General features: G+C 44.0%; 2 protein-coding genes across 2 annotated transcripts; one reads left to right on the top strand and one right to left on the bottom strand.

Moving 5' to 3' along the window:
- Positions 1-20,659: 20,659 nt before the first annotated feature.
- Positions 20,660-83,893, bottom strand: DMGDH (dimethylglycine dehydrogenase). The gene is made up of 16 exons (XM_056541607.1): positions 83,634-83,893; positions 69,627-69,804; positions 68,931-69,029; positions 64,968-65,132; positions 55,993-56,197; positions 48,080-48,328; positions 45,652-45,850; positions 43,154-43,323; positions 41,744-41,897; positions 40,849-41,014; positions 37,727-37,857; positions 32,903-33,120; positions 30,735-30,892; positions 29,513-29,572; positions 25,823-25,957; positions 20,660-21,917 (listed from the first exon to the last, which is right to left on the bottom strand). Exons 1-16 carry the CDS (start codon positions 83,765-83,767, stop codon positions 21,702-21,704), a joined length of 2,637 nt encoding a protein of 878 aa, XP_056397582.1. The 5' UTR covers positions 83,768-83,893; the 3' UTR covers positions 20,660-21,701.
- A 1,724-nt stretch (positions 83,894-85,617) lies between these two features.
- Positions 85,618-99,420, top strand: LOC130311286 (betaine--homocysteine S-methyltransferase 1). The gene is made up of 8 exons (XM_056552470.1): positions 85,618-85,752; positions 89,231-89,363; positions 92,655-92,773; positions 94,424-94,615; positions 95,701-95,848; positions 96,682-96,864; positions 97,010-97,238; positions 99,141-99,420. The coding sequence occupies exons 1-8, from the start codon at positions 85,714-85,716 to the stop codon at positions 99,313-99,315; spliced, it is 1,218 nt and encodes a 405-aa protein (XP_056408445.1). The 5' UTR covers positions 85,618-85,713; the 3' UTR covers positions 99,316-99,420.
- The last annotated feature ends 19,652 nt before the right edge of the window (positions 99,421-119,072 follow it).

Here is a 119,072-nt window from a genome sequence, read left to right as displayed (position 1 = left end):
AGTAGTCTCCTGGGAGTTGTAGTTCATCAACACCTATATTGTATCTCAGTAGTCTCCTGGGAGTTGTAGTTCACCAACACCTCTATTGTATCTCTGTAGTCTCCTGGGAGTTGTAGTTCACCAACACCTCTATTGTATCAGTAGTCTACTGGGAGTTGTAGTTCACCAACACCTATGTTGTATCTCTGTAGTCTCCTGGGAGTTGTAGTTCATACACCAGTGTTTCCCAACCAGGGTGCCTCCAGATGTTGCAAAACTACTACTACCAGCATTCCCTGGTTGGGAAACACTGGCATACACACACACATAACAGGGACTACAACTCCCAGCATATGTCATTCAGTAGCCCCCCCCCCCCCACACACACACACAGAATCATCTCCAGTATGATATTTATTCCATGTAGTCTTATGATATTTATTCCCTGCAGTGTAATATGTCTCCGTCACACACACGTCCCCTCCCCGTGATAAGTGAGGTCCTGTGTAGACAGAGCAGGGGAGGGGGGAGGAGCTGTGTACGTCCTCATTCTCCCCCTGCTTGAATCTTACAGATATCAGACAGATAGAGATTACAGATAGGGGCGTTTCTGAGGCTGAGCCTATGGCTGCCTCAGAAAGCACCCGCTCATGCATATGCATAAGCAGGGAGGACCTGACGGAGGCTAGGGGAGCACAAACACTGCTGGGAGGAAGAAATCTCCGTCCCCAAGATGGCGGCTGCAATGTAATGAATAGGGGACGGACGCAGGACTACTGGGCTATGCTGGCAACTGTAATATCTCAGAAACGGCTGCAAATAGGTAAAGATAACTAATTGACTGAATTGTATAACTTTTGTTTGGGGACCATTTGAGCAGGGATTTTTGACCACTACAGTTGTCCTTTAATTTAATTGCCAATCTAAATAATATAATATAATTCCATCCACATTATCCCAATTAGTCTTAATTAAATGGAATACCATTTTTGTGTCTCTTACCAAGTCTATGTAAGAACCTCGCTTCTGGTCCTAGGAAAATTGAACGATCCATCTCATCGTCATAGATAGCCATTGGTCTGGTCCCGTGTGATCAGTCCGTCTGCTGGAATCGGACATGGCTTTTCCACCTGGTTTCACCTCTTTCCTGTGTCTTTGTGTTCTCTACAGCACAGTCTACAGTTCAGTCCCGATCTTCTGGTTTACCAGACTTTTTAATTAGTTAGACACACCCTCCTAAATTGGAATTCCCCAATGAATGTAGGTTGGGCGTGTACATATGGTAATGACTATGACATCACTATATTACCCAGAATGCATTGAGCATATCACCCATAATGCCTTTCCTGTCGGTGTAATGTCAACTACTCATACACTAGGGGGTGCTATTGCATAAGCAATTAGCATCATTACCATTAAGGGTTAACTGTCAATAACTGGTCTTAAACGCACATTCAGGGATTATTTTTGACATCTATAAGTAATCAAAACCTGGATTCTCATATACATCTTGGGGCCTACTAGACATTTCCAACACTATCAAATTTATGGGAAAGAAAAGAGTACCATGGAGGTCTCTTTCACACAGATGTGTGAATGTCTAGAGGATGTTACTAGCTCCCCTTATCTTGTCTTATCCAAACAGCCATAAATATCTAAAGAGACAACAAGTATTCTCTCCCAGACTGGCACTTGAATAGGAGAACTTTAGAATACACTGTGGTCTAGTTAGAACATACACAAAATGGCCGACATCATGCTATGAAACATATTAAACAAAGCGATTCATTTTTGGGGCGTATAATTTGCACAACAGAGTCTGCTAATGTGCGTAGCGTAAAGCTCACTGAGCTCGACGGACACGCCCCCTCCATACAGGTCTATGGGAGAGGCAGGGAGGCACGGATGCTGCATCCCCGCCTCTCCCATAGAGATACATGGAGGGGGCGTGTTGGCTGCAACGTCATGCTGCGGCCGACACACCTCCTGCACGGTAGAGCCATGGCAATGCCGGGGCCCCGTGCAGGAGATCGCTAGGGTCCAAGGATTCAGACCCCTGCGATCAGACACTTATCCCCTATCCTGTGGATATGGGATACGTTTTTTTTTGCTGCAAATTTCCTTTTAAAGAGTACCTGCCACCATGTGTAGACTGTATATTCTGTTGATGGTATGTTCCCCTCTTTATTAGGTGTCCCCCACAGTTTTCCTTTTTCAATTTCATTAAGTATTTATTTTGTTTTCATCTTTTAAAGCTTGCTCACTCGCTTGTGAGCTTTTTCGGCTGAAGGGGGCGTTACCCGGCAGGCGTGACGTCAGGTGAAGCCTGCCAAGTAACACTTCCCCCCTTCCCTCTTCTATGCTGCGCTCGGGAGCGCACAAAGAACAGTAGAAAAGGGAGACAATCATGGCAGGCAGGCTCCTCTCTCCTCATTCCCCTCCTCTCTGTTATGCACAGCCCGGGGCATACAGAGAGAAGGGAGATCGGAGCCGTCCTGTCTGCTGTGCACCACGCTGAATAAACAGACCATCAGTAAGATGGTAAGTCTTAGGAACAGTGAGCCAATTATATTATAAAAAATAAGACCTTGATCAGAGCCAATAAAAGTAGTGCCACACTCTGTCTCCTAGGACCATCAGCGCTGCAGTGAGCGCTAACGGTCGGACCAAGCTTTTCTGAGGCGCAGGGACAAAAGGCAGGGGGAGTGTTTAGAATTACAGTATTTAGAGGACCCTTTGGGTGGTGCGCACAGCACTTGCTCCCACCTGCATGATTGACAGGCAGGGAGCGAGAGCTGTGTAGAGCCATGCTCATGTCCCGCCCCACCCGCACTTCCGGAGTTTGGACTTGTGCCAGTCCAGCACAAGTCTGAAGGCTGTGCGGGGACTTCAGAGCGATATAGAACAGAGACCTCTTGTGGACAAAATTTCTAAAGTAAAAAACATATGGACATATGGATTTATTTTTAAACAAGATACATTGCAAAGATGCATAACTTTACTTGAGGAATAACATATCAAAAGTTTTAGTTGATGACAGGTAATCTTTAAAAAAAAAAAAATGTTTAATCTTGCTGCAGCATGGCTGTTTGTGGTTTGGGATATACAGTTAGGCTGGGTTCACACCACACAATTTCTGCCCTGAATTCTGTATGAATTTATAGCCAAGGGGGGAAATTTATTAAAACCTGTGCAAAGGAAAAGTTGCCCATAGAAACCAATCAGATTGCTTCTTTAATTTTGCAGAGGCCTTGTTAAAAGACGCAAGCTGATTGGTTGCTATGGGCATCTGGGCAACATTTCCTCCGGACAGGTTTTGAGAAATCTCCCCCAATACACTTCAATGGGATTCCGTTAATTGACTGTAAATGCATGCAGAATTTCATGCAAAATTCAGTGCAGAAATTTTGCCATGTGGACCCGGTCTTAGGCTATGTTCACACAGCAGAATTTCTGCATGGAATTCTGCTTGAAAATTTTGCAGAATTACCAATGTTATCAACAATTCACTTCAATTTCCACTGGAGGAATCCCATTGAAGTGTATTGGCTATAAATTTACGCAAAAATGTAATGCAGAATTAAATGCAGAAAATCTGCCGTCTAAGCATAGCCTTAGTGCTTTTTTTCCCCTGAACTTATCACATGGAGAAAATATGGAAGAAAACCGTTTACCAATCATCTTTAACCCCTTAAGGACCAAGCCCATTTTCACCATAAGGACCAGAGCATTTTCTGCACATCTGACCACTGTCACTTTAACCCCTTAAGGACCAAGGACGTACCGGTACGTCCTTGGTCCTGCTCTCCCGATATAACGCGGGGTTACACAGTAACCCCGCGTCATATCACGGCGGGCCCGGCGTCATAGTGAAGCCGGGACCCGCCTCTAATAGCGCGCAGCGCCGATCGCGGCGCCGCGCGCTATTAACCCTTTAGCCGCGCGCTCAGAGCTGAGCCGCGCGGCTAAAAGTGAAAGTTGCCGGCTAGCTCAGTCGGGCTGTTCGGGATAGCCGCGGCTAATCGCGGCATCCCGAACAGCTGACAGGACAGCGGGAGGGCCCCTACCTGCCTCCTCGCTGTCCGATCGCCGAATGACTGCTCAGTGCCTGAGATCCAGGCATGAGCAGTCATGCGGCAGAATCGTTGATCACTGGTTTCTTATGAGAAACCAGTGATCAGCATAGAAGATCAGTGTGTGCAGTGTTATAGATCCCTAAGGGACCTATAACACTGCAAAAAAAAAGTGAATAAAGATCATTTAACTCCTCCCCTATTAAAAGTTTGAATCACCCCCCTTTTCCGATAAAAAAAAAAACACAGTGTAAATAAAAATAAACATATATGGTATCACCGCGTGCGGAAATGTCCAAATTATAAAAATATATCATTAATTAAACCGCTCGGTCAATGGCGTGCGCGCAAAAAAATTCCAAAGTACAAAAGAGTGCATTTTTGGTCACTTTTTATATCATTTAAAAATGAATAAAAAGCGATCAATAAGTCCTATCAATGCAAAAATGGTACCGTTAAAAACTTCAGATCACGGCGCAAAAAATGAGCCCTCATACCGCCCCATACACGGAAAAATTAAAATTGTCATCTTCTGACCCCTATAACTTTTTTAACGTATTAATTTTCCTGCATGTAGTTATGATTTTTTCCAGAAGTCCGACAAAATCAAACATATATAAGTAGGGTATCATTTTAATCGTATGGACCTACAGAATAAAGATAAGGTGTCATTTCTACCGAAAAATGTACTACGTAGAAACGGAAGCCCCCAAAAGTTACAAAACGGCATTTTTTTTTCAATTTTGTCGCACAATGATTTTTTTTCCGTTTCACCGTAGATTTTTGGGCAAAATGACTGACGTCATTACAAAGTAGAATTGGTGGCGCAAAAAATAAGCCATCATATGGATTTTTAGGTGCAAAATTGAAAGAGTTAGGATTTTTTAAAGGCAAGGAGCAAAAAACGAAAATGCAAAAGCGGAAAAAACCACGGTCCTTAAGGGGTTAAAGGGGTACTCCGCCCCTAGACATCTTATCCCCTATCCAAAGGATAGGGGATAAGATGTCAGATCGCCGGGGTCCCGCTGCTGGGGACCCCGGGGATCGCTGCTGCAGCACCCCGCTATCATTGCTGCGCAGAGCGAGATCGCTCTGCACGTAATGACGGGCAATATAGGGGCTGGAGCATAGTTACATCACGGCTCCGCCCCTCGTGACGTCACGGCCCGCCCCCGTCAATACAAGTCTATGGGAGGGGGCGTGGCAGTCATCACGCCCCCTGCCATAGACTTGCATTAAGGGGACGGGCCGTGATGTCATGAGGGGCAGAGCCATGACGTCACACTGCTCCGGCCCCTGATACTTGCATAATTCCAAAATGTTATGAAAAATTTAAAAATTTGCATTTTTTTTTTGTTTTTTACTTTGAAGCTCTCTGCTTGTAAGGAAAATAGACATACCAAATAAATTATATTTTGATTCACATATACAATATGTCTACTTTATGTTTGCATTATAAAGTTGACATGTTTTTACTTTTGGAAGACATCAGAGGGCTTCAAAGTTCAGCAACAATTTTACAATTTTTCACAAAATTTTCTAAATCAGAATTTTTCAGGGACCAGTTCAGTTTTTGAAGTGGATTTGAAGGGGCTTCATATTAGAAACACCCCATAAATGACCTTTTATGAAAACTGCACCGCTCAAAGTATTCAAAATGACATTCAGAAAATTTCTTAACCATTTAGGTGTTTCACAGGAATAGCAGGACAGTGAAAAGAGAAAATTCAAAATATATATTTTTTACACTTGCATGTTCTTGTAGACCCAGTTTTTGAATTTTTACAAGGGATAAAAGGAGAGAAATCCCCCTAAAATTTGTAAACCAACTTCTCTCGAGTAACAAAATACCTCATATGTGTATGTCAAGTGTTCGTGGGGCGCAGTAGAGAGCTTAAAAGGGAAGGAGGGACAATGACATTTTGGAGAATGAGTTTTTCTGAAATGGTTTTTGGGGGGCATGTCACATTAAGAAAGCCCCTATGGTGCCAGAACAGCAAAAAAAACAAAAACAACATGGCATACTATTTTGGAAACTACACCCCTCAAAGAACGTAACAAGGGGTCCAGTTAGCCTTAACACCCCACAGGTGTTTGATGACTTTGCCGTAAAGTCAGATGTGTAAATAAAAAATTTTTTTCACTAAAATGCTGGTTTTCCCAAAAAATTTTAAATTTTTACAAGGGGTAATAGGAGAAAATTCCCCCAAAATTTGTAACCCCATCTCTTCTGAGTATGGAAATACCCCATGTGTGGACGTCAAGTGCACTGGGGCGCACTACAATGCTCAGAAGAGGTCACATTTGGCTTTTGGAAAGCAAATTTTGCTGAAATGGTTTTTGGGGAGCATGTCACATTTAGGAAGCCCCTATGGTGCCATAACAGCAAAAAAACACCTCACAGGTGTTTGATAAATGTTCATTAAAGTGGTATGTGAAAAGGAAAAATTAGATTTGTTACACCAAAATGCTGGGTTTACCCCAAATTTTTCATTTTCACAAGGGGTGATAGGAGAAAATGTCACCGTAAATTTGTAAAGAGTAACCTCACATTTGACGTAAACTGCTCTGCGGGTGCACACCAGGTCTCAGAAGAGCAGGAGTGCCATTCAGCTTTTGGAGAATTTTGTCAGGGGCCTTGAGCATTTACAGAGCTACCATGGAGCCAGAACAGCGTGCTCCCCCCTCAAGTGCCATCATTTTGGAAACTACACCCCTCAAGGAACATAACAAGGGGTACAGTGAGTATTTACACCTCACAGATGTTTGGAACATTGGACTGTAAAATGACAAAATAGGTTTTTTTTCCCACAAAAATGCAGTTGTTACCCCAGTTTTTTCCTTTGCACAAGGGGTAATAGGAGAAAATGCCCCCCAAATTTTGTAACCCCATTCCTTCTTAGTATGGATATACCCTATATGTGGACATAACATGCTGTGCGGGCGCACTACAGGGCTCAGGAGTCATAGAACAATGTTCGCATTTGAGGCCAATGGCATATCAGTAGCTGACGGTTACATACAAGCGGAATATAAAAGAAGGGACACCCACACGTGACCCTATTGCAGACAATACACCCCCTGGGGAAGGTGTATAGGGGGGAACTGGACATTTGGTGGACCGGTGTTCCCTAAATTAATTTTCCAGGTATGGATGAAGTGTACTATGGGGGGTGGGGGAATGAAAATTTAAATTTTACTACTGATATGCCAATTATGTTCCCAGAGTGATGACCCAGAGCATAGCCAAAAGTAAAAAAATATGTCCTCCCCAAACCCTATGCTCTGAATCGTCATTCTGGGAATGTGATGTGTGCGGCCGCCCCTAACCTGTTGCCTCAAATGTGCACACAGCTCAGGTGGAGAGAGAGCGCTGCGCATTTGAGGCAACATAAAAAAAGTCCCCCCATGATAGTGACCCATGACTCATTTTGCGAAAAAATACCCCCAGAGGTCTTATCCGTTTTTTTGTTGTTTTTTGTTTTATTTTATTTATTTTTTTGGGCAATTTAGTGGTTTATGGGGTTAAAATTTGGAATGTACTCTGGACTTGGTACATAGGGGTACAATTATGGAAAATTTAAATGAAAAGGGAAAATGTAGTACTCCATGGAAGTGTGATACTCTCTGAAGCAGTTTTCAATGCAGAGGCCCGGATGATCAGGGCAAGTGTCACATTGAGTGGTGGTGTCCTGGGACGATCCTGGCACCTATAACTCCAGTTCCTTGGGAACTCTGGCCTGCTCTTTCCCGGTCGCCAAAGATCAGGACCTTTAGGACTTCTTCTTGGAACTGGAGGAATGTCCCTGTGTTGCCAGCGTACTGGGACAGTACAAAAGAGTTGTACATGTAGACCGCAACCTGTACCATGTAGACCGCAACTTTTTTGTACCGTTCCCGTGTTTTCCGCATCGCCATGTATGGCTTGAGGACTTCATTAGAGAGATCAACTCCCCCCATATACTGATTGCAGTCCAGAATACAATTGGGCTTGAGGACCGTTGTTGTGATGCCTTGCACAGGGACAGGTGAGCTGCAGTTACCATGAATTGGGGTCAGCATAAGGACATCCCTCTTATCCTTATACCTGACCAGCAGCAGGTTTTCATGGGTAAGGGCAAGGGACTCACCCTTGGGCATAGGTGTCTGCAGAAAATTTAGAGGGAGGCCTCTCTGGTTCTTCTGCACGGTCCAACAAGCGGGCATGGATCTGGCGGCAAGGGATGTGAAGAGAGGGATGCTGGTATAAAAGTTGTCCACGTACACGTGGTAACCCTTATCCAGCAATGGGGGCATAAGGTCCCAAACGAGTTTCCCGCTAACACCCAGAGTGGGGGACATTCTGGGGGTTCAATACGGGAATCCCGTCCCTCATATACTCTAAACTTGTAAGTGTACCCGGAGGTACTCTCACAAAGTTTGTAGAGTTTCACGCCATACCGCGCCCACTTCGAGGGAATATACTGGCAGAAGATGAGTCTCCCCTTAAAAATAAGAAACTCATCTACAGAGAGCTCCCTGAGGGGTATGTAGGCCTCCAAAAATTTGGCCCCAAAGTGATCTATGACGGCCTCACTTTGTAAAGCTGGTCATAGGCAGGATCACTTCGGGGTGGACATTTTCTTATGGCCTCGAAGAGCCTCCGTGCCATGGCCATACTGTAAAGCGGGGTCTGGTAGAGGATGTCCCCACTCCATTACTGCCTGACACTGGTTTTTTTGACTAGGCCCATTTGCAGCGCGAGGCCCCAAAATGTCCTCATTTCGGCTGTATTGATGGCGTAGCATTAATTGGGCCTAGCCAAAAGCGAATCAGTGTGGTGGGCAGTGAACTCCACCAGTGTGTATGTGTGTGTGCTTGGTGCAATTTTTATATAAAGGTGTGTGATTTTTTTATACTCCTACCTTTCCCTCCAGAGAAACCTCACCCTGCGCTAACAGTGGCTGGAGGCCACTTCTTCAGCCCTGAGGGGCACAGATCTCAGAGGGATGGGGGGGTCCCTGGCTCCTTCTCTCAGCTCTGCCCACTGACTGAACTCCGTGGGCTAGCAGAGCTGAGAGAAGGGGACATTAACCCCTCCTCTGCTGGCTGCTACTGGTCCGAACACTAGCAGCTTATTTGGGGAGGTGACGTGATCATCACCTCCCCCCAGCAACAGGAGGTGATTGGCGGTGTATCGTACCCCGCCGATCACCTTCTAATTCTGGGTCATCGGCTCACAGGTGACCCAGAAGACCGGAATCGGCGCAGACCACTAGTGTGAAATGGCAATCTGCAGCGATTGCTGACATTGGGGGGGTCTCAGGACCCTCCCATGCTTTGTCACAGGATGCCTGGTCCGGCCCCCGCTTGGCGAGTGGCGGGGACCTGAATTCCCATGGGCGTACGCCCTTGGTCCTTAAGTACCAGGACATCAGGGTGTACCCATATGGCCGTGGTCCATAACCCCTTAAGGATCAAGCCCATTTTAACGTTAAGGACCAGGCCAATTTTGTTTTTGCGTTTTCGTTTTTTCCTCCTCGCCTTCTAAAATCCATAACTCTTTTTTATATTTCCATCTACAGACCCATATAAGGGCTTGTTTTTTGCGTGACCAATTGTACTTTGTAATAAAACCTCTAATTTACCATAAAATGTACGGCGAACCCAAAAAAATATTTTTTTAGGGAGGAAATTTGAATGAAAACCACAATTTTGCACATTTTGGAGGGTTTCGTTTCCACACTGTCAACTTTATGGTAAAAATGACGTGTTCTTTATTCTGTGGGTCAATACGATTAAAATGATACCCATGGCTAGATATTTTAATATTTTTGTACCGCTTAAAAAAAAATCTAAAACTTTTTGTACAAAATCAGTAATCTAAAATCGCCCTATTTTGACCACCTATAACTTTTTTTCATTTTTCCGTATATAGGGTGGTATGAGGGCTCATTTTTTGCACCGGCATCTGTACTTTTTATCGATACCACATTTGCATATAAAACTTTTAGATCATTTTTTATTAAAAAAAATTTGGAATAAAATGTGACAAAAAAACATCATTTTTGGACTTGTAATTTTTTTACTTTACATTTTTAAATTATTATTATTATTTTTTTTTTTTACCCTTTTTATGTCCCCATAGGGGACTATCTATAGAAATTATTTGATTGCTAATACTGTTCAGTGCTATGCATAGAGCATAGCACTGATCAGTATTATCGGTAATCTTCTACTCTGGTCTACTCGATCTCAGACCAGAACAGGAGACAGAGGAAGGTGAGGAGACTTCCGTCCGCCATTACAGATGATCGGATCCCCGGATCCGATCATCTATTTTAACATGCGCATTCCCGCAGATGCCGTGATCTGTACTGATCACGGCATCTGAGGGGTTAATGGCAGACACCAGGCGATCGCGGATGTCGGCCATTACCGGTGGGTCACCGGCTGCTGATAGCATCCGGAACCTGCCGTGTATGACGCGAGCACCGCTCCGATGTACGTCCTGGTGCGCGAAGTACCGTTAAACCATTACGTACATTTACCTCCGTGGTGGTTAAGGGGTTAATAGTATTATATATACATTCACTGGCCCACTTTATTAGGTACACCTGTTCAATTGCTTGTTGATACAAATAGTTAATCAGCCAATCACATGGCAGCAACTGAATGCATTTAGGCATGTAGATGGGGTCAAGACAACTTGCTAAAGTTCAATACATATATATTATCCTATCTTTTGGGTTTGGTTTTGGGTTACGTACTATGTATTGCTCAATGTAAATGTGCCCCATCGGGTCCATAGACTTTTCGGCTTCTTGAATGTTGATGGGTGTTTGTCATTCAGACACTTTGTTCTTTCCTTGTTCTTGTATGTCCGGAGTGCTGGGACCTGTCCCTCTCTTGTATTGCTGTGCAGAGATTTGTACCATACACTCTTCACTTAAAAAAAACAGATTACACATAAACGTATCCTTTTCTGAGTAAAAAAAAAAATACTGTCGTGTGATGATTTATGCAATCCACTCTACAAGACATGTGGCCCAGACAGATAAAGCAGGACAGGGCTGGGGTAAGAAATTCTTCAGCACTACACCATTGGCTGGAAGAGAAGTTTTGCAGTAACTTCTCTGTTTCATCTGGCTGCTTGCAATAGATAAGTACTTATCAGCTCTAACATTAAGAAAGCGTGGTGCAATAAAGAAAGGTTAAGACTTACAAATGTAACCTAATTGTCAGCATCTTCTTTTTAGTATTTTCCTAATACTTTGATGTTGTCATATTAACAAAATATGCTTCAGTCAGTAGGTTATTATCTGGGTCTTAAAATGAAAGAGGTTGTACAGGATTACAAACAGCACAACTGCTTTTTTTTCCAAAAACAGCGCAACACCTGTCCATGGGTTGTGTGTGGTATGACAGCAAAGCATTATTAAAGTGAATAGGTCTGAGCTGCAATACCACGCACAACCTGTGGACGGCGCAGTTTTTGGAAGAAGGCAGTTATGTGTTTGCAATCATGTACAACCTCTTTAAAGGAGTACTCCAGAGGGGAAAAAATCTAATTAACTGGTGCCAGAAAGTTATACAGATTTGTAATTTACTTTTATCTCAAAAATCTTAAGTACTGGAAGCATTATAAGCTGAGAGGAAGTTGTGTAGTTCTTTCCAGTCTGTACACAGTGCTCTCTGCTGCCACCTGTGTCTGTGTGAGGAACTGTCTAGAGCATAAGGGTCTTGCTATGGGGATTTGGTCCTGCTCTGGACAGTTCCTGACAAGGACAGAGGTGTCAGCAGAACATTGCAGTCAGACTGGAAAGAACTACACAACTTCCTGTGGAGCATACATTACGTTTTTTAAGCAGAAGGTAATTACATATCTATATATCTTTCTAGCACCAGTTGATTTGAAAACATTTTGCTTCAAATGTCAGGACCAAGATAAAAAGTGGTATTTTAAGTACCAGGGGGGGAACTTACCATTTTCAATGTTTATGATGCCCTTGGTATATCTTAAAGGGAACCAATCATCAAATTTTACCCTAAATAACGGTTGGCAAAGTGATATATAGTGTAAAATCTTTATCCTCATCATCCTCGGGGGACGCTCCTGCCCACTGGGATGGTGAAGATATAAACTTATATACTAGTCCCCACCTGCCCAATAAGTAGTCCCCTGGACGGGGAGCACCTCTTACCTAGTCCCGTGTCTTCGGCCGGCAGCGACACCCCCTCGGCTTGATTGACGAGCTGTGTCATGGCTCTGCTCTGTCTGTTCAGTGAACAGAGCAATGACGCGGACCGTCAATCAAGCGGAGGGGGTGTCAATGCCGGCCAAAGACAAGGGACTAGGTGAGAGGAGCCCCCGCCCAGGGGACTACTTACGGGGATGGCGAGTTCTAGTTTATAAGTTCATATCCTCTCCATCCCTGGGGGCAGCAGCGTCCCCCGGGGATGGTGAGGATAAAGATTTTACCCTGTATAAAACTCTTTGCCAAGCGTTATATAGGGTAAAATCTAATGATTAGTTCCCTTTAAATTGCCTGTTTTTGTCTTACTTATGAGACCAAATTTAACAAATTATTGCACATTGTTTAAATTTGTTTTAACTACATCTATGCTTTCGCAACTAGAAAACATACTAAACAAGATAACAACTCTGGGCTGAAGTCAACTTGCACAACATAATGTGCCTATTAATAATAATAAAAAAGCATTTTATAAATCTTGGACAAATGTTGGTTCAGGTGGTGGCACTTGAGCAGCTTGGCCCCGTCTCCTTGACACTTGGCTTAGAAATAAAAGAAGATTTTATGAGTTTGGAAACCAACTCCAGTGTACAATTTGTTTTTAATGTGCTTAGGGCTCATTCATACTATAGAATCTCTGTCCAGAGATATTCCGGGTGGAGATTAACAGGTGCACTAGGATCAACAAGTCTGCACAAGGATCGCCTAAAAATGCAGTATTTCAGCTAAACACTTTTTTTTTTTTTTACATATCAACTGGCTCCAGAAAGATTTCTAAATTAGAAAGAAAACTAGTGTGTGCAGCTCACAACCAACGACCGAGGTATATGTGGTTAAAATGATCAGTCCCCACTGATCGACAATAGTGAAAAATCTCAATAGTAATATATTAACCACACCTCAAGGATGATACACAATGAACAAAAATTATAGACAGTTAGATTGATAGAAATGCAATACAATTTATTATACAATGTTTGTCACAATATAAAATCAATTAAAAAATTATTTTGATAAAACATGAATAAAAATAAGACTGATAGAGCAATAATGTATATAATGTTTTACCATTGGGCCCTAATGGTATATGGAATTGAATATAGCACTGCTGTTTAGGTGGTTGTTAGGTTATCGGCCGATTGTCTGGCATAAACTGTTAGTCCGGCAAATATGTGGCTATAGCGTGAAACAGTCTTTGGTTGACAGACTAGGTTGTTCAGATTAATAGGAATTGGTTGTCTCTCACCCTGTCCACTGGTCTCCACACTGTGACGGGCCAATGATGGTAAAATTGCTGTGTTGTAGGCGATGGTTAGAATCCGTCTAGCGGCGGGGGCTTTGGCAAGAGACTCCCACGTCGGAGGTCCATAGCAGCGGCGTCCAGCTGTGTTGGTATCGGACCTCTACTTAACAAGCCACAACAGCGTTTGAAGCAAGTCTGTGCGGCAGGTACGTGAGACTCCCAGCTGATGTGATAGAAGGATAAACGGTTTGTTTCAATCAATGTGCCGGCTTCTGGAGGAGCAGTGCATATTTCTAATGCTCTATTCAGACTGTATCTAGACCTAGACGTGTTTCAGGGCACTTAAATAGACCCCTTCTTCAGTAGGAAAAGAATATCTTTCTAATTCTTTGCCTACTGAAGAAGGGGTTTATTTAAGTGCCCTGAAACGCGTCTAGGTCTAGATACAGTCTGAATAGAGCATTAGAAATATGCACTGCTCCTCCAGAAGCCGGCACATTGATTGAAACAAACCGTTTATCCTTCTATCACATCAGCTGGGAGTCTCACCTACCTGCCGCAAAGACTTGCTTCAAACGCTGTTGTATGTACAACTATCCCGTTCTGGCTTGTTAAGTAGAGGTCCGATACCAACATAGCCGCACGCCGCCGCTACGGACCTCTGACGTGGGAGTCTCTTGCCAGAGCCCCCGCCGCTAGACGGATTCTAACCATCGCCTACAGCACAGCAATTTTACCATCATTGGCCCGTCGCAGTACGGAGACCAGCGGACAGGGTGAGAGACAACCAATTCCTATTAATCTGAACAACCATTGTCTGTCAACCAAAGACTGTTTCACACTATAGCCACATATTTGCCAGACAATCGGCCGATAACCTAACGACCACCTAAACAGCAGTGCTATATTCAATTCCATATACCATTAGGGCCCAATGGTAAAACATTATAAACACTATTGCTTTCTCAGTCTTATTTTTATTTGTTTTATCAAATTAATTTTTTAATTGATTTTATATTGTGACAAACATTGTATAATAAATGGTTTTGCATTTCTATCAATCTAACTGTCTATAATTCTTGTTCATTGTGTATCATCCTTGAGGTGTGGTTAATATATTACTATTGAGATTTGTAAATTACTTCTATTAAAACATCTCAATCCTTCCAGTAGTTATCAGCTGCTGAAGTTGAGTTGTTCTTTTCTGTCTGACCACAGTGCTCTCTGCTTGTCTCAGGAACTGTCCAGAGTAGGAGCAAAACCCCATTGCAAACCTCTAATTCTTCAGACTGTTCCTGAGACAAGCAGAGGTGTCAGCAGAAAGCACTGATGTCAGATAGAAAAGAACAACTCAACTTTAGAAGGATTAAACATTTTTAATAGAAGTAAATTTACAAATCTGTTTAACTTTCTGGAGCCAGTTGATATAAGAAAAGGAATTTTTTGTACTCATTGTAAAATCTCTCTCTCTTAGTCTTCATTGGAGGGACACCGATACTGATGGTATATGACCCTGCCACTACGAGGCGCTGACACAAGGAAAAAAATTTGGCTTCTCCCTGGCAGGATATACCCGCCCACTGGAAGTAAGGTAATCAATTTTGTCACAAAGCAGTAAGAGAACCAACAAAGAAACATGTCCGAAGGACCCTAGAAAAGAATCCCGGATAAAAAAAACAATAACCGGAAAAGAGTATCCGGACAAAAAGAAAGAAATGGGTGGGTGCGGTGGCCCCAATGAAGACTACGAGAAAGAGATTTTACGGTGAGTACAAAAAATCTTTTTTTCTCGGTCGCTTTTCATTGGGGGACACCGATACTGATGGGATGTACAAAAGAAGTCCCCAAGGGTGGGAATAACAACCACCAGAGAAAGGCAATCAGTCCAGAGACCGAACCCACTCGTCCATAAGGTCTGCGGATGAGACCCTGGGCCAGAGAAAACCGAGGCCCAGAAACTGAGCTACTGGAAGATTCAACCGGCCATGGAGATAGACTAGAACGCCAAAGGAAGGGACCGTCCTATGCAGGGACTCTAACCTATGTCCATAAAGAGAGACAAGGAAAAGGTTGACCAGGAAGCCAGATGGGCCGGAACCAACCCAGAAGGAGGTAAGAAATCAACTCCAAGGAACACAAAACCAGACAGAGGGCTAGCTCAACTGGAAAACAAAAATGGAAAAAAGGGCACAACAAGAGAACCCCCTTCAGAGACAACCGCATCAAGAGAACATGGAGGGAAAACGCCAGAAAGAGCAGCGTACGCCAGAGCAGAATGCGAGCACAGAAGGTGGAGACCAGAAAACTACTGGAAAAAAGAAAGATGGAAACTCTAGAGAGGCACATAACAGTGACCTGAACATCAGCAGACCCAAAATCCCTGTCCCAGGGTCCAGGGAGGCGAAATTAGCTCGACTGGTAGAATCCAGATGACCGGAACGCCCTCCATCTCGGGAGTACATGGACCCCAAAGGAAGAGACAGAAGGTAAGAACGGCCAAAAAAGCAGCGTAACGCACTGAAAAGGGGGCATCCCGGAAAACCCGAGCGACAGACATGGGAACTGGAGGTTCCCCAAGCACCTGGAAGATGTGCGCCGGAAGGGTAAGGAAACCCAACGGCCGCGAAACTCCCCGGTTGACAAACTTCCGTGTCGAAACAAGAAGTGCGATACAGAGAGACCGCCCCACAAATGGAATCACGGAGAAGTCTGGGCAGGATCGCTACACATGCCCGAGACCTCAACCATCACTAAGGCCCAAAAATCAGGAGGGCCGACCTAGCAAAGAAGGCACACCACAGCATCCCAGGATAGTGTCCAAGACAATGAGACTAACTGTTCTTGGATCCCAGCGGTCCGAGCAGACCAGAGCACTGCAAAGCAATGTCCTGTCCGAACGGGAATGGAGGGGGAACAAAAAAGGAACCCAGCTGTGACTCCCAGGTTCTGGGCACAGTAAGGCTACCCCAGAAGACTGTGGTGTCAGTGCAGCACAAGTGACACTGTCAAAGGGAAGGATGAACACAGCCTCCAAGGAGATTGCGCCAAGGGAGGAAGAGAGCAATGGCAGGATCCAAACAACAGACGGTGGCTAGACCGGCTGTCACCGATCCATACATGATCGCATAAACTCTTCCAACAGAGGAGAGTGCCAAGGCTGCATGAGCAGCAGTAAATAACAGAGAAACAGGAAAAGAGCCAGGCTGAAATAGTGGGCAGTAAGCACAAAAGCAAAGGCTGCGAAAAGCTCTGTTGAATTCTCGCAGCAAATAAACAGGGCCCCGCCAGATACCTCACCATATAGTGGGAAGAGAGGGACGGCTCCATCTTGGCAATAGAAAGTGCTCAACAAAATAGTCCCCCCAATGGAGGGGAAAACAAGGGGTGGTCGAGATGAAACTCAAGCACTGAGCATGTCAAGCTCCCTAATCCCCATAACCCCTGTGGAAGGGGGAATGTCAAGTGCACCAGGCACTGAAGGAAGAGGGGAATGCCGACCTATGGCAATGGAATAAAGTACTGGGTGGACGAAGCCCCCAGGAACCCTGCGAGAACATATTGAGGAGCGGAGGATCAAATTTGTGTCCCCAGAGGGATCGGAATCCCAGACACTGGTGCAGGGCAAAGACACAAGACATGACTACAAATGCAAGCAAGTAGCACAAGCACACAGCAACCAAAAAAGTGTTGAGAGGAACCCCATTGGGGTGAAACCCTGGACCAGATGGGTGCCAATGGAGCCATCCCAGTCGAGTCTAAGGCGACAGAGAAGGCACCCGAGCCACCCTGCAAAGGAACCCAGGAAGATACCTGGAGGCATAGGGGGGGATGCTGAACTGACGGTGTCGCCCCCTCAGGACCCATGCCAGAACAGAGGAGTTCAACCGCAGCAGACCTGTGGAAACCAGATCACAGGAAGGCCCGAAGCACACCCCACCGACAGAGGGGAAGGTGGGCCCTACATGTACAGAGAGTCCATAGCATATGTAGGGACACTGACATGGTTACCCCACATATTGCGTATGCTTCCCTGACAGAGAACCCAACAGAAATTAGTATGCCGGAGGCGTATCGTATCTGAATCAAGGTAATTTGCCACATCAGGCCCCATATGAGGCGATGGAGGCAAGAAAGGGGCCCCCATATACAGTCCCTAGAAAAGAAGCCTAGCAGATATTAAGCTCATAAGAACAGATATTACAAGCCTGTAATAGCTATAGCATGTCAAGCGGGTCCCCACAAGAAGTAATGGAAATTAATACAATTTAATTAATGACCACAGGAGGGCGCCACCAAATGGTCAGAAATACTAGAAGCCCTTTTTTTGTGTGCGCGATAGTAATAAACATGGCAGGAAGGAACCGCGGGGAGCAATGCGCCCTGCGCTGTGAGTGGTTAGGATGCCCACTCCATGAGTAGCACGCATGCGGGCAGCCCCAGTAGCGGTGACGGCTTTGAGCAGCGAGCTATAGAAGCGCCTGCAAAGCAGCTGATCACAGCTCAGAGGCCGGGAGAGCGAGCGAGCTAGGCGCCGCTTAAGGTGCACAGAATAAAGGCGCAATAGAGCAGTGACGGCTCAGAGCAGCGTGCTATAGAATCACCTGCAGCAGCCGCACAGCTCAGAGGCCAGGAGAGTGGGCCAGCTGGAAAAGCTCCCGGCGGTCTGCGCTTAGGGAGGCCAGCGGTACTGCTCTGTCTATGGAGCGCTGCTGACCTCGGCAATGGTGGAGGGATGGAGCTGGAATAAAAACTGCCGGTCATAAGGATAACCCGTACAGCGCGCACACCTGGAGAGGAGGAGATGCCTGGCCTCCCAATTCGCACGCTGGCTGAGGGGGAGAAGAAGGGCAAAGCCCCGCACCGGCATAACCCCCTGAACTCCCGCCGGCTGAAGATAAAACAGCAGGCGGAGCAGAGGAACAGCAAGGCTGTTTAGAGGTGAGCTGGGAAGGAAAACACCTGCGGAGGGAAGCGCTGCAAAGGGCCAGCGGCTGTTCTCCAGGACCTAGTATGCAGAACACACGACCCCCTTCCCAGGGGACCCGAAGCGAGCCCCAGACATAAGTGCTCCCAATAAAGAACAGAGTCCATATTTTAAAGAGGAAGGGAGGGGGGTACATACACACATCTTCTATACTCATCTCAGGCATCTTCAACCAGCTTATGGCCACGCTGCATCATACCAGGCTAAGATAGCGGGGCGAGCAGGAGCAGTGGGGGACCCGGACCCAGGGTACAACCTCCAGGCGCTGGCCGTTGGCGATAAGGAGTTGACAGCCCATGCTCTTATGTTCCGTGCGCATACAGGGGAACAGGTAGCGCCATGCTCCTGAACCCCCACCTAAAAAAGGGAAACAAAAGGGAGGAAAAGAAAAAAAACTAACTAAACATCCCTTACTAGAAAATAATAATAATAATAATAATTAAAAAAAAAAGAGACCTGGTCTGGAGAGCACCAGTCCTGTGTCTTGCCTCCTACTGACACTAGCTAAAATTGATTACCTCACTTCCAGTGGGCGGGCGGGCGGGAGGAGCCGACTTTTTTTTCCTAGTATCAGCGCCTCCTAGTGGCAAAACGCATATACCATGAGTATCGGTGTCCCCCAATGAAGAGCAACCAAGAAAAAAAAAAGTTTTTTCCTGGAATACCCCTTTAATCTCGAAGCCTTCCAGGGCATATAAAATTCAAGACTGTTGCTATTGGAGACATCTACAGCCAATTTCCTATATCGCTGCTCCACTGACCCTAATGTTATATTAACTATATCCAGATTTCAAGGCACTATTGGAACATTATACAGCAAAGGGGTATACTGCATTTTATTATTTTACCCAAACTCACATTGTAAAGTTATTATCCCATATATGGTCTTTTTATACACTGCATTTTTACCTGCTAATATTTGTATTCTACATGTAATTTAACTGGATCTGTAGCAAAGGCCCTGTTCAGATACCAGTCCTTCAAGCCAACCTTTATATTATTTAAACTAAATAAATCAGTTATTTTAGATTAACCAGCTATATCTTATCTTTTACGTCTCATATATCTACAATTATCTAATTATCTTTTTTGTTTATACCTTGAGGTCTGAAATGTATATATATGTTATATAATATTTGATATAGTGTGTAGCCACCCATCTACTTGTTTTCTTTGTGACTATTTGTCATAGACCTCAACTTCTCTCCCTCCACTGTATAATGCTTTCAGATGCAGTTAACCGGTCCGGCAACCCAGCAGTCGTGCCCCCTTCATTCATGTCTATCGGAGGGGGCGTGAAAGATGGACTTTTGCTCCACAGCCGTCATGCCCACTCTCATAGACTTACTTTTAATGATAAAATCATGAATGCCTGTAGTTGCCACTAGAGGGAGCTTAGCAGCACACCGATTTTATTATTGCATTTATTGCATTTAATAGAAGACACTGATCTCCTAATTTTCAGGCAGACAGAATGACATAGTTACATGTTTTATAAGGTTGAAAAAGACCAGAGTCCATCAAGTTCATCCTATATCCCTAATGAGTCCCTACTGAGTTGATCCAGAGGAAGGCAAAAAAAAAAAAAACTCATACTAGAGGTAAAAATTTCTGAAAAATCTGAATAAATCCCTAGATCAACGTTCTGTCCCTATAAATCTAGTATCCAAAACTGGTAATGTTGTTACTCTCCAAAAATGCATCCAGACCACTTTTGAACTCTTTTACAGAGTTCACCATGACCACCTCCTCCGGGAGAGAATTCCACAGTCTCACTGCTCTTACAGTAAAGAACCCCCGTCTGTACTGGTGTAGAAACCTTCTTTCCTCTAGACGTAGAGGATGCCCCCTTGTTATAGATACAGTCCTGGGTATAAATAGATCATGGGAGAGATCTCTGTACGGCCCCCTGATATATTTATACATAGTTATTAAGTCTCCCCTAAGCCTTCTCTTTTCTAAACTAAATAACCCTAATTCTGATAATCTTTCTGAATGATATCTTTCGACTGTATATTTATTCAGGGGAGCTCTCGAAAAAAAAAACACCAACTCCTATTACGATAGATGTATAAAATAAATTTGCACATAATCTTTAACCAGCTTAGAATAAAAAAAAATTTACCAAAGTTACTAATACCTAAAACCAAAACCAGCTAAAATCACAAAAACACAAATAAAATGTGTTATATTTTACATTATAGATCTTGTATTTATTTTATGTGTGCAGTATTCCACAGTGTATTACACTCTGCTTGGTTTATATAGTTTAGTATAAGAATAGTACTGCAGGAGAAACAGACACAGTGTATTATACCCAGGAAAGGGCCTGAAGGAGCTGGTGCACGACTTCTATCTTTACTGTACTGTACTCTTTTGATTACTTTATGCCCTCTATAGTGTATCCGTTTTTTCCTGGAGCGGTTCTTTTAATTATAAAATGGGTCATCCAGTATTAGAATATTATAGCTGCTTTATTACAAAGACAGCACCACCCTTGTCCTCAGGTTGTGTGTGGTATTACAACTCCTCTCCATTCACTTCAATGGAACGGAGATGTAATACCACAAACAACCGGAGGACAAGAGTGGCACTGTGTCTGGAAAAAAAAGCATCTTTTTCTAATCCTAATGGAACTCAGCTGCAACACCACACACAACCTGAGAAAAAAGAGCTGCTCTGTTTCTGGAAAAAAAATAAAAAAAAATATTTGAAACCTGAAAAACACCTTTAAACTAAAGATCCAAAATATTCCTTAAACTAATAAAGACTAGTATATGGCAGTCTATGCAACCAGGGTGCATCCAGCTGTTGCAAAACTACAATTGCCCAGCCAAAGGTATGATGGGAGTTGTAGTTTTCCAACAGCTGGAGGCACCCTGGCTGGCAAACACTGCTATAGGCCATCAATATTAGATAGGTGGGGGTCCGACTCCTAGCACTCCCGCTGATAAACTCAATGACTAAATGCCAGGAGGTTATCAATTTATAAAGCCCAGATAAGATGTGAAACTCCTGCTGTCTCTGATACTTTGTATAATTTCTGCTTTTCTTTAGCAGACGTCCGTTGTATCAGTATGGGGCTTTTCAACAAATAGCCAAAGATACTTAAAAAAAAAAGAAACGGCACAGGTGTAGTAGACGTTGGTTTCACAGTGAAGTCTTCACGGTGACCATGTTGCCTGTAGTTACAGTTTAGCACCTTCTCCTTTCTTCTGCATGCGGTTCCTGGTCGGTTCGGTAAACACCAGTGGTTCTTGTATGACCGTGGCCGGGTAGTGATTGCCAAGAAGTTCCACCTCCAGTTTTTGTCCTGCTCCACTCAGCTGTATAGGCACATAGGCAAAAGCCATGCTTTTGTTGGTGGAGTAACTAAAGGTTCCAGATGTCGTGTTACCAACAACCTAAAGAAGAACATTTTGTTAGAGTATCTTCATTAGAAAGCTACTGTCACCCCCCCCCCCCCCCCCCAATAGTTCTGTCTATAGTTTGTCTGTCTGTTGTATAAATACTCAAGAATTATTTTATTTAAAGAGGAACTCCAGTTCCTATAAATCGAAGAACACTCCTTTTGTTACTGACATAAATATGTAGTAGAACAAAAAGGTATAAACAACTATCCTTCTATGTTAACACAATTTTGATTCTGCGTTGCATCTGACTATGAGGTGACTTTGGAAACTTTAAACTTATTCCTAGGTCCTTGAATGAAGAACATCACGTTGCTAGTCTGCGCTCACTTGTACATCAGGATTCAGAAAATCACGTTTAATTACCTTACCAATGAATCCCACTATACTCGCCGCTCCTACAAAATCAACCACATTAAACTGAGCTAAGTATATGTGTCACATTGATCTTAAGCTGTCTCATTGTTGCATTTACTGCTACAAAGCCCCCCACCTAGTCTGTAGGCATAGGGTTTAATCTCCGCTTTGACCTTTACCTTGCATACTGCTTTATGTTTAGTGAGGTTAAGTATGTGATTTAGTTACAGCATGGATGTGAAGACCGGATCAGAGAGTGCTTAACAGTGAAGCACTACAAATCCCACAGAAATAACCCCATATCCTCAATATCATACACATACAGTATCTCTCAAGTTAGTCCACCCCTTTTCGTAAATATTTTATTATATCTTTTTTACAACCTTGAAGAAATTACACTCTGCTCCAATGTAATGTAGTGCACAATATGTAGAATAGTGTTTAATGTTGTGCCCCCTCAAAACACAGCTATTAACTGTCTAAACCTTAAGTACACCCTTAAGTGGAAATGTCCAAATTGGGCCCAAAGTGTCAATATTTTGTGTGGCCACCCTTATTTTCCAGCACTGCCTTAAGCCTCTGGGCATGGAGTTCACCAAAGCATTACAGGTTGCCACAGGATGCCCCACAGATGCTCAATAGGTATTAGGTCTGAAGACATACTTGGCCAGTCAATTCTTTACCCTTAGCTTCTTTAGCAAGGCAGTGGCCATATTGGAGGTGTTTGTGGCAATTATCATGTTTGAATACTGCCCTGTAGCCCAGTCTCTAAATGGTGGGGGATCACAGTCACAGTACATGTTGGCATTCATGGTTCCCTCAATGAACTGTATCTCCCCAGTGCCAGCAGCACTCATGTAGGCCCAGACAATGACACTTCCACCACCAGGCTTCACTTTGTACTCCTCACCTGGTTGCCTGCACACACACACACACGACAACATCTGAACCATATAAGTTTATCTTGGTCTCATCGGATCACAGGACATGGTTCCAGTAATCTATGTCTCTAGTCTGCTTGTCTTCAGCAAACTGTTTGTGGCTTTCTTGTGCTTAATCTCTAGAAAAGGCTTTCTTCTGGGACAACAGCCCTGCAGACCAATGTATTGCAGTGTGCGGACAGGCTGACCCCCCCCCCCCCCCCATCCTTTCAACCTCTGCAGCAATGCTGGCAGCACTCATGCATCTATTTCCCAAAGATAATCTCTAGATATGATGGTGATCATGTACACTCAACTTCTTTGGTTGACCATGGTGAGGCCTGTTCTGAGTGGAGTGTGTCCTGTGAAACCACTGTATGGTCTTGCCAACCATACTGCAGCTCAGTTTCAGGGTCTTGACAATCTGCTAATAGACAATCTTCATATAGAGTAACAATTTTTTTTTTTTAGAGTCTCAAAGAGTTTAACATGAGGTGCCAGGTGAAAATGACCAGTAATAGAGAGTGGGAGATCGATAACACCAAATTTAAGACACCTGCTCCTCATTTACACCTGAGTTCTTGTAACACTAACAAGTCAAATGACACCGAAGAGGGGAATGGCTAATTGGGCCCAATTCGGACATTTCGACTTAGCTATTTGACAACAAAATTGAGTACATCTCTGTGTGTTGTCACATAAAAAGATATAATAAAATATGCAGGAAAATAATAGGGGGTGGGGGACTCACTTATGTGAGATAGTATGACTTTTATCTATGTATGTCCCCAGGTATGGCAGTGCTGATGGAGCCTCCGTGGCAGTGGTGACAATGAGGAGCACTATACGGAGGAGCGTGGCAGCCATATACACAGGCTGGCAGAAGATGGCTGCACTGCGCCCCAACATGTCCCCTCTAGTCTCCTTACCTCCCAGTCCACTAACACTTCCTGACCCCCTAGCCTGGTGGTAGTCTTTATCCTCCCCCAATTGAGGCTGAGGTGCTGCAGGCAGAGGAGCAGGGTCATCCAACCAGGACGGCCTGTAGCTGATCGCAGCCACAATGTTTGGGGCTCAGCGCCATGGCCTGCTGCTCATCAGGTGCAAAGGAAGAAGTGGGGGGTCAGAGGCAGTGATCACAGCTCTGCCTGCACACTGTGCACTAGCTCCTGTTCATTCTGCTGCGGTATGCCTTTCAGGGGGCATTGTTGGCGTCCAATTCTTCCCCTCTTTGCGAGGTATTCACAGCACCCACTTGGAGCAGTGGAGTGGACTGTAGTGCACCATGAGGCGGCATTTCTGCCTCCACATTTAAACTGCCACGCTAGGCCTGGGCCTTGTTGGCCTATTGGTAAATACACCACTGGCCTCAGCAAAGCCCATGTGAGGCCTGAAGGACCCCCACCAACCACCAGAACTGCAGAACCCAGTGTTTCACTGGCTGCAAGATTGTTCTCACTTTCTCCATCTGTCCCATAGACTTTTACTAGTGCAGCAGGGCCCACACTTAACCCTCCCTTTATTCCGACTTCTCCTGGGCTCCCGGTATTCATATATTTATCATTTATTCTATAGATAGGTGATAAATGTTTTTTGTAAGGTAACTATTTTATTCCCTTCAAGGCAACTTATCAACAGTTTCATGCTGTCCAAACCACAGGCATAAAACAGGGACAGACCCCTTTATTACATCCATCTATGATTTACTCTAAAAATGCAGCAGATTTTCAGAGGTATCATGGTTTAAGGGCTCGTTCTCAAGAGCAGATTGAGTTTAAAAAATGAGAAACCCTTTGAAAGGGGCGGGCTCTCTATGGGCTCTCCGCAGCTGATTAAAGCCAATGGGGTCTGCGGCGGATTTTCTGCAGCTGTGCGTTTGAAACAAAATCTACTCATGTGAACAAGCCCTAAAAGAGATTGGGAAGGGGGCTTGGATTCATCAAGGTAGCACCCAGCAACTTCTCCCCACCCTGATGGGATTAGTTGGTAGATTTCTCCATGTGTGTAAATAGGGAAAGAGAAATCACAGAAGATTCACTCAAAATAAATATATATACACATACACACACAAATACATATATACACTCTTTAGTCTGTGTATACTACCATTGCAATGCAGCTGAGAATTGCTGGCAGCCATTGAGGACCCAAGTTAAACTTTTGCACCAGGGTCCAAGAGCCTCTAGCTTTGCCCCTGATGGGAAGCAATCGTCCCAAGATTCTGTCACCCCCATCCAACACTTTGCCCGCTGGCCAGAAGTGAAAACAGGAGGTGGAGTGGAAAAAGCACTAGCTCCCACCGTAACATGCCTAGGAAGACTGTGTAATTGTCAGCGCAGGAAAGGAGAGACCTCTGCGGGAGCCACTGCGTTTCACGCCACAAGTTTCTACACACCAGGTGACACCAAACAGCACATGCAGAAGCGTGCTTTAAGTATGTGGAACTGGTTTTAGTTCCTTTGACCTACTATGTGATGAGTGCTAAGTGGCATAGTTACTTTATGTTTTTTCTGTTTGCTATTATCAGATAGTCATGTAGAGCCAACATCCTGTGCACAGCTCAGGTTTCTATGGACTATGAGAAGATTTCCAATTCACTTGCTATGATTAAATTCTTCTCACCTTCCCACTGTGCCAGATGCTTTCATTTCCCTCAGGATCAACGTTATCCGTTTCCAAGGTGAGATACACGAGTTTCCTCTGAAGCCCCTTCTCCTTTATTTGCTTCATGGCCCGCTTGCCAATAAAGTCCGCTTGCTGGAATCACATGAAATTAATGATGACAAATGAGCGCTGTGGTGCAGAGGCCAACATGTGTGCCAGACATTTACATATGTGCACAGCCTCCCCTACAAGTCCCATAGGCATCATCATCGCTCTGTGTCAATAAAAAGTCACGTATAGCGGTGATGCATAGGTGAAAGCAAAAATATGAACTGTGCATTTTTATCCTAAAAAGGATTTCTTTATGGATCACTGCTTTGTTTTCACCATTGTTTAAAATTCAAAGCAGCCTTGTTTGGGTAGAATATTATTTACAGAGAGAATATTAGTTATCCCTATAGAGTTCAGAGTTTGCTGCCCTTATTAATGGCTATTCACATCTTTGAATGTCAGATTCCTTAACCCCTTGGGGACGGAGGGTTTTCCAGTTTTTGCACTTTTGTTTTTTCCTCCTTACCTTTTAAAAATCATAACCCTTTCACTTTTGAAGCTAAAAATCCATATTAAGGCTTATTTTCTGTGCCACCAATTCTACTTTGTAATGAAATCAGTCATTTTACCCAAAAATCTATGGCGAAACGGAAGGAAAAATCATTGTGCGACAAAATAGAAGAAAAAATGCCATTTTGTAATTTTGGGGGCTTCCGTTTCTATGCAGTACATTTTTCGGTAAAAATTACACATTATCTTTATTCTGTAGGTCCATACGATTAAAATGATACCCTACTTATATAGGTTTGATTTTGTCGAACTTCAGGAAAAAATCATAACTACATGGAGGAAAATTTATACATTTAAAATTAAAATTTTCTGACCCCTGTAACTTTTTAATTTTTCTGCTTATGAGGGGATATGTCATTTTTTTCATGATATAAAAAGTGACCAAAAATACACTATTTTGGACGTTGGAATTTTTTTGCGCGTACGCCATTGACCGTGCGGTTTAATTAATGATATATTTTTATAATTCGGAGATTTCCGCACACGGCGATACCACATATGTTTATATTTTTATTTACACTTTTTTTTTTATGGGAAAAGGGGGTTGATTCAAACTTTTATTAGGGAAGGGGTTAAAGGATCTTTATTCACTTTTTTTTGCAATGTTATAGCTCCCATAGGGACCTATAACACTGCACACACTGATCTTTTACATTGATCACTGGTTTCTCATAGGAAACCATTGATCGATGTTTCTGCCGCTTGACTGCTCATGCCTGGATCTCAGGCACTGAGCAGTCATTCGGCGATTGGACAGCATGGAGGAAGATAGGGAGCATCCTGCTGTCTTAACAGCTGTTCGAGATGCCGCGATTTCACCGTGGACATCCCGAACAGCTCCCCGAGCTAACCAGCAGTGCTTTACTTTCACTTTAGACGCGGCATTCAACTTAGAACGCCACATCTAAAGGGATAATAGCATGCGGCGCCACGATCGGTGCCGCGCGCTATTAGCCACGGGTTCCGGCCGTTGTTAGAGGCCGGGCCCGACGTTATAGAAAGGGAGTGGGATGAGGGTGCCCTCCGTCCCCGTGGAGTTAAAGGGGTACTCCGGTGGAAACCTTTTTTTTTTTTTTTTTTTAAATAACCTGGTGCCAGAAAGTTAAACAGATTTGTAAATTACTTCTATCTTAATCCTTCCAGTACTTATCAGCTGCTGTATGCTCCAGAGGAAGTTGTTTTCTTTTTGAATTTCTTTTCTGTCTGACCACAGTGCTCTCTGCTGACACCTCTGTCCAGAGGAACTGTCCAGAGCAGGAGCAAATCCCCATAGCAAACCTTCTCCCGCTATAGACCATTTCTGGCACGGACAGAGGTGTCGGCAGAGAGCACTGGGGTCAGACAGAAAATAAATTCAAAAAGAAAAAAGAACTTCCTGTGGAGTATACAGCAGTTGATAAGTACTGGAAGGATTAAGATTTTTTAAAGATTTTTTTGGACCCCCCTGCAATTAGACTTGAGGGGGTAAATTGTCCTATGCCACAGTACTTCTTTAACAGGGCTATATTTACTTGGGCACCCAAGGTGGCAGTGTTGAATGGGGCAGCACTTCAGTGATAAAACAAAAAAACAAAAAAAAAAAAAAAACGATAAATATATTGGATGTAGCTGCTGCAGGAGTGCTTTGGCCCATGGGTTGTATCCACATGGGTCAGAACAGATTTGCAGCCACCTATTATGTTGTAGATTTGTGATTTCACCACTTTCTTTATATAGAGGGGAACTAGACCGTGAATCTACAACAAAACCTGAATTTATGAATGCTTTCTTTGCTGCTTATTAAGACAGATCTGCATGTAAAATCCTGGATCACCCCAACGTGGTGTATGTAGTCCGAGTACTTAGGGCATCATGAACTGTAAATACTATGTGCACATGACTTATTTTTCTGCTTTGAAAAATGTGCAGCACAAATTCCATGGGTAGCCTTAGATTTCTGCTGCCTATTTTTACTCTTTTGAATTATTACGTTTCTGTGGTTTCGGACATATTAGCCCCATTCAATGGGTCTCCAATGCATTTACCATGTCCATTGTGATCTTAAACATTTACTTCTAATGCACTCCGTTTTGGTGCTTATTTTGTATTTCTCCTGCACTGAGAATTCCTCTGGTTTGGTAGTTCACTGCCCAACAAGTAACTGGGACCATGATTGTGTAGAAATAATTCAAGGATCCTGGGGTCCCCGCAATTGGACCCGAACAAGTTAGGAAGTGAAGACATATCCTAGCTAGCAATATGCCATCTCATCCCATATTTGGTTACAATGGGAGGCTGCTGCACCAAAATTTACCAAGTGTAATTCTGCTTGGAAATTCCCTAGTGTCAATGCACCCGAAAATTTTTCTCAAACTGTTTACGTACAGTAACTCAGTGTTTTCCAAACAGCGTGTCTCCAGCTGTTGCAAAACTACAACAAGTTAATGCAGTGTTTTCTAAACAGTGTGTCTCCAGCTGTTGCAAAACTACAAGTCCCAGCATGCCCGGACAGCCGAAGGCTGTCCGGGCATGCTGAGACTTGTAGTTTTGCAACAGCTGGAGACACATTGTTTAGAAAACACTGCATTGACTTGTTAAATCACCCATTAGGGGGCAGTGTTGTACACTGTATCTGGCTAGTCCTACTCAAATACAGTAATCAGTATGGTATATAGGATGCCAAATGAAATATAAAAGTATCTTTACTCATTTTTCCTTTTGTGTCCGTGTTCTACAATAGTTTCTAATTCATACATTCGAACATAAATCTCTTTCAACTTGGGACCATGGTTGAGATTAGAGATGAGCGAATTTACAGTAAATTCGATTCAACACGAACTTCTCGGCTCGGCAGTTGATGACTTATCCTGCGTAAATTAGTTCAGCCTTCAGGTGCTCCGGTGGGCTGGAAAAGGTGGATACAGTCCTAGGAGACTCTTTCCTAGGTCTGTATCCACCTTTTCCAGCCCACGGGAGCACCTGAAAGCTGAACTCATTTATGCAGGATAAGTCATCAACTGCCGAGCCGAGAAGTTCGTGACGAATCGAATTTACTGTAAATTCGCTCATCTCTAGTTGAGATTTATGTAAAAGACCTTTCCCACCAACCTTGTTTAGCTTTATAAAGTACTGTAGTCCGGCCTCCAGGGGGTTCGTGTCACAATTCATCTGAAAATAACAGATGCAAAATGTTATCAATATTTTACTGATCATTATTATCTATAAAGGCAAAGAAAGGATTCATCTACTTACAATCACACAATAGAACCTCTAAAAGTGACCCCCCAATATGGTCCTTATTACAACTACCTATTTAGTTTTCTTTTTTGGTACTAATGCACTCTTTAGGGGTTCAGGACCTTTTCAGCCCCAATAGATAATAGGGCAAATGGGATTGTTTAATGCCATGAGTTTACTAAGTTGTTATAGAATTAACAATGTTTACTAAACAAACTTACTATACCCAGTAAACTAGTTTTTGTTGTCATTTTACCCATATCTAATGTTGTAAAATTAACATTGTTTACTAAACAAATGTACAATACTCAGTAAATGTAGTTTATTTCAGCTGTCATGTTACCTGTGTCTTCTGGGGAATAAAGCATTTAAAAAAAATTTTTTTTTTTAAGGCTAGTGGTATCTAGTGTTATTCTTTAGTTGTGTGTGTCTTCCCCAACCCCCTGCTGCTTTCCTTTACATCCTGTCCATGCAGGAAATGCCCTCTTAGCCAATCACGGGTCGCAGAAGTCACCTGCCTCCACCACTCATTGGCTGATCGGGCCGTCTCTGGAGGGACAGGATGTGAGAGAATGTAGGAAGACACAGAGAGCACTGGAGAATGGCACTAGCGGGAGATCAGGGCAGGTGAGTATGGTTTATTTTATATTTTTGCAGCACCTAGACTCAGCAATTTTCCCTGGAAAAAAAACAAAAAAACTTTAAATATGTGAATTTCTGTGTAGATTAAGATGCTGATTTCAACACATCATCCGAGTATCTGCAAAAGATGCAGTATTTCCCATTTATACCCTGCATTTATTCACTGCATTGTTCTGCATGGTCTCTGCATTGAAAATCTGCAATAAATCATCCACTTGTGAATGTGCCCTAACACCATATTTGTTGCCGCCAAGCTTTTACAGAAACAGAAATAGCAAAATGATGGCTGAATATAATTTCAGAAAAGGACAACTTGAGTCTGTGTATTACTTGGCCAGCCATCCATCTGATGAGGAAGCCATGGGTGCAGAAAGCTGGTCCCCGATGGCAGCGTCAAACTGAAAAAAAAACTGTCTGATCCGGCTCAACGTACTGTCCGCAGGTATCTTACCTCCGCTCCCCAGGCACGGAAAGCCTTCTCCAGTCTTAACACATTCATGGCATATGTACCAAAGTTATCAATCCCTTCTTCATCTCCCGCCTGCATGATCTTGTTGTACAGCCCTGATGTGTCCTCCCGCTTGTGGTACAGCTCCCAGCCCAGCTCACCTAAGGAATAAGGAAACCAGGTATCCAAAAATTAATCACTAAACTACCATAGACCCCCAATGATATTCTGACCTAGCATAAATTAATTTCGCACGGTCCTTGTTTTTAGGCAGCAGCATAACAGCCCCCATACAACGGTATGCGAGTATAGTCCTCTCTATTATATGTATCCTGGACTCGGTAAGCATCTCTTCTTTATTTATACTGAGTGCTTTTTATCTGTATCTTTTTCAGATGGGATCTTCTACCTATGTGACCCTCCTATTGATATGCTGAGGCTCGGGGTCGGTTACTTTTTCTCCCTGTCATCTTGGAATTGTCCATAAGCAGGTTATCACTCCTGCCAGGGATTTGTATATATGAAATATACCGTATAGCTGAGGATTTATCTTTAGTATGTTTGGGCTTGCTGCTGCATTCTTGTGACTGGTTCTGACACCTATCCATATGACTATATATTTCTAATTTTTCCTCTGCTTTCTATCTACCCCTGATGAAGTTCTTTATGAACAGAAACGCGTTGGGTATTTAGAAAGGAAAAAAAAGGGGTTCTTATGTTATGATATTTGGTGTACAGAATATCTCGCTTGTATGCGAAAAATTGGGGAGCTGCATCTCTGTTCCCCTTTCTGTTTTCACTTGTTTTGGTGATAGGGCACTTTATATACACATACATACCCAAGTCTCTATTATTTGGTGTGATTTTTAATATATCTGGAATAAAAGCTATATTTTATGGTACCTACTTAGTTGTTGCACTGTTGGTTACCCGTAGGTTTAAGTACTTGTCTGCGTATGACTATTTATATACGTATTTATGTATTAGCTCATAAACCTAAAAGCAGGCTTTGACTGACCCACTGAAGAACAGGTGGATTCCTTAGTGCCCACACATGGCAAAAACACATTTGTTTTGAACAAATCACTAAATTGGCGATGTTTTTTCTGCATTCTCAAGGTCTTAAAGGGGAAAACAGGTAATATTAGGATGTTACTTTAGGGTGGGTCCCTAGGTACACCAGTACGATAAAGTCTAAAAGGATGATGTGTATGGACTTCCTACTTCTTCCTAGGCCACCATGACTAATTTGTACAAACCCCTATTATACCGTAGAATTTAGGAAAACCCCATTACAACCTAGAATTTTGGCTAGTATGTAATTACCCTCATGCTACCTAGAACTAAAAAGATATTACCCATTTATACATAACCCCCCCAGTGATAATAAAGTATTCGCCTTTAGCCATACTAGACTACAGAAGTATTTTGGATTACCCCTAAATCATCAGGACTGACCCTTTAAGTACAGTACTGTAGAGCACCAGGAAAACTATAATTAAGGCAGGGTTCACAAGCAGTGTCTAACAGGGTCCATTTAACATAGGTCCCAGTGCATGAATTTAACTCTTCATAGACCCCTATATGTTTGAATGAGGCAAAAAGTTTGTCATTTTGGCCTCCAGTCAGGGTTGGCTGGATGTTATAGTGCACAGCTGCGAGCTTCCATTCAGCTGGATTCCATAAAAATAAAAAGGAATAGCACAGAGTATACTTTTTATATGTATGATGAATGCCATGTTTATATGTCGGATGTATACATGGGCGACCACCCCTTAACATATACATCTGACGGACACTGATTTCCACACTGTAAACAAAGCTTAACCCTTAAACTGCCTAACATGGAAATGTGTTATATACTGCATCTAGAGTGCATTTTGGGTGCCTGTGAATTTGGATACCCAAAAAAAAGAATTCCTACATCTATGGTCCTTTAGGTTGGGATTAACAGCTTAACTTCAAGGAATATGTAAATTTACGAGCCATTAATATAAATCAGATACAGATAAACCTCTCTAAAAGTCCACCTCTTTGAGAAGACCACCTCCTTATCCAGACCAGATTTCGTGTGACCCATTTTCAGTCCACCATAAATATGCATAGTGGCCATTCTCCTTGAGAAGACCACCCCCTAAGGGGTATGTTGTCAATGTATGTTGAATCCTCACCTGTATAAGATATTCGGATGGCTGTGACTGGGAAACCACCAATGTTCATTCTTCTACCATGCAGAAATTTGAACGCAGAGTCACTCAAGTCTTCAGATGTTAATTTTTGGAGAACCTTTCTGGACAGTGGTCCTGCTACACCAAGTACTCCTACCTCATCTGTCACATTCACTATCTCCACATTATATTTGCCTTGTGTTGCAAAATCTTCTATCCACCTGTAAATATAAAATACACATGAAAACAAAATGAAAGAGGTTGTCCAGCCAAAAACCAAAACGTATCCCCTATCCACAGGATCGACTGCTGGGACCCCTTGCGATCTCCAAAACTGGGCCGAGGCTCTTCACGAGTCTTGGAGCTGTGAACGCTACATCATCCATTCATTATGTAGTGACCAGTAGGTGTGAACAGACTGTTTTACTTGACATGTTTGGCTTTGCGCCAACCACGAAGATGTTGTTTAAGTCGTCCCCTGGTTTTAAACTTTTAACCCCTGAACAGGGATCTGATGTTCACTGCAGGGTACCCCCAGATTACTACCTAGGAGCTTTCTAAGAGTGGTCTGAGCGTAGGTGACAACTAGGGTTGCCGCCTGTCCGGTATTTTGGCCACCCTGCCGTATTTTTTAATTAGAAATACCAACAATGCAGTGGTTGGTATTTATCCAACCAATTCTCCAACTCCCAGAATGTTACACCATATACTATACCAGTGTTTCCCAACCAGAGCGCCTCCAGCTGTTGCAAAACTACAACTCCCAGGAAGTTGTAGTTTTGCATCAGCTGGAGGCACCCCTGGTTTGAAAACTCTGACCTATACTATGTACTACTATATAGTGCAACATGCTGGGAGTTGTGGTTTTCGTTTGGGGCAGCTGATGAGCCACAGGCTGTATCAGGGCATGCTGGGAGTTGCAGTTAGTAACTAACTGCAACTCCAGAATTTAATAAAGAAAGCGATAAAAAGGTCACATCAAAACCAAAATGGTACTGTTAAAAACTACAGAGCGAGGCGCAAAAAATTAGCCATCACACAGGCACGTATAAGGAGAAATAAAAAAAAGTTATAGGGGTCAGAATAGGACAAAATGTCCCTGCATATATGTATCCTGTGATTTAACTCATATATTAATAATTATGCAAATTAGCATGTCCGGTATTTGTCACGATCACACCCTATCGGTCCAGGCAAGACATTAGAGAGAGTGTGATGGTGCAAGGGTTAAGGCCACCAGACCTCTGGGTATCCACTACTAGTCCCAGCAAGTCACCAAATTAACCCTTAGATAAACGTGTTTCCACCAGAGCTGCCTTCAGAAAGGTGAGCTCATATATTTAGAGATCAAAGACCAGAGCTGATTAATTAAACAATGAATCTGATAAAAGGTATCACAGTGCTATATATCAAAATAAACAAATGACATACAGTTACAAAAATAGGAAAGTTTAGCAAGGCAAGTTCAGAAAACAAAAGATGAAGTTCTTACAGCATGATGATATAGCAGTCCATGAGAGTGCTGTTCTTAGGATGGTCTTGTCAGCTTTTGGCACAGCCTTGAACAACCGTTGAGTCCAGCATTTTAAGTCTTCTCTGCTTCCTTGGAGGGAAACTCCATTCCCCCCCCCCCCTCCCCTCTGATCCCACCAGGTGGGGCATCTCTCTTCCTGACCCCTTATCTGTTTGATTATATGATGGGACTAGAGTGCCCCTTAAATCCTGCTGCTTCAAAAGAGCCTTTGACTTCAAAAGGAGATGTAAACAAACAGCCAGACCCCCAATAAAATGCAATACACAAAAGGATACACCGTCTGGATGACCTCTTACCCATGTCTTGGATAATACATCACACACAGTTATAGTTTATAATACACATATAGGATTTTTTTTTTTTTTTGCAAGAAAGGTGGCAAAACTACTGACAACTGGCCTTGTGGGCCAAGAGACACTGCTGCAAAACACAAAGGGGTCAATCAGGAGGGTAGTCTGGGTAGTCTCTGAGGACTAGCAAGGGTCATTCATAATCAATGGATGGGGAACAGCACAAGTTCATTAGTCTGGGCAAAACACAAATTTGCAGCAGGTATCAAGCATGCAAACAGTGACCATGTTAGAAAACAGGTTGGGATCTTACACAGGAACATCTCTTCAGGAAACCGTACTCTAGGAACCTTATTGTTCAAGCAAGTTGGAAAAGGTGGAGCTGGTAACTAATGGAGGAAGGATTTGGGTGACCCTGTTAGAGGCAGGAAGGGAGTACGTGTGCACCCTACAGGCAAAGCCAGTGTGGTGAGCTGGGGTGTTGCAACGGTGTAGCAGGGTCTGGTGGTATTAACCCTGTGGGCTAAGGTGTTATTAACCCCTAATTTGTTGTGACACCAGGATGTGGTTGTTTTCTGTATACGGCCCTGCCGACAACCAACCCAAGAATGGCAGGTAATAAAGGAATGTCCACAGCAGGAATTGTGAAAAGAACTGGAACTTTTACTTAAACTTCTTATGGAACAGTCTTTACAGTTATGCAGTTTCTCTATAGGCAACCAGGATGCAGGATACCTCACAGGCTTGCTGGGACTTGTAGTATTGAGATTTATGCAGGCCACTGTGCTACTAATTGTTTACTTGAGTTGAACAGTAGTCACTAGAATTGTAAATAGAGCTTGATAACTCACGTTTTGAAGTGGCTGCAGGTTCCTTAGGCTTTGGCCTAGATGAGATGAATTAGTAGTATATGCTGAGATTGTGCTTCTTTAGTGTCCAGCAGGAAGAGAGAAGAGTGCGAACTTAGAGACTACAGCCCCTTATATACTAGGGGGGCTGGACTAAAGCCCATTGGTTGCCAAGCCTGTGGTCCCTGTGCCCAGGGAACTCTGGGTACATCACATGACAGTAGATCAAATGACCCAGGAAGGTCCTGTACATTTTATACATTTGTACAACCTTTATACATAATGAACAATATACAGAAATATTATGTGCATATTTATATGATGCAGTAACTGATGAGGAAGGGGGAGGCCCAACAGGAGAGCCCTATGGACCTCAGGTACTCTTCCTGAGGGGACTTGGGAAGGATACAGGACCATGTCCTGTACCGGGACACCACACCAAGAATAGCAGCATTTGTAGCAGAAGTAACATAGGAGCAGAAGGGAGCACGGATTGGGCCATGCATAGTGGCTGTGCCTGCCGTGGACCCCTGTCTGTCAATACATTACTTTACTGTTTGAATAGCAGACACCAGCCATTTTAATGCAGCTGTGGACTAACAGAGTTCGAAGTTGGCAAAAACGGAGAAGAATTCAGCTCAACCTCAGACCGATGGTAAAGGTAGACTTTATTAGAACACCGCTACATGGAACACAGGCACGGGTGGCAGTATGTGACGTGTTTCGGCCAGGTGCGAGCAAACACGTCACATCCTGCATGTTCCATGTAGCTGTGTCCTAATAAAGTCTACCTTCACCATTGGTCTGAGGTGGAGCTGGAGTCTTCTCCGTTTTTGCCATTTGCTATAAAGTGCAGTCCGCACTGTTCCGGGCTCAGCAACAGACATCGGGGGTGAGCTGACTTAGCCTTGCTATAGTGTTTGAAGTTGACATCTGTGCTCCATCAGTGACATGTATATACTTTTATAACAGCAAAGATACAATGTCATCTAAGGTTAGTTAAAGATCACATTTCTAGGAGCATTTCATTTCTTCTATACACATATTTAGTAATTGCTCCAATGATTTTGAGATCACTATTTGTAAATGCATATTGTATATACAATATAAAGTTATGCCTTTCTATAATGGACTCTGTATGTTAATCGAAATCTGCGCTTGCTGTCAGTGAATGGAAACCTTTATTATTTACCTATAGGGATGGTCTCTGGTGGCTTCTCTTCACCCCACTGACTTTGATTGATAGATCTCTTCCTGTTTGGGTATAGGCCACTGAGAAAGGGGTGAAACCAATGGGCACCACCCTATTGACTCATGGTTCAGGCAGCATCAAATTGATGACAGGTCCCTTTTAAATAAACAATTAATGTTCCCATTTACCGACAGCAAGCACAGAAGGGATTAACACACATATGGAAACATTTATCAGTGTTTTTGTGCAATATTTTGGCATGTTTTGAGTGGTTTTCTGGCGTGGAATGCTGTGCTCCTTATTAATATTTTCTTATTAACATAGGAATTTAATTTGATTCTGGGCTTTGTAAATTATTACCCCCAGGAATAGCTGACAATATAGTTATGACTAACCATGATAGTGTTATATACTGTTAAAGGGGTACTCTGCCCCCTAGACAACTTTTCCCCTATCCAGAGGGGACTCCTGTGATCTCGGCTGCAGTACCCCAGACTTTGCTCCATGTTGGATGATTGGCGATGCAGGGCGGAGGCTTGTGAAATCACTGCCACACCCCACTTGTGATGTCATGGCCACGCCCCCTCAATGCAAGTCTATGGGAGGGGTGTGACACCCCTCCCATACACTTGCATTGAAGGGGCGTGGGCGGGATGTCACAAGCCTCCGGCTCTGCACCAAACGTTCTAAACAAACTGCGGGTGCAGCAGGGAAATCGTGGGGGTTCCCAGCGGTGGGACCCCAGTGATCCGACATCTTATCCCCTATCCTGTGGATGGGGGATAAGATATCTTGGTGGCGGAGTACCCCTTTAAGTACTTATCTCTATGGGGATTGTCCAGGATGTCCATGGCTGCTTTTTTCCAAAAACATTGCCACATCTGTCCGCAGGTATCAGTCCCAGATATCAATAAACTCATGAACATGTTTCTTTATCGGAATACACAAAAATGCTGGACAAACCTGAGATCATGGAGTTCTGATCCAGATCCAGTAATCAGTAAAAATTCTCCTGGGGATAAGTGTGATACTGTGAGCTCAGCGTAGACACGGCCTCTAGGGGTCAGCATGTGACTTATATTGGTGAAACCCTCCTGTGTAAGAAAATTGGGAAACAACGTTCAATACATTTGAACCTGGCAAAAGATCTTTAGACAGATTTCTTCTTCTGGAAATACACAATATGGGGTAATTACAGTGCAATCCATCACTAAACACAAGGGAATATGCAATAGCGTTGTTATGTGGCACTCTGCATACATGCAAAATCTACAGTGAAGATGGCGATGTCTTCTAAAACACACGTAAAGAGTAAAGAAAAATGACATCTTGGCTTTGGGTGAATGGATGTATGAAGAAGAGTTTAATAATATACAAATAGATTTGTCCATAGTACAAATAACATGAATAATCCTGCTATTCAGTCTTTTCCTATCTATTAGCATCTTTGAGGTAGCTGCTAAGCAAGCTGATCCACTGCTCTGGATCACCTGATCTTAACTGAGTCTGGATGGTTCAGAGTAGAGTTCCTGATTGGTTAACCTCTCTTTGGCTATCTCCGGTATTTGCAGTTTTGTGTGGATCATAGCATATCCTCTGTGTGCTTCTATAGTTATTTGTTTTTCTATGCCTTGTTATAGTATAGCTTTATCCTATCTACTTGGTTGGTTCTTGTGTTTTTCCCCGTGTAGTATGTTGAAATTGCTGTTGTTCAACAAAATTTTTCCTTATTTCTGTGTTTTAGTTTTCTGCTCAGTCTTGCTTTTGTCTCTGGGTTCTAGTGCTAGTGTTGTTTTGCTAGTGATAATTTCTTGTCTAGGATTTTCACAGGGATATTGGTAGGGGCAGTGAGGTATAGTGGTCTGATGTATGGTTTAAGTTCAGTAAAATATCTAGTGGAAGATTAGGGATAGCTAGCCTGGGTCAGTACTTTTTACTTGTTCCTAATCATCATCTTTGGCTTCATTCCTAAATACTATCATCATTTGTCTGTGTCATTAACCATTACTTTATCTCCAGTTCCTGTCATCTACTAGCGAGTTGTTATTCTTGTTACCTACAAGCATTGATACTTGCTTTTTAGGTTTTTGCTTTAGCACAGCTCTACTATAAGTCCTAGGGTTATTTGAGAATTGGGAGCTTTAAGGTATATCGTGCAGCAGCACAGCTACATGTATACACTAGACCAAAGGTCCCCAACCCAGTTCTTAAAGGAAATCTGCAGTGAAATAAACTTATCCACTATCCACAGCATAGGGGATAAGTGTCTGATCGCGGGGGGTCTGACTGTTGGGAACCCGGCTCTGCCACGGCTCTCCTGTGCAGGAGGTGTGCCGGCCACAGCATGACTCCGTGGCAGACACGCTCCCTCCATGTAGCTCTATGGGAGGGGCGGAGATGCAGCATTCATGCACCCCTGCCTCTCCCATAGAGCTGTATTGGGGGGGGGGGCATCGACCTCAGAGAGGCCTGCGCACAGCGCGGTAATGCCGGGGCCCAGTAAGGGAGATCGCGGGGGGTCCCAGCGGTTGAACTCCCTGCGATCAGACACTTATATCCTATCCTGTGGATAGGGGATAAGTTTATTTCACTGCAGATCTCCTTTAAGTTTCACCAACAGTCCAAATGGAGTAACTGAAAACACTGGAATTGGCGGGCCTTGAGGACTGGGTTAGGGACTACTACACTAGACGACTTGCAGGCCAGGGTGCACACCTCATCGGCCTAGGAGCCAAGTCCGTATAGTCAGAGTATAGAACGGAAGCAGCGTGTCCAAAAAGTGATTGTTTATTAAAACCAGATGCAACATTTCAATTTACAAAGGTTCTTGAAAATACTTTTTATGCTAAAACGTTGTGTGGTGTCCCGGTACCGTATTATATACCGTACCTTGGTAGGGGTCCCCAAAGTCAGAGTTCCTAGGAACCGTGGGGTCCTCAGGTCTAGTCCTCCCCTAGTCACCCCTTAAATAGTTAATATATTATTAAAAGTAAATGTAAATAAATGTATATAAAAAGTGTACTTACCTTGCGCTAGTGTCGCAGGACCTGCGGGTCAGGTGACGATGGTCTAGTCTCTATGGTAGTTCAAAAGGACCTTTGGAGGTTCATGGGACATGTGATACCCACAATGCCTTGTAAAGCTGATTGACAGATGGCGTGGACCAATCCTAAAATGGCCAGCCCCTGCCCATATAAGGGAGCTGCGGCCATTATTATCTCTCTTGGGTTGCTGTCACTGAATGAGGTAGGACCTCCGCAACTTTCAACGACAATTACTAGGCCAAAGTCTTGCGGCCTCGGCTGAATTACACAGTGAGTTCTTCTAAATTCCCCGCTAATGTTGGCAAGGACCCTGGACCTAAACATAACCCTAAATCCAGCGGATCTGCGCATACTAAATCCCTACAAGCTAAAGAACTTACTAAAAGTACCAACCAACGGTCAATCTCAGCTAAGCTGTTGATAGACTCTGTTACAAAGACTGTTCTTATGTTCGCATGCTACAGAAAATCTTCAGGAAAGTTATGCAAGTTTTCAGCGAAGCTCTGGATGTTGACAATACTTTATTCTGCAAACACCTATCGTCCTTGGGAAGGGTGGCGATAGGCCAAGTCATACAGCATTTAACCCTCACCTTGGCGTCACGACTGACAAAGGTTAATAGCACCCTTTATAACCTGCACAGCAACATCCCGATCACCATTCACACTCACAAGGCACCACAATAGTCAGAGTATAGAACGGAAGCAGCATGTCCAAAAAGTGATTGTTTGTTAAAACCAGATGCAACATTTCAATTTACAAAGGTTGTTGAAAATACTTTTTATGCTAAAACATTGTATCTGGTGTAAATTATAAAAAAAAAACACTTTTTGGACCCTTTGCTTTCATTCTATACTTTGGGAGCCACAGTTATGACCCAGCAATGGCGACTGCTATAGATGAAATCCAGTTCTGCCATCTAGTGACTAGTCAGTGTTGTTACAGCTCGTTGTACCATAGATTGGTAAATTTAATGGGATCTTATATTTCTATATAACCAGTAGAATATACTACTTACTTTAATCTCTTATTCTTACTAACCTTTGGAATTGTGTTTGCAAAGAGATGGTCCAAGAATTTGATAGAATCTTTCCCTTTCACAGTAAACTTGCCAAAGGGTGTCAGGTCAATCACTCCCACTTTCTCCATCACCTGGTTATATTCTCGCCTCACTGGCTCAAACCAGTTTGTCCTTCGAAAACTAGGTCTAAAAAAACATATTTAAAAAAGGTGAAGAATAATAAAGACCTATTCATAAAAATGTATCTGCACCATTAGTACAATGCAATAATAAAGGACATTGAAGGTGTCCACAGATTTAAATTTTAATAAAACTTAGGTTCTACCAATATCGGGTAGAAAATACATGCTCATTGCGGTGGATCCACAAAATTGTAAAGGTATCATAAACTAATGTTACTTTTAGCACTATGGTACTAAATGTTTCAATGGGGAAGAACACCAAACTTGAACAAGAAATAAAGATGCCACAGACTCTGTCCCTTACCCCGACACTGCAGACCCTTATATATTGTACTTAGCACTTGCCCCTAAAAGGGGAACCCTACATAGGAACCTACTCCTGCTGCACCCTCCACAATTCCCTAACCTCTTGTCCCAACATGTTTTGTCTTAATAATGGTTTATCAAATCAGTGGTTATAAAAATCACAATAAACATAAAAGTATAGTATACAGGATATTGGAAAAAATATACCATGTGCCCCATAACAGATGTGAACATGACAATAATAGCCTGGTTTAGAGTGGAGCCACTCACTAAGTCCATATGGATCTGGGTTTGGTTGTCCACATCAGCATCAGGCACTCTAATGCTTCTTATATCACAATAAGGTATACAGAGTAAGGAGCTAAAGGACTCAATCACTGACCCTGCCGGTTTTCAGAATAATCATAAATATCCTTTCCGTACTTACTTGTATCCAGCATCATCTCCTTTCTTGTAGAACCAGTGAGGTTGTTCCCATCCCGCATGGAAGCCCATGGAGCATTTAGTCTTCAGCTCTTCATAAACTCCACTCACTCTCTCAGTCGGTCTTCCTGCAAACCTTTCCTCCTTAGGATAACCAACTATGTAGTGAAACAAGAGGTTTGTGTTTTACAATTATTGACTTCTGTAATTGGGCATTTGTATGAAAATACATATCATGTCCTGACAATCCATTTTCCTGTATGGATTTTTTGACCAAAAGGAACATCAATTGTGCGCAGGTGGGAGACTTGTAAACAGGGCTTGTCTTCCAGCTAACTGTAAATCAAGTGGGGACAGGGTGGGGAGTGAGGATGTGTTTCAGCCCTTAGCACTTCAGGGATTTGGGGATGCCTTTGACACTTGGCACCAGAGAACAAAAGCATTTCTCTAGTTTATGGAAGCACAACCAGATAAAACAAAAGTTGCTAGGTGTCTCTATGCCCTAAAAGTTATCACTTCACATTCCAGTTTGGAACGTGACGTGCAGTTGGCAGATTCCCCTTAAAGGGGTACTCTGGTGGAACACATTTTTTTTTTTTTTTTATAAATCAACTGGTGCCAGAAAGTTAAACAGATTTTTTACGTCTATTTAAAAATCTTAATCCTTCCAGTACTTAGCTGCTGCATGCTCCACATATAGTTGTATTTCTTTCTGGAATTCTTTTCAGTCTGACCACAATGCTTTCTGCTGACACCTCTGTCCATGTCAGAAACTGGCCAGAGTACAAGCAAATCCCCACAGCAAACCTCTCCTGCTCTGGACAGTTCCGGATATGGAGGAGGTGTCAGAAAAGAGCACTGTGGTCATACAGAAAAGACCTCCAGAAAAAATACAACTTCCTCTGCAGCATACAGCAGCTGATAAGTACTGAAAGGATTAAGATTTTTAAATAGAAAAATTTTCTGACACCAGTTGATTTAAAAAAAAAAATGTTTTCCACTGGAGTATCCCTTTAAGACTTAAAGGATTATTCCAACTTAAAAGACTATTTGCAGGATAGAGGATCAATGTCTTGAGAACACAGACCTGAGTGGCATCTCATGTAATGCGTGCACACCACTTATACAGTTATTGTCTATGGTGGCACCGGAGATAGCCAAGTGCGTACTCCCACACACAATGAAATCAGCAGCCGTGTACATACATGACCCACTGTTCCATTCCCAAAGAAGACTTTGTTCTCAAGATCCCATGAACGTCCCAGCAGTCGGACCCCCCCCCCCCACACACACACACAATCTTGACCATTCTGCCCTATTCTGTGAATAGGGAATAAATGTATAAAGTTAGACTACCCCTTTATATTCCAGTTTCAGCAAGTAAATGGAAAAATTGTATTGAATAAAACCATACCTATGTTGTTGAACCCGTAGGACTCTCTTGCTTTCAGTGCTGTGTATTTTGGAGTGGTCCATTTTCCGTATCTATTTGGGTCCAATTCAATGAGGTCAAAAGGAGGCTCTCCACCAGTAATCCAGTCACTTAAGAATTTTCCGATGCCACCAGCATGAATTATACCGTATCTATAAACATACGGCTGATTATTACAACATATGAGAAGTATTTTATAAGTTTTATAAATGTTTGCAGTTACAGCTGTAAATCCTCTTGCTCCACAGGTCTCTTTACAATGCCTGTACGTGCTTTGGAATTGTTCAGGTCTATTTTTCAACACACATGAGGCTGATGGTTTGGACATGAGGCTGATGGTGTGGATCTCCATACTATGGGGGAGATTTATCAAAACCTGTCCAGAGGAAAAGTTGCTGAGTTTCCCATAGCAACCAATCATATTGCTTCTTTCATAAAAAACCATTAAAAAAAAGGCCTCTGAAAAATAAAAGAAGCAATCTAATTGGTCTGGACAGATTTTGATAAATCTCCCCTTATGTCACTGTGATGTCCCAGTACAGGATATAGTCCTGTACAGTACTTAGGCCCTGTCAGGTTGAGTCCCTCTGTGTCCTAGGGGCCCTCCTGCAGTATCTCCCCACAATAATATATGTAATGTATAGTGTTATGTATTAAGGACCTTTGAGTTAGTCACATGATAATGTGTTCACATGATGTGTTTGTTACCCAGCGAGCACCAGCTAATCAGCTGACCTGCAGCTTGTCCTATGGGCTTCTGGCTCAGCCTCCCCTTATAAGAGGCGCAGCCATTACAATCTCTCTCTTCTACCACATTTCCTACTGAGGAATAGTAAAGACCAGCCGTCTCAGAGCTAGTGTCCAGCATATCTGGAGGCCTCAAGCCACCTACATCCACATTCCAGTAAGTCAAATCTATGTCTGCTGTCACTATTTACAACCCAGTCCAGTCTAAAGTCAAGCCTAAAGTAAAGTCTATTATAGTCGGAGTGGTTTAACTAAAGTCTATCAAAGTCACTACAAGCCCCAGCAAGCTGCAAGGTCCTTCTGTGTTACCGTCCACCTCTCTGGGATCCTGGCCTAGCTGACAATTTCCATCTGTCTACCTCACTAAAGCTACAGTTAACCCTAACCTGGTCTTGGACCATTATTGCCCTGCCTAACATTGGGATAGCGGTACTACCGTTTGGGTGGTTACCGGGAAAGCCACACCCTGGCATCATGAACATTTAGGGGTTAATAACACCTTGCCCCTGGTCTACAACATCTGCCCCATCCACCACACCATCACACCCCGAGACACCCCGTGGCTTTGCCACATAACTATGTAACTGTAAGCAAAAATGTAATATATCATGTACACTATAGGAGCTTCTGGTATTTCACACTTAGAAAACCTTCAAAGTTTCACAGCTTGAAACCATATTTCCATATCTGTGTTTTGTACATGAAGTAAGCCTAATAATATACTGAAAATGTTGCCTGTTAGCCTGACGTTAGTCCTGATTTTAGTTGGATACAGATAGTTTATATAAATATACATTTCTAGCAGTATTAGGCCATGTTCACAAAATGGAATTTCCGTGCGGATATTCGGCAGCAGCAGAGTCCCATTGATTTAAATTTTTAATTTAATTAATTCCAATTTCAGATGCTTCCAGGTGTCCAAATTCAAATTCCGGTGTCCGCAGAGAGAATTGACATGTCTATTCTTTCTGCGGACTCTGCATGGAAATGCATTGCTTTCAATGAGGGTCAATGTCTGCACAGATATTTTCCATGCGAACATTAGCTCATCTGAACATATCCTTAGGCTTTGGAATTCCGCAGCAGAACAGCTGCGCTGTTCACATAGCAGAATTTCCGCACCGGAAACATCTGGCACGGAATTTTTAAATTCTGGTGTCTGCAGAAAGAAGAGACAAGTCTCTCGAAAAGGCGCTCTGCTGTCAGGGAAATGTCCGCACAGAGATTTTCCATGTGGATATTCCCCCATGTGAACATAGGTATCAGCAGAAGTTTACTCTTATTATGTAATGCAAAAAATATTATCACTTAAAAGAAAGGCAAGAAAAACTATTTCAGTTGCAAACCAAGTCAACTTAAAACATGTCATAGTCAACTGTCAGAAGTTGTGATCAGTGGGAACAGACTGCTGAGACCTTCACCAATTTCTAAAAAGGAAGGGACAGAGATACAGAGACTGTCATGGGGTCCATACTCTGTGCGGTCAGATTTCTGTGGAAACCAGAGCACAAAGCGGCACAAAACCCTTAGCCTGGTGCTTCTGTCCCTTCATTTTAAAGATCTGTGGGGGTCTCAGCAGCACCGATCACAACGTCTGACATGTCTGAACTTTTTTTAAATGTTTAGGCCCATTAAAGTGTGAAGTTATTGGGCACACACACACACACACACACACACACACACACACAGTTAGTAATCATTCTCCTAGAAAGCAAAAAGAAAGTTTTTCTTACCCAAAACCAACGGCCACCCAGTAGTTTTGGACACCTTGATGAGGACCAACCATTGGAAGAATATCAGGAGAGTATGTTATAGGTCCAGAAACAATGTTGATGATGTCTGCACTTCTCAGCACAGGAACCAGGTCCATAGCTGCCTCCACATGTTGCATTATCCTGTCTAAATCCGACTCAAACAATTCCTTTCCAAAACCTAAATGAGACATAATAGAGCTGGATTGTTCACAAGTCTCCCTAGGTTCATGTCAGAACACAGCAATTGACCCAGGTAAACATCTGATAGGGCAAAATTCTAAAACACCTTTGACATGTTGGTTGTTCGAGCATGCTGAGAGTTGTAGTTATGCAACATCTGGAGGTCCAGTTTGCCGACCACTGGTTTACATGTGTCAACATTATGTTGCAGGCTCCCACAACAATCCATGTGAAATGCTTGTGTATTGTAATACTTGGAAAATTTCAGTAGAAAAAAAAGTAATGAATTTTGCATGAAAAAGCCAAAAATTAGCCTTACAGTATCAATAATTATTTTTATATAAGTATTATTTAACATAATTTAGTTTACATATGGGATTGAGTTACATAAAAAGCGACTTTACAAAACTTCATGAATTATTATGGAGCGATGAGTTACAGCTTGTCTACTGGCTCAGGACTGCATTCTCAATTCTGCAGGCATCACAAACATACAGTATCTTGTTGGCTCAATGTCTGTATAGAACTTTTTGCTTTGCTGTTTTGGCTCAGAGAAAATAACATTTTTAAACACATAGTATATATTATTGACGTACAGAATCTAACGTCCCTCAGCTAAGTTGTTGTGGCTTGTTCAAAAGTGAAGTGACAGAAAGTTTACCCTCAAAATCCGTCTCTGTGGATTATAGATTCCCCCTTCTTGAAGGAGATGGGCTGTGTCACCAGGGGAATGTACTATGTTGTGACTGCCCCACGCGCACAAGACTATGCCTGCATATGGTAGCCAATGGCTGCATAACATTGCTGGGGTTGCCACGGCCTTTTGGCTAAGATCAAGTGTAGTATCTGTTCTTATCAGTGGTTTAGTCTCTGGCCATTGTTGTAGGATGGGTGCTGCAGCTCAACGGCTGCCCTGATGGGACCAGTTTCCTCCGGGTCTCGCCATGAGGTAGAGCGGTGTAGAGCCGAGGTACTTCTGTGCCTCGGGGAGTGGTGACCCTGAGGTGCCGAAACTCACTGGGTGTTATAACTCACTGAGTGAAAGCACTGGACCATTACTCTTCACCTTTGGCACTCACCCTTGGTATCCCGGCCTTCTGGCTAGGATCAGGGCAATTTTTATAGATCCGGCCAGAAGACCGGGAAGTATATCTGCACTCGTCCACTTATTTATTATTTTTTTTATGTTTGTCACTGTGCCACGTTTGTATCTTTATTTGTACACAAGATTGTCAGGATGCGGTAGCCCTTCTGGGTGTCCCTCCTGGCGGTTTAGGGGAGGTGTGTGTGGCCATCAGGTTCCTCACCTCCCTGCAACCCCTGGCCATCTTGGCTTTGGTCAAGATGCCACCAGTATACGACTCCTCGGCTGATACCTTGGCTAATGCCTAGGTTGAAGCCAGGAGCATTTTTGACCCCTTAGTAGCTTCGGCGAAAAGGGGCATCGAACCTGGATCCCTGCAGGTGCCTTTTGGCCCGGAGGTGAAGGGTAGGTTTGTTGGGGGGCCTCTCTCCTGTCGGAGAAGGGCTTAGCGATGGACCGCATCCTTTGTGCTGTTTTTTTTTTAGTGTGACACGTTTGCACTTTTTCTTGCACTTTGGGTGATAGAGAGCACTTGCCTCGGCTCTTAAAAAAAAATTGCTGGGGTTGCCACAACATTGTGTGACCATTGGTCATCGCATGTAGTCATACATCATGTCAGCTATTTCCAGTGACAACCAAGCAGAGCTATGAATGCTGCTCCGGAATATAACAGGTAAAAGTAATGGTTACTCCTCTTTTTATGTAAATAATATCAATAAATAAATGTCAAAAGGTGTTCAAAACAAGCTTATTCCTCCTACAGTAAGCCAATGTTAAAATAATCATTTAAAGTGGTTATCCTAATATTACAGGTTATCCCCTATTAACAGGTAAGGGAGAACTAGTGGATCGATGGGACTCCGGCCCTGGAACCCCCCCCCCCTCCCCTGACTACTCCATTCATTCTCTATGTGGCTTTGGAACATTGTTGAAAAAAGTCCCATAAACCGCGAATGGAGCGTTGGCTCAGCATGCACACTTTATCTGCATTTACTTGGGGACAATTGGCCTCTGTTTATTTTTTAGAGTCCCTGTGGATGGATGGATGAATGAATGATCTGCTTTTCATCCCCTATATTGTTGTGACATATTGTGGGGATAACTTTTAAATATTGGAATGAACCCTTTTAAAAGGTAAGGTACCTGGTGGGACCCCATGTGTTACCCAGGTTTCTTGCAGTTTCATTTTCTCTTGACTTTCATAAGGGCCAAATAAAAGTCCATCACGTTCTTGCCGTAGGTAATATGAGCCTTCTAGATCTCTAAGAACTGGGAGCTCCTTCTTCAAGGCTTTCACTTCAGGAACTGTTCCAGTAACCACATACTGATGGTGCACAGGAATAAGAGGATGTTCAAGTCCTATTAACTTCCCAACTTCTCGAGCCCAAAATCCTAGGAGATAAATGGATTGTCAGACATACATTAACAGAAAGCAGGAAAGTAATGTAGCATGCACTTTAGTCAAGACTATTGTTGAGCAAAACAGCAGTAAATGCAGCCAAACCTGACTGCCTAGCCTTTGATTGCTTCGGTCTGCATAAATGACTGCACCTTTTCAAATGCTCTAGTTGACCAAAAAAAAAAAAAAAAATCGATAAAAGTCCTAGAAAACCTAGAACTGTCATCCTGGACTTTTCTAGGTTACCAAAGACCCTGAAAAGACTCATTTAGGAAGACCAAAGCAACCATAGGCTGAGGCTTCAGCTTCGGCTGCAGTTTCGCTTGACAATAGTCAGGACTGAGCAAGGATATGTTGGATTTTGCATCCTGAACTCTATATCTGACCATTTCCAGCTTCATTGGATTATATTTGTTGTCGTGAACCTGTGGTATTATTGCTACACATATGGATTGATGCGATTTATTAGTAACCCTAACTAAACCTTATAGTTTAAAAGAAAGCAGAGCTTTATTGAGGGGTATGACACCTTACACACAGCTGATCAACTGTTTGCCAGCGTGGCACACCCACATATACAGAGAATAGATCCAGAAGCAGTCGGTGCTCTACACTGTGTAGTGGCCGTGCTGGGTACTGCAGCTTTCACTTCAACGGGACCTGAGCTCAGTTAAAAGGGTTATTCACCATAAGGGGATTTTAGTACTGTACATACCTGCCAGACAGTAATGAACATGGTTAGGAAGGATCCGTGCTTGTCTTGTTGCTAAATGGCTATGTTGTGAGATTGACATAATGCTGAGGCATCTTTTTGTGAACTGGCTATTTCCTGTTGGAGTTCATTAAATTAAACTACAAGTCCCATGATTCCTTGTTTGTAAGTGTGAGGTTAATTTCCTCCCTCCCACACATCAGCATCCAACCCATTGAAACACACCTGAAGCACACAATGCAATAGACCAGTGTTTCCCAAACAGGGTGCCTCAAGCTGTTTCAAAACTACAATTCTTGCAGAATGAGCTCCTCGACCACCCAGGGGTTGCTCCATACATTGAAGCAAAGACAGGCTCCCTCGTAACACCTTACTAGTGATGTAAGGTCTCGGGCTGCACTGCAACCTGGGTAAACCTGGGAGAGGACAGTCATTTTCTAGAAAATTGTGAGACCACCATGAAACACAGGTACAGACACTATTAGGAACTACACTAACTTTACAGCCCATGTAGCATAGTCAAATAAAATAAAAATCCCAGAATACCCCATTCACCCCAACATGGCCACTACATGAACTGTCTGCTTCCAGCTCTGTTCTCTGCATATATGGGTGCCATGGCTCTGGCAAACCAGCCATCAGAGGAGAGGCAGTCAATAATAATGTCTCATAAAAAAAACCTTTAATTGGATACCTGTAATACATAAAGCTGGAACCAGGACAATCTATTCTCAGATTGCGAAAAACTCCCAATGAATGAACGCCAGATCCTAAACAACTGATGCAGTATTATTATCAGTTGCGGCACATTTTAGGCTGGGTTCACTGAGCCGGACACTGGACATATATGAACCCAGTCACAAACATTGTGTGGTGCAGAACTGTGTGGAAAAGCCTTGTGGGGTGTAGGTTAGTTGGGGTGTTGCTATTCTAGATACTGAGAGGGCGCTGTTAACCCTTGTCACTCGTGACGCCAGGGTGAGGGTTAAAACTCTGTAGTGATGCTGGGCCTATCGCTGCCCTTCACAAGAGCAATAGGTGAGTGTGAAATAAATAGATTGTCCACATCAGTGCTGAACTTAAAACTTGCGGAATCTTTACTGAAGATTTTCTGTATTTGCAATAAAGGTAACAGTCCAGATAACAGAGTCTATTGAAACAGCACAGCAGTGATTGACAGATACTTAGGACCGGAAAGTTCTCTTTAGCTTTAGAGGATTGTATTTGCATAGATCCACCAGATTTAGGGGTTTGATTGGGTCCGGAGATCTTGCTGAGGTAGCAGGGAATTGTGTGAACTATCCGTCTCTAGCGCAGGCTTAGGCCTAGTAATTTGTCTTGTAAGCTGCGGAGGTCCTACCTCATCCAGAGTCAGCAACCGAAGAGCAATGATGCTGCTTGCTTGGCAGCGCAGGAACAAGAGAGAGATCAAGATGGCGCAGCTCCCTTATATGGGCAGGGGCTGCCCATTTTGGATTGGTCCAATCAGCTGTCACTTACCGTTACATTGCATTGTGGGTGATCACATGTCATGAGAACCACCAAAGGTCCTTAAGCAAAAACCATAGAGTTCTGAACTAAGTCACGTGACCCGCAGGTGCTGCGACGCAAACAAGGCAAGAATCTTTAATAGACATATTTACATAAATATTAACTAAGGGGTGATGAGGGGCTAGCTAAGGTAGAGGACCCCCACTGTTCCTAGGACCTCACCACAAGGTAGCGTATGAAATACGGTACCGGGACACAATTGTGACATATTTTCGCAAAATCACCTGTGATTTTGTTGTTACTGTATCTGTCTGAGACAAAAACCAGACACATTTTTGTCTCAGACCTTCTATGTATTACATGGACAGCTATTTATTTGAATGGTTGCAAGGGCAAAAGGTGTAGTTAGTCCAATCTTTCCTGGCAAAATCTGCAGCTTGCTGGGTGTCTAGGGAGCATCTCCTATATTGTAGGGGTTGTCTGTTAGGAGAAATCTTATGAAATAGCTCCTTTTCTCACATATGATGCATAAACCTCTGCAGGAATGCACTGGGTAGTAGAGTGTTCTTAAACCTGGAGCTCTCAGGCTGTTGCAAAACTTCAACTTCACTTCGCTGTCAGTGCACAATGGGTGTTGTAGTACAGTTTAAGAAGATGAAAAGAATGCACTCACCCATCATAAACTTGCTTGCAGAACTTTATTCCATAGAAGCAACAGACAACGTACAGAGGGTAGATGCAGTGAAGCAACCTCGCGGCAACAAACTGTTTTCTGTGCCCAAGCGCACTGCCCAGGCCTATGCTATCTAATGTAATGTGTATATAATGTGCCTTTATGTACTGTTGTCATGTGATTGTAACCAAGGAAGGTACCAGTGACCATGTGACCTACAGGGTGACGTAAGGGACCCCTCCAGAGTCTCCCCCATATAAGCACTGGGTGTGTCTCTGAGTCTTTGCTGAGCTACAGTGAGGTCAAGTCCTGAGAGAGTGTCTGGTGTCCTAAGAAGGACCAAAGTCTACCACGCAGCCATGGATCCACAAGTCTACTGCCCCACAGGTGAAAGTCAAAATCTGGTAAGCTACAAACGGGGTGAGGTCTGTCATAGTCAGTCTCGGTCAAGTCAGTCCAAGTCATGTCTGTCTCAAGTCAGCATGGCTCTGCATCAAAAAATCCACTATAAGTCCCAGCAAGCCCTGTGGTCTCTGAAGTCACTGGTCACCTCCTTGGGCCTAGCCAAGCTGTATAGACTGTTACATCTGTCTGACTCAATAAAGCTGCCGTTGTTCCATAACTTGGCGTCTAAGTCATTATTTTCCCCTGTGCCTAGCCCAGGATCCAGCATTATACCTTCAGGTGGTGTAGAGATTAAGCCACGCCCTGGCATCACAAACACAAGGGGTTAATGCCATCTGCCCCTAGGGTAAATCCATCTGCCCTCATCAAACCCTCACCACAATCGCATCTACATACAGCAGGTAGATGCAGTGGAGCAACCTTGTGGCAACAGTGTGTTTCCTGTGCCCAAGCGCACTTCCTCGGGCCGCCGGCAGCCCTAGGAAGTGCACTTGGGTGCAGGAAACACTCTTGCCGCGAGGTTGCTCCCCTGCATCTACCCGCTGCACGTTGTCTGTTGCTTTTATGGAATAAAGTTATGCAAGCAAGTTTATAACAGGTGAGCGCATTCTTTTCATCTTCTTAAACTGTTCAGCATTTATGGACTGAGTTTATTCGGAATATCACCCCATATTAGGATTCCTCCTGGTGTGACCACGCCATTCAGTTAGCTGGACGTGTATCGCAGCTGGAGGTGCCGGACTGTCTCTACATTGTTTGGACAATGGGTGTTGTAGTTTTGCCACAGGTTGAGGTATAGGATGATCTTTTCACACACATATACATTAGTCTTATTCTCACTGTATTACAATATGTTCCTGGTCTAATGGTACAGGCTTATAAAATGCCACAAAGACACAATCTGATTTTCGCCTGTCACAAGACGACATTGCTGGGTCTGTAACTAATTGTACATTTGGATTTTTAGAAACATCCTAAAAGTAGAGGAGCGGCTAGGAAGCGGCCTGATCTAGTTTATTCTGGTTTTGCTGTTCAGACTTGGCACACGGTATACGTTACTAAACAGTTTAGCTGTTTCAAGTGAGGAAACATGAAGCCAACTCTACTTGGCAAGGATTTTACATGGACTGGGATGTGGTGGGAGGGGGAGTAGGGAGGTTGCAAGAGCAATAGTCAAATCTGTCGCTACAAACTTTAATACAACTTCAGATTGAGTTAGAATAAATTTCACTTGAGTATTAGGATAATTTATATAGGCGACCATTGTCTCGGTTATAAGCTTTTCACAATGCAGTTTGGTCAACGCCACCATATGTTTTACTAAAGGGTCTGAGAAAGTGATGGCATATCACACAAATCGGTCATCCCCTTCTGATCATTTTGGGTTGCCTGCTGATCTTCAAAATTAATGGTTGTAGCACCCATTTAGCCCCGTGGCTACTTTAAAGTTTATCCCGGACAATAGCACTTCTGGCCACCAGCTGCACAAGGTGCGATATCATGGGACTATTCATCCAACTATGGCCGCGTTCTCACGGCGGAAATTCTGCACGGAATTCCATATGAATTTTCTTTAACGGGATTCGGCATGGTCATTCACACAGCAGAATATCTGCTGCAGAAAGTTTGATGCTAAAATCCTGCTTTCCACCCTCCGGAAAAATAGAGGTCTGGTCTTAAATTTTTCCTTACTTCAGCTGCGGAATCTCATTGAAGTCAATGGGGATTAAATTTGTGCGAAATGTGTGGAAATTACGCAAATTGTGCAGAATTACGCCTGTATTCCATCTTTTTACCTGTGCTGCGGAATCATGCAGAAAGCATCTGGATTCCGCAGCACGGAATTCTGCAAAAACAAATGCAGACACGGAATTGATGCGGACATGCAGAATTTCCGCCGTGTGAATGCAGCCTATATTTGAGTTGTAGGACTAGGACTCTGTTTAGACAGTAGTAATGATGGCCAGAGATCAGTGGTGCCCGAGGACAACAGTGACTTGGATTCGATAAAGGTGTCCACTAGGCTGTACTGTAATCCCCACCTCTTCTCTGTAACCTAGCAGCCAAGAGGAAAGCCCCCATGGGCTCCAAAGCCTATATGGCTAATTTGGCACTCAATTTGGCTCTCCCTGTCCCTCCTCCCCCCCCCCCCCCCCTGCCTGTGTCACATGATTGAGACACTCTCATACACGTTCTAGGCGAGTTTGTCTTGATCACGTGACACAGAGCCAGGAAAGGATTCGCCAAGCGCAAACTTCCCCCGGCTCTATCTCCATATTGAAATGTCATCAGGACATGCCAAAAGTTTTGCATAGTGACAGGTACTCTAAACTCGGCGCTAAAGGGATCAATTAATGGACGCAGAGAATGATGCAACAAATTAAAAAATGTGCAATGTCAGATTCAAATTTTTTTTTAATACATCTTGGCAAAATATTAACTTTTCTAATACACTTTATAAAAATGAATCTTTTTATAGAAATCATAGCTTATAAAATAAATAAATAAAAAAAAAAAAGACCATTAGGGGTCCCCATACCATCCAGAACATAATCCTGTCCGGCTACAGTATCATCTTTGTCCCATCTGAAGCACAGGCTGGGACAAAGTCCAGTAAGTGAGGGTGGGACGAGCACTCCTCTGTGCCATCTGCTGTCCTGCCTATCAGACTGCAGTATGAAAACTGAGAGGAGGGGGTAACAGAGCAGCCTGCAGTGATTGGAAGAAGAGACCCAGCACATCACAGTAGACTCAGGGAGGAAGTGAATGTATCATGAGTGAGGGCAGGCTCGGTGCTTGCCTAGAACATGCCCCTTCTTGAGCAGTGGATGCCAGAATGAGTAAGCATTAGAAAAGAAGGATTTGTGAGCCAAACACAGAAGCTAGACAAAAGACACGTAAAGCTTCTGCACGACCTAGTGAGTAACATATAAAAGCATAATTTTTTTAAATTTAATATTAAGAAGTGCCCGCCTCCTTAGGCATTTGTTGCATCATTGGCTATCTGTGTGCCACAAATAGAAATGCATGCCAGCTTAAATCTGGGATTGTATAAAATTATAGTGCACCAACCGGGCTACAGGAGCCCACACCCCCTCCTGTTAAGCTACTTTTTAGAAAGCGACACAAGCAGTGCAAAAGAAAAAAAAAAGTTTAAAACTTTTTGGGCAAAATCATGCACATACATGTATGATTGGAAGTGTATAGTTCCGTATGTTTTTTTCCCCATTTTAGTAAAATTTTTGATTCACTAACAGTCATAGATAAAACAGTAAAATAACACATAAAACAAGTATAATATATCATTTTGGTATTTCTTTGTGAAATAACCTGTCCAGTACTGTGGCTTAATAAGTAATATCAATGGATGTCCTGCCAGGCGCCGTTGTTACTTAATCCTGCGCCATGCACTTGGGTTCAATTTAGTACAAACATCATGAGCATATCTCCGTGTCTTTCCCAGAATTGGGATCTCAGTACGTAAGCAAATTTTTTGGAGCCCACCCACTTATTATAGAACAGCTTTTTTTTTTTTTTTTGGCTGAAAAACTAGAATTGTTCTGCGGATTCCAATGAAAGATCCCTCTGAACATTTTACTTCTGAATAGCAGATGTTGTTTTCAGTCCGATTCAATCAAGATTCTAGGACAGTGGTCTCCAAACTGCGGACCTCCCGCTGTTGCAAAACTACAACTCCCAGCATGCCCGGACAGCCATTGGCTGTCCGGGCATGCTGGGAGTTGTAGTTTTGCAACAACAAACTCTAATCAACTGCTGTTGAAAAACCGATTCAGGTCCTACATAGTCCATGATATGTAGGTAAATTGTGCAGAATAGATTACCGCTAGAGATGAGCAAATTTACAGTAAATTCGGTTCGTCACGAACTTCTCGGCTCGGCAGTTGATGACTTATCCTGCATAAATCCTGCTTTCAGGTGCTCCGGTGGGCTGGAAAAGGTGGATACAGTCCTAGGAAAGAGTCTCCTAGGACTGTATCCACCTTTTCCAGCCCACCGGAGCACCTGATAGCTGAACTCATTTATGCAGGATAAGTCATCAACTGCCGAGCCGAGAAGTTTGTGACGAATCGAATTTACTGTAAATTCGCTCATCTCTAATTACCGCTAAAAATGGAATAAGTTATACATATTTTGGCAAGCACAGTCAACATACTGGGGTTTATACTGTAGTTTATCTCGTTTATATATTTGAGGATTCTTTCTCAGATGATTAACATTCACATAAAAACCCAACTATAATATGGATCTTCCTATACTTCTAGTATAGAACAGACCCAGTTGTAACAAGCACAACATCAACTACAAAATACAAATAACACGAGAACCTATTATTTAGACAGAATAAGAATTTTAACCTGTAGCATTCACAATCCTTTTGGCATGAATGGTCCCATGAGCCGTCCCCACATTCCAAGTCCCATCAGGTCGAGGTGTCAAGTCAGTTACTTCTGCTGGAAAGTATAACTGTGCCCCGTATTTTCTGGCCCCTGATGCAAGGGCCATAGTCAGGGAATAAGGGTCAATATGACCATCTCCAGGATTGTACAATCCAGCCAGGACCTGTAGTAAAAAAATTAAATAAAAAAAAAAAAAAGTCTGTCTTCTGCTAGTCCAAATTGTAACATATCCTACTAGATATATTGGGGATATTTATCAAAGTTGTCTATGTCCCGCATCAATATAGACCAAACTACAGAGGGTTAGGCTGGTCTATTGTGCGCCTAATTTATCAAATGGCGCACTGCTCTTGATAAATTCTTCACACAGACTTCATGATCTATGCTTTAGTCTATATTTAAACCTGCTCCAGTATGGTCTGACATTTCGGCGTACTTTCAGCCTATGCGACTTGTCGCTGAAAAGTCACTTTTGATAAATTCAGCACCAATGCGTTTTCCAATGCATTTCCGTCTAAAATAGACTTGCATGCATCATGTTCTAAAAATCCTCTAGAGCAAAAGTCGCAGAAAAGTCGCACATATTTAGACTGCGACTTTCTGTGCGACAAATTAAGACAGGAAAAAACAGTCTAAATCCTTTGATAAATCTCCCCCATTGCATGGTAAGTGAGATTAAATTGTCTACAATGGGAGATGTAGAAAAAAACATTGATATACAGTATTACTGATTTTCTAAAGCTTCCTATAGCATTTACATAAAGATCAATGTCACAATAATAGTAAAGAAAGTCCAAAGTGGTCCAAGGTGAAGATCCAGTCTAAAACCATAGTAAAAAAAACGGCATGATTAGAAATTCTCCCATCTAATGTTATTAATGGTATTGCTTACATTATAGAAAGAAACAAACTAATACTGTGAGTAGTCACTGGGCTACTGGAAACCTCTATACCATACACTGGTCAGCAGAATAAGGTTAGGACTACATTGTGACTTATCAAAGATCTACTAATTTATATATTTCAATGAAACATGGTACACATGTTATTTATATATCAGCTAAAAATATAATAGAATGAATTAACCCTAACCCATCATCATTTGTGAGAGTTAGGAATTTTGTCTTAAGTCCTATGCAAGTTTGAGGAACTTCCGATACCTTACTCCACAGGCTCTGTTCTGCATTTCCTGGTCAGTGTGTCAGTCTAGCTTGCAAGCCCTGCCCCTGTAAGCCCCGTACTTGTGCAAGCCCTGCCTCTTCTATTTACAGTCCTTTTTTTTGTTTAGGCTCAAGGCCGAAAACACAATTTTCACCTGAAACACCCACATCACTGATCATTTAACCACAATCTCTTCATTATAGCTCAGCCTCACCTTACTCCACAGATTTCACATTTCTGTTAAAGGGGTACTCCGCCTTAGGGGATAAGATGCCTGATGGCGGGGGTCCTGACGATCTCCCTGCTGCACCCGGTGTTCGTTTAATGCATCGGGTGCAGCACCAGAGGCTTATGATGTTAAGGCCACACCCCCTTAAGCCACACACCCTTAATGCAAGTCTATGTGAGGGGGTGTGACGGTCGTAATGTTGCGAGCCTTAGGTATTTAGGTATGCCCACTGGGTATATCAGAACCCTCTCTAACAATGCTGCTCCTCTTTGACTCACCAGCGCTCGAGTGAAGTGTCCCGCCTGCCCTCCCTGTTTGTTAATGATTGTATGTACTATTGTTATTGTGCTGCCGTGTGCCCTGTTGTGCATTGGTTTTTGTTACCCCTGTTATAAAAAAAAATTTTTAAATTGTTTTCTTTTCTTCTACTATGTATGTGCCGTATTGGCTGCTGTATTGCACTTTGGTCCTTTTTTTTCCCCGTGGTTTGTCTCTTTCCCCATTTTGTATTCTCGTTTTCTGTTGGCTTTGTCTTGAAGTCACGTAGGTTTTCTCTTGAAGCTGGCGTGGAGAGTAAAGACCTGGATGGAAAGGGCCGATGGCACACATGCCCGTCGGGTACCCAGCGGCTGGCATACCGCTTCGCCTGAATTAGTAGGTCAACCTGTATTGATAATATGTTTACGTTAACTGCAATGCAGATGTTATCTGGATATATATATAAAATAAATTGAAGAGGGAAGCAGCACTCCGAAAAAAAGGGGTGAAGTCGGTGCACGCAGACACGGTCCTTGGTCAGGGGTCCAAAAGTAGACCTTCCAGTGTCTAAACACTTCTCGGAATGCCAACATAAAGAGAGGGACTTGAGGTTTATGATCCTAGATCATATCCCACCCATGAAATGGGGAGGAGATAGGCAGGGCCGTCTAAAAAGACGTGAACTGCAATGGATTTATACTCTCAATTCACTGAGACCAGATGGTTTGAATGTGGACTTCAAAATTTCACATAGAGTTATGGGGAAATAAACATTATCTGTGACTTCTGGATGTGGTTATTGATCAACATTGGTGTATATAACACAAGTGATTATACATAATATATTGTAGAACCTATGGTTAGGTTAAAAAATGCTAATTAATTTTCTCTGTTCTTTCTCTTTTCTTGCAGTGCCTGTATGGGATATGATGGGTCACTCACCGTTTTGAATATCAACGTTAACTGTTTAGTGTAATTATTTGAATAAACATGATTATATGATTTTATGTTTGTGTGGTGATTTAGTTGGAAGCATGGGATAATATGATACTACACATAGTTTGCCATATATACTATTTATTATTTTTTTATTTTCCTCTTTTACTTTATTTTTGTATTATTTACTATGTATTTATTTATTTTTTTCATTTTTTTCATTTTTTTCTTTTTTTCATTTTTTGATTTCTTCATTTATATTTATTTGGTGATAGTAGTCTGTTACCAAGGACTACAGAGAAGGTCTCTAATGGACGCAGTTCCACAGTATGGATGCTATGAGCCCCTGGTATATGTGACCTGATATGGTCTATAGGAGCGCAATATATGTGAGCTGTGGTCCAGTGGTGTCCTCAGAATATGGTCTCCACTGGCCTGCGAGCCCTTAAGGCATTGGATGCTGACACTTCATTGTGCCTGTATCTGGTGCCGAAATTTAGCGCTCCGTATAATTGTGAATGTATGGGGCGATGTGCATGTATTGAAAGATATGTTGAGACCCTTCTTATTTACATTTCTTTCATTTTCGTTTATGTTGTTTTATCACAATTATACTTACCAATTAAGTTGTTGAACACTAGTAGCGGGTTTCCAAGGCAACGGGGACGCTACAACACAGGATCGAGGCTTGGAACGCTGTGCGCGTGCGCAGACGAATAAGCTCGAGTGTGACTGGCATTAGATGCGACGCGCAGTTGTTGTGACGTCTGTATACTATCCCATGCTTCCGATTTGAAACATACACAGTGGGTGCGCAAGCGCACTGGAAAATTACCCACGCTGATCATCTCCATTACGGCGGTGAGTGATGCCTCCCATACCAACTGCATGTTATTGTTTTTAATGCACTTTCACAACTGTTCTGATTGACTAATCAGGACCTTATTATGAATTTATGAAGTTTTGATACACTATGGCACAATGAGTATATTGTTCTATGTATATATGTGATGTAACACAATATGATTGAATTTTTATGCACACTATATATTTTTCTGATTTGATTTGTATTAATATTTACACATGATTAGTTAATTGTATTTTGAGTGGATATACCTATAAAACACGAAGCATGTGACACTTGTGTTAGGCTTGAGAAAGACCAGGAGAGCTGGTTGAAACGTCGCTGTAACATTCACCTATTTATGGAATAAATTTTTTCATTTTTTCACTTTATTTGGACTTGTGTGCTGCGGATTTATTCAAATTTTTATATATATATATATATATATATATATATATAAAATTATATAGTGTTATTAAATTAGCTGTGACCACCACCCAGCCCAGTTACAATGGAAACATGTGTTATGTCTTTATTGAGATAGAAAGGGGGAAAGCATATGGGTATGTTGATGGGAAAAGGGGTGTTCTATGCAGTCTGCTTATCATGTGCAAATCTGTGCAGCTGTTTTGGAGATTTTGGTCTCGTTGGTAATATGTGAATGCCTTGTTGGGCGAAATGGATGAGGGCCGCTGCAGTATGGGCAAGGCTTTCTTCCGCCCACTTTGGCCAATGTCACCGACCAGTCATGAATATTCATCACTGCTTCAATTTCACAGCATTATGGACGGGCCTGAGAAAGCATTGCTCATGGTGACCCTGGTGTCAGATTCTCTTTAACTATACAGCTATGGTCCAAAGCAATAAGTTGGACTGCAGCTGTCACTTAATAGTTAAAATTCTTAGCTTCTCCTATTTCTACATAATGTTTACTGTCAACTCCGAGGAGCTATCTTAGGTCAACCATTTGTATGGTGATATATATCGAATATCTTCATTGCTTATATTTATGTGTTGAATATAATTTTTTTTATTCTTTGTAATGTATACTTCCACTGTTCTATTCACTTGCTATTATGGTAAAAAAAAAATATATATACCGGTATTTGACAAAAAGAAAAAATCAATCAGTAGTGTTGCAAAAAAATGACAGCGTAGGTTAACCTGAGGCTGGGTCTCAGTAGCTTATATTATGTCAATGCACTGTAGTATTATATTCCTTCCACTTGTTCAAGGTCAAAAATTTTCCTAACAAAAAAGCAAAACCATCAAATATAAAACAAAAGCAAATCTTGAAGATACTGTAGCAGCATACTGGGGTGCAACAGCTGTTTAGAAAGGTGAAGTCCCACATATGTCAGTAAATAGTCTCGAGGGAAAGTCAGGGGGCTGAACCTGTTTGGCCGATTTTGACTAAAGGGGTATTCCCATCTTGTCATTTGGGTTTCCTGGCCCCCTCTGGCCTGTTTGCGGCTTCTGAAAGCCGAAAACATCCAAAGTGGGAGAGTAATGTAATTTGCGTAATTCCCATTGATGTTAATGAGAGCTGCACAATGGGCATAGCCCTCCGAGTGATCTTGTTTACGTGACACAACACAATTTGTGCAGCTTCCATTATAGTCAAATTGGGTAACTTGTCCATTTTCAACAGTTTTCGGCCTCCCAACCACCTATGGCAGCTGCAAACAGGCCCTGTAGCAGGCACACTGATTGGAAAACACTGACACATACCATACCATGGTAGTTCTGTCCACTGCCTAACCAATTCACAATATGACACCTCCTATTTAAAAAAAATGAAATGGTCTCTGTCATAATAAAAAACTTTTTATATGTTGTACATCTGGGCAAAACATTAACCTTTCTAATATACTTCTTAACATTTTTTTAATCTCCATTTTACAGAAATTGTGGTAAAAAAATAAATAAATAACCACTAGGGGTCGCCATACCATTCAGAACATACCTGGGCATTGTACGGCCCGCGGGCCACATACGGTCCTTTGATTGGCTCTGACCGGCCTGGGCTGACTGTCGGGCGTACAATGCTCCGGTCTGCACCAGCCTGTGCACTGAGCTCCCGTGTGATGACAGGAAGAGGGAGGGGGCGTGCACTCTCTCCCCTCCCCCACCTTCTCTCTGCCGTGCAGTCTTAGAACCTCGGAAGGCAGAGGAGAGGCCGTGTATCCTGTCTCCCACTCCGGCTGGGTGAGTGTTTCTGTGTTGTCTTCGTATATATGTGTCTTTGTGTTGTCTGTGTTTATATATGTATTTATAAGTGCCTGTCTCTGTATGTGTTGTCTGTGTCAGTGTTTGTGTGTGTGTGTGTGTGTGTGTGTGTGTGGGGGGGGGGTGGCGGTTGAGCTGCCTAATCTGGGGGACAACTATGCTCCGAATCTGGGGGACAACTATGCTGCCTAATCTGGGGGACAACTATGCTGCCTAATCTGGGGGACAACTATGCTGCCTAATCTGGGGGACAACTATGCTGCCTAATCTGGGGGACAACTATGCTGCCTAATCTGGGGGACAACTATGCTGCCTAATCTGGGGGACAACTATGCTGCCTAATCTGGGGGACAACTATGCTGCCTAATCTGGGGGGAAACTACCCGGCCCTTCACAATTTTCTAGTTTGTAATGTGGCCCCATGGAAAAAATAATTGCCCACCCCTGATTCAGAACATAATCATACCTGGCTGCATCATCATCATCATCTTTGTCTCAGCTGAAGCAAAGGCACAAATTAGTGAGGTTGGGACTAGCACTTCTCTATGCTCACTCCCGTCCTATCAGACTGCAGCATGAAAACAGAGAGGAGGGGGTCTAGAGCAGCCTGCAGTGATTGGATGAGAGACACAGTACAGCACAGCAGACTCAGAACATAAGTGAATGCATGGTGAGGGAGGGCGGCTCAGTTCTTGCCTCCTTCCTGAGCAGTGGATGTAAGAATTAGTAAGCGGCAGATCAGAGGAATTTGTGAGCCAAATACAGAAGCTAGACACATCATAAAGACATGTAAAGATGTAAAGCATTAAGTAACATATATAAGCATTATTTTTCTCTGGGATACGACAGCTACTCTTTAAACCCAGCAGTAAACTTTCCTGACGAGAGACAGATTATACTGTAATTGTATGTTTTGAAGGTACAGATCCTACAAGGAGATCCAAATATTCCCAGCATCAAATATAACTAAGCATATTATCATAACCAATATGGTGGTGAAATGCGTGTATAAAATATAACCTTTAATGATATCAAATAAAATCACCAAAAGTAATTGTGCTAGTGAAGATAAAAAAGAATTAAATTGATATAGCCCTCCTATGCTCAACGTATGGATTACGCAGCATAGGATGTGGATTGCTCCCAACGCGTTTCAACCTAAGTTAAAGGCATCATCAGGGGAGGCTTACGCAATCTTGGCTACAAATGTTATAATTGAAATTTGGCTCAGGTCAAAACAATATTTATTATGCCATAGATGACCCCGCCATAAGTTATAATCAATAAGCACTTTACTGGTGCTAGTTAGCACCACAGGGTAACACTGTATGTCCGGTCTCCTGTAAAAAAAGGGAAAAAGGAAAATACAGTCTCAGACATATATCCATATTGCATGATTAATGTGTACACATGCAATGCATGATAGCTACTCACGGCCTAGAACCAGATCCCGGCACCTAGAGAGAACAGTATACAATATAAATGTCACTCTATTGCCCTTTGGCATATCAGACCTGAAAAGCAAACATGGGGCCGCAAGCGGCTACTTACGATTATCCCTGTAGTTCGCGGCTTATCCGGTGCAGCGCGACACCCGCAGTGGCGGGGAGCTGTTAGTGATAGTTCAGCTACCGCGCGCTGACACCGGCAAAGCCGGCGTCTGACGTCATATCCTATCGGCTGGTGCATACGTCAGCCGACCGCACCCCCTGTGACGTAGCAGGGGGAGTGGTACTGGTACGCTGACAGCACTGAATGCCGAGCGGATATCTTAACTATTTCGTGACTTGTGCTGAATAACTTCACTGGGTGACAACTTTGTGAAGCATTATCCAGAGATTGAATCAGGGCTCTTGTAGTGACTGCTCGGGCCGTACTAGGTCTGCCTTCACATCAGGACACGATCATCTGCAGGTAGGGCACCAGATTTACCTTAAGTAGGCACAGGGTCCCTGGATGGAAGATGCCCACAGATGACCGGACACTGGCTAAAAAGACAGACCCATATTTGTTGTTAGCCCTCAAAAAATCATGCAGCCAGTATTGAATACGAAAGGTTATTAAGAGACCCATAAGCCAGATATTTCTCATGTATCCAGATGTGTTACATACACATAAAGTCGTGAGACACCACAGGAGGAGGAATTGGATAAATGACAGAATTATATAAATATGTACCAAAAAAGATGTACCAAAAAAAGGAGAAGATAATAAGTACAACTAGACCACAACTACTGCGTGCTTGTATGGTTATATTTTAAAGTTGGTTAATTATTGGCCCTAATATACCATAGATTTTATTGTTAGAGTGGGGGTCCCCACAGGGAATTCTGATATGGAATTGTGGTTGAGGGATAATGATATGGATATATGTCTGAGACTGTATTTTCCTTTTTCCCTTTTTTTACAGGAGACCGGACATACAGTGTTACCCTGTGGTGCTAACTAGCACCAGTAAAGTGCTTATTGATTATAACTTATGGCGGGGTCATCTATGGCATAATAAATATTGTTTTGACCTGAGCCAAATTTCAATTATAACATTTGTAGCCAAGATTGCGTAAGCATCCCCTGATGATGCCTTTAACTTAGGTTGAAACGCGTTGGGAGCAATCCACATCCTATGCTGCATAATCTATACGTTGAGCATAGGAGGGCTATATCAATTTAATTCTTTTTTATCTTCACTAGCACAATTACTTTTGCTGACGAGAGACAGATGCAGCTGTCTCATTCAGATTAATATATATATTTTTTTTTCATGATACAACACCTATAATAAGACCGTATAATAGAACAGCTGTTTTTATCACAAGGTTTGTGTCCATAGCTTTGCAAATGCAGTTCCAGAAAATGAAATCAAATGTTTGCACGCTAACCCGAGCATTGGTGGACACAATGGCATAACACTGACTTAGTGAGGTCTGGAGACTGCATACAAGTGTGACCATGCCTGCCTGCGGCATTAGATAATAGGTGCTGTAGGGTACAATGCCAGCTGAATATACATACATAGCGCTGGCCAATGCTCTGCGGAGATGAAGGACATTGAGCTATGTAAACAGGTTCAGGCTGTTCTTCCCACATGTCAGGAGCCCTGACATGACCTATACTTCTTTGTGATCTCAGTTTATCAAGTACTTTTTCTATTAAGAAATGGCTAATAACGTTCTATCCAATGTAATCGCTGCTCATTAACTAAGTTAATAGGCAAAATAATTTGCAATATGGGGTTTGTACTAGAGATGTCCCCATAACAGTATCGGTATTGGTTACCTTTTCCATGTTCAGCAGAGGAAACAGTTCATTCACTTTTTCTGGTCCGACTAAATACTGAGGATTTGGATGCCATCGACCCCTTGTCATTTGGTATTTTAGTTCATCCACCCGAGTAGGGGTTGAAGCTATTCTGATACTTCCGGGTTGGTGGAAGCCAACAGCCTTTAAATATAGAAAGAGAATTACTGTATATCCATACTCCTGAAATTCACAATCAACAGCATGCTTGAAGAAAAAGAACAAGAAGATATGGGTCATATACTGTGAGACAGTGACAGGAATAGTAGTTGGGATTTCAGGAAGTACATATCTCACCCAGGGAAAGCTGGGTGAGATATGGGAAATCCAGGAAATAGTTATAAATCCCTGCAGAGACATGTCAAAGTCTTTAACAAGCTAAGCCTTGTCATTGCACCTGGATTTTCATGGGATGAAAGGCAAGTTAAGTAGTGGGCCCTTTTATCCTCTTCCTGGGCCACCCCAGATTTTCAGGTTTGCCCCAAGTCAGCACAGGTGCTGAGGCTGACTGACTAATACTGCACTGGGGGGCTGTGAGGAACCCCTGATGAGAGTTGGAGTTCTGAGGTGGGCAGCCTCAAAAAAGGGGACATTTCTGGTGACTGTTTTGTTGGATGGCTCTTAGTAAGCCATCTGTATAGAAAGGGAAATTTTTTTAGATAGCACTCAACAAGCAGGATTTATATTGTGTTCTTTGTGCCTGAAGTAAAAAGCTTTATTTGTTTTGTTACTGAATAATAAAGACAGGAGAAGCCATGTTACTTCTGTGTCCGTTTCTCCTATTTTGCTGCTACTTGACTGGTTCTTTTGGGTTAATCTCCCAAAATATATACAAGGGATGTGAACAAAACATGGATGCGTTTAGGTGCATGTTATCGATCAAGCCACATGATAATAAAAGGACATACCAGACCAGGATGCTGCTGGGTCTGACTACACTTTTAAATATGTTTTAGTCTTCCAGGTACTGACCTGCTACTGACCACTGTTTTCTGGTGTGCCTTTTATGACTTTTTCCAATACATCTCTGTAATGGGCAACTGGCTGCTCTGCTTTAGCACCAGGGCTATCTACACATTGAGAACATTTGGGGCAATTTTTAATATGTAAAACGGACAAAAAAGTCAATTCAAAGGGGTACTCCGCCGGAAAACATCTAATCCCCTATCCAAAGGATAGGGGATAAGATGTCTGATCACGGGGGTCCCGATGCTGGGAACCCCCACGATCTCCGGGCCGGCAGTGGCCGCGCCCAGAACACAGAAGCTTGGAGCTTCTGTGTTTGTGACTTCATGCCATGCACCCTCCATTCATGTCGATGGGAGGGGGCATGACGGCTAGTACTTAGCTGTTACGCCTCCTCCCATAGACATGAATGGAGGGGGCGTGGCAGCTGTAGTCGTTAGTCATCCGGCATGGAGCAGAGTTCGCCCTGTGCACCGAATGACTGGGGTGCTGGAGTGGAGATCGTGGGATCCCAGCAATTTGACATCTTATCCTCTATCCTCTGGATAGGGGATAAAATGTTTTCCGTCTGAGTACCCCTTTACCGTCTCATAAATCATCAAAAATAAGGGTGTTTTTTTAATCAATTAATCCCAATAAACATTCACGATCCGTGAATGATTCACAATGCTAGTGCAAAGATACACGTGTAATAGAACACTCTTTTCATTGCAATACTGCTAGAGAGAAAAATAGAGGTTCTTAGCTTACCATTTGGCCAAATAGTGTGTACCATCGCACCACGATAAGGTCCCCTCAGGCTGACCAATTTTAGCTTTTTATGTTAAAAATGTGGAGGGAGTGGTTGCCTCCATCTTGGTTTGTGCACTCCACCCATTCCACTAGGTGTTTTTAAGTAGAGAATAGCTGGATCTTACATGCCCAGAAATTGTAGGCTTTGGGCTAGCCCAAGAGAGGCATATCTATAGTGTATGGTCCGTCCCAAATGAGGTCACCTTATCGTGGAGAGATGGTACACACTATTTGGCCAAATGGTAAGCTAAGAACATCTATTTTTCTCTATAGCAGTATTGCAATAAAACAAATGTTGTATTAGGGCTAGCAGTGTGCTGCTGTAATTCTTTTGTTTGTACTTGTAGTTCGGCTGCAGCAGCTTATACCTGTGTACTTGATATATAATAGTTGTGTGGGATGTGCTGACCAATTTTTGCTTTTAATGATTCACAATCTCTGTTTTCAAAAGAGATAAAAAAAGTGTTTTAGACATTTTTCAGCTTAAAATACAGACCAAAAACTGTGCAAGAGGAGGGTCTACTGAAGGAAATTTTTACATAAGATCAGATTAAACAAATATATTTTACAGATGTGTCCATCCTTAGTTCAGTGTGTGATTGGCTAAGAACAATCTCCCAGTTTTCAGCACTAAAGGGAGCATGACTTATCAGTGCAGGGCAGAAACTACATGGCCTGTGTCTCTCAGGAGGTTGGGGGCTGCTTTCAAAAAGGGGCTTGGACAGAGAGAGTGGATGGCTGGATGATGCCATTCCCTCACTCCCTGCATGTAAGTGATAACCAAAAGTGGGAAAACTGCTCTATATAGCTAATAAATAATATAAAGACAATAAAATAGGTTGATGAGCGGGAAAGCCTGGGCTATGGGTTTAGTTCCCCAGAGTAATCCTTTAATCTTTCTTGAAGATCATGAAGCTGTACAATTTGTCCTGATACCAATTCAATACTATCCTGCACCGTCCGGTTAAAAAACAAACAAAAAAAAAACGTTTTTTTTTTAAAGGGATCCTATAGGTGGTAACAACTACATTAGCGTGGTCTAAAGTGATAGGAGGTGCTCAACCCCAAGTGCAGTTGTGCATCTATGTTGGAGTGGAGGACCTGCACTTGTGGACCACAACCTCACACTGGAGGTAACCGGGGGAGCAGTCTACAAGTCGGACCTAAGGCTGCTGTAATTTGGCTCCTGGCTTTGCTCATCTGGCACAGGTAAGCTATTGTTAGGTCCTGCACCATTTGAGAAACCTTGGCGTGGTGTGTGGTCTCAGGTATTTCCTTCATATAAGGATATACTGGCTAATGTCTCAATTTTACATCAGTTTTGAGGGTTAGCCAATGTCATTGTTTACATCTACCACAGGAGTGAAACCATATTGTGGTCCACAAGTGCAGGTCCTCCACTCCAACGTAGCTGCACAACTGCACTTGGGGGTTGAGCACCTCCTATCACTTTAGACCATGCTAATGTAGTTTTTTAATGTCTAAATTATGTAATACGTATCCACATACACATTTATCTGGTGTAGGATGTCATTGTGGTACTTGTGACCATCTGCAGGCATCCTCCATTGTATGCATTTTATGCTGGGGATCGCCCATAGCAACGGATCACAAGTGCAGGACCTCCACCCCAGCGTAGGTGCACAACTGCACTTGGAGTTGAGGGTCTCCTGCCATGACCACGTTAAAGTTTAATGTAAGCCGGGATCCTATAGGTTATAGATATATGGCAGGAATCTGAGTCATCTGTTACTGTAATACTAAGAGTGCGTTCACATGGAAAAGTTCTGCGCGGACATTCCATTCGTGGACATCCCCAATCTCATATAATGGCATGTCCAAGAGGATTCTGTGGAAAAAATGAACATGTTCCAGAATTGTAATTTTCACAATAGAATTGTCCATAGCCGAAATTCTGCAATTTGCACAATGTAGCGGCAACCCATTGAAGACAATGGAAGGCTGCTGCACCTGAAATTTTAAGCAATATTTTTTCGGCTCAATTCCGCTTGATAATTGCGTCATGTGAATGTTCCCTTAAAGAAAAAGGGAGGAAAATCAATTGCAAAATGCTCTGGGGTTTTTCCATGGCATTCAACATGACCAGAGGCTTTAAAGCCCAATATGTGCATTAACACCCTTAATAATATTAAATCGTGATTTCAATACGAATGTTCAACTTACCTGTCCTGTCTCTTCTTCCAAGTCTTCATACAGCTTGATACTGTTATAATGAATTTTTTTAAGGTTAATCCCAGGATGAAAATATGTTGTTAGCCCAGCCTGTAAATGAATAGCTTCCATTATTGTGAGTCTTTTGAATATATCTATAAGGTTCTCAAGTTTTCCAGTTAGCATTAGTTATCATTGAATAAATACAAGAATCTGTTCATTAAAAGTTTTGTCCAGGATTAGAAAAACCATGGTGCTTTTCTTTACGAAACAGTGCCACATATGATGAAAAGGTTGTGTGGGGTGTAGCATGTTTTTCTGGACATAAGGTTATGCTGAAACGGCAGTATTTTTGCAGAATGTCTGCGTGGAAAATGTCTTGTGGACAAACAGCAGGAACGGCAGAAAATTCTGGTGCTAGGACCTCTCAGTAATGTGCCATCTCCATAGACGGCAATGCATTTCCGAGCGGATTCCGCAGAAAGAACTGACCAGCCAATTCTTTTTGCAGAGGCCAAAATCAGGATTTCTGCTGCAGAAATTCTCCTGTCTAAAAACAATGTGACTCTGCTGAAACAGAATTTACAAGCAGGATTTTTCAATTGGATTCTGCTCGGAAATTTCACCATGTGAATATGGCCTAACACTGCATGCACTATGAGGTTCTCATATGCAATTTTATTTTTGGAACAGGGAAGTAACACTTACTGCATGCCATGTAGATCCAGCTGTAAGCTCTGATTTCTCCAGTAATACCACATCCTTCATGCCAGCTTTGGCTAGGTGATATGCCAGGCTCACCCCCACGCATCCACCGCCAATAATAACTGTCTCTGCAGTGTCCTTCCATCTCTTTCCCAGAACAGAAGATGTGCTTTCCGCATTGCTATCATAATAAAAAAAAAGAAATAGCTTTTATATGTTATTACATTATATCCGTTATGATCTTCTCAGACATTACTGGTAAGGGGCGGACTGACCAGCCGGTCCATTCGAACGTGGTCCGAGGGCCCATCCGGGTAAAGGGCCCGCCACTGCTACTGGGGATCCAGGACACTCGTCCCGGATCCCCAAGCTCACGCATATACAGCTGAAAAGCCTCTTCTGTGTGTGAGACACATCTGCGGCCTACACAGATAGGAGATGTGACCTCCGCTCCTGCTGCGTAGTGCAGGCACCGATGACATCACTCATCAGCACCTGCACTGTGGAGGATGGAAGACATGGCCCCCTGCAGCACTCCGGAGAAGATCGATGTGTGGGACATAATACGCTGAGCAAAAAAATAGTTTTTTCATCCTTCGGGAGAGGGGAGAGGGGGTGTTGGGGGCGTGAGGTGGAGGCAGTGGCATATCTAGTATGGCAGGGGGCAATTGCCTACCTAATGTGGGGAAACTGCTGCATACCTAATGTGTGGAAACTGATGCATGCATAATGTGTGGGAACTGCTGCCTACCCAATGTGGGGGAACTGCTGCCTACCCAATGTGGGGGAACTACTGTCTAACTAATGTGAGGGACTTTTGCCTACCTAATGTGGGGAAACTGCTGCCTACCTGGGGGACACTACCTACCTGGGGGCATAACCTACCTGTAAGTTCCATAAGCATCACCTTATTTTCTGTCCGCCAACACAAAATAGTGCCCCCCCCCCCCCAGACTAGAATCTGGTTCAGCCACTGGATAGAGAAGGACGCCGGCTACCTACTTGACAAACTACCCAGCTACTTAACTTTATACCTGGCTATCTAACTACCTACATACCTGGATACCCAACTACCCACATACCTGGCCTACATACCTGGCTGCTTAACTACCTTCATACTTGGCTACTAGACTACATACCTGGCTACCTACCTATGTACATACCTGGCCTACATACATGGCTGCCTAACTACCTGCCTTCATACCTGGCAATATAACTACCTGGCTACAGAACTACCTACCTACATACCTAGTTACCTTACTTCCCAGCTACCTACCTACATACCTGGCTACCTAAATTGCTACCTACATACCTGGCTACCTAGCTAGCTTCCTTGATACCTACATACCTGGCTGCCTAATTACCTAGCTAGCTACCTAACTACATGCCTTGCTACCTGCCTACATATCTGACTTCCTTATCTACCTACCTACCTACCTACCTGGCTACCTACTTGCAGAACACCAAGGATGACAAGGATCAACATTGCGGTCTGATCCGAACAGAGAAGAAAAGGAAATAGGATGCCCCAATCAGGAAAGACGTAATTGTAAGTCCCTAAATGTAACTGTAATCACTTATATGGTATACAGATCCTGTGTACAGCTGATATCTACCACCATATGGTCCTTTATATAATCACTGATATGGTATACAGATTCTGTATACAGCTGATATCTACTGCCATATGGTCCTGTATATAATCACTTCTATAGTATACAGATCCTGTGTACAGCTAGAATTTACCTCTATATGGTAACTGTAAGGGGGAAAACTGGTCTGTGTATAGTGGTTTTATTCAGTACAGTATGGTGGTATTATCCAGTTATGTGGTGGTATCAGGGCTGCCATCAGAAATTTTGGGGCCCCTTACACAGGTGAAGGCCTGTGCCCCCTAGGTGGCCTTCCCCCAAGTCTGCCCCAGGGACCACCCACCCAATAAATTTTTCTAATTATGTACTTTTAATTAGATTACAGCAGAGGGCAGTGCAGTAAAACACTGTGCTGCAAAGTATATAACTGCGCCACACTCTGCTATGATCAAATATATCCTATTCTGGATACTGTAAAACTTCCCAAAAAATTTGTGAATATTCACACATACTGGGGGAGATGTCTATAGCAACCAATCAGGTGGCTTCTATAATTTAAAGAAAGCCTTTGAAAAATAAATAGAAGCAATCTGATTGTTGCTATGGGCAACTACATCACTTTTCCTCTCTACAGGTTCTGATAAATCTCCCCCACTGACCATACAGAGGTAGAATCCAGGAAGTGTCTGCTGACAGTATAGGTGATTACAAAAACATGACTCACAGGCGACGTCTTCTCTGATCGGAGTCGTTCAGGTTTCCTTTCCTTCTCCATCTGGCCTGAACCTCCATGAAGATGGACTTGTCTCTGCAGAACCTTATGGACACATGTGATGTCCCAGTACAGGACATGGTCCTGCACTACACTTAGGACCTGTCAGGTTGAGTCCCTCTGTGACCTGGGGGCATTCCTGTGAGATGTTACATGTTATGTTATCACATGTTACCCAGAGAGCACCAGTAAAACACATGACCTGCAACTTGACCTATGGGCTTTTAGTTCCTTTATAAGGAAGGGAGGTGCTGCAAACTGCCTCTTTTGCTCTGTCTGCTGAGGACAGCAAAGCACAGACCTCCGATCCTGTGTCCAGTACATCTGGAGGCCACAAAGCCTGGACACTAGCAACATTGTCAGTAAGTCATCTCATCTATGTCTGCTTTCTCTACTAAAGTCAAGACACTGATCAAGTCTATTCTAGTCTGCGTGGCTGAACTAAAGTCTATTACAATAACTACAAGTCCCAGCAAGCTGCATGGCCCTTTCCGTGTTACTGGTCGACTCTCTGGGATTCATGGCCGAGCTGTATAGACTATAACAACTGTCTGACCTCAGTAAAGCCTCCGTTAAACCATAACCTGGTCATGGACTCTCATTTCACCGCCTAGCCATTGGGATAGCGGAGATATCGGTTGGGTGGTTCCCGATACCCAAAAAAATCACTCTGGCGTCACAAACATTAGGGCTTAATAACACCTTGCCCCTGGGATTAATACCATCTGCCCCATTCACCTACACCGCTGCACCCTGTGGTCCCACCATTCACCATGGCTCACTACAACTTTGGCGTCGCGAACAGGATACGGGTGTTTGCCTTAACCACTAAACCACCATCAAGTCACCGTTATCAAGATATGGGTGTGTGCCATAAGCAATATACCGCAAGTCCTCCCCCCCAGTCTGAATTGTGTCCAAGTGTTACTAAAATGTGTCTTTACCATGGCGCTGAAAAAGTAAAGGGTGAAGAAAACTGTATTGTCTGATTGGAAGAAGTCTGCAAGAGTTAAACCAACTATGTGCAAAGTCAGGTCGGAGGCTATGTTGCACGCAGTAATTTTTGCTGTACCTGCAAGGGTTCATCTGATGGTCGAGAAGCACCTGAAAGGTTCCCGCCAGAGCCAGCATCCCGCCCCCGGGCGTGAAGATCATGTTGTAGTGTCCAGTCCGAAGTGGAACTTGAAAAGGTCCACCCCTTGTTGCCAGGGGGCCATGAATGAACAGAATGCACCGCTGAGTCGTTTCCAGTCCCAGGCCCCGCTGATGACGTCCTTCCGGCCGGCGGCCATCTTGTTGGAGACCGATATAAAAGGCGACGTGGAACTCGACCTCTTCAGTCTCCAGGAAGCGCTGGCAAGGAGCAAGAAGATGGGGGAGTTGCAGCATTCCACGTGTGCCGGGAGTCCCAAGATGGAACTGGAGCCCGTTGCCAAGGGGACCAAAGCAGGAAGATCCCTGGACGCAGCCATGCAACGAATCCCGGTGGCTGTGCCCGGCTTCATAAGTCCTGGTCCAGTACCTGCTGCAGCGCAGACTCTGCAAATGCCGACAGCTGGAAGTAGTAAGTCGCTGATACCGGGGGACCCCTGTATTCACCCAAAAGACTCACACCCTAGGGGGAAAGCACTAGAAGAGGGGTCCCACCTAGTCCAATCCAGGCTGCTGCAGCCCCAATGACCCAGGCCGCTGCAGCCCCACACTAGGCTATCAAGGGGTCCAGCCATAAGAAGAAAATGGTGGGCCAAAATTGAAGCACATGCTGCCGTGCCAACGGCAGATGGTGACCTTCTCTGTCTCAGCTGCATTGCATCCGTAAAGAAGCGCAACAATCAGTGCAAGAAGACATCCCATGACAGTATCAACAAGTCTGTCAGCTCTGCAAAAAGATGATGGAAATCCTGAGCCGAGAGGTGCAAATAAATGTCCTGAAGGAAGTTGTTAAACTGATTCCAGGCAGCATAGGCCTAAACATTGAAAAGGCCTGTCAATCTACCTACCCTCTCCAAAATGTCTATGTTCGTAAAGTCAAAATGCTGACACAATTGCCTGGGGACCTGAACCGGCCCACTCTAGCAGTCACAGAGCTGAGACCGGGTCTATAGCCCACCACAGGTGTACCCGAGGGTCTTGCCATGGCTCCACCATACTTGTCCAAGCCAAAAGATCCCTCAGCGATGGATCTCCAGAATCTACGTCAAGGGTCCTGTACAGATGTGCCCAGGCCTACTCCTATGAGTGAGGAGGTTTGGCCTAACCAGCGGGCACCAACAAAAGAACCCAGACTACTCCAGCTGTTAAGGAGGTGTGGCCTAACTTGCGCGTACCAACTCAAGTGTCTCGGCCTACTCCTGCAGTAGCAGAGGTTTGGCAGGGTCAGCAGGCACCAACAGAACCTGTGTCCAGTACACCTGGAGGCCACAAAGCCTGTTAGTAAGTCATCTCATCTATGTCTGCTGTCTCTACTAAAGTCAAGATACTGATCAAGTCTATTCTAGTCTGCGTGGCTGAACTAAAGTCTATTAAAATAACTACAAGTCCCAGCAAGCTGCACGGCCCTTTCCATCTTACTGGTCTAATCTCTGGGATTCTGGCCCAGCTATAGAGACAATAACAACTGTCTGACCTCAGTAAAGCCCCGTTAAACGATAACCTGGTCGTGGACTCTCATTTCACTGCTTAGCCATTGGGATAGCGGAGATATCATTTGGGTGGTTCCTGATACCCAAAATCCACTCTGGCCTCACAAACATTTGGGGGTCATAACACCTTGCCCCTGGGGTTAATACCATCTGCCCCATCCACCTACACCGCTGCACCCCGTGGTCCCGCCATTCACTGTGGCTCACCACACACACATTTTAGGCTCCTTTCTAAAGCACCATGCCCACCTCTATTCACATGCCCCATCAATATTGCCTCACATAGTAATAGTGTTCATTTTGAATCCCCATACACAGATACAGCCCTCACACATGGGCGCACAGCCCCTATACACATCCCCCCCACACACACAGCCCCTATACACACCCCCCCCACACACATACACAGCACCCACACATACATACACAGCCCCCCAATATACACATACACAGCCCCATATATATATGTATGTGGTGAACCAGGAGAGTTGTTGTGTCTGGGGTGTTGCGGTGATGTAAGTGAGGGGTCTGGTGGTATTAACCCTTGGATGTCGTGATGCCAGGGTGAAGTTTGCTTAGTGTTAATGATCTTACTGCCAACCGTCCCAGAAATGGTAGGAAAAATAACGGAATGTCCACAGCAGACGTTATGAATAAACTGAAGAACTTTACTTGAAGATTTTATGCAACAGTCTCTATACATAACAGTCTCTTAAGAGGCAACCGGAATGCAGGTTCCTCACAGGTTTAGCTGGGACTTTAAAGCAATGAGCTTTGATGCAGGCCACTGTGCTACTAATTATAATATTCTAGCTGGTAATAGTCACACAGGATTTACATAGTTACATAGTTACATAGTTACAGGATCAGAGGGGGGATAATTTCAGTCCCCTCCTGATCCTCCCATTTTAATTGACACCCCCCTGATTCAGGTCAATTAAAATGGCACAGAGGGATCAGGGTGGTCCAATTTGATTAATTAACTCCAACAATACCTTACCCCACCATACTATGCATTTTCATTTGACCCCTTCCTTTATTTACCCTTTGGCGGTCTAGAGAGCTGTCTGTACCTCACTGGAGGCAGCTTCTCTTGCAGGCAGTCTGTTGGCGCCGGCGGCATTTCTGTTAGGGCGGCATTGATAGCGAGGCGTGACGTCCTCGGCGCTCACTGATTTAAAGTGGCTGCAGCGCTGCTAATTTTATTCTGGCCGGGGTGGGCTCTCATTACTGAAAAATACTGGCCACTGCATGACCATTATTTTTCATATTAAATTACCTGCAGCAAATTAGAAATACCGGCTGGGTGCCAACCCTACATACAGTGCATAGTGAAAGTATTCGGCCCCCTTGAACTTTTTGACCTTTTGCCACATTTCAGGCTTCAAACATAAATATATATAAAACTGTAATTTTTTGTGAAGAATCAACAACAAGTGGGACACAATCATGAAGTGGAACGAAATTTATTGGATATTTCAAACTTTGTTAACAAATAAAAACCGTAAATATTAGGCGTGCAAAATTATTCAGCCCCTTTACTTTCAATGCAGCAAACTCTCTCCAGAAGTTCAGTGAGGATCTGTGAATGATCCAATGTTGACCCAAATGACTAATGATGATAAATAGAATCCACCTGTGTGTAATCAAGTCTCCGTATAAATGCACCTGCACTGTGATAGTCTCAGAGGTCCGTTTAAAGCGCAGAGAGCATCATGAAGAACATGGAACACGCCGGGCAGGTCTGAGATACTGTTGTGGAGAAGTTTAAAGCTGGATTTGGATACAGTAAGATTTCCCAAGCTTTAAACATCCCAAGGAGCACTGTGCAAGCGATAATATTAAAATGGAAGGAGTATCAGACCACTGCAAATCTACGAAGACCTGGCCGTCCCTCTAAACTTTCAGCTCATACAAGGAGAAGACTGATCAGAGATGCAGCCAAGAAGCCCATGATCACTCTAGATGAACTGCAGAGATCTACAGCTGAGGTGGGAGACTCTGTCCATAGGACAACAATCAGTCGTATACTGCACAAATCTGGCCTTTATGGAAGAGTGGCAAGAATAATTTCTTAATGATATCCATAAAAAGTGTTGTTTAAAGTTTGCCACAAGCCACCTGGGAGACACACCCAACATGTGGAGGAAGGTGCTCTGGTCAGATGAAACCAAAATCAAACTTTTTGGCAACAATGCAAAACGTTATGTTTGGCGTAAAAGCAACACAGCTCATCACCCTGGACACACCATCCTCACTGTCAAACATGGTGGTGGCAGCATCATGGTTTGGGCTTTTCTTCAGCAGGGACAGGGAAGATGGTTAAAATTGATGGGAAGATGGATGGAGCCAAATACAGGACCATTCTGGAAGAAAACCTGATGGAGTCTGCAAAAGACCTGAGACTGGGACGGAGATTTGTCTTCCAACAAGACAATGATCCACAACATAAAGCAAAATCTACAATGGAATGGTTCACAAATAAACATATCCAGGTGTTAGAATGGCGAAGTCAAAGTCCAGACCTGAATCCAATCGAGAATCTGTGGAAAGAACTGAAAACTGCTGTTCACAAACGCTCTCCATCCAACCTCACTGAGCTCCAGCTGTTTTGCAAGCAGGAATGGGCAAAAGCTTAACTTACAGCTGTAATCGCACCAAAAGCTGGCGCTACAAAGTATTAACTTAAGGGGGCTGAATAATTTTGCACGCCCAATTTTTCAGTTTTTTATTTGTTCAAAAAGTTTGAAATTTCCAATAAATTTCGTTCCACTTCATGATTGTGTCCCACTTGTTGTTGATTCTTCACAAAAAATTACAGTTTTATATATTTATGTTTAAAGCCTGAAATGTGGAAAAAGGTCAGAAAGTTCAAGGGGGGGGGGGGGGGGGGGGGGGGGGGGCGAATACTTTCACTATGCACTGTACACATCCCCCATACACACTTGCAAAGCCCATCCCCACACACACAGCCCCTGCACACATACACAGCCCCTATATTTACACACATACACAGCCCCCCCCAAAACACACAGCCCCCCCCCCACACACACAGCCCCCCCACACACACACCGCCCCCCCACACACACACCGCCCCCATATATACACATACACAGCCTCCCACACACAGCCACCCATACACACATACACAGCCTCCCCACACAGCCCCCATACACACATACACAGCCTCCCACACACAGCCCCCCATACACAGCCCCCCACACACAGCCCCCATACACACATACACAGCCTCCCACACACAGCCCCCCATACACAGCCCCCCACACACAGCCCCCATGCACACATACACAGCCCCCCACACACAGCCCCCATGCACACATACACAGCCCCCCACACACAGCCCCCATGCACACATACACAGCCCCCCACATACAGCCCCCATGCACACATACACAGCCCCCCACACACAGCCCCCATGCACACATACACAGCCCCCACACACAGCCCCCATGCACACATACACAGCCCCCCACACACAGCCCCCATGCACACATACACAGCCCCCCACACACAGCCCCCATGCACACATACACAGCCCCCCACACACAGCCCCCATGCACACATACACAGCCCCCACACACAGCCCCCATGCACACATACACAGCCCCCACACACAGCCCCCATGCACACATACACAGCCCCCAAGCACACATACACAGCCCCCACACACAGCCCCCATGCACACATACAGCCTCCATACACAGCCCCCATGCACACATACAGCCTCCATACACAGCCCCCATGCACACATACACAGTCTCCATACACACATACACAGCCCCCCCACACACAGCCCCCATACACACATACACAACCCCCCCACACACAGCCCCCATATACACAGCCCCCATACACAGCCTCCTACACACCGCTCCCCATCCACAGCCTTCACACACAGCCTCCATACACACATACACAGCCTCCCACACACAGCCCCCATAAACACATACACAGCCCCTCACACACAGCCCCCATACACACATCCATAGCCCCTCACACACAGCCCCCATACACACATACACAGCCCCTCACACACAGCCCCCATACACAGCCCCTCACACACAGAGCCCCCATATACACATACACAGCTCCCCCCCCCCCACACACACAGAACCCATATACACACATACCCAGCCCCCCCAAACACACACATACATGCACAGCCCCCCATATACTCACACATACACAGCGCCACCCCCCCCCCCCACACACACACATATACACTGCCCCTTAGGCTAGGTTCAGACTACGGAATCTCCGGGCAGAAAATCTCCAACCGGAGATTTCACTATGCACTGTACACATCCCCCATACACACATGCAAAGCCCATCCCCACACACACAGCCCCTACACACATACACAGCCCCTATATTTACACACATACACAGCCCCCCCCCCAAAACACACAGCCCCCTACACACACAAAGCCCCCCCCACATACACACACACAGCCCCCCCCCACACACACACACAGCCCCCCCACACACACACCGCCCCCATATATACACATACACAGCCTCCCACACACAGCCACCCATACACACATACACAGCCTCCCCACACAGCCCCCATACACAGCCTCCCACACACAGCCCCCATGCACACATACACAGCCCCCCACACACAGCCCCCATGCACACATACACAGCCCCCCACACACAGCCCCCATGCACACATACACAGCCCCCCACACACAGCCCCCATGCACACATACACAGCCCCCCAAACACAGCCCCCATGCACACATACACAGCCCCCACACACAGCCCCCATGCACACATACACAGCCCCCACACACAGCCCCCATGCACACATACACAGCCCCCACACACAGCCCCCATGCACACATACAGCCTCCATACACAGCCCCCATGCACACATACAGCCTCCATACACAGCCCCCATGCACACATACAGCCTCCATACACAGCCCCCATGCACACATACACAGTCTCCATACACACATACACAGCCCCCCCACACACAGCCCCCATACACACATACACAACCCCCCACACACAGCCCCCATATACACAGCCCCCATACACAGCCTCCTACACACCGCTCCCCATCCACAGCCTTCACACACAGCCTCCATACACACATACACAGCCTCCCACACACAGCCCCCATACACACATACACAGCCCCTCACACACAGCCCCCATACACATATACATAGCCCCTCACACACAGCCCCCATACACACATACACAGCCCCTCACACACAGCCCGCATACACACATACACAGCCCCTCACACACAGCCCCCATACACACATACACAGCCCCTCACACACAGCCCCTCACACACACATACACAGCCCCTCACACACAGCCCCTCACACACAGAGCCCCCATATACACATACACAGCTCCCCCCCCCACACACACAGAACCCATATACACACATACCCAGCCCCCCCCAAACACACACATACATGCACAGCCCCCCATATACTCACACATACACAGCGCCCCCCCCCCCCCCCCCCCCCCCCCACACACACACACATATACACTGCCCCTTAGGCTAGGTTCAGACTACGGAATCCCCTGAGACTACGGAATCCCCTGATTCTGAGTTCCGCCTGCGCGACTGAATAAGTCGGCGCTAGGACCGCACGGACACTGCAATGTCCCATAGACTGCAATGTGTTCCGCAAGGAATTCTGCCTGAAGAAAGAGCAACGCCTTTCTTCAGGCGGAAATTTCTAAGCGGATTTACTAAGCGGATTTTCCGCTTCACAAATTCCGAAGTGTGAATTTGTGAACGGAAAACCATTCACTACACTATACATTTTAGCAAGCGGAATTTCTGACGGAAATTTTACGACTGAATTTCTGTCTGAAATTCCGTAGTCTGAAGCTAGCCTTACACATTCACTGCCCCTATATACACACACAGCCATCATACACACATACACTGCCCCCATATATGTTAGTACCTGCGTGCAGTGTAGCTGGCTGCTCCGCTCCTCTATTGCGGGCACAGGGAAGGGAGAGGAGGGGCTGACGTCACTGGCCTGCTGGAAATTGATGGCCAAACGCAGGCACGTCTCTTACCAGCTGCAGCCACAAAGTGTCAGTGTGCTGTCCTCTGGACGGCGCTCCGTCTCGATACCGCCCTCGATCCGGACCACAGACGCAGACAGCCAAGGCAAGGCTGGGATGGGCTGTTCGGGCCTCAGTAAAAAAAAAGGAATGTGATGAAAGCGGCGGGCCCCTCTCTGGTGTGACTGACTGCCTGCCTGTACAGAGTATGGTCAGTAAGTCAGTGTATAGGGATTCCCCCCCAGCGGTCAGTGAGTGACATTCACTGATTTGCAAAAAAAAATTAAAAATTAAAATAGTGAAAAAAAAGGGTTTGGATCCAGTCGGGCCCCTTACTGGGGTACTGGTTGTACCCCCCTGATGGCAGCCCTGGGTTGTATATATTTCCTTCTTGTATACTGGTATTATTGGTCATGGAAAATTATCTTATCCAAGCTAAAGTGTCAATATATATATTAATTTTGTGTGTAGGGGTGGGGCATTAGAGGGATTTTGGGTGGAATAGAGGCGAGGCAGAGGTATGACCAGTCCGTCCCTGTTACTGGTGAATATATAAGAGGCAGTGATGTGTGTGTATGTATGTATATATATATATATATATATATATATATATATATATATATATATATATATATATTGGGTGAGGTTATATATAATACACAGTATATAAGAACACACACATAGTAATATATATTCCGATGTGTATGTTACTATCTATAACAACACCCAATAGGAAGCCCCTAGTCTGCATGGAATTGTAAATCTCTCAGGACCACCCTGCAGATCTTTTTGCAGACTACAGTCTATTTTTTTTAAACTGACCCCCATTATGGTGCAACATTTTGCCATCCATAACAGAAGGGTCTGGTGTTTGCTTTCACAAAAAAAAAAAACTTTCTATGACCCTTGGGCTTATATATAGCACAGTTAAAGCGATCCTGTCATTTGTACAAATGTTTGACATGACGTCCAGACAGGTCAAATGTCAAATCTCAGTCTTCAGACCCGCTGTGGTCATGAGTTATACGCAGGTTCACTCCATAGACTTCTCCCGACTATAACTCGCCATCACAGTGGGTCTCAGGACTGAAATCCGGGCGTACTCTAAATGTTTGACATGTCTGAACGACATTCCAAAAGTTCATACAAATGACAGTAGGGCAATGTTCAGGCGACGGGACTTCCGATCGGAAGGTGGCTGAAAAATTCTTGGAAATTCCGCTGCAGCAGAGTCCCATTGCTTTTAATGGGATTCTGTTGGACTGTGCATATTTGAGGAAATCCCGATTCCAGCCCAGGCGGAAAGAACTGACATGTCACTTCTTTCGGCGGAATCCGCACGCAATTGCATTGCAGTCTATGGAGACGGTGCATTTCTGATCAATGCATAGACCACAATGCATTTCATGACATGTTGATTCTTTCTACAGAGGCCAAAATCAGAATTTCCGCGGATGTGCACCACGCAGCAGAATCCTATTGAAAGCAATGGGACTCGGCTGCAACTGAATTTTCGGGCTGGAATTTTAGTGGAATGTCCGCGGACGGACATTCTGCTGTGTGAACATAGCCTAATGCTTTAGGTTTGACAATTGGCACAGCTACAAAGCATTATCTGTAGTTGTACTTAGGCAAGAAGAAGACATTTGATGTTTCACATAAATGTGTTTAAGGAAATAAAGGGTACTGCGGTGGCAAAAAAATAAATAAAAAAATTCAAACCAACTGGTGCCAGAAAATTATACAGATTTGTAAAATATTTTTATTTAAAAATCCTTATCCTTTCAGTACTTATCAACTGCTATATATACCAGAGTAAGTTGAGTAGTTCTTTCCAGTCCGACCACAGTGCTCTCTGCTGACACCTCTGTCCGTGTCAGAAACTGTCCGGAGCAGGAGAGGTTTGCTATGGGGAATTGCTTCTACTCTGGATAGTTCCTGACACGGACAGAGGTGGCAGCAGAGAGCACTGTGGTCAGACAAAAAAGAACTATACAACTTCCTCTGTAGTATACAGCAGCTGATAAGTACTGGAAGGATTAAGATTTTTAAATAGATGTAATTTACAAATCTGTAAATTTTTCTGGCACCAGTTCATTTGAAAAACTCCCCCCCCCCCCTCTGGAGTACCCCTTTTATGAGATTAGAAAAGTGATTGGGACTGAGCTGCAATGCCAAATACAGCCTATGAATGGTGCTGCTTGTACAAAAAAAAAAGGTTTTAAAAAAATGACAAAACGAAAAGCATTTTAATTCATTTTAATGAATTAAAGCATTTTAATTCCCAACCAGGGTGCCTCCAGCTGTTGCAAAACTACAACTCCCTTCATGCATTTTAATTCCCAACCAGGGTGCCTCCAGCTGTTGCAAAACTACAACTCCCTGCATGCATTTTAATCCCCAACCAGGGTGCCTCCAGCTGTTGCAAAACTACAACTCCCTGCATGCATTTTAATTCCCAACCAGGGTGCCTCCAGCTGTTGCAAAACTAAAACTCCCTGCATGCATTTTAATCCCCAACCAGGGTGCCTCCAGCTGTTGCAAAACTACAACTCCCTGCATGCATTTTAATTCCCAACCAGGGTGCCTCCAGCTGTTGCAAAACTACAACTCCCTGCATGCATTTTAATTCCCAACCAGGGTGCCTCCAGCTGTTGCAAAACTACAACTCCCTGCATGCATTTTAATTCCCAACCAGGGTGCCTCCAGCTGTTGCAAAACTACAACTCCCTGCATGCCCGGACAGCCTTCGGCTGTCCGGGCATGCTGGGAGTTGTAGTTTTGCAACAGCTGGAGGCACCCTGGTTGGGAAACACTGATTTAAAGGGGCATTATGGTGCATGAGTCAAAGCCAGCTTCATCTGTGGTCGTGTAGTTTATACATTGGTTAAGTAGTGAACCCCTCTGCACCCACATGTGCGTCACCCACCTCTCTTCATGACGTCCTGTGCTGATTGTCCTCCTGGGCTCTTGCACCCTAGTGACCACAGCCTGTCCCCTGGCTCTAGCCTGTAGTAAGTGATCCCTGGTCTGCAGCAGGAGCCTCACATGCTGGAGCCTCATCTTGCGGAGAGTGCTGAGAGCAGGTGGAGGAGCACTGACACCTTATCCACCCTCCTTACTCCCTAACTCCAGAAGCTAAAAAAAAAAAAGCAAAACAAATAGTGGGCGAGATATCGAATTGCTGGGAACCTCCCCCAGCCATAACCCTCATCCCAACAACCATGACCATGTTCTGTTATACATTTCCCCAGCCCAGGACTGTCATGTCCCCCCGTTTATTATACTTTGACAGACTTATAAACTTGGACTCTGCACCAGAAAGAAAAAAAAGGAAAATATTTTGTTGCAAAGAACAGTTCATTGTAACAAAGTTTATATAAGCGATGACCCAATGCGGATTTAACTCTTCCATTACCCAGTGTTAGGCACTTTATAAGGCTGGGTTCACACAACGTTTTTGCCATACAGTTCCCGTATCAGGTTTTTCATTAAAAAAAAACTGATTCCTCAAAACCTGACAAAGGGTGGGTTCACACTGCGTTTTTGCAATACGGTTCCGTATCAGGTTTTTTTTTAATAAAAAAAAACGGTTTCCTCTAAACTGTATCAAAACGTGTGTACCAATTTTTATCTGTATACGGTTGAAAACCGTACACGGTTTGAAAAATGATGTCCGGTTGCATCCGTTTTTTTTAAGACAAAACTGTATATGTTTGTAACTTTTCACTCCATTATAAATAAAGTTTCACTTGTTTGATTGAAATTCAAAGAAAAAAAACTGTATAAGTCAAAAACTGTATGGTGAAAACCGGATGGAACCGTCCGCACATACAGTTCTGTACGGTTCCCATTGACTCCAATGTAAAAAAAAAAAAAACGTATACAGTTTTTCACTCGCACCAAAAACTGTTGTAGACTACAGTTTTCTGTCCGGCTAAAAAAAAAGTAAAAAACCCATATGGTTGGAAAAACGGACACAACCGTATACATTATGGTGCATACGGTTTTGAATGGGAAGTCTAAGGGCACGGTTTTCTGTAGGGTTGCATACGTTTTTTTTTCAACCATATGCCGAAACCGTATTGCAAAAACGTGGTGTGAACGGTGTGGTGTGAACACACATTTTGATACAGTTTAGGGTGGCTAAACTGTATCAAAATGTGTGTACAAATGTTAATCCGTATACGGTTTGGAAAATGATGTCCGGTTGCATCCGTATTTTTTTTAAGAAAAAAACATATACGTTTTTAACTTTTCTTTCCATTATGAATAAAGTTTTACTTGTTTGAGAGAAATTCCAAGAAAAAAAACTGTGCAATGTCAAAAAATGTATGGTGGAAACCGGATGGAACTGTAGGCACATACGGTTCTGTACGGTTCCCATTGACTCCCATGTTTTAAAAAAAAAACAAAAACGTATATGTTTAAATGCGGTTTTTCACCCAAAACCGTGATAGGCTACGGTTTTGGGTACGGGAATAAAACTGACAAAACCGTACATGATGCAAAACGGACACAACCTGATGCATCTTTTGGCATACGGTCAATGCATATGGTTTCATACGGTTTTCAAATTGAAAACGTATACGGGAACTGTATTGCCAAAAACGTGGTGTGAACCCAGCCCAACCCATGCATCCACCAACTTAACTTTTTTGTTTTTTTTAACCACTGGAAACTTTTTGCCACTTTTAGCTGTTTTCTATGTAGCATTGCACCATGCAGGTGAGAAGAATCCTTTACTGTGCCACTTTTGTTGCGTTATACAGTCATATTTTGGCAAGAACAGGTTAACATTCGCTAAAAGACAAACATGTTTGCACTGCAGATAGCTGATCTGTGTGTCTGTGTAGTGGCTGCCAATATCTGGAGGATAGAATAACAGGGGGAGGTGGGGGGGAGTGGGCCCACAAATCAGAGAGAAGAAAACAGGCTGAGCCTACCCCACCCATCTGCTCATTGATATAAAAGCAATTGGCACTGACAACCTCACATCTACCACAAGGATGGCACCAGCTGGAGCAAAGAGTGGCCAAGCCAAAAAGGTAAGTCACATAATGAGTGTGCTACAGATGGTAGGTCGGTGTTTCCCAACCAGGGTGCCTCCACTGTCTGTACATGCTGGGAGTTGTAGTTTTGCTACAGCTGGAGGCTTACTGATTGGAAAAACCCTGCAGTAGATCCTAAGTCAGTGTTTCCCAACCAGGGTGCCTCCAGCTGTTGCAAAACTACATCTCTCAGCATGCCCAGACAGCCGAAGGCTGTCTGGGCATGCTGGGAGTTGTAGTTTTGCAACAGCTGGTGGCACCCTGGTTTGGAAACACTGTCCTAAATCCTAAGAGTAAAGTCAGTTAAGAACAGATCACATTTCAAAATGTTACAAAGATGCAAAACTCTATGCTTGGGAATGACCTGGCAGCTAGAATAGTTTAAATATAGAATATATATATATGTCTCTCTCTTGCAAAATGATTGTATGTAAAACTGATCATACTGTAGGCTTCTAACCCCCTGTAGAGGAAGGGAACTAACACAACCTGTTAGTCAATTAGCACTCACAGAGGAGAAAATTTGGGGTAAAGTCACACTAGACTTTTTTTTTTTTTTTTTTTTTTTTTTTTTTTTTTGTGTGGAAACTTGTACTGCAAATCTGCAGCAGATTACAGTACCAATAAAATAAAGAAATATAGTGTTGTAGAATCTATTACAAGATTCTGTAACCTCCTATGATTTTGCATCTGCATCACTGGACTAATACAGCTACTCCAAACTACTAGATTTTAAAGGGATACTCTGCTGAATGTTCCGAATGCCGGGGCAGTAGAGTACCCCCTTTAAAATCCACACTGCAGGTAAAGTTCTGTGGTATGTAGGTGAGTTGGTGTTAGTTTTATTTTTTATTTTTTTAACTGTCATCTACACACAGCAGAAACTTTACCTGCAGTGTGGACTGTAAAATCTGCAGCACATCAATATGTCATGGATTTACCATTAAAATCAATGTGGAAGGCAAAATCCATAGCAAAACTGACAGATTATTTTATTTTTATTTTGTGGACTTGTTGCAGATTTTTTTTGCAGCCATGGATTTTTACCACCATAGGCAAAAAAGAATTTTGCTGCCCCTCGATTACGCCCACCTTACTACTGGGGTGACACTGTGTTTAAAAAAAAAAATAAAAAAAATACACCATGTAATCACCTTTCTAGTGGGGTTATGTTTCGGGGCGGGAGTTGGGGCAGATTTATGGAGGCATGCGCAATGTCATGATGCTGGACGGACCCAACCGGCCCGTCTGCCTTGGCAGTGGCACGGTGCTCCTGCAGCAGGCAAAAGAATGCAGATTATTGTGGTGCTGGCTGGGCGGGTGCTTCGAATAATTGGCGGATGCTTCAGATGCTGGCTGACTACTAACTTGCAGTGGGCAGAGCGGCGCCCCCATCTATAGGGCGCTCTAAGCTGCTTTTTTTTTCGTCTATAGGCAGAACTGGCCCTGTCTGCAGCCAATAAGTCTAATGTACATTTAATCTAATAAAAAGTAGTGCAGACAGTATATTAGAAGTAAAGAACACGATGGTGCTGTACTCCTCTCCATTATTTGTATGTACAAAGCATTTCCCCCCCCCCCCAAAAAAACAGCACCCCCACCTCCTCAGGTTGTGTCTGGTATTACAACTTGGCTCTAGTCACTTCAATGAAACTGATCTGCAATACCACACACAACCTGAAGACAGGGGTGGTGCTGTGTTTTAGAAGTCGGCTATTTTTTTTTATCCTGGATAACTCCTTTTATGAGTTCCAGTGATGTATAGAAACTTATTTGACAGGCAAGGCCAACCCAATGAGGTCGATGGGCAAAATCTCCTACAAAACAGCGATCTAAATTTACGTGCTGCAGATTTCCACATTGCCAGTTAATTTCTGTGCGTGTTTTGCACAGTGGCCAATAGCTGTCCAGGCATGCTGGGAGTTGTAGTTTTGCAACAGCTGGAGGCACCCTGGTTGGGAAACACTAGTATATTTGATACTCCTATGCGTAAATAAAACTGTTTACAATATGTATAATATATTTGCATATCTGTTAGTACATTGTTTCATAAATGCCCATATTTTAGAGAAGACTTCTATATAAAGGGAACTCTGTGAGTGCTATGGCCAGGAGTAGAAGTAGTTAACAATCTGTACAGTTCTAGAGCGCACATTGTACGCTACAGATTTCCTCAATTTTCTATGTTGAGTGTACAATGTTACTGTGGATGATTATTTCTAAGGAGAAGGATAGGCAACACATTCTGCCAGTGTTTACAGGACAAGCACTGAAAATGTGGGTCACAATGTGGTCCCTATAAAGCTACATAAATTTAGTTATTTTTATCATGAAAATCTACTAGATAACGTTCAGCTAAAATGGACAACTATGAAGCCTGTACACCTGCAAGTTTATTTGCTATCCCTAATTTGCACAATCATTTAGGACTTGGCCTAATCCCAATGTAGATGTTAGTTTGGTGGGTGGGACAGGGGCAGCAAAGCCTGATTAATCACAAGGCTGGAGCTTCTATTTGGATCAGTCGAATTCTATGGCTGCTGGGACTTTACTAAGACTGGTAAATCTCCCCCTTTGTATGTTGAGATCTACCCTTGGTGGTGTTCTTCTAGCCATGGTGGGAAGACCCAATGAGGATTGGAAAGGCTGGAGTGTGCCACTTGCCTGACGGGATTAGAGTTTACATTTTGGATCATTAATATTACATGTTTTGACTGGCACTATATAGTCATGGGTGTACTATGTGCCATGCTATAGTGTCTGCCATATGGCATTGAAAATTACTCATGTGGAGAATAACTTCATCTAAGTCTGGTAGAACATGGCACAACCTCTCCCCAGCTTTTAAGGGTCTATTCATATGGCGAAATTTCCACTTGTGGAATTGCGCCTAAAATTAAAGCCAATAGACTTCTATAGGATTCCGCACTCCCATTCACACTTCTGGATGATGATGATATCTATATATTTTTTTTTAATTTTTTTTAATCAACTGGTGCCAGAAAGTTAAACAGATTTGTAAATTACTTCTACTTAAAAAAATCTTAATCCTTCAGGTACTTATCAGTTGTACTTATCAGTTGTTGTATGTGCCACAGGAATTTCTTCTTGAATTTCTATGCTGACACCTCTTTCAAGAGCAGGATATGTTTGCTATGGGGATTTTCTCCTACTCTGGACAGTTTCTAAAATGGACAGGGGTGTCGGCAGAGAAAGGAAATTCAGGAAAGAAGAACTTCATGTGAAACATACAACAGCTAAGTACCTGAAGGATTAAGATTTCTTGCACCAGTTGATAAAACAAAGATTTTTTTTTTTCCCAAGTGGAGTACCCCTTTAATCTGAGGCGGAATTCCGTCATGTGAATAGACCCTTGGTGGACCATGAATTCATGCATAGAAGAGATCTGCAGCCCTTAGGTTGGACACGTTATCTTAGAGGAAACTATATATTAAATCTTTATTACAAATTTCAGGGCCTTTTGGAGCGTCTGGATGCAGGAGAAGTTGTTATCGGGGATGGGGGCTTTGTGTTTGCCTTGGAAAAAAGAGGTTATGTGAAAGCTGGACCATGGACCCCTGAGGCTGCAGTAGAACACCCAGAAGCAGGTAGGTGTCTCCTGGTGGTCAGGTATTATTATTATTATTTTTTTTCTCCAGTCACAATGGTTTGGTGTTTCTCACCGGTCTCTGCACTTTCTCCTGGAGTAATGAGATGCTGTACATCCTTGTGACCAATGCAGCCGAACACTGGCCTCAGGGGTGATGTAGCATGTATAAAATGGCCATGTTCTAGTGGTCCTATGAATGTACAGCATGTCAGCGCCTTCGTTGGTTGCGTGGCACAATGTAATTCTAGAATTCTACTGGATGCCAGTTACCTATGAGCATTGCATTGTGGGATCTTGTATGTCAGTCACACAGACAGGACGATGCTGTTAGATCTGAGGGTGAAAAATTTCATTTTTTTTTTTTTTTAAGCCAATGAATGTGTATTTTGAATGTTACACTATGCATGAATAAAAGCAGATGATAGATAGAATACAGTACAATCTGCAGGAATTATATTAAAGAGCAGGAGGAGCTGAGCAGATGAGATGTACAATATGCCGGTATCATATTATAGAGCAGGGAGATCATATATATTACATTAAATTTACTAAACCTAGTTGAATTGTGTGTGTGTGCATATAAATTATTTTTTATTTTTTTGTAAATGTTGACACCCCTGAAATTTTTCTAGAAAATGAAGTATTTCTCACAGAAAAGGATTTCAGTAACACATGTCTTGATATACCAAAAAAGGGGGGGGGGGGGGGGGGTGTGAGTGGGGGAAGCAAATTGGACCTAATGTCACTCCAAACAAATGGCTGGACAAAATTATTGGCACCCTTTTTCAAAATTGTGGATAAATAAGATTATTTCAAGCATGTGATGCTCCATTGAATTCACCTGGGGCAAGTAACAGGTGTGGGCAATATAAAATCACAACAGAAAGCAGATAAAAATAAAATCACTTAATCTTTGCATTGTCTGTGTGCCACACTAAGCATGGACAATAGAAAGAGAACTGACTGAGGACTTGAGAACCAAAGTTTTGGAAAAATATCAACAATCTCAAGGTTACAAGTCCATCTCCAGCGATCTAGATTTGCCATTGTCCACAGTGCGTAACATTATCAAGAAGTTTGCAACCCATGGCACTGTAGCTAATCTCCCTGGGCATGGATGGAAGAGAAAAATTGATGAAAGGTGTCAACGCAGGATAGTCCAGATGGTGGATAAGCAGCCCCAAACAAGTTCCAAAGATATTCAAGCTGTCCTGCAGGCTCAGGGAGCATGCGTGTCAGTGTGAATTATCCGTTGACATTTAAATGAAGAAATGAGAGGCTATGGCAGGAGACCCAGGAGGACCCCACTGCTGACAGATATAAAAAGCAAGACCTACATTTTGCCAAAATGAACTTGAGTAAGCCCAAATCCTTCTGGGAAAACGTCTTGTGGATAGATGAGACCAAGAAAGCTTTTTGGTAAAGCACATCATTCTACTGTTTACCCACAACAGAATGATGCCTACAAAGAAAAGAACACAGTACCTACAGTGAAATATGGGGGAGGTTCAATGATTTGGGGTTGTTTTGCTGCCTCTGGCACTGGGTGCCTTGAATGTTTGCAAGGCATCATGAAATCTGAGGATTACCAATGGATTTTGGGTTGCACTGTACAGCCCAGTGCCAGAAAGCTGGGTTTGTGTCTGATATCTTCGGTCTCCCAGCAGGACAATGACCCTAAACGTATGTCAAAAAGCGCCCAGAAATTAATGGGAACAAAGCACTGAGTTATAATCAGATTTCATGATGCCTTGCACACATTCAAGGTGGCCAGGGCCAGAGGCAACAAAACAACCCCAAACATAATTGAACCTCTACCATATTTCACTGTAGGTACTGTGAACTTTTCTTTGTAGGCCTCATTCCATTTTCAGTGAACAGTAGAATGATGTGCTTTACCAAAAAGCTCTATGTTGGTCTCATCTGTCCACAAGACTTTTTCCCAGAAGGATTTTGGCAAAATGTAGTCTTGCTGTTTTGACTGTCAGCAGCGGGGTGCTCCTGGGTCTCCTGCCATAGCATTTCATTTAAATGTCGACGGATAGTTTGCGCTGACACTGATGCTCCTCGAGCCTGCAGGACAGCTTGAATATCTTTGGAACTTGTTTGGTGCTGCTTATCCACCATCTGGACTATCCTGCTTTGACACCTTTCATCAATCTTTCTCTTCTGTCCATGCCCAGGGAGATTAGCTACAGTGACATGGGTTGCAAACTTCTTGATAATGTTGCGCACTGTGGACAAAGGCAAATCTAGATCTCTGGAGATGGACTTGTAACCTTGAGATTATTTTTATTTATTTTTTTCACAATTTTTGGTTCTCACAAGTCCTGTCGGTTCTCCTCCTTTCTGTTGTCCATGCTTAGTGTGGCGCGCACACACAATTAACTTCTCTTTTTTTAATTTTTTTAATTTTTTTTTAATCTGCTTTCAGGTGTGATTTTTTTTTTTTTATATTGCCCACACCGGTTACTTGCCCCAGGTGAATTTAAAAGGAGCATCACATGCTTGAAACCTTATTTTTCCACAATTTTGAAAGGGTGCCAATAATTTTGTCCAGCCCACTCTTGGAGTTTGGTGTGACATTATGTCCAATTTGCTTTTTTTTTTTTTATTTTATTTTTTTCTCCCTGTTTTGGTTTAGTTCCAATACACACAAAGGGAATAAACGTGTCTAGCATAACATGTGTTACTGCAATCCTTTTCTGTGAGAAATACTTAATTTTCATGAAAAATTTCAGGGGTGCCAAAATCTACAGCCATGACTGTATAATCGCCGTTCGAAGTTCTATGGCAAATTGATTTATGCCAAGTGGTCATCTAGCATTTGTAAGATTATGAATGAGACAGTGGACATACTATAGAGATGGATGTTGCATTGGTGTCTTTATTTTTTGCATCATCTAGAATGCCTGTAACTCTGTACTGTAATCTCATAGCCAGGCTTATTATACTGAAGACATTTCATGGCAGGCCCAGGAATAGCTGACACTTTTTTTTATTTTTTATTTTTTCTTATATATTGGCAACTGGCTCTGACAACATGGTATCTAAACTGCGTAATGGCACTTCATACTTTTGTGTTCTAGAGGGTTTTTATGTGTTGGGTTTGTGTAGCAATAAACTTACTAAGAATCAGGAAGCCTGGAATATTCAATGGCCAATAGTTCCTGGTAAATTGATTTGCCAAAATCTTCCAAATGTTGTTGGCAACCTTTACTAGAAGCAGTAGCCTGATCCCACTAAGTGATTATATCAGCATTGAATCATATATTTTCCTGTTTTACAGTGCGTCAGCTGCACAGAGAGTTTCTCCGAGCCGGTGCCAATGTGATGCAGACTTTTACATTCTATGCCAGTGATGATAAACTGGAAAACAGAGGGAACTATGTGGGCGAGAAAATTTCAGTAAGTCTTTAGGTGTAAAGATTGTTTGACTTGTTCTATTCAGTTGTGAAAAATGGTCATCTCACACAGTGTCCCATGTCATCTGTTCCCCATTGTTCCCCATATGAATCCACCACACCCAGCTATGCATTAAATATTTCACAACATTGTAAGGCTAGGTTCACACTACAGAATTTGCGCCTGCAATTCCGCTTTGAAATTGCTGGCAGAAATTCCACTTACTAAAATGTACTGTAATTTGTGAATGGAAAATCCACTTAAATTTTTTGCCTGAATGGCTCATTCTTCTGGCAGGAATACTTGCAGAACACATTGCAGTATATTGGAGACTGCAGTGTCCGTGCGGTCCTAGCACCGACTGATTCAGTTGGCGCTGGCTGCACTCAGAATCTCCGGGCAGAAATTTTCTGCCTGGAGATTCTGTAGTTTGAACCTAGCCCAAGGGTCTATTCACTCGCCAGAATTTTGCTTGCAGAATTCCGCCTCAAATTAAAGCCCATAGACTCCTATGGGATTCCGCACTCCCATTTACACTTCTGAATTTGAGGCGGAATTCCGCAAGCAGAAATTCAGAGGTGTCAATAGACCCAAAGTTCATAAAGTTGGAAGAAGGTAAAATGGGCTGTTTTAAGGATTTAAACGACTTGGACAAGGGCCAAATTATGAAGTCTAGAAGACTAGGTCAGAGCATCTTGATAATTTACAGGTTTTCTGGGTGGTTCTGGAAGGCAGAGGTTAGTACCTACCAGAAGTGGTCTAAGGACAACTGGTGAACCAGCAACAGGATCCTAGGTGCCCAAAGCTCACAAATGCATGTGGGGAGGGAAGGCTAGGCTGTCTGATCCAAACCCATAGAACTACTGCAGCATAAATGTCTGAAACTATAACTACTGACTATGATGGAAAGGTATCAGAACATACAGGGCATTACGGCTTGCTGTGTATTGGGCTGCAGACCAGACAGAGTGGAAGTGAAAAAGAACTGGACCATGAAACACATTACATCATGTGGATGGCCGGATTAATGTCTTGCTTAATGAGAAAGAGATGGCACGAGGATGCATGGGGACATTTATCAAGCTTTTTACACTGCCATTTGGTGTAAATTTGCTTGGAAATCTCATGTCCATTCACATTGATGTTATTGTGACACCTACCTAAATATTATTGCAGGGCAGGTACACCCCTTCATGGCAGTGGTAGTTAATCACGAATAATGCAAATCAGAATGTAAAGTTTGCTGCTTTCCAAAAGTATATTTAATAGATAACCCAAAGTCACAAAGAATAATCAGATTACATCTAAACTGTATTGCAACAAGAATCTATAAACAAAACAGATGTGTGTGTGTGTGTGTATATGTGTATAATATTTTTTCACCATACCTATTATGTTTGACGGATTTCTATGATTATCACAGGATGTTAATGTTGGAACCCTCATAGTGGAAACCTTTTAGATTGAAACTATATGTAGCTATGAATTTTTTAATTACTGTTAATCTTGCTTTCCATAGTTGAAGAAGCCTAGCCACAAGTTCTATACATGATGTATGTACTGTACCTGAGGCAACCTCACACAGACTTCTTACTATTTTGTAGTAATGAGCACCAACTCCTTAAAGAACTAATGTGAAGGATTTATTTTTAGGGCCAGAAAGTTAATGAAGCGGCGTGTGACATTGCAAGGGAAGTTGCAAATGAAGGTGATGCATTGGTTGCAGGAGGTGTCAGTCAAACCCCTTCATATCTAAGCTGCAAGAGTGAGACTGAGGTGAAGGCTATATTCCGAAAACAGCTGGATGTATTCGTAAAAAAGAATGTTGACTTTCTCATCGCTGAGGTAACAACATGAGCTTTATATCCTCTAACTCTGTTTCCCAACCAGGGTGCCTCCAGCTGTTGCAAAGCTACAACTCCCAGCATGCCTGGACAGCCAAACTTTGCATAGATCAATAGCCCTTGTGCATATTTATGAAATGCCTCCCAATTTTTTTTTATAATTTACACTGCAAAAAATTGCTCAGATAATTTTGTGGACAAATTGGCTTACTAAAGCATCAGGTTATATCTGCTCATAGATGTCTATAGGAAAGAGGCTGCAGTGTGAGACAGAGAAACACACATGCTGAAGCAGCTTATATTTGTTATCCCACCCTAAAACTTTGATTAAATTTACAGTTTATCCTACTCTATAATCTGCTTCTTCTGAGGGTTCGCAAGATATGTAGGAGAGCAGAATCCCCTTTTGTTGGTGCAGTGTATGGTAGACATTAAAGGGGTTCTCCCCTAGAAAACATACAATTTTTATTTTTTTTTTAAATCAACTTGTGCCATTAAGTTAAACAGATTTGTAAATTACTTCTAGTTAAAAATCTTAATCCTTCCAGTACTTATCAGCTGCTGTATGCTCCACAGGAAGTTCTTTTCTTCTTGAATTTCCTTTGTCTGACCACAGTGCTCTCTGCTGACACCTCGGTCCATTTTAGGAGCAGTTCAGAGTAGGAGAGGTTTGCTATGGAGATTTGCTCCTACTCTGGACAGTTCCTAAAATGGACGGAGGTGTCTGCAGAGAGCACTAGTCAAACAGAAAGGAAATTCAAAAAGAAAATAACTTCTTCTGGAAAATACAGCAGTTAAGTACTGGAAGGATTTAAAAAATAACTTTAAAAAAATTCCAGTGGAGTACCACTTTAAAGAGCTGGTGTCCATCCATTAGACAACTGAAAATTATAAAATGGAGCCTGCAGAGAACACTGCTGGGGGGAAAATGGCATATACAAGGTATAAAATGGCCAGAAACAGTGCCACTCCTAATGTAAAAGCACCAGACACCTTATCTTGAAAAGCCACCTGAAATGATTATAGGGGGCATAAGTAGATGGGCTCCATCTTTTTAATTTAATTGATGTTAATATCTATTTCCAGTACTTTGAACATGTGGAAGAAGCAGTCTGGGCAGTACAAGTGCTAAAAGAGTCCGGAAAGCCTGTTGCAGCTACATTATGTATTGGTCCAGAAGGAGATTTAAATTGTGTATCCCCTGGAGAGTGCGCTGTCAGGCTGGCAAAAGCTGGTATGTTTCGTGGTTATCTCTTAAAGATTGTGTGTGGAATTCCTTCCATTTTAATTTGAGAATGGTGTGTGTGTGTGTGTTGTCTACATCATGACTGAAGTGCCATTGAGCCTGAGGGCCATAAAACATACTCCATATCCTATTTTAGTATTAAAGGGATACTCCACTAGAAAACTTTTTTAACTGGTTACAGAAAGTTAAACAGATTTTTAAATTACTTCTTTTAAAAAAAAAAATCGTAATCCTTCCAGTACTTATAAGCTGATGTATAATACACAGGAAGTTCTTTTTTAATTTTGACTACAGTGCTCTCTGGACAGTTCCTGACATGGACAGAGGTGTCGGCATAGAGCACTGGTCAGACTGAAAATTTCAAAGAAAATTAACTTCCTGTGTATTATGCAGCAGCTGAGAAGTACTGAAAGGATTAAGATTTTATTTTTTTTTTTAATAGAAGTAATTTACAAATCTTTAACTTTCTGGCACCAGTTGATTTAAAAAATATAAATACATTTTTTATATATTTTAAAGTGGACTACCCCTTTTTTTTTTTTTTTTATTGCTTGACCTAAAACTCCATGGCCCCCATGCAAAATCTAGGATGCTTCTCTGTAAGAAGCCTTACTAGATCCTTTAATATAATTTTAAGAATAACATTTTAAGAAATCTCCATTAATATGGCAAGTTGTCATTGGACTCTACTGGTATTTGCACAGTCTTGTATGAGCAGTTGAGTCATAACCTGATATCTAACCACACTTATCAAAGGTGATGTTTAATATGTGGCTACATTTGTGCTAACTTGTGGCTATTCTTACTAATGTGAATTCCAGGGGCTTCCGTGGTTGGAGTCAATTGCCATTTTGACCCAATGACTTGTGTAGAAACAGTAAAGCTGATGAAGGAAGGTCTGGCCGCAGCCAAAGTCAAAGCTCATCTAATGACACAACCACTTGCGTATCACACACCCGACTGTGGCAAGCAAGGCTTCATTGATACACCAGAGTTTCCTTTTGGTGAGTACAAAGTATAATACAAACACTAAAGTTCATTCATGAGTATGTTGCATGGGATGCTTTACCATGCAGTGTTAGACTGTAATGTTTTATCAGTAATAAAATAAGACTTGCAATTGGGTAACTCCTATCCTATGTATTTCAGCCCTGGAACCACGTATTGTGACCAGATGGGACATCCATAAGTATGCCAGAGCAGCCTACAATCTTGGTGTCCGGTACATTGGCGGCTGTTGTGGGTTTGAGCCGTACCACACCAGAGCTATAGCAGAGGAGCTGGCTCCTGAAAGGGGATTCTTACCAGCGGGTTCAGAGAAACATGGCAGCTGGGGGAGTGGACTGGACATGCATACCAAACCCTGGGTTCGAGCAAGGTATGGAACCAAGATTTATTACTGTTAGGGTGCTTTTACACCATGTTTTCAGCCTACAGCTTCCTGATCCGGCTGGGGAGGGGAAAACCATGCCCTCCTGTACCCCAGCCGGACTGGCGCTGAAATCCATTGACTTTAATGAGCCGACCAGAGTCACCATTTGACTCCGGTCAGCTCATTTCTGCCTTGTATCTGGTTTTATGACTGGACCTAAAAGTCAGAAAATGAGCCGACCAGACATCTTGACTCAAATTCCAGCTTGGCTCACACAGCCAATCACTGGCTGCAACAGTGACCCGTCTCAAGTGCCTATCTGTGCTGTTAGGTTAGTGCTTAAGTTGCCTAACCATGGGTGGGCAGACTGGAGCAACGTATCATGGGCTACATGGTGAACTACGTCTGAGGATAAATCAAATTTTTATTGAAATTATGGTGTTAGAAAAAAGCAAATTACTATATATCATACATTATCGCACTTTTTGTCTTGTTCCACTGCCTGCCATCAGATTTGCTTATTCTAACAGATGCAAAAGTGGCAGACATTGCTGTCTTCAGGGGAACCCCTTCCTAATTTCCAAGGAACTTCAGGGTTCTACAAGACTCTTATAGGTTTAAACTAACATTATAGAGAAATGAATGCTGTAGCACTAATGTACATCACTTAGGCTTAAAGTGCAGATGTCGCCTCCCTATGTGGTACAGTATAGAGATGCACACCTCTACAGTTAGGGCATCAGGAGATGGGACAGATTGAACTTATTGTGGCCTCAGTTTGTAAACTTATCAGCCCCAACACGCCTTCGCCCTGACCAGCAAGCTTGATGTACAGGGCTCGGCTACAGTAAGTAAAGGTACCTCCTGACCCATTTCCTTATACTCTGTTTTAGTATAGGACTCTGTACCTCGTGACAGTTCTGCTTTTGATTTGTCATGATCTTAGTACAAGGACCCCAAATGATCTCTAGATATAGGGGTGAAGCTTGCAGCTGTGCACTTCACTCCCTGGCATGCCTGTGTGACAGAAGCATTAGCTCCATAGTGATTAAGTTTACTGCTATATTGTTAAAGAATACCTGTCATAAAACCATATTTCCTAACTACTAATACCCCTCCTGCCTTCCAAGCTTAAAGGAGTAGTCCAGTGGTGACTCAGTGGTTTACAACTTATCCCCTATCTTAAGGATAGGGGATAAGTTGCAGATCGCGGGGGGGTCCGACTGCTGGGGCCCCCTGCAATCTCCTGTATGGAGCCCCGACAGCCCGCGGGAAGGGGGCGTGTCGACCTCCGCACGAGGCGGCGGCAGACACGCCCCCTCAATACAACTCTATGGCAGAGCCGAAGCGCTGCCTTCGGCAATCTCCGGCTCTGCCGTTGAGATGTATTGAGGGGGCGTGTCGGCCGCCGCCTCGTGCGGGGGTCGACACCCGCTATCTCGACGGAGAGCCGGGGCCCCGTACAGAGAGATCGCGGGGGGCCCCAGCGGTCGGACCCCCTGCAATCTCAAACTTATCCCCTATCCTTAGGATAGGGGATAAGTTTTTCACCACTGGACTACCCCTTTAAAGCTCTGTATCATACCTTTCCCTTTACTAACATTGTGTGAGCTCCCAGCAGGAGAAAGTGGGCAGACACTAAATCGCTGAAGCCTGCTAGAGCTGTGCCTCCCCATGCCCCACACGCACTTCCTCAGTTTGGACTTCTGCAGGTCCGGTTGGAGACCAAACTGTCTGACGTGTGTGTGTGTGTGAATTTTAACAGCAAGTAAATAGCAAATGTGTCTTAAAATAACATGACTAACAACATAGTAAGACATTTTTTTTTTTTTTAGTTTGGGGACAGGTACTCTTTAATGATAAAGTTCACTGATGTGTATAAACCTATGTGTGTTTATTGTACGGCAGGGCCAGGCGGGAGTATTGGGAGCAGCTGAAACCTGCTTCAGGGAGACCCTACTGTCCATCTATGTCCAAGCCGGATGCCTGGGGAGTGACCAAAGGAGATACAGAACTGATGCAGCAGAAAGAGGCAACTTCTGAGCAACAGCTGAAAGAATTATTTTTGAAGCAATCCACCTAGATGTTCATTGCACTATTTTGATGCCTTTTGTACAAACAAATAAGACAGTCAAATGTAAATGGTAATTTTTTTACCTTTTTGGATTAAACAAAACATCTGCATGAATTTGATATCTTAAGTGTTTTTGTACTACATGAATTTGACAGGATCATCATTTGCTCAGATACAGGAAGTTCACCTGGGCTGTGTGGTTCTTATAGGACCCATTTTTATTCTAAATCACATAAAATTATTTTCCTCCAAAGTAAAGAAAAATGTCTCTGCACTGTCATCTATTAAAGGGGTGCTCCGGTGAGAAAAATCTTATTTATTTATTTTTTTTTCCATATCACCTGGCTCCAGAAAGTTAAATAGATTGGTAAATTCTAATAAATAAAAGAATCTTAATCCTAACAGTACTTAACAGCTGCTGAAGTTGAGTAGTTTTCTGTGTGACAACAGTGCTCTCTGCTGACACCTGCCTGTCTCAGGACTTTCCAGAGCAGTATTTCCCAACCAGGGTGCCTCCAGCTGTTGGAAAACTACAAATCCCAGCATGCCCAGACAGTCAAAGGCTGGAGGCACCCTGGTTGGGAAACACTGACCCAGAGTAGAAGCAAATCCCCATAGCAAGCCTCTCCTGCTCTAGACAGTTCCTAAGACATAGAGGTGCCAGCAGAGAGCCCTGTTGTCAGACAGAAAATAACTCAACTTCAGCAGCTAAGTACTGGTAGGATTAAGATTTATTTATTTTTAGTTTATATAGCCAGAATACTTCTTTAAATAGAGCCTGTAGCCAACAGAAAAAAAGAGTTCCCCCCCCCCCCCCCCCCCCCCCCCCCCAAAAAAAAAAATAGGTGGCACCAAATATACAGACTGTAGTCTTCCTTCTGTGGAGAACTAATTTACATACCTGTTTCCTAGGGAGCATTGCCTGGCCTGCAAGCCTCCTAGTGTCATCTGGCAGTCTCCACAAGGAGAACCAGTACCCTCCAAAACATCCATATATCATGCTGTGAATCCATACCACCCATCCTAATCTCTGCCTACAGTGAGACCAGAAATACATCTGCTGCTGTTAACATTCCAATTGTACACAAAGAGAGTACACATAACAAAAACATTTGTGGATTTTAGTCAAGCTCATTGTAAAGAGACAAGTGGACTTCTCTCAGGATAATCTGTATAGTGCCCTATCAATGCTGAATTACTGGATGGAACTGCGTGTTAAATTAGAAATCGGAGAAGAATAAAGACCCAGGGTGGACAAAGATACAGCATATGTGTTACTTACATTTAAAAAGTGGTTCCTGTGAGCTATTAAATCACATGTAAAAGCAGTGGTAGCAGTCGCACCAGGGCCCTGGTGCCAGCAGGGGCCCCAAGGCACCTCTGCCCCATAAGAACTTACCAGTATTATAAGTATCACATGGCAGGCATGGGGCCCTGTTACAGACTTTGCATTGGGGCCTAGAAGCTTCAAGTTACACCTCTGTGTAGGGGGCTATTCTTGGTCATTTCACAATTTAGTAATAAAATACAAAGGTATTTTCTGTAGCGCTATGAATGAGGTGGTCTATGGCAAGTCTCCAATAAAATCTAATTGCCACTTAAAGGAAATCTGTCACCTGCACTAACTTGTCGGTGCAGATGACACTGATAACGGTACTCGCCTTGTCCCGTTCTGTGGCGGGGATCTTCGGTAATATCCTCAGTTAACGCCGCTTTGGGCACGGGCGGAGCTTACTGACATCACTGCTGCTGTGAGACCCAGCAGAGAGCAGCCATGGTTTGGGGCATGGGCGGAACTTAGGGAAGTCACCATTGCTGGGTCCCGCTGTGAGAGAACAGCAGTGGTGACGTCAGTAAGCTGCACCTGTGCTCAAAGCAGGAAATTAAGGAAGATCCCCGCCACGGAACAGGACAAGGTAAGTACTGTTATCAGTGTCACCTGCACTATCTGTCAGTACAGAGAGGTTAGTGCAGGTGATACTGGTGACAGATTTCTTTAAAAAAAAAAAAAAAAACTCCATACTGTACTTGTACAGGGGCACCTTGCTGGACTATACTACCCTTGCCCTGACCTTTTGTAATAGGCTAGTTAATTCAGGAAAAGTACAGCTATATTCCTGTATAAAGCCACAAATGACTTGAAATGACAGCATCATAGGGATCTATAATCACACGGTTGTATTGGGAAACTGACAGTAACAAAGGTGCAGAAATGCAGCCATGTTGCCTTTATCGGATACTGGCCTTAGAATCAGAACTAAAGCATGAGCTGCAAGAATGTATACCTTTTTGCTGAGGAGTTCACAAAGTAAAGGAAGACTGTTTTCATCCATGATGGGCATCTCGGGAGACTTTTTTTTTTTTTTTTTTGTGGACACTGGCATATTTTACTTCAGGGTTATTAGGTTTTCTGTCAGATACATTCATCTATAAAAGGCCTGTCCTGGTGGTGACCTCCGTATAGATAATGCTTGCCATCTATTTCTGTGCCTAACAATTTTATAAAAACAAATACAAAGGGTAATGCCAATGATTGCTATTCTACATCCCAAATTTTACATAAAAGACTATACATTGTTAATTGTTTGCATTGCATCAAATAAACATTTTTGTAAAGAATAAACTAGATTTTTTATTTTTTACTAATATTCGGTGGGTGGGACTTTGGTCTGTTAGAGCGGGTGACTAGGATGCATTGGCAGAGAAGAGCCGAAGAATGTGCTTTATGGTCTATTCACACCAACAGGATTCTGCGCAGATTTCAATGTAAACTGAACACAGCTTGAAATCCTGCGCATCAAATCTGCGCAGAATACTGTACATGTGAATAGACCCTTGAATTGCAAATGTGTCACACAAAAAAAAGCACAAGGGTGCAGTCTGTCTCTAGCCTTTCTCCTAAAGAAGAGGGGCTCCTCCAAACTATAGCCTTCACATAGGGCCAAAAGGCATCTGCAAGGTTCCAGGTTCAAAGTCCCCATCACCAAAGCTCAGGGCAGCCCAACAATCGTCTGAGCTTCTGCCTGGGTGCAAACCCAAGTATTAACCATGGAGCCAACTGGGTGGTATCCCTGCTGAAGCAGAGACCTGGGGTTGCAGGCAGGTGCTGAATATGATGGTCACACACCTCACCCACTGACAGAAGGGCACTGTATCCCTATCAATCCAAGTGACAAGATGAGTGCAGTCAGGGACCTAGCTATAGCGGTAGCAGTCGCACCGGGGCCATGGTGCCTATGGGGGTCCCAAAGCACATCTGCCCCATTAGAGACCAGTAGTATAATTGGCAAATTGGAGGGGCAGGCTGTGCTTAACTAGTCTGCCCCCCTGACTGATGAGCCAGGAGTGAGGGTTCCCCTTAAGTTAGCCCCATCTCCCATGTTTTTCTCCTACCACCCCAACCCTTTTCTGTTGGTTTTTCCCTGGGAGGGGGTGGGTTATTAGGGGAACCTGTCCAATCCCCTGTGGGCTTATTTTCCCGGGCTATTAGCCCCTCCCCAGGTAACATATAGGAGCCCTGGTGCCTTTTTCCTGCAGTATCCCCTCATGGGTCCCAGAGGTTGTTTATCTCAGCAGCTGTCCGGTGGGGAGATCTTGGATTTCACTGAAGAGCTGTGATCCAGGGTCTGACAGGTGGGTGAGGGCTCAGCTCTCCTCTATCTGCGATGCTGGCTCCGCAGTCCCCAGCTGTCCCCTCCTCCTTAGGGTACGCTCACACTACGGAATTCCCATGGAATTCCGCGAGTGGAGTTCCGCGGTGTGAACTTAACATTAGTGTGAATGGGTCTCCGCGAGACCCGTTCACACTGCGGAAATTCAGCGGCGGACAATTCCACCGCTGAAACTGTTCCGTGCAAAGAAAGAACATGTTCATTCTTTTTGTGGATTCCGAGAGCACTGCACAGCCGTCAATGGTGACAGCTCAGTGCCCCGCGGCCCTGGCGCCGAAGTATTTTTGGCGGCGGCCGCCAGACGGAATCTCCGCTCGCTGAATTCAGCGAGCGGAGATTCCGCAGTGTGAACGCACCCTTATAGCATAAGCCTTTTAGTTTAGCCTGCTCGGAGCTCAGGGGGAGAGGGATGCAGGCTGAGGCTCCGCTCCCAGCAGTGTGAGAGCAGCTAATGCTTCCTCCTATCCTCCTGTGTAGTCTCCTATGTTCCTGCTGTCTTGAGGTCCCAGGTATGTGGTGATTCCTTTCATGGGAAGCCCAGCACCCTTCACTCTCCTCTCCTGCTCCCTGACTCCCCTGTGGTGGTGACTACCCCTGGGCTTGCTGTGTTGATTGCAGACTCGCTGCTGCACCCAGCGCAGGTGGTTCCTGTCCCTCCTGCTACACCTAGTGTGAGCAGGGAGCACCCTTACTACAGTGCCTAGTCCTCACCCTGCTCTGGATCCCCAAGTAGTTGCCTGTCCCAGCCATCTCCTCTCTGTGTAATGCTTGTTGCTGCAGCCGTTCCCCTTCTGTTCCCCCTGTGGTCTGCAGGGGAAGCAGGGGGCGGTCAGTGCCAGGCCTTCTACCCCCTCTGGGTCCGTGAGTGGGCGCTGGGGTAGCAGCCGACACTCCACTGACAGTCGCAGGAACTGGATCAGGTGCTTTTTCCAGGCTTCTCGCTTATTGAGAGGGGGCTGACGCTTTTAGTCCTCCCTGGGCGACCTTGGCCTGCGAAGTCTACCAGCGGGCGTTCTCTAGGTCGCCACAGAAGACTAGCTCAGGACAGAGCTCCTCCGGCCGTCTGTAGTATGCTTCCCACGCTTCAGGCGGTGGTGTCGCTGTGCCTCCTGCAGGGTTCTTTTGTCATCAGGAGCTGGTGAGTGTACCTATTCTGGGGCTTGGGGGGGAGGTTTGAGGTTTAGTTGGACTTTGACAGATCAGTTAGATTCGCTGGCACCCGTCTCCCCTCTTTCACTATGGCAAGGATGCATGTTTTTTGAGTCAGGTGTATGCATGTTTCTCTGGAGTTGTGTGTGTGTGTGTGTCAAGCTGTATATGTACAGTATATACTGTATGTTTTGTCTATTTCTCGGATCTTTATATAGAATGTAATGCGTTGTACAAATGGACTATATACTGTAAATTTACTGGGGATGTTAAAAAAAAAACAAAAAAAAACTATTAACGATAAATTGTCTCATGCGCTAGTAAAAGGGACATGTCGTTTGTAGAACTGTGTTATTGGACCATGGGAATTGTGGTCATGTGTAATTTAAATTAAAAAATATATATTGCTGATAAATGACGTGCCCATATAGGCCGCTATCAGTATCTACATGTGTCACTTTCTGAAGATGTCAGTATTTCTATAGCGATAGTGTCTGGGGTGTTTCTGATATATGTAGAGAAGGGTCTATAGGGGCCACCATGTGGGGTGTCACATTCTTTGGCATTCATAGAAATTGAAATATTCATTGTATATATATAATAAATAAATACATGTACGATTTTGTATTTCAAAGGCAATTTATAGCCATGTTGATTGTTTTCCTATACTTTGACTGGATCTTTATTTTTACTGAGAACGTGATTGGAATGAGACGTAGTTGGGTGGCCCCTTTTTTTGAGAGCTCAGTTGCTTCCTTTAATATAATGAAGACACGTATATCTGGAAATGCTAGAACTTGTTTTTATATGGTGATTCAGGAAATTCGATTATTGGCAACGAACGAGTTTGCTTCCTCTAATTGCTGTTCTGTGGATCACCTTTACGCTTCTCCATGGGGCAATTTGTTGCCCTCTTGTCTGTGTTTTAGGCTGGGGAGCCATGTACAGCGTTGTCTTTGTTGGTTGACACAGGTATGGCGTGCTTTTCCATCTTCCCCTTGACAATGTGGATAAGTTGGCAGGCATGCTGCATGGTTTTCTCGCTGCCCGTTAGGTTGCGTTTTTTTGCCTTTAAGAGTATAATTATTTGAACAAAAAGAAAAAAAATGTGTGTGTGTATATGTATGTATATATATATATTGTGGCAGTGTGGCAAGGAAAGGGTGTATTTCCCTTGCTAACTCTGCTGAATGCTCCACCTGTGGCCTGATTAATGAGGTATCAGGAAGGGAAAGTGTGTTTAAAAGGAAAAGAAACAGAATAGTTGGGGCTCTCCCTGGGTAACAGCATGTCGCTGTAGGGGGAGACACACGGACCCTGTTGAGGAAACACACAGCGAACTGTGAGCGGTCCAAGAAGTGAAGAAGTGGTGTGGACTGTGAGTAACAGGTTGCAGGAGTCACATGTTTTATGCTGGCTGAGGGTAGCTCACCAGATAGTAATCAGAGCATGCTTACATGTGTAGTCAGTGACCAGACGGTCTAGGACTTTGGTTTGTTCCTGAGTTATGTTTTGTTTTACCTGCAACCTGTCTAAATAAAGCTGGCAAGGTGCCAGGCTTGCATGAATAACCGTTGTCTGCGGGTTTATTGAGTGGAAATGTGCACGTGCACATTCACGGGTGCAGTCGATGTGGGTTTGCTTAATCTTGCTGGTAGGGTTGTGCCTATGGGCATTTTTTTTTTCTCTTTATTTATTTCTCTTTCAGGCTGTCTCTGGGCTAGGCTTTCGGATCACCACATCTGTACAATTGTTACGCCGAGCGCTCCGGGTCCTTGCTCCTCCCCGGAGCGCTCGCAGCGTTCTCCTGTTCGCAGCGCCCCGGTCAGACCCGCTGACCGGGAGCGCTTCGATAATGTCCCTAGCTGGGATGCGATTCACGATACTGATTGGCGCCTGGTTTTAATTAGTGTGTTCACCTGTGCACTTCCCTATATTACCTCACTTCCCCTTCACTTCCTTGCCGGATCTTGTTGCCATTGTGCCAGTGAAAGAGTTCCTTGTATATCCCAAGCCAGTGTTCCAGACCTCTTGCCGTTGCCCCTGACTACGATCCTTGCTGCCTGCCCTGACCTTCTGCTATGTCCGACCTTGCTCTTGCCTAATCCCTTGTACCGCGCCTATCTCAGCAGTCAGAGAGGTTGAGCCGTTGCCGGTGGATACGACCTGGTTGCTACCGCCGCTGCAAGACCATCCCGCTTTGCGGCGGGCTCTGGTGAATACCAGTAGCAACTTAGAATCGGTCCGCCGGCACGGTCCACGCCAATCCCTCTCTGACACAGAGGATCCACCTCCAGCCTGCCGAATCCTGACAGTAGATCCAGCCATGGATCCCGCTGAGGTCCCGCTGCCAGTTGTCGCTGACCTTACCACGGTGGTCGCCCAGCAGTCGCAACAGATAGCGCAACAAGGCCATCAGCTGTCTTAGCTGACTGTTATGCTACAGCAGCTTCTACCACAGCTTCAGCAACCATCTCCTCCGCCAGCTCCTGCACCTCCTCCGCAGCGAGTGGCCGCATCCAGCCTCCGTTTATCGTTGCCGGACAAGTTTGATGGGGACTCTAGACTTTGCCGTGGTTTTCTCTCGCAATGTTCCCTGCATTTGGAGATGATGTCGGACCAATTTCCAACTGAACGGTCAAAGGTGGCTTTCGTGGTTAGTCTCCTGTCTGGGAAGGCCCTGTCATGGGCCACACCGCTCTGGGACCGCAATGATCCTGTCACTGCCTCCATACACTCTTTCTTCGCGGAGATTCGAAGTGTCTTCGAGGAACCAGCCTGAGCTTCTTCTGCCGAGACTGCCCTGCTGAACCTGGTCCAGGGTAATTCTTCAGTAGGCGAGTACGCCATCTAATTTCGTACTCTTGCCTCCGAATTATCTTGGAATAACGAGGCCCTCTGCGCGACCTTCAAAAAAGGCCTATCCAGTAACATCAAAGATGTGCTGGCCGCACGAGAAATCCCTGCCAACCTGCATGAACTTATTCATTTGGCCACCCGCATTGACATGCGTTTTTCCGAAAGACGCCAGGAGCTCCGCCAGGATATAGACTTTGTTCGCACTAGGCGGTTTCTCTCCCCGGCTCCTCTCTTCTCTGGTCCGCTGCAATCTGTTCCTGTGCCTTCCGCCGTGGAGGTTATGCAAGTAGACCGGTCTCGCCTGACACCACAAGAGAGGACACGCCGCCGCAATGAGAACCTATGCCTGTACTGTGCCAGTACCGAACACTTCTTGAAGGATTGTCCTATCCGTCCTCCACGTCAGGAAAGACGCACTCCGATTGCACACAAAGGTGAGACAGCACTAAGTGTGAACTCTGCTTCTCCACGTCTTACTGTGCCTGTGCGGATTTCTTCTTCTAACTCCTCCTTCTCAGCTGTGGCCTTCTTGGATTCTGGATCTGCAAGAAATTTTATTTTGGCCTCTTTCGTTAACAGGTTCAACATCCCAGTGACCAGTCTCGCCAGACCTCTCTACATCGCCTCATTTAATGGTGAAAGATTGGACTGTACTGTGCGTTACCGCACAGAACCCCTGTTAATGTGCATTGGACCCCATCACGAAAAGATTGAATTTCTGGTCCTTTCTAACTGCACTTCTGAAATTTTTCTCGGACTGCCTTGGCTTCAACGCCATTCCCCTACCCTTGACTGGACCACCGGGGAAATCACGAACTGGGGTCTGCTCCCAGTCCTGCCAGTCAAAACCCTATGGCTCCTCCGATACCAGGTGTCCCCAAGGCCTATCTGGACTATGCCAATGTTTTTTTGCAAAAAACAAGCAAAGACTTTGCCTCCTCACAGGCCTTATGACTGTCCTATTGATCTCCTTCCTGGTACTACTCCACCCCGGGGCAGAATCTATCTCCTGTCAGCTCCTGAAACACAAGCCATGACGGAGTACATCCAAGAAAATTTAAAAAGGGGATTTATTCGCAAGTCTTCCTTCCCTGCCGGAGCAGGGTTCTTCTTTGTCTCCAAAAAAGACGGTTCCTTACGACCATACATTGATTACCGCGGTCTTAATAAAATAACCATAAAAAAACGCTATCCCCTGCCTCTTATCTCGGAACTCTTTGACTGCCTACGTGGCGCCAACATCTTCACCAAATTGGATTTAAGAGGTAATAATCTCATCCGCATCAGGGAAGGGGACGAGTGGAAGACTGCATTTAACACCAGAGACGGACACTTTGAATATCTGGTTATGCCCTTTGGGCTTTGCAACGCCCCTGCTGTCTTCCAGGACTTTGTAAATGAAATTTTTCGTGATTTATTATATATCTGTGTTGTGGTCTACTTGGACGACATTTTGATTTTCTCTTCTAACCTCGAAGAACACCGCCGTCATGTCCGCCTGGTTCTTCAGAGACTCCGGGACAATCAATTATATGCCAAGATGGAGAAATGTCTCTTTGAATGCCAATCTCTTCCCTTCCTAGGATATTTAGTCTCTGGCCAGGGACTTCAAACTGTCAGCCGTGTTAGATTGGCCACGCCCCTCCGGACTCCGAGCTATCCAACGTTTCTTGGGGTTTGCCAATTACTACAGACAATTTATTCCACATTTTTCCACCATTGTGGCCCCAATTGTGGCCCTAACCAAGAAAAACGCCAACCCTAAGTCCTGGCCTCCTCAAGAGGACGAGGCGTTCAACCATCTCAAAACTGCCTTTTCTTCTGCTCCCGTACTCTCCAGACCTGATCCATCTAAACCCTTCTCACTGGAGGTAGACGCCTCCTCGGTGGGAGCCGGAGCTGTACTCCTACAAAAAAAACTCTTCTGGACATAACGTTACTTGTGGTTTCTTTTCTAGGACCTTCTCTCCGGCGGAGAAAAATTACTCTATTGGTGATCGAGAACTGCTGGCCATAAAACTAGCCCTCGAGGAATGGAGGCACCTGCTGGAGGGGTCCAGATACCCAATTATTATATACACCGATCACAAGAATCTCTCTTATCTTCAGTCTGCCCAACGGCTGAACCCACGCCAGGCTAGGTGGTCGTTGTTTTTTGCCCGTTTTAACTTTGAGATTCATTTTCGCCCTGCTGACAAGAACATCAGGGCTGACGCCCTCTCTTGTTCCTCGGATGCCTCTGAAATGGAAGCCTCCCTGCAACACATTATTCCTCCTGAGTGTCTGATCTCCGCTTCCCCAGCTTCCATCAGACAAACTCCTCGTGGAAAGACCTTCGTCCTTCCACGCCAGCGCCTCAGGAGGGGACACTCCTCACACCTTGCCGGCCATGCTGGTGTCAAAAAGTCCATCCAGCTCATCTCTCGTTTTTATTGGTGGCCTACCCTGCAAGCAGATGTTGCTGATTTTGTTCGGGCTTGTACAGTCTGTGCCCGGGACAAAACTCCTCGTCAGAAGCCTGCCGGCCTCCTTCATCCTCTGCCTGTTCCTGAGCTACCATGGTCTCAGATTGCTATGGATTTTATAACAGACCTGCCTTTATCCCATGGCAACACAGTCATTTGGGTGGTCGTTGATCGTTTCTCCAAGATGGCACATTTTATTCCACTTCCAGGTCTTCCTTCTGCGCCACAGTTGGCGAAACAATTTTTTGTGCACATTTTTCGCCTTCACGGGCTTCCCACGCATATCGTCTCGGATAGAGGCGTTCAATTTGTGTCGAAATTCTGCAGGGCCCTCTGTAATCAGCTTAAAATCAAATTAAATTTCTCGTCTTCCTATCATCCCCAATCCAATGGGAAAGGGGAGAAAGTTAACCAGGTTCTTGGTGACTATTTGCGACATTTTGTTTCCTCCCGCCAGGATGACTGGGCCGATATTCTACCCTGGGCCGAATTCTCGTACAATTTCAAAGTCTCTGAGTCCTCCGCTAAATCCCCGTTCTTTGTGGTGTACGGCCGTCACCCTCTTCCTCCCCTCCCCACTCCCACGCCTTCTGGTTTGCCCGCTGTTGATGAGGTTACCCGGGACTTCTCCACCATCTGGAAAGAGACTCAAAAATCCCTCATACAGGCCTCATCCCGGATGAAGAAGCATGCCGACAAAAAAAGAACTCCTCCTGTCTTTGTTCCTGGAGACAAAGTGTGGCTCTCCGCCAAGTATATCCGCTTCCGTGTCCCCAGTTATAAACTGGGACCACGTTATTTTGAACCCTTTAAAATCAAGTGCCAAATCAATCCTGTCTCCTACAAACTTCTTCTTCCCCCTTCTCTCCGTATTCCCAATGCTTTTCATGTCTCTCTCCTTAAACCGCTTATCCTTAACCGCTTCTCTCCCAAGGTTGTTGCTCCTACTCCTGTCTCCGGGTCCTCAGATGTCTTCTCGCTTAAAGAAATTCTTGCGTCTAAGACGGTCAGAGGTAAAAAAAAAAATTCTTGTAGATTGGGAGAATTGCGGTCCTGAGGAGAGGTCATGGGAACCCGAGGATAACATTCTGGACAAGGACCTTATTCAACAAATTTTCAGGTTGAAAAAAGAGGGGGAGACCCAAGGGGGGGGTACTGTTACGCCAAGTGCTCCGGGTCCCCGCTCCTCCCCGCTCCTCCTGTTCGCAGCACCCCGGTCAGACCCGCTGACCGGGAGCGCTGCTATAATGTCCCTAGCCGGGATGCGATTCGCGATGCGGGACGCGCCCGCTCGCGGTGCGCATCCCGGCCCGCTTACCAGAGTCGTTCCCTGTCTGTGCTGTCCCGGTGCGCTCGGCCCCGCTCCCTAGGGCGCGCGCGCGCCGACTCTCTGCGATTTAAAGTGCCAGTGCACCAGTGATTGGCGCCTGGTTTTAATTAGTGTGTTCACCTGTGCACTTCCCTATATTACCTCACTTCCCCTTCACTTCCTTGCCGGATCTTGTTGCCATTGTGCCAGTGAAAGCGTTCCTTGTGTATCCCAAGCCAGTGTTCCAGACCTCTTGCCGTTGCCCCTGACTACGATCCTTGCTGCCTGCCCTGACCTTCTGCTACGTCCGACCTTGCTCTTGCCTAATCCCTTGTACTGCGCCTATCTCAGCAGTCAGAGAGGTTGAGCCGTTGCCGGTGGATACGACCTGGTTGCTACCGCCGCTGCAAGACCATCCCGCTTTGCGGCGGGCTCTAGTGAACACCAGTAGCAACTTAGAACCGGTCCGCCGGCACGGTCCACGCCAATCCCTCTCTGACACAGAGGATCCACCTCCAGCCTGCCGAATCCTGACAACAACAAGGCTTTTCAATGCTGTTTTTCGTGTCTGGTGCGGGTTTTGTGCAGTTGCAATTTGCCACCGATCCCTGGGGTATATGATACCAAGTTGTGTAAGCTTTGTTCATTGATGCAGCCAGTCCCTCTGGTTCTGGTGCCTTTTGGGTTACCAATGGTGTCTGATGTTTGGCTCGACTTTTGGTGGGTAATAGTGTGTCAGAATTTAGTGTTTCTGGCAGCATTGCTCGTTGTGGCTACCGTTTGGGTGCTAGGGCACGGGTTTTTACCTAATAGCGAGTATTGTTGTTGATCGGTCATGTTGGTTGTTGCGCAGGCTATTTATTCGGCTTCATACTTGCTATACTTGCATTTGGCTGTGGCATTTGGAGCTCCATTGCCTTGAGCTCGAATTAGTTGGGGGCCCATCATGTTTCCAGTGGACAGTCGGTTGGCAGACACAGCCTTGATTCCTTTTGGTATGTTTCTAGTGGGATTTTTCTTTGGGAGGATCTGGTGGGGTGCTTGTACTAGCGATTCCTCTGCAACATGGTGGGGGCGGTTGATGTCTTTGGTGGCTCTGGCCACACGGTTGTTTCCGGGTATAGTGTGGATTGCGTGGTTGGAGGCGGTGGGTGCTTGGCAGGTTTGATGGGGTGGTTTGCCGATAGGCCAGAGGTCACACTGGACTATGTGTTGTCCCTGGGGCATCATTAATTATTTATTTAATTTTTCTGACTGTGTGATGCAGGGCATTCCTCATCTTTTATTTCTCCGCTTTTTGGCGGGGCGGTTGGGACAGAGTTTTTGGTGGTTTATCGAGCCCTCGAAGGTTGGGCCTGGGTCAGTTCTGCAGGTGCTGACTTTGGCTTTTTTCTCTTTTGTGCCGCCTAGTGGCAGCCACGTTGCAGGTTTACGCTTCCCATAGCAGAACAGTTTTGTTCTCTTTTTCAGGGCTTCGCAGGCGGGATGATGTTGCCACCCTCAGAGCCAGTTGTTCTGTGCATGGACGATAATTTTTTGTGATGGCTTGTTTGCTTGTGTAGCCGTGGGTCTTGGACGGAACAGGTTGGTCACGGTTCCTGTGTTATTGCCGGTCAAGTTGGCTGCTGCAATTTCTGTCATTTGCTTCTGCTAATGCATTTTCATTTTCAGAGTTTTTTGGCATTGCTTGATGGAATTGGATCTTGAGCCTTGTGATTGTAGAACTACTTCCTCTCTGAGAGGGGCTGCCGCGGAGGCTGTTAGTGCGGGCCACCTGAGCCAGGGGGTCTGGGCATTGGCATTGCCACACATAATCTGTTAGGCCTGAGCTCGTTGGTTGCCTGAGTTTTATTTCCAAGTTGTAGGTGTGTGCACTGTTGGCTCTAGTTTGCACTGAAGTCTGGAGAGGGCTGCTGTGTCCTGTGTTTCCTCTGTGCAGGTACAGGCTTGTGGTGTGGTTGCTGTGCCGCTCGTATATCTCTGGTTTGGCCAGTGGGTGGAGATTCCTCCTAGTGCATATGATCCTGGTGGCCTCCGTTTGATAATAACTGGTTGTGGACTCTCATTTCACTTCTAGCAATTGGGATAGCGGAGAATCCGGGCGTGTGGTGTTCCGTAACCCAAAAACCACACTGTCACGAACGCTAGGGGTTAATACCATCCAGCCCCCGGGGTTAATACCATCTGATCCCACCATTCTCACCACTACACCCGTGGTCCTGCCATTTCACCTGTAGTGTTGCTCACGAATATTCGCAATGCGAATTTTATTCGCGAATATCGCATATTCGCGAATTCGCGAATATTCGCGAATATAGCACTATATATTCGTAATGACGAATATTCGCTTTTTTTTTTTCTCTTTTTTTCACAGTACACATCACAGTGATCACCCCTCTCTGCTTCCAGCTTGTGCGGTGTAAAGAAGGCTCTAATACTACTGTGTGCGCGAATGTTCGCATATGCGAAAATTAACATATGCTAATGTTCGCATATGCGAATTTTCGCGTATGCTGATTTTGTATATGCTAATTTTTCGCATATGTTAATTTTCGCATTTGCGAATTTTCGCTTATGCGGAAATAAAACGAGAATATTACGAATATGCGAATATTCGCGAATATATGACGAATATTCGTCCATATATTCGCGAATTCGAATATGGCCTATGCCGCTCAACACTATTCACCTGGTGGTCCACCACAATCTTGGCGTCATGAACAGGATACGGGTGTGTGCCATATACAATTTGCCGCAAGTCCTTCCCCCCCCAGGTCGGAACTGTGTCTAATACAAAACAATACAGTCGTGGAAAGTGTGCACCAGCAAAGTGTACGTGGCTGTATTACAGAAGTTTGTTTTTACTGTGGCCTGGATAAAAGTAGTGGGAAAGGTGAAGGAAAGACTGTTAATTACCATTGCTAAGTGTGTAAAGTCCTTACCTGAAGGGGTTAAATCAAGTACGGTGTTTGCCGCACACGGGAGAGGTCGCAGCTCCGCCCAGTCAGTCCCCATCGGTGGCGCCTCTTCAGTGTGCAAGCACAGGGGAAGCATTTACCAACCGGACCAAACAGGAAGTTCCCTGGGCACAGCCATAGTAGAAATTCGGGCGGCTGTGTCCAACTCAACAGAATACCGGCAAGTACCCGCTGCAGCGCACACTCTGCATAAACCCACGATTTGCTACAATAAGTCTTCAGCACTGGTGGCAGTCAGCGTTAACCCCCGGTGCAGTCAAGTCTGCAGGTACTCATTACAGTTTATTGCCGGACAGCTTAAAAAAACAGCACACTCAATTCTTCTTAAAGAGACAATGCACTAAATTCTTCTTAAAGGGACAACGCACTCAATCCTTCTTAAAGTGACAGCATACTCAAAAAGTCTACAAGATGTCAGCACCGGTATTCTTGGGGAATCCTGTCCTCCCTACCTACAATGGAGACCCCTTCACCCTGAGGGATTTCAAGGAGAAGATCCAGAGCTTGTTGGTCTTTTATTCTCTCCCTCCTAATCAACAGGTGCAGCTGCTCATAGGACGACTACAGGGACCAGCTCTTGAGGTCCGCACCTGGCCCACCTCCGAGAAGGCGACATTAGAGCAGATCTTTGAGGGGTTGTACCAGGTATTTTTTGGTCACATTCTCCGTCAGAGGTACGCGAAATGGCAGAAACCAGGTGAGACTCTGTGAGCTTATGCAGTAGCTTTGCAAAATGCCCAAGAGACTGTTCAAAAACTAGATGGTATTACTCCCGAGCAGGGCAACAAAGTGTTAATGTACAGGTTTATTGATGGGGCTCATAATAAGTGGTACAAAGCCCAGTTGAGGATGTTAGCAGTTCAGAACCCCAGTCTGTCCTTCCCCGATTTTAACAGACTGGCTATTCAAGTAATAGAGTCTGGGACTGAGCCTAAAGATGTTTGTACTCCCCTTACACCTGCTCAGGAGCCCTCTGGGGCAATGGTCATGCCTATACTGCCGCATTCAAATGTCCCAACCGCAGTCCAAGCAACCATGTCAGTCACTACAGATTCAGAATTACAACGTATTAAGCAAGACCTTTCACAATTGACTAATGTTATCAGGGAGCTCGCCACCCGGCCTGCTCCCCTCTCCTGTGAGCAATCCTTGCCTAGAGAAATCTCCTCTACTCCTGCCCCATGTAATTCCAGTTACTGTGCTCCTTCACCCGCTAGGTATTCTGGAAGGAATACACCCTTCTGTACTCACTGTAACAAGTCTGGACACTGGACAATGCACTGCTGGGGTTTAAATGGAATTCCCCCTGTGGTCAAGGACCGGTCCCCAGGAAAACCGCCAGCAGTCACAACTCTGAAAGTCAGGACTATCCCTTTATGTTGCCCCCTGCCCCTATGTAAAAGTCATTGTACAAGGTGTACAGTTGGAGGCGTTAATTGACACAGGGTCACAAGTGTCCACCATATCTAAAGGCATTTTCTACAAGTATTGGAGTGTTGATTCATTGTGTGAACCTGATGATGTTGATTTCAGGGTAATGGTAGGTAATGGGAAACCCGTCCCCAGACATGGATACTGGGAGTCCACCATTCAGTTGGGGAAACATGTGCTTAAAGGGCAGGGAGTAATTGTAACTGATGTGCCCAATAAGGGGTCTGCAGAATTCATACTAGGGATAAATATCATGAGACACTGCTTCACTGATATAGTAGATTCTTTGTAACACACCTATCAAGGAGAGGCACCGTCCAGTCGCACCAGGCATGTACCAAACTGTCAAGAAGATGCTAGTCGAAATGAAGGATGCAGATGTAATTCAGGAAAGTCAGAGTCCCTGGGCCGCACCCATGTTCCTAGTCAAAAAGAAGGATGGGACCATCTGTTTCTATGTCAACTATAGGAAACTGAATGATATCAGCCATAAGAACGCTTACCCTCTTCCAAGGATCGAGGAATCACTCACCGCCCTTGGATCGGCAGCGCACTTCTTCACTTTGGACTTAACCAGTGGGTATTGGCAAGTGCCTATGGCTGTGGAAGGCTGATAAAAGACAGCCTTCATGACCCCCATGGGATTATTGAGTTCAAGAGTATGGTGTTCAGGCTGTGCAATGCCCCTGCTACTTTCCAGCGGCTGATGGAGTGATGATTGGGCCATTTAATCTTCCAGAGCATCTTTCTGTACCTCCGATGATGTCATCGTATACTCTAAATCCTAACAAGAGCACCTTGGTCATCTGTCGAACGTCTTCCAAGTATTGATCAAACATGGATTAAAAGTCAAGTCGTCCAAGTGCCATCTGCTTAAACCTCAGGTACACTACCTAGGTCATGTGGTCAGCACTGAGGGAGTCCAGCCTAATCCCGACAAGGTGGAAATTGTCAAGAACTGGCCTACTCCGCGCACAGTGAAGGATGTCCGGAGCTTCCTGGGATTAGCCGGCTATTACCGCCGCTTCATTCCTTACTTCGTTCAGATTGCAGAGCCCCTCACAGCCCTCTTGCGGGGTACAGCAAAGGAGAACTACAGTGGGAAGCTACCCGTGGACTGGACCAAGAGACAGCATTCCAAGCCCTAAAGCACTTGTCAACAGAACCACCCATCCTGGCGTATCCGAACTACACTCATCCATTCCGACTATACACTGATGCCAGCTTCGAAGGGTTAGGGGCGGTTTTATCCCAAGTCCAGGAAGGACCAGAGTGATAGCCTATGCCAGTCATAATCTGCGAAGAGCAGAGAAGAAGCTCCTTCAAGCTGGAACTCCTGACCCTCATGTGGGCTGTGACTGAGAAGTTTAAAGATTACTTGGCTGCCACACCGTTCACTGTCTATACGGATAAGAATCCTCTAGCCCACCTAAGCACCGCCAAACTGGGTGCCATTGAACAGTGTTGGACTTCAAGGTTGGCCTATTATGACTTCACCATCAAGTACAGAAGTGGCAAGTCGAATGTCAACGCCGTTGTTCTGTCTCGAATGACTCCCAGCGAGGAACCACTTGTCGAAGACGAGTGGGAAGACGTGGAGATGCCCCCATTCTACCAGAGATTCGGGAGACAAAATTTTGCAACCACCCTCGAAGAGAGGGAATCTAGGTCCAAGAAGGTCCAGGAAGACTTGTACACCTGGAAGACTCTACAAGGTGAAAGTCGAGTCATGGGGGATCTGTTAGACTTCCTTCTAATGAAAAAGGTACCAACCCGTCTACGCCGGGCTCAGAGCGACTACGAACTGGAGCATCTGTAGTGACAAAGGAAGCGACTGTTCGTGCACAAGGGACTGTTGTACCATAACTCTTTGGGTCCTGTGTCAGGTGAACGACTTCATCAGATCCTGGTTCCCTGAAGAGATGCGGTCTGTATGGTCCCCTGATATATTTATTCATAGTTATTAGGTCTCCCCTAAGCCTTCTTTTTTCTAAACAGATTTTAGAAGCTACAAGATACTTCTCTGGTGAGAAGCGATCAGGTGTCATTAATGAGCTGCTTTGCATATTCTTCTCCCCAGAATTCCTAGTGGAGTGCTAAATGGCTTACAAATATCCATACACTGTGCTCTCCTCAAGGAGAACAGATACCCCCTGACTTACAGCAGGAGATATGGTCAGACAGCTTTGGGGTTCCTCAAAGGACCTTGGTCTCTGGTATTGGTTTTCATCATGTCCCACTAATAAACTATATTTTCTTGGAAGGCCTCTGTATGCTTATATTTTTGTACAGTATAGTACATTTTAGATATATAAAAACTAAAAATCAGTCATTGGAAGTTAAATAATAATAAAAAAATATTATCTATTCTTTTTATTTGTTTTAAAGATAAACTTTTTTTTCATTAATAAGTCCCAAAACAATAAATATACATACATATTTGGTATTGTAACAACCTGTGCAATAAACTTATAGCACCATTTACAATGTTTGGTGAATAACAATTATAATTTAAAAATAAATAAACTGAGGGGAAAATAAGTGTAAATGTATTGAAAATAAATGTATTGAAATAATGCTGACATAATGTCCCTGAACCACCTTACAGTGCAAATGAAAGCACCATTCACATGCTGCAGAAATAAATCCACGGGGAATGTTGTGGCAATGTATACCTCCTGCATGTTCTATACATTGTTATTGAGATTTTAGGGGGGAGAGCCATGTTAAAAATCATTTATGCGCTGCGTCCTAATAAATGCTCATTTGTGAATTACAGCCTTTAACCCAGCTTGCATTTTTCTTGCTGCTTTATACAGCATGTCAACACTGCCACCATGTGGATATTAATTCTACTGCAAGCAAGTCTAGGCTGTGAGGATGCTTCCAAAGTTATTGGAGCAAATTCCCAATTTACGCCCACTAAATAAGGAATCAATGAGGGAGATTATCAAAACTGGTGCAATGGAGAAGTCCTTTTTTAAAAAAAATTATCAATTAAATAAAAATAGGTTAACCCCCTTCCCACCACAGCAAATTTTGGTAATGGCGTTTTAATTTTTGTTAAAAGGGCTGTTCGTTTTACAAGACAGATTGTACTTTTATTCGCACCCTTTACCAGAAACACTCCCCTCTGGGGTTTATTTGTTTTGGGCTGTCGTTTATATTGATACCAAGCAGAGGAGAGGCAACCATAAATAGAGGGATTCTAGGACTGAATTAGTCATCTAGCTTATCTCAGTCCAATAATGCACCCCCTCTCAAAGTCTGTCATCTGGGCAAAAGGATCTCTTACCGAGCGGCACACTACCCTAAAATAGCCTCTGAGAACCATTTTATAGGGCGGCGGCGGGGGGGGGGGGTAAATTTTTCTTTTCTTTTCATAGCACACTGAGCTCCTTTTGTTAGTGCCTCAGATCAGTCACATTGGTGGAGATTTACCATCAGCCTGAAACCGTAATTATCTGGTTTTTCCCACAGCAACCAATCACAGCTCAGCTTTTGAATCTTAACAAGCTCTTGTAAAGTGAAAGTTGAGCTGTGATTGGTTACTATGGAAAAAAACAGACAATTAGGGTATCAGGCTGATTGATAAATCAGGGTCATTGTCTTTTACATTTACATTTACTTTTTCTAATACAATAACATGATCTGCAGATATAATGTTTTAGAGCAGTAGAAGCTGAGCAGATGATATATACAATACAGTCTAATCTGCAGGCATCATGTTATAGAGCAGGAGGAGCTGAGAAGATGATATATACAATACAGTACAATCTGGATGCATCATGTTATAGAGCAGGAGGAGCTGAGCAGATTATATATACAATACAGTCTAATCTGCAGGCATCATGTTATAGAGCAGGAGGAGCTGAGCAGATGATATATACAATGCAGTACAATA

This window comes from Hyla sarda, chromosome 1 (assembly GCF_029499605.1).
Source record: "Hyla sarda isolate aHylSar1 chromosome 1, aHylSar1.hap1, whole genome shotgun sequence".
NCBI classification, from domain to species: domain Eukaryota; kingdom Metazoa; phylum Chordata; class Amphibia; order Anura; family Hylidae; genus Hyla; species Hyla sarda.
Note: the sequence above shows the minus strand (reverse complement) of the source record. Positions and strands in the feature narration are given on the sequence as shown.

Bases quoted from the DNA above. Each gene is read 5' to 3' on its own strand.
- LOC130311286 (XM_056552470.1), top strand. From the start codon at position 85,714: ATGGCACCAGCTGGAGCAAAGAGTGGCCAAGCCAAAAAG. The intron at 89,364-92,654 runs GTAGGTGTCTCC...CCTGTTTTACAG, and splicing joins AGTAGAACACCCAGAAGCAG to TGCGTCAGCTGCACAGAGAG. The intron at 92,774-94,423 runs GTAAGTCTTTAG...ATTTATTTTTAG, and splicing joins ATGTGGGCGAGAAAATTTCA to GGCCAGAAAGTTAATGAAGC.
- DMGDH (XM_056541607.1), bottom strand. From the start codon at position 83,767: ATGAGGCTCCAGCATGTGAGGCTCCTGCTGCAGACCAGGGATCACTTA. The intron at 65,133-68,930 runs GTAAGTTGAACA...CTATATTTAAAG, and splicing joins TGGAAGAAGAGACAGGACAG to GCTGTTGGCTTCCACCAACC. The intron at 37,858-40,848 runs GTTAGTAAGAAT...TTTCTTACACAG, and splicing joins TTGCAAACACAATTCCAAAG to GAGGGTTTCACCAATATAAG.